The sequence below is a fragment of the Pempheris klunzingeri genome, chromosome 16, assembly GCF_042242105.1.
Source record: "Pempheris klunzingeri isolate RE-2024b chromosome 16, fPemKlu1.hap1, whole genome shotgun sequence".
Lineage (NCBI taxonomy): Eukaryota > Metazoa > Chordata > Actinopteri > Acropomatiformes > Pempheridae > Pempheris > Pempheris klunzingeri.
In genome coordinates, this window is record NC_092027.1 from 9699369 (window position 1) to 9843547 (window position 144179).

The 144179-nt window shown below is 40.7% G+C and overlaps 4 protein-coding genes and 4 non-coding genes across 11 annotated transcripts; 3 read left to right on the plus strand and 5 right to left on the minus strand.

Moving 5' to 3' along the window:
* Positions 1-7746: 7746 nt before the first annotated feature.
* Positions 7747-30766, minus strand: dennd3a (DENN/MADD domain containing 3a). Its single transcript, XM_070846430.1, has 30 exons — positions 30695-30766; positions 27356-27444; positions 26603-26758; positions 26243-26378; positions 25410-25525; positions 25147-25277; positions 24935-25046; positions 24704-24823; positions 24317-24415; positions 24090-24209; positions 23354-23469; positions 22848-23003; positions 22571-22667; positions 22368-22471; positions 21455-21660; positions 21196-21355; positions 20562-20718; positions 20060-20282; positions 18327-18406; positions 17401-17580; positions 17066-17236; positions 16181-16310; positions 15731-15838; positions 13431-13528; positions 11020-11174; positions 10673-10739; positions 10246-10318; positions 10034-10146; positions 9628-9765; positions 7747-9470 (listed from the first exon to the last, which is right to left on the minus strand). Exons 2-30 carry the CDS (start codon positions 27434-27436, stop codon positions 9276-9278), a joined length of 3798 nt encoding a protein of 1265 aa, XP_070702531.1. The 5' UTR covers positions 27437-27444; positions 30695-30766; the 3' UTR covers positions 7747-9275.
* Positions 30767-33349: 2583 nt separating this feature from the next.
* On the plus strand, positions 33350-33421 carry trnah-gug (transfer RNA histidin (anticodon GUG)). Its single transcript has one exon. It is a non-coding gene; the product is annotated as a tRNA-His (tRNA).
* A 411-nt stretch (positions 33422-33832) lies between these two features.
* trnah-gug (transfer RNA histidin (anticodon GUG)) lies at positions 33833-33904 on the plus strand. The gene has a single exon. It is a non-coding gene; the product is annotated as a tRNA-His (tRNA).
* A 2730-nt stretch (positions 33905-36634) lies between these two features.
* ptk2aa (protein tyrosine kinase 2aa) lies at positions 36635-95532 on the plus strand. 3 transcript variants are annotated; one of them, XM_070846692.1, is made up of 33 exons: positions 36635-36842; positions 52103-52129; positions 57682-57920; positions 59166-59335; positions 60537-60624; positions 60900-60979; positions 61489-61551; positions 63882-63936; positions 68302-68442; positions 68629-68706; positions 68921-69028; positions 69939-70056; positions 70426-70456; positions 72147-72211; positions 78836-78892; positions 81461-81558; positions 81817-81901; positions 82024-82124; positions 82445-82560; positions 82844-82944; positions 83427-83516; positions 83757-83961; positions 84602-84713; positions 84832-84906; positions 87197-87295; positions 87630-87734; positions 90844-90906; positions 91441-91480; positions 91751-91854; positions 93870-94025; positions 94197-94277; positions 94406-94491; positions 94585-95532. In XM_070846692.1, exons 3-33 carry the CDS (start codon positions 57720-57722, stop codon positions 94709-94711), a joined length of 3099 nt encoding a protein of 1032 aa, XP_070702793.1. In that variant the 5' UTR covers positions 36635-36842; positions 52103-52129; positions 57682-57719; the 3' UTR covers positions 94712-95532. The 3 variants fall into 3 exon arrangements, with proteins under 3 accessions (XP_070702793.1, XP_070702792.1, XP_070702791.1); XM_070846691.1 differs by lacking the exon at positions 36635-36842 and adding an exon at positions 46452-46494; XM_070846690.1 differs by lacking the exons at positions 36635-36842; positions 52103-52129 and adding an exon at positions 55950-56138.
* A 1986-nt stretch (positions 95533-97518) lies between these two features.
* On the minus strand, positions 97519-97591 carry trnav-cac (transfer RNA valine (anticodon CAC)). Its single transcript has one exon. It is a non-coding gene; the product is annotated as a tRNA-Val (tRNA).
* Positions 97592-98588: 997 nt separating this feature from the next.
* On the minus strand, positions 98589-101263 carry rplp1 (ribosomal protein lateral stalk subunit P1). The gene is made up of 4 exons (XM_070846406.1): positions 101056-101263; positions 100000-100074; positions 99185-99296; positions 98589-98709 (listed from the first exon to the last, which is right to left on the minus strand). The coding sequence occupies exons 1-4, from the start codon at positions 101125-101127 to the stop codon at positions 98627-98629; spliced, it is 342 nt and encodes a 113-aa protein (XP_070702507.1). The 5' UTR covers positions 101128-101263; the 3' UTR covers positions 98589-98626.
* Positions 101264-102092: 829 nt separating this feature from the next.
* clptm1l (CLPTM1 like) lies at positions 102093-111798 on the minus strand. 2 transcript variants are annotated; one of them, XM_070846642.1, is made up of 18 exons: positions 111571-111798; positions 110165-110390; positions 109973-110067; positions 109613-109802; positions 109022-109209; positions 108789-108867; positions 108215-108332; positions 107943-108037; positions 107575-107659; positions 106831-106934; positions 106506-106571; positions 105978-106028; positions 105774-105856; positions 105603-105637; positions 105372-105427; positions 104680-104724; positions 104330-104445; positions 102093-104222 (listed from the first exon to the last, which is right to left on the minus strand). In XM_070846642.1, the coding sequence occupies exons 2-18, from the start codon at positions 110327-110329 to the stop codon at positions 104138-104140; spliced, it is 1656 nt and encodes a 551-aa protein (XP_070702743.1). In that variant the 5' UTR covers positions 110330-110390; positions 111571-111798; the 3' UTR covers positions 102093-104137. The 2 variants fall into 2 exon arrangements, with proteins under 2 accessions (XP_070702743.1, XP_070702742.1); XM_070846641.1 differs by having other exon boundaries at positions 111559-111798.
* A 511-nt stretch (positions 111799-112309) lies between these two features.
* trnah-gug (transfer RNA histidin (anticodon GUG)) lies at positions 112310-112381 on the minus strand. The gene has a single exon. It is a non-coding gene; the product is annotated as a tRNA-His (tRNA).
* Between the last annotated feature and the right edge of the window lie 31798 nt (positions 112382-144179).

Genomic DNA, 144179 nt, shown 5'->3' on the forward strand with positions numbered 1-144179 from the left:
GCTTAAGTGTTAAGACGGAAAGTTCTCGCTAGGCCTTGAAAACAGTGATTGACAGAAAAACTGACAACTCCATCTGCTGAGGAAGACAGGATCAAAAGGTGCTGAAGAGCTACTAAATGGACTTTACAGGAGACTGTTTTGCCATCTGCTGTTATGAAAGTCAAGATAAACTCTAAAATCTCTTTAAAGATTAAAATTAAAGATGACAATCTTTGTGAACTGTTTATGAAACGCAGAGGTGGGAACATGAACATAAGCCTGTTAAAAATGTAACGCATCTTTGTACACACACACACACACACACAGCTTTTCTTGTGACAATAAGTAAGTTAAGTGAGTTCAAACCACCTGGAAAAAAACTACAGAATGGAGGAGACTTCTGGAGAAAAGAAAGAGCCAGAAAAAAGAGGAGTAGACTAGACAGAGAGGAGGAGAGCAAGTGAACAAAGTGGAAACTCTCTATTCTTAGGAGCAGTTTTGTATTATCGACATTCTCTCTGGCTGCAGAAAGCATCTGTGTGTGTGAGTGTGTGTGTGTGTGTCCTCCAACTCAAAGCCAGGGTTAAATACAGTACAGCCATCCGATATTGTCTCTGATAACAGTCCTGCAACCCTAGAAAACCAATGACCACTGCAACTTTGCAGTGTTGCAATACTCTCCACACACACCGCTATTAGGCTGCTGATTAATCAAACTGTTTTTCCTCAATATCAGTGTTTAGAGAAGATAACTTTGCAAAGCTAAGAGCCCTAATTAAGTAGTTTTTTACCCACCTAGAAAGTCAACAGCCCGGCAGACCTGTGAAAGACTGCGCCTGATATTTACACGACATCTCAAGTTGTCTGTTGGGTAGCTGCTGAATACTGTGGCTCCAACAACCCAATAGCATTTATACCTGAAACAAGTGTGTGCGTATGTGTGTGTGTGTGTGTGTGTGTAAGATCTGGTAGAGATAAAGGGGCCATTGATGCCATTGATGTAAGTGAGACGACAAACATACGCACATAAACACACAGTCTTGCTCTCTGATCAGAGGTGGAAAAACATGCTGGCTCGCTCTTTTCTTTCCCTTCTCGCTCTCAGTCTCAGGTTTGTGTACAAAAACTTCACACACCAGTAGGAAGTGGGTTATCTACATACAGGATCTGGGTCCAGAATACAAAGCCAGATCAGCTGTGTGTGTGTGTTTGTGTGTGTGTATAATATGGACAGAGGAAGGCAAACATGGTGAGAGCGAGACAGACTGTCAGAGTGAATTTAAACTAAACTTTTAACCAGGAGGAAGAGCTGCATTTCACTTTGATCGCTTCAACTTCTGGCAAAGTTATCTGAGCTTGGATCAGCTTTTGCCGCAGCACAATGTGTCATCTAGCAAGGAGCAACATCGGCCAATCAAATATCTGCAATGCCTGCAAAGAACTAACCCCCATAAAACCACAATGGGCCATTTTTACACTTCAATTTTTGTACAGATAGAACAAAGCAGATATACGGTGGTAATTATTTCTTTAGAGGTGCTAGTGGGGTGATTTTGCTACCTTTGGGCAGAGACAGGCTAGCCGTTTCCTCCAGGATCAAGCCTTTGTGCTAAGCTAAGCTAAGCTAAGCAGCTGCTGGCTCCAGTTTTGTATTTACACGTACAGATCTGCCAGTAGAGAGTGAGTGAGGAGTCAAGAGAGGGATGTAGAGGTTGTAAGATAAGCGTCTCAAATGTCTTTACAGCGGGATAGCTTCTTGTTTTGAGGAACCTGCAGGCTCCCACTGAGACTCTCAAGCTTCTTCATGTGGTGTGGAAACCATTAAACAAACAGATCTTGAATGGCAGCGAGTATACTGGTGTTGGCTAACAGCACAGTATTCAAGTCTTACGACATGCCAGTCATTTTGGGAAATGTAGTGTGACTAGTTTTGACAGGTGAGTGTCTGTATGTGTGTTTGTGCATCTGAGCCACAACTGAACCTCCAAAGAGACTGCATATACAAGCTGACTGCATATGATGAACCGTGGCGTACTGAGACATTATTTATATGTTGTTTATGAAAATATTATCCAGCTCTGCATTTAAATTATCAGAATATTTGTATATGTGAAAATGATCAACAGCCTGTCTGTGTTAATGTGTACATTTGCATGACATTTGTGCAGCTGTACGTTCATGTGACTGTCTGCGCGTGACCAGTTGTGTCTGGCTGCATTTCATGCAGCTGACTCTGTGTGTGTGTTTGTGTGGGTAATAACCATATGCTGACTCAGCCCCAAATGATAGTCAGCAAACATTTCATCAAGAGGAAGTCGATTGCTTTCACTTCAGCTGCAATCTGAAACCTAGGCACCGTCGCAACATGACGAAAAGGAAGAGGCTGACACAAAGAGATGCAGAATCTTAAGGAAGAAGTGTGCATGGCACAAATGTGTCTGTGTGTGCAAATGCTGTCAGGTCAATTCAAACCGAGATCACGATTAGATCACGCCAAAGCCGCACACTGCATGTCTATTCCTTATTGTTCTTCTCATGCTGGTAATGATTTTGAGCAGAGCAGAAACACATTAGACTTAAAAGACAATACGGGGGAGAACATCTGTTGGCTATTTACATCTCTCTTTGGGACCTTTGTTATGTTTTTGTGTGGATTTACTAGACCAAACAGCAAAATACCAGACACACGGAGGACTTTAAGATGCAGGGTTACAACTGAATAACATTAAAATGGGTGCTACCTCCTTAGTGTGTGTGCATGTGTGTGTGCACGTGTGTGTGTGTGTGTGTATGTGTATATGTGTGTTGTTGCGCATGTTAGACTCACCAAAAGGCCTTGAAAGCTTCATAAATGTCGTTTGAGACGCTGTCGTTTGGTTCACGCTTCAATCTTAAGCCCTGCAGTCGTACCTGGAAAACACAAAACAAATAGTTAAGACCAAGCAAATCAGGATAGTGCACACACACACACACACACACACACACTATAAGTCACACTATACTATACATAAAATCAATACCATGCTTACTCCCTCATGCACACGAAAACATAAAAATAAATTAGTAGCTGCCAGTAAACCAGAACACGCATAGACCTGCAGAACATTTAACACAAAGTCTCTCTCCTATCAGCAGTCCAAACGGTTCGCTGAATCACAGAGTTGTGTTCAGTATCCTTCAGAAACAGCAGATAGGTCGAGTCAAACGGTTGTACATTAAAGAGGATTAATGGACATCCACTCAGAGGTAAATAAAACAACATGTTCTCACAGCTAATAAAAGCATTCATGTCACTGCAACAAATATATACTTATATCATTAGTTTAATCTACAGATTCTTTTCAGGACAAATCAACTAATCGCTTGATGTTTGACATGTCCACGACTACTGAAACTAGACTTGTTTTGTCTGACCAACAGCCTAAAACCTAAAGATATTCAATATGCCGTCACTAAAACAAGCAAATACTCACATTTGAGATGCTAGGTGCTGAGAATGTTTAGTGCTTTTGTTTAAAAAACAACTTCACTTTTTTTTTTTTTAAATTGTTGCAGACTCATTTTCATTTGTGGTCAACTAATATCAGCCTTAAATACCCTTTTTTTTTTTCCTGATACCACACAAACAACTGCTGACATTTACACTCACCAGCAGCCACTGATAATGAAAACACAAATGAGAAGATTACAAAGCAGGTCTCATATTTTTCTCTTATTGTTAATTGGCGTGCAGAACCCAAACACAGCCAGGCTCTTTAGTTTTGACCTTCCCTCACTCACAGGGGTGTCATCTACCACAGCAAACAGCTCGTTCCTGATTGTTTACAAAGATGCAGTGATGAAGCAAATTAAGATACTAATGTCCTCAGTGTCCAAACTGTAACCCTGAGCGCCTTTAAACCTTCTTTACCTGCCTCACGTTTAAACACCCCTCAGGAATCCTATTTAGAAAACACTTTATAATTAGAGCAACCTAATTATGCAGCCTGACCTGTCCCAGGCTGTGTGCACCTCCAGCCTCTCTCCTCTTTTTGTTTTTGACACAGGCCTACAGAAACTACTGTAAATGCCTCCCCTCCTCCTCCCCCTCCTCCTCCTCCTCCTCTCTGCAGCAGCAACCTGAGATGCTGTATATTTCGCCTGCCGGAGCCGAACGACAGCGGCTACAAAATGTTTATTAACCGACCCCTGTCGTCGCCGGTGAGTTAGCCGGGCACCGAGCTCACCTCGCCGGGTTGTGTCAGCCGCCGGCTCCGTGTGTTTGTCCGCTGAGCGGTCGGACAGTCGCTCGGCTCTGCGGCGGCTTTTGTTGCATAGGTTGTCCGCTGCTCCTGCAACTGAAGCCTGGGCTTTAAATACGCCTTTAAAGGAATATGTGTCGGAAGAAGAGACGTAGCGCAGGCTTCCGCCGACGTCACGCACATTTGCATAAAGGGGCGGGGCCTGGCGGTGGTATACAAAAGAGCGAGAGGCTGAAAATTTAAAGGGGAAAACCGTAAAAATTCATTAAGCATGTTTATTCTACCACAATCCTGAAGTACTTCCACATTATGTGTTTACACTTTATGCTACGCTACCTTCCGCTATATTTGATTTAATATTATATCAGTTTGTTTTCCAATTAACATTCAGCTAAGATTATTTGAGGAAAACAACAAACAGTGCAAAAGTATTTACCGCACACAAGGATAAATTAATAAGAATATGCAAATGCAACAAAATGATTTAAAAAGTAGCACAATAAACATAAACATCACAGTGAATGTAGCTGTGTGTATTACCAGTTGATCAGCTGTCACTGTGTATGTGAAGGCTGCAGTTTATATATCTACTCATTCCTGCACACCAGCATCACATAATATTGTATACTATTTTATTCTATTCCTATATTTGAACTTCTTCACTACTTCATGTCTTAGACACACATCCGGTACCTGCAGTGCACACTGCAATGTTTTATTATGTTTGTGGAAATTGCTCATTAAAGTCTGGAAAGACTGTTAGAGCCAAATGCTGAGAGACTCAATTCAAAACATGAACAAAATGCTGTGGTGTAACTTTTTATGTTTTATGTCACTGTGAAAATCTCTTGTGGATTTTCAGTAATATGATGAAGCTTTCTATTAGCTTTTCTATTAGTTTCCGACAGATTAATTCTGCTGAAAGTTGAGTTCAGTGGTGTTCTGTGCAGTAAACCAGTTTCCCTGCCAAGATGTGCCCGCATCTAAAGCTCTGACTGACATTAGGCACCTCTACAGGGCACATACCTCATGTAATGAGGTATCATGTCCCCTGCCTTCAAGGGCAAAAACTCAGCTGATTAATATAACAGCTATAATACGCTCATGCAACATCATGTGAAATTTAAATTATCAGGAAAAAGAGCAACAAAGAGAACTCACACATGGGGAATAACTGGTTAAACTCATTATGAAGGTTAAAATCCTCCCTCTGGCTGTCGCAGTGTGTGACCGGCCGTAATGATTACATGCTTTGGCGTCTGAAGCCTCGTTTGAGGAGGAACTGATACCAAAACACAGAAAGAAACTCCAGAAGAAGTGGGTGAAATAAGGAGTCCTTTCATACAGCCACAACCTGAACACAGCTGGGTTTTTTTTTTAGACCTAAGGAGGAAGATTTCAAACATAAGATCTGCCCGATGTCAAGACACCATTAAGGGTGCAACCATACAAGTATCCCTGACATGTAGTAATTTGGATGCTATCTATCATCTTGCCCTGGAGGGTTCAGTGTTCTTCTGCAAACTGGTCTGGCGTAGTCTGCGCAAACATGAAACCATGAAAATATAATAAAATTATGCTATCGGTTGTTCCTCAGTGCCACATTGTTGCTCAGGACATCTGGATTTTTCTATTGATGCTTTTCTTTCATAGTATTGTTGAGTATTTTTGTGTTGTTTTTATTGGCTGATTGTATTTGTCTCATTATGATCCCAAAAGGTTTTAAGATTCAAGATTCAAAGCGTTTATTATCATGTGTACAGTGCAGAAACGGGTTTCCCTGTACAATTTAACCCTGTTTCCAAGATGTAAAGAATATAGTAACTTTGTTTTGTAAGATTGTTTAAAGTGATTACTGTTTAAAGTGATTACTATCATTATTATCATTATGAAATAATTAAAAGTGCCGGTTCGGTTTGATAAATACTGCGGTTAAAAGTTTAATTGCGCTTGAATGAAAATTTGATGACAGTTGTTATGCTTATGTTGCCAGCACTGTCAATCAAAAGTGAAGGTCAAACCACACTCACACAGTCCCGATGAAGCAGAATTATTTTAGAGTTCAACTCTAAACAAATAACTTCAGATGTTTCCAAACTCTAACTTTGACTGTTGCTTATTTTGTTATTAGTATATTAAAATGCATTTCACTTTAAACATTAACAAAAAAGTCTTGGCAGCTTGCTTTGTCGATTTTGGTGTTTTCCTGGCATTAATGAACAGTTAGAAAACACATAATAAAACCATCTTATCCTTTAATAACAGAACTAAAAGGCAGCACCTCCCCTTACAGGTACTTTACACCTCGACATTTTGTCTTTTGTTGTTTATTTTTACTTTTATTTGAAGAGCCAGAAATAGAATAGAAGAGTAACAGGCTGCACGAGCTGCTAATGAACTTGAGAGGAACGTTTTAACACTGCTGAGTGTTTTTTTTTCCAAGTTACTTTTAAGGTTGCGGAACAAACAACTCTTGAATCTGGCGCTTGCTGCCTCTGACTAAATGTTTATGGATTAAGGGAAACTGATTAAGAGCTGCAGAAGACGCAGAAAACAACTTATCATCCACTGCAGCCGAGGCATGAGTGGACCTGCACGGTGAGAGATTAACAGCTGCTTATGGCTTTATGTAACTAACCAATATCCAGCACGCACACACACACACACACACATACAGATTTACACAAATACAGCTACGCAAAACTACACATCCGCACACAAACGTAGTATTCAAAGGACTGGAAAGGAGTTTCAGTGGGACTTTGATGTAAAAACCACGTTGACCGGCACCACAGGGAGGTCAGAGGTCCTTCAGAGGAGCAGCCCTGCAGGGACTCGATGTTTTTTGTTCAGAAACACCTGAGCAGGGCAGATCCAAGCAAAGGAACCAGGAAACATGTAGCTTCTATGTTTGCTGTAGAGCTCAAAAGCCAAATATTTTCTTGTTCCACTTAAAATATACTTTTCTTTGTCATATTTGAATAAAAAAACGTATTTATTGATAGTCAGATAAAACTAAGCAATGGCAACTTGGCCTCTTGAGAATTAGAACAGACTTTTGTCACTATTTTCTAATATTTTACAGACAAAGTGTTCAAATTCAATCAACTAAAGGCAATAACTGTTAATCACAGCGATATTACGTCGATGTTGTGGGTTCTGATCTCTCAAACTCAAGTTCAACTTTCAAAGATTTTAACTTCTCTGGATATCAAACGGCTCCCTCTTGGAGTTGATCTTCCTGGTGAACAACTCCTTCTCCAACTAGAGAAAATCATTTGCACACAGCTTGTACTTCTGGGACAGGCACAGTAATAAACGCCTTAAAGTGAAACAATATTTCCTCATGACTCATCGGCATTGGTTGCATTGGGCTTGGACCAGTAGGCTTTTCCCAGTAAGTCACAATTAAAACAGCAAAAGTCAGAGGAACGTCTGAAAAGTTTCAACTCCGAGGTTGGGAACCACTGGCAGAGAGAGCAAACTCAAACTTACTCTGGTTGAAAATAAAGACAAACTCAAGACCTCCTTTATAAACTGTGTATTTGCTTTCTTCACTGTTGGTTAAATATTAGAAAATCTTGTTGGAGATATCAAACATTTTCATACAAGAAGTCAGTGAAGACAACATTCACTTAAAAAAATAAAGAGCTTTTGGTTGAGTTTTTGTTGAGTTGTCACCAGTTTAGTCTACAGGAGGAATCTATTTTATGTTCATGCTCTCAGTTATATACACTATAAATACATTAAAACACTATAAAGCTGTTGAACTTTTGAATGAACCTCAGGTCATATCAACCAAAATTATCTTACATGTATTTACAAAACTTTTTTTTAACGGGTATAAAAAAACAGATTTGTGTCTCTGATTGTTCAGGAGTTTCAGGAAGTTTTGAGAAGAAAGGCTGTGAAAGATTAAAAAAAAAAAAGAGAGAATAAGAGAATTTCAGTCCTGTTTCTATTAGTTAATACAAATAACACTACAGTAAAAATAACCGTTCAGAAATCCTTATAAAATAAACAGTGCGAGTGCGAGTGTCTATAGATTATAAATACATTTGAACATACAAGAGGAAATTTACAGTCTGGACCTTTCACTTAAAATTATAAATAACTAAATCTTTAACATGCATATGGCACTTTATAGCAGGGAACCTTGGCTAAGACCTTGACATCTGCCAGTCTGACTATAAAAACATTTTGTCTTTACTTGTTAGGAAAAATGAATAGAGAAAAATATAAAAACTTGACTATGAGGTAAATATTTGACAAAGAAAAACAAGAGCGAAACACTGTGGGGTTATTCCTTATTTTGTGTTTTTACCAGATCCCAGTTTCATGCGTCTGCTGTCTGCCACAAGTTTGTGTCATATTTTCTCATCAGTCTATACTGTACATTTTACATTAAAGCATAACTTCCAACAGAATAAACCTTCTTCTGGGTTTTTCTCCCCACAGAGACGGTGAAACCTCCAATCAGATGTGTTTTATTTTCAGGGGAATTTGACTCCTTTGAGTTCACCTGAATCTCACCTCAAAAACACAGCTGGAGTCGAGGTTCAGTCACACAATGTTCCCACATAATACTAGTGTGATCAACTCAACATGAAACAGGAAACTGTATTAAATAAGGCAAGGCATGACAATGTGCCTAAAAATGTATAAACCTTCATTAAAGCAAAGCACTCTGGATTAATAAAAGCATATCCAGCAGAACTTGCACCCACCGTTTTTCAGTCTTCACTTGTCGAAAAACAACATGTTAGTACGGTTAGTATTTCAAACTGAAAATCACCACGTCATAGCAGGCGAAGAAGCTGCTCAGTTGGTCACACTTTATGTAAACTTCACATGACTGCCATGTGAATCCTTCATATTTCTGAGACACAGAAGCAAGTCAAGGTAGTGATTTCGAAAGGCTGGGGCCTTTTCCCGCAGAATCCCAACCTGAAATCAGTTCACAGGAAGTCCTGGAGTAGTTTTAACAGAGCGGTGGCCGTCAGGTTCGTCGGGCTCCGGCTTCAAGATTTGTCCGTTTCCAGGGAGTCTAGTGCTCTACTCCACTTTCCAGATGGCAATCTTTCCGTCATGTTTGCCAGCTCCACTGAGAATGTACCGATCCTCGGCGGAGCAGAGTGCCGCCACTTTGTCGTTGTGGCCGAGAAGCTCCTTCAGTACCTGGTGGCGCTCTGTGTCCAGGATGTAAATCTTCCCTTTGGTAGAACTGCGGCCAACACCGCCCACCCACACCTAGAGAGAAAAAAAGGACAGATTATGCTTTTATTTAATGTCACTGCCAGGTTTATAACGCAGTTGCAGCTTATTTCAAAGATGTGTTTTACATGTATGTGTGTGTGTGTGTGTGTGTGTGTGTGTGTGTGTGTGTGTGTTAGCGCTGCGCACTAACCTGGTTTTTAACTTTGATCATGCAGTAACATCCCGTGCAGTCCTGTAGAGCCACGCGGTGAACCGGTTTGCTAGTGTCCTTAATGTGCCAAATGCACACTTCTCCTGAGTCCACACAAACACTCCACAGCTCCTCCTTCTGACACACACACACACATCGAGGAAGAATCCCACTCAGATGTGATACATATGAATACACCAAAATAGCAGAGATACACAGCAAAATTTTGGGACGTGAGGACATTTTGGCATGTTTGTTTGAGGCTTAAGACTTGTTCTAAGGTTAAAATTAGATGTATGTTTAGGGTAAGGGTTGGACATTTAGTTGTGACAGTTAACGTTAGGGTAAGGGGCTGGGGAAAGCGTTATGTCAATGTAAGTCCTCACAAATATAGAGTGTGTGGTACCTCAGGAAACAGCAGCACAGAGCTGAATGTGGATCCTCTTTGTTGCTCTGTCAGATTCAGACGACGTTTTACTGAACCGTTCCTCCACACCTCCATTACACTCTCCCTGGAGCCTGAGGAGAAAGACGCACGGAGAGGAAGAGAGAGAAATGATCACATTTCGATCATTAACTCTCCAGTTTCCTATTGTCATGCTCCAGTGTGAGACTTACAGCACCACAGTGTTCCGTTACAGCTGTAGACGGACTGCAGACGGTCGCAGGAGAGGCGAAAGTGCCTCTTTACCTGAGTGGTTTCACACAAAAATTACAATTATGAAAAAAAAAAAAAAAATCAACAACTTTTGGTTTGAAACAATAAAGCAATTGATGAAGAAGGGAGCTGCAGTCAGGAGAGCCAGTAAGTGTTGCTCTGGCCGACATGCTATTGAGCAAACTTTCATCCTTGAATTCACAAAATCAGCTTTAAACCTGTAAACCATCAATTCAACATTATTCTGTGGCATTACGATGGAATACAACATGCTGTTTTACTCAGTAATTGAGAAGAGTAGTCTATTGAACCATATAACCAATAATAACGTAACCTACACTAACCCACACTCTGACAAAGTGTTGGTTTGAGACCAGCAGAACTGACCTGTAGTGTGGAGACTTCCCACGCCATGACACTTCCCTCTGCGCTGCAAGAGTACGCCACCTTCTGGCTGAAGAACAAAGTACACAAATACGTTGTTTTTCTTCTACATACATCCGTGCAGGGACTGCATCGCACTCTCATTTCATCTAACTTAAATTCAGTTTCGCTTTAATAAGATCAAAATAAGAAAAAAAAAGCTGAGGCATTTCAGTTGAAAGCATTATTTCCTGTATTAGGATTATTGTTTGCATCAAGGATAATTAATAATTTCACAACATTTATGGATAAAATGTTATTGTAACTCATGAGTCATCCACAAACTCTGCGTGTGTGTGTGTGTGTGTTACCAGTATTTGTCCGTGTCCAGTGCCAGTCCGGTGACCTCCGCTCTGTGTTCAGTCAGCTGTCGGTTACACACCATGGCCACCATGCTGATGATGTAGATAACCGAGTCCTCAGAGCCCATCCAGACCTGGTCCTTATCAACTCCCAGCATGCAGTTCTGAAAACAGAGAGACAGAAATACGCCTTTCTGATCTGGAGTCACACAGCTGCAGAGAAAACAACAGATGAGCCTACAGAAAGTTACAGGTTTTAAATGACAGAAACACCAATTATTGGATGAGTAATAGGAAATCTGAAGTTATTTTAAAATGGCGGCCACAGTTGAGGGGAAGGCAACATAAGGGCTCACATGTCGCCTGCATACTTATCTAGTATTTTTGGGCTGCACAAATTTAATATCATCATTCATTTCACTTTTTTCTGATGTTTAATCTACCGAACAATTCACTGATTAATAGAGAAAATAATCAGGTTTGATTAATAGTGAAAATGATTGTTAGCGGCAGCTCTTCTATAAAGAAAGTTGGGCTTTTTCCACAGTTGGTACTTTCAAGTGTAGCAAGTATGCATAAAGTAAGTAGTTTGGTGTATGAGTCATGATAAATGTGAGTTTCATTGTGCAATACCTAACTGCTCCACTAGGTGGTAACATTGTCTAATAAAATACAGTATCACAGTCTGTTTTAACAGATTTAAACTTAACCAAGATAAAACTGCAGCTGTTGTCAATAAAGCTGCTCAGCAATAATCAACAACAGAAATCAATTGTCAATCAATCATGCAGATTTAAACATAGGCTTAATTAGCTAGTTAATATGTTTAATGTGTGATGCTGTTTTATAATTTTAAAGTCAATCTTCAAGGTTCAAGCTTCAACTACTACAGTGCAGAAATAAGGGAATGGTCCAGATGTTTCATGTCTATCTCTGACTAAAACATACACACACACACACACACACTGGTTAACATATTTCATGTGACTGTGACCTGCATGCGAGGAGTAAAGGGCGGTGATTAGCACACTCCCAAGAGGTGCCTGAAAACTTTGCACTCATCCTTAACCTCATTTGCCATGAACATTCTCCACAATGCTTCAAGACACTCCTGCCAACTTTCACTTGATTCGGTTTTGTTATGCAAGTTGGTGTTTGCACAGAAAATGTTTTGTTGTTAGGAGGAATGAAAACTATTCAAAATACACTGCATACTCCCCAAAACATGTGTGTGCAAGTCTGAGGATAATGTGGATACTGTTTGAAGTGGAGCAACAGGGGTGAAAAACAGAACCTGAGGAGAACAGTTTTATCTGTATCTAATGTCATTGGCATGCATGTGCTGTTTATCTGCGGCAGCAAAACATCTAGCCGAGTGTTTTCATTTAGGGATGGACGAACTACCAAAACACCAAGTTCACATAACATTATCACTTAGAACAACCTTTAGTTGTTTCATCTTGTCTTGCCTAAAGTGCTTTGTACAAAACCTGTCTAAATCAAATATAGTCTTTAAAAAAATCTGATATGGTTTGTTTGTGGAAATCAGAATTAACAAGGACCCAAGACTTTTGCTGGAGAGCTGTGGTGGACCATATTCATATATTTTGGTATTACCCATTTTTAAGTCTTTTTTAAAAGAAAATGAGACACTTTACGTCAAGAATAATGTGTTTTAGGGTTAGGGTTAGGGCAGACTTGTTGAGCCGTACATTATAGTGATGTCGCCGAACTAAGTCAGGCAGTTACAGTAGCCCAAATTGTAGCATTGCGTTGTCAGAAGAAAAGAGTTAAGTTGGCGATGCAGAAAATCTCCAATATTACATACGCTGACAAATGTTCCACAACAGATCATCCTCACACTAACAGAAGGATGAAGGCTCAGCAGCTGCAGACCCCTGCGAATCAGGCTTTTATGTTTGTTCCTAAATAGCTGCAAAGCCTGTTTTACACTGCTGGTACTGCAGCTCCGCCGACCAGAACATTTATTAGTCTATCGTGTTTATCACAGATAATATTTAATCAATACAGCGTTTGCCATGTCTCCTTTATTATGGGACAGTGTCAGACCTAAAGGCACTTGAGTATGTTTAAATATGCTGCATTAAATAAGAAATCGCCAATGTGCAGCTGCTACATTAGAAAAAAATAAAAGGGGTCACTGAGTGGTAAAATAAATGCATTCACTTATTCTGCTGCATTCTTCATATTTCTCTCTCTGGTCACTCCAAAGGGTCAAACGGCCCTTTTATGGGGACATTCACAGAGCCTGAAGCAGAAAGCCTGAGTTAACAGAGACAGTTGATAAGCACTTTCTATCTCTGGTTGAGGGTTTGAGGTTTGTCGAGACTGCTCACACAAAGAAAACCTGGCTCTGTTGAACCTGCTTTGCTCTGGTGTGTTAGTGTGTTTTTCTTTACCAGTCTTGCATTCCCCACATGGCAGGTGTGTGTGAGGGACCAGCTGGAGGCATCAAACACCATCACCTTCCCCCCGCTCACAGACACCCATAACTGACCTGAAACACACACACACACACACACAGTATTTATCAGTTGTTTCTCAATACCTAATCTCCACCTTGTGACCTACAGCTGCCAGTGTTTACTCTGTCAGGAGGCCAAGAAGAAATGTGAATATAGACCGACAGTTTGAATAAAAACACTTCATGTTCAAAACAATTCTTCTGCTGCCGGACTCCACCCAGGCTTCACCTAACGGTCACATTTCCTCTAACGAATTCATGGCTATTTAAAAGCACCGCTGGTGGAAAAAAAGAGAAAGTAACATCCTGTATTTCATGGGAGGAGAGACGGAGAGGGACAGTGGGACATGGAGCTGGCTGTAAAAAGTGAGAGAATTAGGGAGGGAGAAGGGAGTGGAGAGGAGAGAGAGCGAGGGGGGGGTAGAAAAGTAGGAGTGACCTGGCCATATGCCAGAAATTCAATTCAGTGACCTATATTCACGCCAGAGAGGGAGAAAGAGTCAGGGGAGAGGCAGGGAGGGAGGATCTGAATAGCCAGATCTGTTCTTCTCACCAGCAGCAATCCCAGAGAGCTGGCGAACAGTGTGTGAATACGTGGGCATCGCTGAGTATGAGTGTGCATGATTGTGTTAGCGCTGGGGGTCAGTCTGCCACCAGCCGAGCATCTAAGTGGCCCCAGATGGTCGCTCCACTGAAGGCCATGGCTTTGTAGTTCTTTTTGAGCCGTTCTGTCTCAGTCTTCCTGCCACGTAATGCGCCAGTCTGTCTGCCCCCCTATAATAAACTCAACTGACTGCATACAAAGGCTAAACAGCTGTAAACAACTTGTGTGTTTTAAGGTCAAATCTGATGACTGGGATTTCCTGATGGTTGTCAGACAAAAAGAAAAAAAAACACATAAAGTGACTTAGTAAAGTTTTGGGTGACCACAAGCTGCCAGAATAGCTTCTCTTCGCTTCCTCTATTTAGGTTTTTCCAGGCTCTACTGGACGGATAAATAATATGTTTTCAATGGATGCTCCCTCACTTGGTGTTTTTATGATGTAGAGGAGAACACTGTCAAACACATTATCACTCCAGAATCTCCAATAGGTGTTCAAATGTGTTGAAATCTTCTTGTGAAACGTCCGGGTAGGGACTGTTGTTGCACATCACTCCGATCCCTCTCACCTCTTTATCGGTCATCCATCAACACAAAAAATGGCCAAAAAAAAATCCAACACACAAATCATATCTTTAAAAAAAACTTTCAAAAACCCTTCATGTCTTAGGGGGGAGGTTCTGCATTTATTATGTTTCTTCACTGATTCATTCAGGTTTTCCTTGATCACTGGTGTTTATATTTTTATTATCTCAGTAACAAGTACAGCTGGAAGTCATTTAAATCTCTAAATTAACGAGCTTCCAAACTGTCAAACACTCAGGGCAGCAGGGATCAGTCATTTAACTGCTGAACGGATTCCAACAAAATTCATATTACTGAATGTTGCTCCACACTTTGCATTTCATAAAATTTAAAAAGTAAACTACATTTCCCCTATCCATATATCTAATCACATAGTTATATAGTAATAGTAAAAAAAAAAACTTATGTACATTTTGACAAACCGGCTTCATTTTTGATAAACTGGCTTCACATGCTTTGGGCATGTTTTTTTGTGTAAAGCTCCCCCCCCACACACACTAAATGAACGTACTTTGACCTCTGTGTTGCTGTACTGTTTTAGCCTGTTAGATCTCAAAATGCCAAGTCAGCTACTTTTACTATCTTGATGATCTCCTTCATGCTTTACTGTTTTGCCTTAAGAGGGACAGCATCACACATCATGTTGACAGTTTTACTATTGCCTTGATTGAAAAGATTCTCTGCTTTATTCTTTTTTTTTTCATGATTTTACAGTTAATTTTAGCCTTGGTGAGATGCTTCCCTCGCTTTCCTGAATGACTGACTTCCTTCTGTAGTTTTCCTCTGAAGTTCCTCAAAGTTGAGAAACTATATTTATGTGCAGCTTTACGACTTGTATGACTTTATGACCCGTATTTTATGCTTGAATGAAACAGAGTGACTGAGCGAGAGAGAGGTGATGACAAAGCAAAGGTCAGCGACCACGTGTTGGATTGTGAAACTCCAGAGATAGAGATAGAGAGACATTTGTCATCATAGTAATAATAAGAACACTGAGGGACTGGCTTGGCTATGGGACCCACTCAGGAGCAGTGCGTGTGTGTTTGTACCTGGTGTGTATAGAAGTACATCTACAGCCTGAGGTGCAGCGAGTTCCAGCGAAGGGTTTATTTTGTGTTTCAGCGTCTCCGCGGTGGTCTTTGGAACCATCATGGGCACTAGAGGCACACAAACCAATGTTAATGAGCGGCAACTAACCTTTCACAGGTGAACGCACAAACACACACAGAAAGAAAACCCAAACCACAATGAAAATCTTCGCAGAACATCTGATGAAAGAAGGAAGTCAACGTTTGAGTCTATGAAACTTACAATGAAACCAAGTCATTAAGCTCCACACTCTACATTAACTGTGGTTTTTGTGTATCAGAGAAGCAATCAAACTGATTTAAAGCAAAGTGAATTCATAATGCCATCGATGTTGACAAAATGAGTGCTCTAGATGGTAAAAGTAAAGCAAATAGGACAAGATCTACAACAACAATCATTGTCATCACCACCTTCCATCTTGATGCGGTCAAAGTGAGCCAGCTTCGAAGCAGCGTAGATGGCCTTACTGCTCTGAAGGCTGCCCACTACTGCGTCCATCAACAAGGCATTGGTCAGAGCCTGCTGCATGTACTGCGGGTCCTGGAGAGAAAAATCCATTTACAATCATGTAACTCCTTCCAAAAAGTAGACGGAGCAAGTGCTTCATAAAGACTGTAGAGAAAAAGAAGAATTTCTAGATGCATTTAAACTCAAAATGATGTGGTCTCTGCGATTGACAGTTTAAAAACATATTAAAGACCACAACAAAGATGGCCTCTTTCAGAAAACCTATCTTGAAGCAAGTCGAGGAAAAAATATTTTAGGGTGTGAGTAGTGGTACAGATTGCAGTACAGTTTTGGTTTAAAAGCGTGATTGCATTGATGAAACAACAAATTATGCAATTATGCATTAAGCATATTCCTAACCCTGTTATAATTAAGTTTTCAAGACTTTGTACGACCCCTGTAGTAAAGTGCAGGAAATGTGAAAGACAGAAATGAGAGAAAAAAGAGTGAAAAAAGAGTGAGAGACAGAGATGTTACAGTTACATCATCTGGTTTCACAAAGGAAACCCTCTTTCTTTGTTCAAGTGTTATGTTCACATGGAATTTCAACCACACCTACAAAGATCACTGAAGTTCACAATGACTAGCGTGGGCACACACACGCATGCACACACACACACACACACACACACACACACACACAGTAATTGATACCAAGATAAAGACAAGTTATGAGTAATTGGGTAATACAAGCACATGATAACTCACCAAATTATCTTTCTTATTTTTATTGTTATTCCTCTTTTCTCCCACTCTTGTGTACCCTCATACTTCAGTTATAGCTTTACCTTGTGCTGGTCAGCCATGTTGCGTCCGGCCCACATCTCTTTGACCATCAGGTTCCACAGCTCAGTCTCTGTTTTTAAATTGGCCTCGAAAGCCTCCTTCCTGCCGTGGACACGCAGCTTCAGGCTGGGGATTCGCAGGAGCAGGAAGGGAGCCGAAGACACCTTCACCTCCTGCAGGGAACGACAGGATCTAGGTAACTATGCAGGATCGACATGTTCAAATTGAACCTGGAGCTCGGATGGACTACCTCTGGATTTTCTGCGCTTCTAGTCCTGATTGAAATTCAACTCTTCTCATAACTTTTGTCCTGCTCACTTAAATCCCTTTGTCTCACCTCTATATCTCGGTACTGTGCCACCTCCACGTATCCGGGTCGTCCGTCGGTCAGCAGGAATAGCCGCCGCTGGGTCATGGCGATCTTCCCCACACCGCGGCTGGTCTTCACAGAGGAGGACAGCTTGAAGACGCACTCGCTGGGCTCAATGTGCTCCAACACAGACGCTGGCAAGCACACCTGAAAATCACATAAAACCAGTCAGCTGACACTGACACTGACAATAAGCCGTTAAAAAAAACAGACATGTATAGAATATTACTAAATTGCTAGCATTGCAGAGAAAATATAATATAACTTCAATGAAATCATTATCAACTATTATTTTCAAAGACAAAACTACCTATGAGCTCTTTGATAGAAGAATAGAAAAGATAGAAGATAGAAGAGTTGGAAACATCATATTATACAATTTACAATGACATTTTCCAGACATTCAGCAGTCAGATCAAACAGGCCTGCTCTTCTGTGATTTGCATATTTTTTTCCCCCACTATAAAAATACACATATATACTTTATTTATTTACAACTACATATATCAGCAAGATTTGGCACCAATAACATTTAACAGACTCTGTATTTCATGCATATAACACCAGGCACGAAAATCACTTATATCTTCAATTCTTGTCAGTTCTCTATCAGACACAGGAGATATCAGCTGTAGAATATCATCATACTGCCACACAATCTTCCTCTCTCACAAACAACATCGTAGTTATTGATGTTTCCTGATAGTGTTTATATGCCTGTATGCAGAGGTGAAATAAGCTTCAAATTTCAATTATGATCAGCTGGCAAACACAAAATATTGATTTTCCATCTACATGTCACATTACCAGATTATACTGTGCAGGTGAAGATAACTGCAATCCATGTGCTAATACTGTTTACTCAAGACTTCAGGAAATATGGTCATACAGACCTCCTGTGCCTCGGCCTCCGTCTCCTTCCAGATGGTGTAAAACACTCTGAACAACTCTGGACCAACTTGTTTCTGATGACCTACAACAAATACACACACACACACGTTCAGAATTAGGATCATTTGCAAGTACCCTGATAACTTGTGCCAGAGACTGTATTTTAATCTTTGTTTACCCAGAAATGGTTGACCAGCTTCATATTCTCTCTTTCTCTTTCTTTCAGACACATACAAACATCTGGTAGCTGACCAGGCCAATTCTCTCTCTCATTCCATGCGGTCTAATCTGCCAGCATGCCTGAGGTTGGGGGATGTCGTGCTTACCATATAACAACAATGACTACACAGAGTCTGTGCACTCCCCCACACCCAAATAACATCCCATACTGTACACAGCTCTCTGTTAATGGCCACTCAGTAAAAGTAAAGCCACAAAGCCACTCTCTTTTCTGGATTTTATATTATAAAAATGCAGTATTAATGCTTTGTGGATTATAGTATACATTAAATATACTCAGTCTCATTGTGCAGTAGTATACATAGATAAAGCATCTGAGAAATAAAGATATTCTTTAACTATATGACAAATGTGACTTTGAACTGCCAGTTTCATTATGACTTCAAACAACCACAGGGGAGCAATGACTTAATATTGTCTGTAATCCCTGTTTGTCTCGGTCTTACTAAAAACAATTTCCACCTGAAAGAGTTAGTACAGTGAAACTGACATGACATTTGCAGTCTGGTTTTGATTCATTGCAACCAGGCGTGCAACACTCTGAACGGTCTGTTCTCCAGGGCAGGTAAGAAGAGGAAAGGGAAACTTTATGTCCAACGGGCTTAACTGCCCTTTTCCAATAACATAATGTGAAGGGCAAGATAAGCGCTCACTCCAACTTTCCTTTCCGAAGTTTTCAAATATGCAACTTTGGCTAAAACCTCAGCTTTTGAAAAGCTACCTTAGCTCCCAAACTCCCAGCTCCTTTCCTCCCTAAGCTCTTATCTATAATTAAAAACAAATATCCCTGATTATTCAATCCACAGCTTTGACGACTTCTTGTTCAAATGCTCAATCTGTGATCACAGGAATGTTGTCAGGTCACTGCAGCTCTCACACTGGTTGTGCTACTGGCTGCTCGTAATGTTTACTGCGGTGTTCACTTCTGCACAGCTGGAGAGCATCCTCTAAAATGTAAATGTATCTAATGCCAGTGGTGAAAGAATGGCTACCTGATTCTTTCAGGCATTGAATGGCCCAAAGGGACAAAAGGGATTAATAGCAAAGTATATAGTAAGTAGTAATTTTCAAAATGCAACCTGCCAATTAGCCATTAGACTCCAGCTAAAGGCCAGTAAATGACCACTGAATCCCTGGTTACACCTACAAGACCAAACAGCCCTGCATGATAAACTCTCTTTCTTCAAGACGGGGTGAGGTAATGATTAATCCAAGGAATGAATGTTTGCCTGGAAAAAGGAAGGAGGAGGGTTATAGTGGGATATTTGTGTGCATGAGTGTGTGTGTGTGTGTGTGTGTGTGTGTGTGTGTATGCCGAGGCAGTCCAACGTCTCGGAGTTTGTGAGAAAAGCTCTACAGACCATCCAGCTGGATCCAAAAACTGGAAAAAGCCCAAGCTGCTCTCACAAATGTGCATTTTCAATACATAATATGGATATGACTGTATAAACACACACATACATGTATGTATTATGCAGTATACTACAGTACTTACCTACAGTTAGAGCGTCAAAGAGTCTCAGTATGGTTCCTTGGTCTTTTACAATGCCAGACTCCTGGACACATTTCACAAACTCCTCCAGCTGCATGTACTTTTTCGGCAGCTGAAAGTGCTTCACAGCACCTTCCTCTTGCCCGTTGCTGTGGCGCGCACGTTCCCGCTCCTGGTCCCTCTTGACCCGACAGATGAGTCGTTTCAGCTCTGGCCGTCTGTCCGCCTATGGAAAGATTTTTGAATTATTGTCAGAGTGCTAATCAATATGGCTATGACCCTCATAGAAGTTCAGATGCAGCTCAGAGATTGTGAATTGAGCATTTCATAATCATTAGAGATATATTACTTAGGTAATGGTGTTTCAGCTGATATCTAATGTGTTGTACATCTCAACAACAAGTTTGCATAAACTGAAGTGAATTCTGATAGCAGCATTTGCAACTACATGGTAACAACAGTAGAGACACGCACAGTGTGCTTATTCATCGTGGCTTGTTCTGACCTGTAATCGTTCGGCTTCTGGCAGGGAGTCGACCAGTGACTTAACCATCTGAGAAGGGAAGATATCCGAGTCAGTCTTATAGAGACTCTGGAAGTCCTCCAGTGCATCGAGGCGCCTGTTGGATACAGTGTTTACCAAACCACGCAGGTAGTGATACCTAGAGAGACAGACACATGCATGGAGTTAGGTGTCTGACAGGAGTTGTTTAGTTGGAATAAAACCTGTTTTTGTAGTTTATTATTTCCCTTAAAAAACAACGTAAAGCCATCATCTCAAAAAGTCTATTTTCTACTATGTTGTTTAAAATTTGCAGTTTAAGCAGAAGCTAAAACAAACAGGAGCACACTGCAATTAAAAAAATCCTGCAAGATTTTTACAGCATCTCATTTACTTTGCTTTAAAATTTCAAATGAAGTTTCTAATTAGTGTTGGAGCTACAATCTATGGTTTATGTTTCAGGAAGTAAAACAACAAACAAATTAATCTGAGCAAGACCTCAATTAATCTTTTACTGTGCCAGAAATACTTGTACACCATATCAGCATTTCTTCAGCAAAATAATAAAGTTATAAACCAACTTCCTCGTACAAAAACAATTTAGCCACTCTCCATCTGTTTCCTCTCCTCACAGTACCTGGCCAGCAGAGCAGACTCGTCAGGTGGTGTAACATTAATAGCCTTCCCCAGGGAGGCAACCATGTCAGAATAATAGTTCTGGACATAATGATAAGCCAATGGAGGGGGGAACTCTGGGAGGCGGAAAACTTTCACCACTTTCTGAGCAAACTTCAACCCTGGAAGGTGACAAGAAAAATTAGAAATATTTTGACTCTTGATTGATTTCTTTAGGTCACACCACTCTCCATTAACCCCTTTCCTCCATCAGTACTGACCAATGTCGGGAGTCATCTTCCTGAGGGAGGCCGGTCTGTTGGGGCTGATGGCAGTCACAGTGTCATTGGCAGGTTGCTCCAGGTTAGGCAGGCTAGCTCCCAGCCTCTTGCTCAGTCTGTTATCAGGGCTGGTGTAGCTGCTGTACCCAGTCCTGGACAGCTCAGACATGGGAGGACGGCGGGGAGTCTCTGTCATTGGACGATTCCTGTTGAAACACGATGAGACATTGAAGTTATGGTCGTGCTGACATCAGTTACATTAGTTTTGAGCAGATTTAAGTATCACCTTTGACCATTATTTTTTCATTACATACAGGTAATCTAATTATCTTATTTATGGGGGCATGCTGTGCAATAAACCCAGATCATTAAATGTGCACAATATTTATGTGTTTATTGCTGCTCGACTATCTGACTAACACCAGTGTACTTTGTAATGCTATGAACTTTTGTTTGGTCTGGCTATGCTTGTTTTTCCTTCTCCGTGCTGTACTCAGGGTTCTCTTGCAAAAGACGAGCTCACCAGATTAAAAATTATGGTTATATATCCTGAGACAGTGGACACATGCATGTCCTAGAGGCTACTACAGCTCTGACACCTCTGCTGAAATGTTTACATGACTGTGTGTCTCATGTGAGGTGTAGATTCCTACTGTATGAACAGTGTGTGAATGGGGATGTAATGTGAAAGCGCTTTGAGTGGTCAAAATGACTAGAAAGACGCTATACAAATACAGACTATTTACCATTTACTTCATGTACAACCTGGGAATGTATTAACATAAACTTCAAAATATACCAGTTTTTAACTGTGCAACAGACTACTACTATTCTACGTAGGTTGCACTTTTATCCACTTAGTGTTGCCAGAATATCTCTGTCCCTCAATTATGACATCATGCCAGCATCATACCTGTGTGCATGGTGACGCGTGCTCTGCTCCATGCGGCTGAAGGTGTCCCGTTTCCTGTTCAGCCTGTCTCGCAGGAATGAGTGGAAGATATGAGTTTCTAAAACCTGCGGACAGCAACAAAGAGAGACGTGCAGCACAGACTGTCAGAGTGTTATGTGTGTGTTAGTGTGTACGTCTGTGCGTGCAAAAACGTGTGAGCGTACCTTCTTGTAAAAGGTCTGGTCTGCTGGCTCCCTGGTCCTCAGAAACTCCTCACTGTTAAAAACTCTGTGTTCGTAGTTTAAAAAGTCCTGGACGCCTCTGAAGAAGTGGCGAAGAGGACAGATGGACAGAGAAAAATGGTTTGATTCTGATTCAGATTAGTATAATATATTTGAATGAGTTATAAACCTACTGATCACTTCATTTCCTTGGATCACAACTACGTGTAAAAAAGCACAGCTGTGTGCAGGATACACACAAACACACATACAGCGTTACCTGAAGATGTTGACCACTAGTTCCAGGGTGATGTTTTGGATCTGAGTGTTGAGGCGTGTCTGCCAGTCTCTGCGTTGGCATCGCAGGGCATTGGCATCGGTGCCCGCTCCAAGGTGACACAGCTCCAAATCGTAGTGAAGCTGAAGGCATTCTGCCCTGAACACGCAGACACCAAGTGTGTAAGAATCGTGCGGTCCAGGATGGTTTTACAGGACTTATTTGACTTATTTACTCATTTGATTCAGTCTTTGTAATTTGATTTAGCAAGTATTTAGGGGGTAGATTCAATTTTAGTTCCAAAGCTCTTTTAGCTTTAGCTGGGGCTCTGCTGCTGATCCCAGCACCAAAATTTCTGATAAACATGAATTCTGCACTGTAGTGCAGTGGTACACACTGTGTAAATACACTGACACAAGTGTATTTAAATGTCTTATTTACAGTATTGCTCAACTAAAACAAACAAAAACACCCAGCAGTTCACTTGTGAGAGTGTGTGTGTGTGTTACCTTGACATAAAGCTCTCAGCTGCAGCCACAGGGATAGCTGGTAAGTCAATGGTTTCAGCCCATGACGAATGAATGATGCCATCATCAACATTCACCAGGATTAGCTCCTCTGTCTCCTACAGACAAACATAAACACACACACGTACACATATTGTAGGTACAATGGGGACAATTCATTACAACACTGTCTAACTGTATCCTGCTCTGTTAAGACTACAGACAGCTACTGTTAAGTATGTGAACTAGCTTCTGTAAGACACTGAACAAAGATGAATGCAGTGGAGAATAAACGGTTATTGTCACATACTGTATGTGAGTTATGCCCGTCAAAAACAGCTCAGTAAAAGGACTGGTCATTTGAATTACACACAAGCAATTTTTCACAAACACTTTCGATAAACCTGATGTTATCTATATGAGCAAGAGCCTTGTGCTTTCTGGAAAATGACATTATATGGCAGAGCTAAAGCCATATTTGGTTATCTAGTAATTCCATTGGGCTATTATGTATTAAACAATCACTTCCATCCGATAAATAACACAGACCAACCATAAATAAAATGTATCCTGCAAATATAGGGAGGAAATACAGTTTGGAAAGAAACGTCATATTAACTTAAACCAAAATTCCAAACATCCAACAATGACCCAAAGCAAAAAAGCCAAGACTGTAATCTCTGATACTGATAAGAAACAAAGTTTATAGCTTGAACAGACAGTGAATAGTTATACTCACTGCAGCAACCTCTTCAAAATGGCTGATGTGACAGCCCATCAGGAAGGCTGTCGGAGCCATGAGAAAGTCCAGCATTCCTCTGGCCAAGACAGGAACATAGGGCTGCTGCCAGGACATAGGCTGGAGGAGAGGTGACAACAGCAGAGGATGGTTGAAAAGATGGATAAGGGAAAGCTGCAGGAAGAATATTTCTTCAAATTAACTCACAACGTTCCTCTTCCACTGACCTGCAGGTACAGCATCAAACTCTCTGCGACCAGAGTGAGTCTGGCCCAGTCAGCAGAGAAGAATACCAGCCTTTGCTCTTGGAGGAGGCAGGACAGCACCTGGAGAGACGAGGGCCTCGTAAGGTTAACTGGACGAAGAATTTTAATATTTAAGATGCACTACATGATGTGCTTTAGAATAGTTACAACAAGAAGCAGTGCAACTGAATCAGTCGAATCTGTGAGTGTATTAAATTTACCTAATGAGGATGGAGCTTCCTGTACTTCCCTTCACTTTTTATTTCTCCAAATTAACCCATAAACACCGTAAAAATAGCTTTACATCACTTTATGACTTCTTCTTGTGTTTGTAAGCCATGCAGTACCAGCCTCTGTGTGCTGCTTTACCTGGAGCAGCGTCGTGTGAGAGAAACAGAGGAAAGGTAGGTGCAGATCGATGTCGATAACAGGGCTGTCCTGGTCCTCCCTTGATGGAAGAACCACCTGGAGGGGGCGGAGGCTGAAGCACTAACACACAGAAACACACACACAAATGTAACCATATAGATCTAGAGATGGAAATTGGTCACACAGAGAAACAATCTAAGATAGTGATGGAGATAGAGAGTGTCTCCTGACCACATGTAGCTGTCCAGGAGGTGGTAGAGGGACCAGCGACAGCTTGGCTGAAAATTCCTTTATTGTCTCCTCAAAGTCAGCTTGTCTCGCAGGCCGCAACTGGACCAGAAGACTGAGAAGGTGTTGAGACACAGAGAAATGGTTTAAACTAACCAAGGTTAGGTTATCCATGAGCTCTATGCACTTACATAAGTTACAATATAAGTTATTACCATGACAAGCAGTCTCTCAGAGCATTGTAGTATGGGAACTTGGAGATGACACACACAGCAAAGGGTGTATAGAGACGGGACTTTGATGAATTCCACCTGTGGCCATTTTGGAGAGCTCCTTCCTGACAGGACTGGGGGAGTGGACAGCCAATGAGAAACAACAGTCTGCAATCATTGGATTCAACATTCAACATATTTTGTCTGTTTGTGTGACTGTCTGTGTGTGTGTGTGTGTGTGTGTGTGTGTGTGTGTGTGTGTGTACCTGTACTGCTCTGTAGTACTGTACAACAACTCCATGGGTTCGGTTCCCAAAAAGGTCAGTAAAAACCAGGAAGTGATAACTGTCCTCTCTCTGCTCATTGGCTAACTGGAGACCACCTACCAGAACAGGCAAACATACATAAATCAGCCAAATTCCAACATTCAGAGTAATAAAACACAAGTTTAGCGATCATCTCTGAAATCAGAGTCTAGTGATGAGAGCGCTCAGAAATTGTTAACATGGGAATCTTCCCCATTTCTACCATCCATATGACATAAACACAGCATTGCACACTTCAACCCAACCATAAATGCTTCATAAAAATTCAGCAAAGAACAGACCCAACACAAAACTGTCAAAACACCAACAGACCAGACAAACAGAGGTATTGTTTACGTGGAAATGGAAAAGTTGTAACCATGTAGGCATCTAGAATGTCATAAGAAAAGACACTACGTCATCTACATTGTGGACGTCTAGTAAGATAGCGATCCTTGAGGCAGCATAGCGAGATAACAACCCCTGGATTATCATCTGGGACTTTAGCTGTTTTGCTGCCAACCCGGCAAGATGACGATCCATGATGGTAATCATACTGCAGCAACATACGTCACATCATGACATGGTCTAGTTCAATCAGTAGCAGTCAAGGTTTGGACATGTGATGCCATGTGCTAATGAAATATGCAAAACATACCAGGTACTGTAGTACTTTAGATACAGGCACTGGTCTTATCAAGGCAACAGACTGTTGTATTTACAGAACAAATAGATGTGTGTTCAAGTTCAAAACAGGCTAATGTTGGGTTTGTCACAGAGGAAACAAACTATACCAGGGAAACAGAGCTGTGGCAAGGCGATGAGGTCCAGATCCTTTGGAACACTGATGTCCTCTGTAGCTGAAGACGCTTCAGGACGACAGGATGTTTCTCCATTAGGCAACACCTCGGCAGCGCGATCTCGCCTCTTCTGCAAACAAACAGGAAAGACAAAAGACAAATATGGATTTCAATCCTGAATGTGATGAGCAATGATGCCAGCTAAATGTGATGTGAAATGTCAAATCCTTTATTCACATTTACAGAGTTCGAAACACCCAACACAAAACGGAAAGGAAATAATTCACTTAGAATTGAGTCAAGTTGAGCATTAATGAATTTGTATTTATTTGCAAATAAATATTGTTTCGCTACCTTCTTGATGAAGCTCCTCCTCCTCTGAACTCGACTGAAAGCCGGACCAATCGACTGGCTGGAGTTGGTCTCCTTGGAAACAAAGGGCGGGGCATGCACCTGCAGTACCTCAGCTTCCAGCAGGGGAAGTTCGCTCAACTTATTCTGCTGATGAAGCTGAGACACAGTTTGGACATATTTACGGTGAAAGCTTTATTAACCTTGACGTCACTGCAATCAACTGAGTCACTTTTAAAACTCAAAATGTTAAAGAGTTTTAAGCTGTGAGGAATTAATCCATGAGTGGAAAATACTGCACTTTTGTATATTTGAACCATGACTACATATTAAGACAACGTTACCACTAAATTATTTCATGGTTTTTGCGTTTTACAGTTAAAAAGGGCTGAAAATAATAAAGATGTCTAACCATCTGCCTTCAAGGGCATTGTTACAGCATTTTTAATGCATCTGACCAATCAGATCTAGGCTGGGACTACCTGTTGTACATCCCAAAAGTATGGTCTCTTTTATCTAAACAGTATACAGTATAATGTACTTAACAATATTATATATATATATATATATATATATATATATATATATATATATATATATATATATATATATATATATATATATTATATTATATTATATATAGAATATAATATAATTAAATACTCTATAACAAATCATATGTTTATTGCATATCATAAACCTTTGTGCACATGGTTTAGCTTCTGTCTTTGTGAGTGTGGAGGACGCAGAGTATACCTGGTGTATGTCTCGAAGTTTATCACTGGGAGCTCCAACCACTACACAGGCCTCCAGCAGTCCAGACGGGAGCTCTGCCATCACACACACTGCCAGAAACACACACACACACACACACACACACACACACACACACACACACACACACACACACACACACACACACACACACACACACACACACACACACACACACACACACACACACACACACACACACACACACACACACACACACACACACAAATTGCATCAAGATGACATGAGATCATTATTATATAATTCAGCTATTTTTCTATGCAGAATTGTATATTGGAGTGTTTAATTCACAGAATAAACGACTCAATAAATAATCTATGATGTATATTAACACACAGAATACTGTGACATTGGATACAATTTGCTCACCCTTACTATAATAAACAGAGAACTATTGCTCAAATCTGACATTACTGATGACGGCAATTGCAAAGGGAACTGTGGTGATAGTTCAAAGATTGTATATTTTGACGATGACTGACAGAATATTCCCAAACCAAATGCTGATCTCATCTGAGTTTGACAAATGACAAAACTAAAGCTTGAGCAATTTTGGGTCCCATTTAAAGCGTTACACGCAACACTCACACCGACAAATCTCTTTTTCCGCAACTTCCTCCAGATGTGTGCTGACACGCGCACATACTAACTTAAGTGGTCACACGCAGACACAAAGACATCTAGCTCACTCACACACACACACACACACACACAGAGAAGATGTTTGGTCACTGGTGCAGTAAACCAGTTTTTGCATTAGCATCACATAAGGGAAAACCAACTTACCATAACCGTATCTTTAGTTATGGTAACTTGGTCAAAGCACAGCTAGGGACACCAGCTGTTTCCAAATTATGCTGTTTAAAATAGATTTTAAACCACATTTTATTTAACAATACTGCGTTATATGAAAGTGAATATTGTTACTTTCTTCCTGCAAGACATAATGATATTGAAATCTTTCATGTTTACGCTATGTCTCCAGTGTTCCAGTGAGTGACATTTACTGGTTCAGTTAAAGGACATTTGTTGCAATATGTTTAATGTGTGTCCCGAATGATATAAATCACCACAGCTGTCTTTACGGCCAGAGCTGCAGACGATTGGAGTGGATTTGAGGCGAGGCTTACGGCATTCAATAAATACACATTTAAACATTTCATTTTCTCAAACTAAATTGAAGACTATTTAATAAGTTTCAAGGCCTTTTATCAGAAAATGTGAATAAGACATTTTAAGCCTTTTTAAAAAGGACCACCATGATACTACTTTAAGTGCTTGTACCAATCTATCTAGCTATCTATCTATCTAACTAACTATTTGGTTTGATTACATTATTATATAAATAGAAAATCTTAGACATGCGTACATTTAAAGCAGGTAAACAAGCACCGGAGTAACTGTGTATTATTGTTTTAAAATAGAAATTTTTGATTTGCTGCATGTTTTTTTAATGAAATTGTAGATAGATCCTACTAACACTACTTTAAGTCCTTGTTACCCTACCGATCTATCCATCTATCCATCTATCTATCTGAGGCTGACACATCCAAGAACAAACATCTGACTTGTATTAGTTGCAGCTACAGACCAAAACCCAAGAACTGAACACTCTTAAATCATCTTTTTCACAGCGTCTCTCTTTCCTGTCTTCTCAAACTCTCGACTCCTCTCTCATCTCACCTTCCTGCTTCTCTCCTTTTATCTACTCCTCGCCTCCTCTTTCATCCCATATCTGTTCTCTCCTTTTTCTCCCATTCTCTGTTCAGCCATGTTCTCTCGTTTCTTCACCTTCGACATGCATGATTTCTTTCTGTCTCTCGGTCTTCAGGCCATTCCGGCCTCTGACTAACTACCCTGCTGTGTCACGGAAACACTCACGCACACAAACTTCAGTCATTTGTTTCCTGAAAACTCCTAATTTTGGAAAGCTGTGTGTAGGAGTGTGTGATTACACTTCTCATAAACTCAACCAGCACCCATCATCATAGTAGTTTTATAGCCGTCTGACAAATGAACAGGCAGGACAGTCTCTTGTGCGCACGAACATGCACACACTCTTAATAAAATGCAGATGTCATGCACATGAGATTGAGACAGATGGAGGGAGAAGAGAATCCATTTTAAGCTTCATATTGTGTGAATAAATGTACTTCACTACACATCTTTCGCAAAGATTTCTCCAGAATAACAACAGTGAGCGGAACAGCTCTACAAGCAGTATACCTCACAATAATACAGCTGAGACTTGAGTGGGGAGTGTAGCTGTGAAAAGATAGCCTCTATGCAGACATCCAGAGGCAGATCTTTAACAGACAAGTTTTTCTTCATTTACTTCAGGGAGCGAACAGCTTTGATGCAGCCGACAACAATTTCACAAAGCAGCAGCGAAAAGGTATTTCAGAGAACTGACGAGGTGTATTGAAGAAGGCTGTTTCCAAATGGAAGTGGTTAAGAGAAGTTGCACACTTATAGAGTAATGAAAGCAATTTTAGGAATTCACTTTTGTGATTTCTGTAAAGGACAGTTCCGCCAGAGTTTGCAACACTCATTTCTACCAGATCTACATTCCTCGTCTCTATCCTGCACCTTAGTCACCTGTACAGTCATATCAAAGTCACAAACAGACCAGTGCATGGTCACAAGAGTTTACTGAGCCACTCTGGGGCACAGGAAGAGGGTGAACTCTTAAAGTGGGTGACATGCCCCTTTAATGGGCACCAGCCAACATTTACAAGGTTTAGGTTTGTGAGGAAAACTAGAGCTGATGATTCATGACCTGAACCAGGGGATAGAGTAAAGAAATACATGCAGGAAGAAATGATTATGTTCCATCTAGACAGGACAGTTTTAAAAAATGTTTTAATGTTATTCTTATTCCTCAGTTTGTAACACTGTGCAGTAAACACCGCCTTTTACATTAATGCTGACACAACCTGGTCAATTAATCCCATTTCGTTTGTTTTGGCGGGTGGAAAGTAGGAAGGAAAAAAAAAGAGCAACATGTGGTTGAATGAGCCAGGACACCTCCCTCAGAGTTATAAAAGCCCGAATAAACAGGAAAAGTGCAAACTGAGTCCGGTTTGCATGAGGGATCATTTTAACTGGAGTTTGGACTCAGTGATGGAAACTTTAGCAAGATGTAACGTTTTAAAACGGTCTGCAAAACAAGCTGGATGTGACCAACATTAACATTTACGACTCTGAAACTGACAGTAGCTGGTTAAAGACTTGAGACTAGCTGGTTAAGACCTGTCGAGCGAGATTCTCGTAACAGCTGCGTTAAAATCAAAGACTGACCTGAAATCACTCGATCATCTCCACCGGCAGCCCGTTCAGTTACTCTGGCCACAAGTTAGCTAGCTGCAGCCCGCTGTCACACTAGCCTGATATAAAACAGTCTGATAAAACTCCACAGCAGCCGCTTCGACGCTGTCTCTGACTTTTACCGTGAGCTGTGATTCAGTCACTGCCACACACACACACACACTCACACACACACTCACACACACTCACTCACACACACACACATTGAGGTTTACCGCTGGTCGGTCAAACTCGGCTCGGTTGGACTTCCTGTTTGATGATTTTCAAAATAAAGGCGTTTCCCCCCCACAGTACAGGAAGCTATGTGAAGAGGAGCATGGCGCCATCTGCTGGTGTATCTAAAGACGGTGAAAATACACTGATTTCTTTGAAAAAAAAGATAACCGATTGAAGCACCAAACAAATTATTTCAGCCCTTTTTTTTTATTAATAACTATTATCAATTTATCACTCATTCATACAGTCATATTGATATCATGATCATCACTTATATTATACTATTATATAGTGGTTATGTTGTTGAAACTATCATTGTTTCATCATTCATTTTAATTATATTTTATATATTTCTCTTGTATTCAATCTATATGTTAGTTTCAAACAAGGATCAGAGTAACTGTATATAATTGTTTTATATGTTGTTTCAAAAAAGAGCATTTTGATTTTCTTGATGAAACTGTAAGCAATGTGAGTGCATGTGAGACAGACATGCTCCAAAACAGACTACGACACATACTGTAGTGAGGATAAAGGTATTTATTTTGCAGTGATTGCACTCGTCATGTATAATTTTTCTTCTTTTCTTCCTCACAATACAGATCCTTAAAGAATAATTTCATTATTTTGTTTTTTTGCTCTGAAGCAGAAACATGCAATTCCACGGTGCAACTGATTTTGTGATAGATACACGTGAACATGTAACATGTAAATATAGCAATGACCCTCTGGTGCACCCACATAAATACAGCAACACAAACTCATGTGCAAACCCCCACACACACGGCTCTAGGAATTGTGAATCCAGCTGCAGATTAGGGATTATGAAGATGTGGCTGGATGCAGATTAAGGTAGACTGCAGAGACAGAATCAAAGAAGACTTGACGTCATGTCTCCATGCACATTACATACTGTGTTACACTGTTTATAGTAAATATAGTATGGTGACCTCTGTCTGTCAGCCCATGTGTATTACCTGATGTTACCCATTTAGACTCTCTTAGTGTGACTATGTGAAATTAAGTATTCACAAATGAAACACAGCTTTTTAAATTCTGTTTCAAGAGATGAAACGTATCTGTTCAAAATGAAACTGCTCTTTTCTATTAATCATCATCTAATCTCCCAGCAGAGGGAGGAGAATGAAGACAGACAGTCATGCAGAAACAGCTCATGCTTTAATGAAACCAGGATCATGTGTGATCTGTGTACTCACAGTGCCACAACAAACCTTCAGCTTTTCCCTCACTGCGGCTGAAAAGAGAAATAGGGAAATACTGAGCATTGATATATTCTAATGAACCGTGGATAGACAGTTTGCCTATTGGTTTGCCCAGCTGTGCTCCTATGGCGGTTAGTGCTCTGCGTTATGGCTGCAGCAACCCCGGTTCAAATCTGGGTCACTTACTTTTACAAAAGAGAGATTAAAGCGGGCATGTAGGGAATAAAATACAGTGTCTTGATCTGACAGTGGAGATGTTTGCTGACTAGTTACAAGTCAAGCAACACAGTCTATTAGAGAGGAGAAATAAAGTGAAGAATGCCTGTTTTGTGTTACAATTAAGAATAAGGCCTTGATAGTCAGAAACAGGTTCGTTTTTATTAACATACAAGGACTTTGCCTTGTTGTGGTGAATGACAGGTCAAAATAAACGCAGGGGGCAAAATACAAGCACCAAAAAAAAAAAGGAATCTGAAATATAAAAGAGAAATTTACAATTAAAACTTAGAATATTGTAGAAAGAGCCATACAGTGATTGAACACAAAGAAAATGAAATGTACATATATCATGTAGCAGAATATGTTATAATTATGGTCAATAATTCATTATTTTTATTTGTGATGCAGTCTTCATTAGATACACAAAGGGAAGTAATTTTGAGGCCTTTTGTGAAAGTTATATCACTGATCACTGCTCAGTCAGAATGACACTCTAAGTTGATGGCTGTCATATAATACACATATACAGAGACATACCCCGGTTCAAATCTGGGTCATGTCATACTTTTCTGGGGAGAGATAAAGAGAAGAAATACTCTGTATGTCTCATCATCATGGCTGTTTGGGTTTGTGATCAATTAACCAAGGATATTGGGACTTCTCCATATCCTCTCAATGACTTCTTGTTAAATGTCATTGTGTTTAATTGACAGGTCAAATTAACAGAGAGATTATTAAGTGTCTGTATTATAAGCTCAACAAAATCCTCAAAAATTAAAATAAATAATGATCTTGAATGAACACCTTTCTAACACATTGTAACCTTTACAAAGGTTAGGATCAAATGCAGGACTGTTGCATTAGACTGCATTAGGCTACTAAAGGCAGGTGTAGGTCCAGCCAACAAACTGGCAACCCAGCGCCTTTTCACCTCTGAAGCTCTCTGAGCATGAAGCTCATCTGACAGCCAGCCGTGATCGTATAGTGGTTAGTACTCTGCGTTGTGGCCGCAGCAACCCCGGTTCGAATCCGGGTCACGGCAGTTTTTCTGCGGAGGCAGAAGGTAAAAGAGTAGATCAAAACTATAAGTTTACTATCATTGTAGTTGTTTGGGGTTTGAGGTTAATAAACCAAGACTATCGTGCTTCTCTCACAATAGACCCCTCGCTGTTAAATTTCATTGTTTCATTTTGGGGGCACGCAAATTCACAGAGAGACCTGTGTGTATTAAGTGGAGCTCAACAGCACACACTGTTTTCTTCATGGAGGCTGGATTAAATGCAGGACTGGTGCATTAGGCTACTAAAGCCAGGCGTGGGTTCAGCCAATAATCTGGCAACCCAGCGCCTCATCACCTCTGAAGTGACTGAGGTGTCGCGACTCACTTTATTGATATTATTTTATCATCAAGATTCAGTTTCTGCCACCGTACGGGTGAAGTGTCTGCGGGCCAGCCGTGATCGTATAGTGGTTAGTACTCTGCGTTGTGGCCGCAGCAACCCCGGTTCGAATCCGGGTCACGGCAGCTCAGTGTAGCTTTTATAGGAAACTCAAACTACACTGTGATCCAGTGGGACAGCTGATGGACAACATCCATGCTACTGTCTCATTGGACACGAGAAATGACACTGAAGCTTATATAGCATATATGCTCCTGATGAATTATATAGTCACATGCATGTTTATTGATAGTGCACTCAGAATGTTACATAAGGGCAATCTGTTTTAAGAGGGAGAGAGTGAGACAAAACCATAGAAAGGGCTGCAGGTCATTGCATTCTTCATCATCATCACTGCTGACTAGTATCGCCACCTCAGTCACATAGCTCTTAATAAATCCAGTGCTGTAGCAAACATGCAGCTTTTATGTACAGTATGTATGCATGTTGTGTTAGATGTAGAATAACAGGTTGTAGGTGCCCTCTAAAGGTAGAAAAATGGGGGATGTATTAATTCTATAACACCTATACTGTTAGTATTGGTGAACATGTATTCTGTAATAAAGGTCAGCCGTGATCAGTGGTCAGTGCTCTGCGTTGTGGCTGCAGCAACCCCGCTTTGAATCACACGCCAACATAAAGGGCTCTCATCTTTATTATTCACCTACCATAGGGGCGTCTAAGAGGGCAAGTTTTGAGTCCACCAGTGCTCAACATAAAGCTCCATAAGAAAGGCTTAGTCAAAGCAATCAGTGCTTTACAGCAGTACCACATTGGAAAGTGTTCAATAATAACTGTTGTTGTTAAATATTTTAAAGAGGCCTAAGTTTACTCTCTGCAAGCCCATAGATAATGTGGTTGATATAATCTGACATTCCTCCCTACTGAGAGACCTCAGGACCAAAAACCAAAGTTAATGACCTTGTGGAAATGTTGGCCTGATGGAAAGACCACGAGATCTCTAAAAGCCGTGAGGGTTCACCATCCAGGGAACCTAAAAATGGCCATATTGCTAAATATGTGGAAATCTATAGCCTTGGGCCAATGTGTAAACCTAAATGTACGGCAGTAACAAAAAGCGACCAGCAGATGTCGTCTTTGAACCATCAGAGAGGACAAGCACATATTAGCCTTTGTAAACTGTACTGTCATGCAGAAGAGCACCTGGCATTGACATGAAGCACCGGGAGCATCAGACAAAGACATGCAGGTTGTCATTGGTCAAAGTGGAGCTAATTTTGGTGATTTCAAATAACAGTGGGTCATACTTAATAAACTGATCCAATGGTTTGAATGTGAAATCTTTATTTGAAAAGTATCTAACTAGTAATTATGGCTCTCAAATAAATGTAGGGTGGTGAAATTGAAGGATGAAGCTGGACTGTTGTACTTAAGCCTGGTACTGGAGTAAATGTTAACTTTCCATTGCTGCTTGAAGTATATTTAGATACTTCAAATAATTGACAAAACTTTTCTGTATTGGTACGTGTACTTAAGAAAAACTGTTTTGTTTAATTAAGAAAAAAAGAAGATTCAAGATGCATATCAAAATTCAGTTGCACTGCCTGTAACACTACTTTAAAAATGCTTAAAAGAGAACCAACATTCATGCACACACACATGTAACTCACACACATTTGTCATCATATGTATATATAAAAATAGACCGTTATAAACTGCGTACAAAGATAATGATAACAGTTATTGCATTGAGATCAAAACAAATAAAAGATATTGCACAGTTTAAAACGTGTACAGGTTAATATATGTACAGCAGGACGCTACAAGGTGTGAGATTTCAGTGCGTTGTCTAGTGTGGTGATGGATTTGGGGTAAAAACTATTGATCAGTCGCAGGTGGTAAGAATCCCTTATGACGCCGGATACTTTCTGCAGACAACGAGAGGTGGAGATGTCTTCCGAGAGTGGCAGATGTGTGTTTGTGATCTTTCCAGGAGTTTTTATGACTCTTTGGAGAGCCATTTTGTCAGCTGCTGCCCAACCAGATTAGGATCCCACAAGTCAGGACGCTCTCGATGCAGCTGTGCTAGAAAGGCACCGGGAGCCACTGTGACAGGTGGACCCTCCTGAGGGATCTCAGGAAGCAAAGTCTCTGTTGGGCTTTTTTCACCAGAGAGTTTGCTTTTATCTGTGTTTCAACTGTGGAATATATTTATTCACAACAATGTCACTCTGCAATATATTTATTCATCTTTTTACCTCACTTCACAATATGTAATACTGTGTAATACCCACCCTTCTTAATTCACCCTTAATATTCCCCCTATATATACTATACTGTTTCTATTTTTATACTTCCTCTACTGTAGCTGTACATACATTTTTTATTTCTCCTCATGTCTGCTATGAAATTCCCCCGTCGTGGGACGAATAAAGGAATATCTTATCTTATCTTATTGCACGTTTGAGGACTTCAGAGATGTGGGTGCCTTAAAAACGTGAACCTGGAGACTCTCTTCACTCTGTCACTGTTTATGTGGAGCATCTTCCTGAGATCCACAATAAGTTCCCCAGTTTTCTCGGTGTAAAGTTGTTCTCTGTGCACCACACTGTCAGTCTCTGCACCTCATCTCTGTTGGCAGATTGTCCTCCAGAAACAATCAGCACTGATACTCACTACTAGTAGTACACTGCTTCTCTTACTTCTCTCTTGCTGTAGTATAATTGCACAACAATAACATGTGCACACTCACTCATTCATTCATTCATTCATAGGTTACTGTGTGCTCAGCCTGAGGCAATGCTTTCCTCTCCCTGCTCTCCCTCCCTCCCTCCCTGCAGCGGCCATATTGGAATGCTGGATGTGGAGAGGGGGAAGCAGGAACAGGCGACCAGAGAGGGAGAGGGGGGAGACAGACAGACAGGCAGGCAGGAGCGGAAAAAACTCTAACTACTCCTCTGCTCCACAAACTGCCAAATAACGGATTATTTACCGCCTGTTAACAGCCTCTCCCGCCGGTAAAGCCGACCCAAACCTCCCGGACGTCCCCCGGAGCGAGTCAACGTGAGTGCTGTTGTGTTTTGGGGTTTATTTCGAGAGCTTAAAACAAAAGTGTGGGATGTAACGTTGGGTTAGCTGTTTCCTCTCCCACTTTTCGAGCCACTCTCTTGTTTATTCACTCGGTTGTTGTAATAATTGGGAGCTACCTGGTAAGTTAGCTTAGCTTTCCAGCAGCGTAACCGGGACGTAGTTTTTCCTTTTTGGTGACATGGAGGAGTTGAGGGGGGAAAAAAAAAAAAACCAAGAGTGACCCACTGCCACCAAACTCGTCGCCACAGTCACATGGAGTGAATGTTAACTGTCTAACCTGCGGTAAATAAGTGCACAGGATTAACCTACATTTAGCCTCTAAATCTCTCTTTCAAGCACTTTTTTTCGTGTCATGGCTTCAACGCTGTGTGGTCACCCTGAACTAACTTAACTCCCTTCACTCCTGCTTTCTATCTGAACAGACCTGCTAGGTTTTATTTTGTCACACAGTCCTCTTCTAAAGACTTTAGTAAGTATAACCAGCAGGCCCTGTTATTCAGAGTTATTGGCTAAATAACTTAGTACTTAATAAGTTAGTTATGTAGGGGTGTGATATAATGTGCCCGCCTACTCTTATTTTGCTGCCATTAATAGGCTCATGTAGTAGATCAGGTGCATTTTAGTTACATAGAGATACATCATCCACTAATCTAACCCTGCACATTAGAGCCCAGACAAGAGTCAAACATTAATCAGCAACAATTTTGTCAATCAGTTAATCCTTTCAGTTCATTACATGAGTAAAATGCCAAATATTCATTGGTTCTTGCCTCTCAAATGTGACAAATTGGTGCTGTTCTCAGTTTTATTTTCTTATAAAGGGAATACTTTTGTGTTTTGGGGCTGATGGTGAGAGAAAATTCGATTTTAAGACATCACCCAGGTTTCCCATTGATTAAACGATCAATCGGCTAATTAAATCCATGGAGATCATCTCCTTGAACCCATGCTAGCATTCACAACCTGAGATTTTTGTATTTCCTTGCACGTTGGAGCACCTTGTAGTTCTCCTTTTTTTTTTTTTTTAAAAAAAGGGCTGGTTTAAAAATGTTTTCGCTAAATGTCTGCTATATCAAGATATGGGTATAAGTAGACACTTGTTTAGAAAGTTTAATGCCTCTTAATCCCAGTGAAACGTCTCACAAACATGCTGCTGCCGTTTGTGCTGCATTTTCTAAACTGTGAAAGGTTGCAGGAATCTGGTTTGACTCTACTTCATATTCCAGATGCAACAGAATACTAATGAATTGCCGTGTCCTGAGGCCAGTGAGGCTTGAGACCCACGGTACACTAATAAGAGTGCCGCTCTGCACACTTGTATTTGCAATTCAATGGACAAGCTGAACCTAAGGCATGTATCTACGCTGTAAGCAGAAGCTCGTATACTAATGTGATCCGTGGCTGTCAGGATAGGGGATGCAAAGTGTCTTTAGGTCATGGTTTGTTTAGTCCCACTTTGGAACATTATAGGTACAATATAAACGCTGTGGGGTCACTGTCATGTCACGCTGTCACTGTTTGATTTCTGAATTCACATTGGCTGTTATTTACTGAAACGAAACAAAATTAGGTGGTTGTGATGGTGTGACAGTAAACTCTTGGAAATTCCTGTCATCTGAATAATGGCAATTCTGGTGAGCAGAAAGTCTACCGTCCTGCAGACACTACCTCCTACACCACATCACTCCACTTTTAATGGTTTGTTTCATGTGTTGCTTGCTCTTAACACTTTGCACTGCACGCAGTCAGCAGTAATTAATCTAAATCTTCTCACCCAACTATTAATTTAAATGTAATTGATTGCAAATTGCATTCACGGAGCTGTTTATAGGTTTGAGATTGTACTTCTGTATTAGCGAACTAGGGTCACACTGCTAATTAGCTTATCCTCTTGATCAGCTTGTATTTGGCTCCTCTCTGGCTGCATTCATTCAGCTCAGTCCTCGTTACAAAGTGCTACACCACACGCACAACTTCTTCTTTCACTGGCCTTGCTGTGGCTTTATTCAAACGATAGCACACAGCCTTCAAGTGGGTTACATATGAAGCCGGTGCGATTTTATTACATCGAAATTTGTCCCATTCATGTGTGTTTGAGTCATGTGGTAAACTACAGCCTCAGTCTACTAATTTGGCATCATAGGACCAAAATGAAAGCAGAGGAATCCATTATCTCGAGCAGAAACATGTCATTTCCTTCAGTGTGTGACACAAGCAAAAAAACATTGTATGGCCTCAAATTGTCATCACATGTCTCTGGGAGATTCTTTCACTTTAGTTTGTAGTGTTTAAATATTTTTGCATTACCAAGAAGTGTTAAAATGTAGTTTTTTTTAATGATACAGTAGCTGTCAGTAAGTTGGTTAGACAAAATGAATACACCTCACAGAGAGAAGAGTAAATAGCTGCACCTCTCTGACACAACTCTTCCTGTGGCTGGGCTACAGCAGGCTAATACAGGCGTGGCAGTGGTGTGTGTGTGTGTGTGTGTGCGTGCTTGTGTTTTCTTGTGTGTGTGTGTAAATTGCAGAGCTGTGCAGGAGGCCTGTATTTATAGAAACACTTGACTACACTTGAGATCTTACAGGAGCAGGCCGCTACTTTGCAGAGATCGTCTGTTTCCTTTTTCTCTTTCCTGCAAGGTTGTGCTCTGTTTTGGTCCATTTATTACACTTTTCTATTCATTGCAGTCATCTACTATGTATTCTACTCAAGTTAGCTCTGTTCCAGACTGACGGGCAGACAGACAGACAGAAACTCTAGAGAAAGAGAAGAGGGTAACAAAGCCAGCAGTCTAGTGTCAGTAGATTGCAGTATGTCGTGTGAGTCATGACTCTAAGTAGTGATAGCAGACACAAACTGTGTGTGTGGAGGTACGTAGTGGTCCTGAATAAGAGCATGTGTGTCCTTTTTAATATGTGCGTCATGAGGAATTCATGATACCAAATGAAGTAATTCGTTTTTGGGAGAAAAGAACGCTGATGTTGCTGAAGTTTTTTTAATAAGCCGTTTGTTTGCTGTTTTCCAAGCAAACACATTGGTAGCTTTTTTCCTAGCGATTGGCTACTTCATACCTACTATGTAAATACTTGCAGCTGTGAGGAGGTCCGAGCTGTTTTCTCTCACCTTGCACAAATGAATGAATGCTATTTAGAAACTCACCTCAGGAAGGAAAAACGAACATGAACAAATAGTTGAACTGAGCAAATGGCGTTCTTTGTTTTGCACTAGTTACTTAATTTGGAAGTATGACAAACCTTGTGAGTGTGTGTGTTTATTTTGTGCAAGTACAGGGATGTATGTGATTGCATGTGTCCTGACTCTATAAAGTCAGTGTCTATCTGCTGGGCAACTTATTCCCCTGCATCCTCCTGCATGTGGTTTCAGCTGTGAAGGAAAAGGAGTGTGTGTTTGTGTGTGTTGTGTGTTTTTGGAGACAGGAGGCTGAATGAAGGTTCATTGCCTTTGCTTCTGGATTGGTTGCATTTAGGAAGCAGCCCCCACACCCCTCCACACACTCACACACACACACACACACACACACACACACACACACACAGAGCACTCACTGTACATCCTAAAACATGCTGAGTCCCTCAGGAGCTGAGAGGAAAACGCCTTCTTCCTCTCAGCAGCAGCTACAGTGCACAGACCTCTCTGACTGTTTATTGGTATGTTTGTGTGTCGCTGTACCATGATAATGCCTGTGTTTACCAAAGATAACATGAGTAAACATCGTTTTGGTTTTGTCAGTTGAAAATATCCTTATGCTCATTATAACCTGGTTTAGCTTCATGTGTGAGCGTTCTTGCTGCTGCATTTGTGTGTGCTCTATTTGAGGGGGAATTTTACAAAAAGACTATAATACCCGGATGGTGGACACCTGTGTGTCATTGTGTATGTGTATTTGCTGTTTCAGCAGGAGTCTGACTATGTGTTGGCCAATATTAGCTCATTGCAGATGTATCATGTTTGTATGTTGGCCGATAAGTATCAAGAAATGGCAGTGCAGAAATGCCAAATTTGGTTTTCAAGTGACTCCATTATATAGTGACAATCATAATCGTGTCTGTTTTAGCCGAAATCACTAACATGTAGCACTGGAGCTTAGAGCGTCAGAGCAGCCAATAGACATGAGAGCTGTTGCCTCGCACTGTGTACAATGACAGACTCGAGGTCTTCTCGACTGCCTAGTAGTGAAATTCTGTCAAACCAGTTTCCCCCTCAAGCTCCAACATTCAGTATATTCTTGACACGAAGGATGCTAAATCTAAGTAATGTTTATCAAACTGCCAGCAGCATTAATAATCAAGTAATCATTACAAGAGCGGCTAACCCGACCATTACCATTAGATCTGTATCAGTACTGATACTGATGATATCAGCAGATTGGCTAGTGGCCATGATGTGACAAATTCACATTAAACTCATTTTAGAGGGACTGATGGAGGCATTTTATTGATAAAAGAAGTGGCTATATAAGGCCTGATCCCTTTTCGATCCATTATTTGTTATGGGCCATTGATCAAAACTCCCCATTGTGTTCCCTTTAAAACTGACAACACTGGCTAAAGCCATGTAGGGGAATAGTAGTAGTTGAATAGTAATGAAACCTTTAACAGACTTTGTGTCAGCTATCTCCACTGTGGGATTTGAAAAGAAATTCATTGACTTGGTTGTATATACATGGATCAGCTGTTTCAGGGATTGTGTTTCTGCAGGATATTGCAAAAATAATGGCATTTATGTTGGTCCCAACAATCCAGATTGGTGCATCCTTAATTATTTTAATTATATTGAACCTCTGTAGTCTCTGAATCCCCCAAACAATGTGATTTAATGATAGTGTTTGACTGTATTAGATTTATTGCAATCTGTATTCCCGTGCTCAGGCTATGTACTATACAGTTTTGCATTTCTTCTGCAATCCTGGTTAGAGCAGCCATGAGTTTAATGGCAGAAATATATTTGCAGGTTTTCTGAGCACATCCTAATACAGTTGTTTTAGTGTCCGTGTGTGGGTAGATGGACCACTGTGTAGTGTAGCATTCCTACAGCGTGAGTACTGAAATTTGCTACAATGGCAGGAAATGACATTGTTGTTAATGACTTGTCCCTCCTTGGGGCAAGCACATACAAGGACGCACATGCACACACACACATACACACCCATGAACACACTTAGAGCGAGCTACCTTCGGTCATGAAGGTCACTGGTGCAGCATGTCAGTGTGTGATGAATGAAACTAGAACACAGCAAATCCCTTTAGTGCATATATATATATATACGTGTGTGTGTGTGTGTGCACATGCATAAGACTGACTTGACAGACTAATGACTGCTCTCTTGTTCCCCTAGTTTGCTTAATGTGAGGCATGGACTGAACTGCAGTCTAGAAAAGAACAATTGCAACCACAGATATTGTAAATAAGTTGCCCCCCCTCCCTCTGCGTGTGTGTGCGCCGCGTTTGAGCGGACAGTCAGTGTAATTACATCGCAGTGAGTCAGAGGGGGAGAGAGAAAGAAGTAATTGTTGGGCTTTGTCACATAGACAAAGCCCAACAGGAGGAGGAGAAAGTTGGGTGGAGAAAAGAGAGAAAAATAGAATGATTAGGGAAGAAGATGGAGGGAGAGAAGGAGGAAGGGTCCCAAGATGTCCTATATGTGTAGACTTTTAAACACATGGAAACATTGCCTGTGTAGAACATTTGCCATTACCTTCTGAACACGAGTCGTCTTTAAGTGTGCTACTACTGTCTACTGTGCTTTGTTCAGCTGTCCACCAGTTATATCTCAGGATATGTTTCAGACACCAGAAGCACTTGCAATCAATAAAAATACATGGATTGCAGTAACTTATGATACTGTGGTACTGGTGATGCTGGTTTGACATTTTGGAAAGTACATTTGTTTGCTTTCTTGCTAGTTAGATGTAGTATTATGTTAGTTTAAGTGAGACTGTGTGCAGTCACATAACTTGTACGGTAGCTGAAGATTTATTAAATTACTTTATCATTTTGTTCTCTATGAGTCATTAGGCCAGATACTCTATGCAGTGTTTACAGATAATAGTCATTGGTTGTGCATACTAGCATAGAAAGACTAATTTTGAGTAATTTTCCATATTAAACTAGACACAACCATTGACTGTATTAAAAAAGTGGTTGCAAAAGGAAGTCTGAATGTATTGAAGTCTATGAGAAAATAACATGTATAATTTGTTACCTCAGTAAACAATTTCCTAACAAGTTTATGGTCTCATTTGCTCGTTTCAAGTCTTCTTCAATACAGCATGATGTTCATTTTGTAAACTAGGGGCCCGTTTAGAAGAAAAATAACATTAAAGATGTTTTAGGCTGGGACTACCCTCTGATTAACCAATCAGAGGTGGGTCTGGTGAACGTCACTTCTGACTCCAAAACCCAGATGGCGACGTCGAAAATGCCAAGACTCGAGGCTTCAAAACGACAGCCCACAATCCAGAGAGTGATGTCACGGTGGCTACGTCACTTTTTATATACAGTCTATGGACAAAACACATTTAAGCTGGACAGTCCAGGTACTTTACTGAGAGAGAGAGACCAAGGCAGACATCAGTGTCTGCTTGGCCAATCATATGACCTCATCTCTTTTCTACATTCAAGCCACACTCCCACAAAAACATACAGTCATGATAGATCACAGGGAAACACACACACACACAGAGCAGTGAAACACCTGGATACGAGCCATAGGTATGACATCACACACACACTCACACACATATTCAGAGACTGCTGTGCTACCATAAACTACTGTTTCTGAGGTCAGACGTGGGTATAATGCCACAGTGTGTGTCTGCCTGTGTGTCAACCTATATCTGTCTGTCTGTGTGATTAGTCACCAGCAGGCACATTGCTGTAACAAAGGTTCATTGAAGAATAGTCTGGAGGTTGTCTGTCAGTCTGCCTGTCTTCCTCCCTCTCTCTCCCTCCTTCTGTTTTCATGCTATTTTTTTACATAAATAGTTCTAAACATGCCTTTGTGGAACGTGCAGACTACCTGGCCTCATCAGAACCGCTCATTCAAAGAAGCCATTTTATATCTAGCTTTTTTTTAGTACCTAGGAAACAGCATTTCTTGGAACAAAAGCATCAATTTCACCTATCATTATTCATCGCTGATGCTTGAGATGTTTAAGTTTACTACAATGGAACATTTCCGGTCTCTCATTCTTCAGTCCGAGCCCGAGCTGCACTCAGCGTGCTGTTTGGCGGTGTAACAGTTAAAAGGGGTCCCCACTCAATACACTACACAGTGTCTGTTGGTTGTAATGCACTACTACTAAATGTGCTCCATTGATCTAAAGAGCCCACACTCGACACTGCACCTCCTTTCTGAGCAACACACCAGGGAGTTGTGAAGTCAATCAGATGAACTGACAGACGTACACACAGACAGAGACTTCCATTTTAGTTAGATGTCAGCTGTAGCAATTGGAAACACTAGAAAACCAGGCTGATTTATGATATGATAAACACAGTTTCAGCTGCTTGACACTGATTAGTTCCTGCATCATGGAGACATTTATCAGGTACCAGACAATTCATACTGGGAAAAACTATGAATATGTTGGATTTTTACTTTCCTAAAGGGTAACCTATAGATGGAATTGGAGGTTTTGCTAAAAAGAGTAAAAAATATTTATGTTTTGAATGTTCAGGCAAAGTAGAGAATCACATTAACCCTGTCAGACCCAGTAAAGGGGAAACTTGCAAATACAAATCCACTAGGGGGCAATAATAACACAGCAACTCATCAAGCAGGGATTCACAGAGGCAGAGCTTAAATCCACTTTATAAATGAGAGTCAGGGAATACTAGTGTGTGTGTGTGTGTGTGTGTGTGACATCTTGGCCTACTAATCCAGTGGCCCATTAATCTGCTTTACTCCTGAGCAACTCTTATCTTGTCCGTCTGCCTGTTTGTGTGCTTGCTTGTGTGTGTGTGTGTGTGTGTGTGTGTGAGAGAGAAAGAAAGCGTTTGTCAATACATCGTCAATATAGTGCGACATACTGGATATAACATCAAGAATCAGTGATAGCCAAGTGATTCTATGGCACCTTGAGCACATTTTGTGGTCCATGTCCGCAGGCACAAACATTGGAAAACGGCGGCCATAGATGGGAAAGTTCCAGCGACAACAGATTTCTGCCTCTTGGGCTTTTCATGCTCTCAAAAGCTGACTTCTGTGAAAAGAGACACAATTTCTGGCAACTCAGCTGATTTCTCATATACACTTAAGATTGTTTTATTTTGTCAATTAACATTGTTTTCCATCCTAAAAAGCTATTGTATGAGCCTGCAAATAAGTTAAATGTTTGAAAATACAAAAGCATCAGAGATTGACCATAATTTTTCTGATTGTTTCACTGCATACTGTGATCACAATTTGAGGTGTGCAATAATTTTTCTCGATATGTGGCATAAAATAACACGAAATTGCATAAATGAACTCTCTGAATTCTGTGATTATTAATTATAGAAGCTAAAGCCCACGTTGTACTTCCTGCAAACACAAAAGAGGTGAGGTGAACATTTAAACATTGTATTCAGTTTTGAACATTCATTTAATGATTTCCAACTAAGCCCATAAGGTGAGTAAATATTTCTGTGTCAGACTTTTGGTAAAATGAGTTCAGAGTGGGTCTACTTCCCTCCCTGCCCCTGCATCTGATTTGATTACAGTAAAATTGGATTAAACGTGCACCCCGTTCAAAATAAAGTCAGTGGAACAACTGACTGTTGTCTCCCATTTTCTGTCATAGTTTTTTTTGTTCTGAAGATGGATGATTTCTGTAGGACCAGGGTGAGTCGAGAACATTGCATTATGACTAATTGAGCAGCTCCTGAGGGTGCATTGATGTCAGAGGGTCAGAATAGCCAAAGGCAACACAGCTCATGCACGCATTGTTTAAATAACCCGTACTCCGCTCCCTCCCTTGTCATGTCTCAGCAGTGTCTTTACCTCCACCATGTGATTTCTTCCTCACTTTCTCTTCTTTCTCCCCATATTGTTGCATTGCTGTTTCTGTCTTTTATGCCTCTTTTCCTCCCTGTTTCTCACTACTTTTCATGAAGTTCATCATCCATCTCTTCTCCTGACTTGCTGTCTGTACATCTGGCTCCCTCTCACCCCCCTCACCCAAAACCCCGTTCCTCTCCCGGGAGACAAAGACACCCATCCCCCTCCCCTCCTCCCCCCCTACTCCTTCCTCCTTTTCTCTCTTCCATCTCCCTCCCCCCCCAGTCACACTCATAGGCTGCCTACCGCTCCTCTCCCTCTTCCCTCCCCTACTCTACTCCCACTCCTGCTGCTGTCTATCTGTGTGTCAGTGTGGTGGCAGTGTTTGTAATAGTAGAACGAGGAGGATGAGGCTGGGTTGTAAGCTTAAGCCGACATTAGCCGTCATTACTGAGTTAGCTGGCTAGCACATCTCAACGTTAGCCCAAAGACCACAGAAGCCCGGGATTTTGGTTTTTCCCAATTAAACTGTCTGTCAGGGGGGGGGGATCACACTCTTCTCTTCTCTTTTTTCTTCTCTTCTCTTCTCTTCGGGACTTTAAATGGAAGGACTATACCATGGTAAGAATTTTAACATACAGTGGCGTGCATGTGTAAGTGTGTTGCATGTGTGTGAAGCTGTCATGTGTAGAATTATGTATGAAGGAGCATAAACCACATTTTTGTGTGTTTTATTCTGCAGCCTTAAACTCAAACTGATGGTTTGATAATGATTGTGCCTTAGAGAGGGGTGAGGTAGACATGTAAGATAAGTATTAACTGAAAAGGATTGTTGATTAAAGGCAGTTTTGCTAGTAGTGATGATGTCACTGAGTTTGATGAAGAGGAGGAGAAGGAGGAAGAGGGTGGCAAAACTTTAAAATCCACACAATCGCATTTACATACACACAGTTCTAGTTAATTGAATTTAGAGCCGTGAAGCTACAGTGGAAACAATCAGTCAGTTTTGACAACTGTGTAATTTCTTCAGCAAAAATACCGAACGTTACCTTATTTCATGCTTTCTATTCTGTTCTATTCCTTTTTTATCATCTACAGCCTTTATGATAAAGACTATGATGAGAAGTGTTTGGTTGCCTGCATGTAGGAGGCTTCAACTTGAAGTGTGTATGTGCAGAGAAGGAGGTTAGCGCTGTCTGTGTGTGTGTACATGTGTGCGTGCGTGTGTGTGTGGGTGTGTGTGTAGGAGGGAGGCAGTGTGTGTGAGATGATGTATGTGTCAAACAAATGGGTTGTGTTTGAATAGAAGTGTGCATCCTTACATAGACTGTTGCCCACGTGGCTCTGTGTGTAGGTGTACAGTGTGTGTTTTTGTGTGTTTTGGGTCCATCTGTGTGTTCACGTGTATGTTGCATGTAAATGTGGGCATGAAGGAAAAAGTCCCCCTGCAGCGTTTTGTTTCTAGGTTACAGCACATCATCTATATTTCAGTATGCTTTAATATTTCTTGGTTCATAATTGATGCAAATTTGCTAAGCAAGAACAAGCTAGCTAAACTCCCCTCCTTTATATACACACACACACACACACACTCAGCACACTGCACCACTACCTGCTATTACATTCAAGGATTTTAGCCAACTCTTCCTCAGATGTGGTGAATATATCCTTAAATTACAAATTTGGCTTAAATTGACAAAAAAATAAAAAGAAATGCACTTGACCATCTTACTTCTTTAGTCTAACAGCGCATAGAGCTGAGGGTTTGTGTGCATTGGCCAATCAGAGTTAAGTATTCATTTTTAGCCTTTCCTTAAAACGGCTCCCTTGTGTTTGCTCTCATAAAAAGTCAAAGAGGAATTTAATATTAATGTTATGTTTGATTTTCTTCTTGCTCAAAAACATGTGTCCAGTGGGTGTGCAAGTGTAAATACGTGCTCACACCCACTTAGCTGAACTGGTCATTAATGCATTCAGATTAATTTTAAAAACAGAGACTGGTATCGTTTAAAAAAACTTAATTTATGGCATGCGCTGTTTCGTCCTAAATCTGTTGTGATGAATTATACATAGTGTATCTGGTCTGAGTGTGATACATTAACATGTGTGCCGCTCCAGTGAGCCAGTTAGCTTTATCACTGCACCTGAACTGTACACACTTGAGTGGATGTGCGTGTCACAGTGTGTGCGCTTTTGCAGATAAATGTGTATGAGCAGTCATGCGTTTATGTGACCTTATTATGTTGCTGTTATCTGGAGTGTGCATCATCTGTGTGTGTGTGTGTGTGTGTGTGTGTGTGTGTGTGTGTGTGTGTGTGTGTGTGTGTGTGTGTGTGTGTGTGTGTGTGTGTGTGTGTGTGTGTGTGTGTGTGTGTGTGTGTGTGTGTGTGTGTGTGTGTGTGTGTGTGTGTGCGCGCGCAGTGGTTCTGATTAATTGCTGGTTTATCTGAATGCGAATAATGTGAAAATGCACACGCGTCTGTGTGAACATATAGCCCGTACAGCTCATCATGGCAGTATGTAATGTTTTTTTCACTCTAAACAGAGTCATGAGAAACACTGATTTATCTTCTGTCATATAAAATGTATCCTGCTGCGACATGAAAGCACGCTATGTGCCACTTTCAAATTCAAAACTGCGCTCAAAACTCTTCATTCAAAAATATACTTTCATGGACAAAAGCGTCCCGAGCGTGCGTGTGTGTGTGTGTGTGTGTGTGATTCTATGCATTTGCATGTTAGTGTGACTGGCAGGTGTGATTGGTGCCTCAGGGGTTATGTCGTTGCGTCGTAATACTGCACGCCCCAGTAACACCCCATTGTCCAGAGGGTCACACACACACATTGAAGCGTGTGCCAGCTCAGCTTGAGAGTTAACCATTAGACACAGAGCAACGAGGCAGAACAGCTGACTGCTCTCATCAGGTTACTTCAGTTGATTCTTGGTGTAAAAGTGTTTTTATTTTCTTGTGGAGGAAAAAGAACATCTGCCTCTTTTCCCTCCTCAGCCAGTTTGATCTGTCACTGCTGTGTTGAGCTGTGCACGGCTTTTGCGAAATTCGTCCAACTTTTCCTTTCATCTACCTGACAAGACAGCTGCTGTTGGTCGTCATCAGATGCTTCAGCCATGCCATTTTACATATACATGTGGATCTGGAGCAAGGCAAACTGCATCTGAGCCTGGTGTAATGTCTGCACAGGCAAAAACAAAAAAAGACATGGAAGAAAAACATCTGGTCGTAATGCTGAAACACAATATTTTGCTCTAATAGGAATCATTTCATTTTGATGATGTGAATTTACTCTTCAACTGAGCACATCTTGTTCTTAATATTGTGTCTATTGCATCATAGAAAATAACTTTGCCTTTAAATCTGTTTAAGAGGGTTTAGTCTTTAATTTTTGTGTCTCCATCATTAACCGTAGCAAAGAAAGTCTTAATCTCTGACCTCCCTCTAACCATGAATTTTATTTAACTACTGATCTGAGACCAGTAGTTTAGTTCATTATATAGCAGACTCTCTTTTGATTGAATTGTCTAATTACCCTAATTACCTTACCAAAAAAAAAGTTTTTAATGTGCAATTATACACTGTGTGTGTGTGTAGCTGTCTGTAAAGTTGTGTATGATGACTGCTAGCAGTTTGTATTCTATCTGTGTTGATGACTTTTAGAGTGTACAGTATTAACAGCTGAGTAAGAGTACACATATACTTCCCTTTACAAGTATTAAAAAAATGAAAAACACAAATATGAGTCTTAAAAATTCAGATTTCAGACTGCTGTAATGCTGAGGGCAGCTGTTTGTGTTTTGGCATAACACTGTTTTTGTGCTGCCTGAACTCTTCTCTTTATTTTACATTTACTCCTCCACAATACCTTGTGTATGGTACCAACTCTCAGTAAGAAAAGCACCACAGATACACCTTCAGCATCACCAAATGTGGACTTGAGAGCAGTTGTGACTCTGACAACATATGCTAAACAGTTTGTGGGATAGACGGCAGTGAATCTGCATGCACCAGAGAAACAGATCCTTGCTCCTCTCCTCTCCCGTGCGTCTTGAGGACAGCTTGAGGAGCAGGTGGTTTGGGCCGCCTGCCAGTCTACAGGCAAATGTGTGTGAGAGACAGACCCCTGGCCCTCTTTGATATATGTGCAGTGGAGGCTGTTAAACAGGTTGGTGTGTAATTAGCACCATGCTTGCACTCCTGCAGGATATCCTATGGAGACAAAAATAATCACAGCGAGCGAAAGACTTTGCGTCCCAGTGTTACAACTTACTGATCAAAATCAGTAAGTTGTATGACATGAATTACAAAATAAAGTCACATGTATTGGCCTAAAAGCTCAAATGTATGTCTATAAAAAGCATTTTATCTAATATATCAGTTGAAACTCCTCAGGTGTTGTCTAATCTTGTTTCTCAGGCCACAGTCTCCTACGGTTTTTAGTCTAGACTGCAACAACGCCAGTTTGGCCACAGATGTCAGGCTACATAGCACTTAACTTACACTGAACTCTTTCAAGAGAGACGGAGGAAGACAAATAGTCAGAGTGAGCATCCATGTAAATGCACCCCGACTTTACTGCAGACCAAGTCAAAGAGTTTTCCAATTGGAGATAAAGTTAGAATTGCACCATTGATTATATTTTATGTTAAGGATGTATTTAGGAGAAGCAATGTGTCAGAAATATACATTTAAAAGTGTAAAATGTATCAACTGAATATTAGCATAGTGTGCACAGAGAGGGAAGTTAACAACTGTACCAAGCATATTATGGTATGGTTGTGATTAAGATGTTATTGGGGATCGTCATTAGCTGTCTTATTGTTATGACCACCACCACTACCAAGATCACACACACCAACTATATGGTCTGGTTTTGAATTACAAAGTGCTTGTCAATAATACACACACACCATGAGTCACCTTGCTGGTATTTCCTTTTGGTTTGTGGGTTTTCTTCTCACCATTACATCATTTTTGTTGACAACCTCTACTGTCATTTCACCCTCTGTGAGTGTGTGTGTGTGTGTGTGAGAGAGTGCACTCAGGCACTTATCCTCCTGACCTCTTCCTGCACACAAGCCCTATCACTGCTCTAACTGGGTGTCAAGTTTTCAAAAGGCTTCTCCTGAACTTCCTGTGGGAGTCTGGGAGCTGCAGTGTCGGTGTAGTTTAGTTTACTGGTCAATAATAAGAGCTGGACTGCTGCTTTTGCTTTCAGTTTACAATAATATGAGCATTTTGCTCAGTATTTAGCTTTTAAATATCCAACTATCCAAACATGTTTATTTTTCTCTTTACACTCCCTATGTTGTACACATAGTATCCATAGTAATTAACAAAAGTGAAATTAAGTGCATACTATGGCAGTGCTACATAATTATGTATAATTGAATGCAGAATGGAGTTGTTTTGCTCGCTTAGAGATTTGTAGTTGATGTAGAGCTCCTACTGACCACAGACTGAAGCCTGACAAAATAAGGATGAAAAATATTAAAGCGGCATGACTAGTGTTGAAGAGAAGGGTGTTATGTTAAATGTTTAACTGTATTTTGCAGAAGAGCTGATGTACGTACCCACCAAATGTAGCAAATGTTTTGTCTGGTTGTGAGTGTCAAGCAAGCTGAAGAGACACACAAAAAATTTTCAGCCATCCAACACCCATGTGAGCTTCCCTAAAAACCACCCACATACTTTTGCCTAGAAGCTAGAGAAGCCTGTTCCAGGTTTAAAACTGTGGATTTCAGCTTACATGTAAACTCTGCAACCTTTAAGACTACAACCACACGTCACATAGTGGTTTACCCAACAAACAAAGGCAAGAAGGTAGACCGATCTGAAGGTCCTGTAACGTCACTGTAACATCCTCATCTCACATCTGCCAAGCAAGAACCTGTGAATAATAAACCTGTTCCTCTGCATTTCCCAATTAGCTATTTTAACCATTTGAGCTGGGGTCAATCATATAAAAATGGGATATTGATTTAAACAATAATCAATCAATGTCCTGTTGAAAAGTTAACAGGATATTGATTGAAGCTGTTAAATTTGACGGATACGGTGCACCAGGCTCTGGTGTCCCCTCTGCAAGTCACATTCAACTGAACTCTGAACGCCTGCTGTGAGACTTGTTTGTTCTGATCTGATGATTTCTTTATTTGGTGGCTCTGAATTAAACAAACTGGCTAATTTTGTTATTTTTCACGCTTGTCTTTCAGATATTTCCAGGATTGCCTACTACACAGGTGAGTAGCTCACACCTACTGCAGCCCTAATTAGTAATTCACACATACAGTTTATAGCAGCTCAAATGTGGTCAGGTCACTATAAGAGGTCCCTAATAAGGAACGGATGAGGAGTTGTGATGGTTTGTATTGCTGTTGATATCTTAAAAAAAAGCCTGAACATGCTCGAGGCTAAAGGCCCTTTTCTACTCCTCTAAATAGAAGGTCACTTCGGTGTCACGTACTGTATTCAAAGTGAGACATGAGTCAAGACTGAGGGGAAGGAAAAAGTCCTATAAATTACATGCGTGTGATGAGAATATGTGTAAGTGTTGTTTTATTGTACCCTCAGGAGCTCAAACTGCTAATTATCTGTGTTGGTGCTAATGAGAAGATACACTAATTGCACATATTTATGTGAGTGTGTAAGACGGTTTAACAAGAGAGTAAACAGACTGAGTGGGACTGTCTGTTTCTATCTGTGTGTGAGTGTGTTGGTTTCATTGGTGCAGACGGGGGTGAGGAAGAGGAGTGAACATCACTCCAGTCGTAGTGTGTGACTAATTGTAATCTTCACACTGTAGATACCAGAAACACACACTGTTCCTTGAAGATGGTTCATGTTTGACTTTAAACACCCAGAGGGTGTGTTTGTTTCCTTTGAATCACTGAAGGAAAATAAGCAGGGAAGCATATTTATGAGTCATGGCCTGAAAGAAGACCTTGCTGGCCGATTATATCAAATAAATTAAGTTGGCAGTGCCCAGCGGTGCCCATTGATCTTTCGACCTGAAACATAAAGCTATACTTAGAGCACTATCTTAAATGTTGCCAGACAGGCTTATCTGCAGCTACATTTAAGCTGCTTTTTAAAGCTTTTTGCTCCCTCCGAACTGTAAATTCTTTATGCATTGCTCACCTTTTTATGGCTACCATGCATGTGTTTCACAATACTTATTGCCAATAGACTTGTCAATACAGAAGCAAAGTTTGACGGGATGTTTCACTACAGTTTTTGTGGTTTTCTTAGCTTATTTACAATACTTTTTAATGATAAACATATATGTTTTTCCCCATTGTTCCTTCCTTAGTTGACAAGTGTCAGGTATGGGGTATTCATCAGTATGATTACTTAGTCTTGCTATGCTTTGCTCAAATACTTACCTATTCATCTGTTTATGTATTTGATGAACAAGGCCATAGGGGTTGTATGTGACCACTGCATGTCATAATTAAAACTTGGGAATATGAGCTGATGTGAAACTGTCAACACCAACGATCATTTTACACAGGAAGGAGTGGAAATTATTCACCCAGAACATGTCACTCTGCAAACATTATTGACACATCCATGTGTGTGGATTTAGTCACTGTTGTGTGACATAGCGGTAAATTTCAAAGTGTGTTTAAAACGAAAGCATTTTTTAACAACCGTGGAGCTTAATTATGACCACATTTCAGTATTATAAAACAATAAGGGGAGCTGTAAAGTTAACATTGACAGTAGTAAATGGGCTGTGACTGTAAATGGTATTCTGCTTTACCTTTTGACACAGGTATGAAAAAACACATTGTTGACAGGGTTAGGAGTAATGCAGTAGAGTGGAAAGTAATGCAGATTACAAGCAGGGAAAACTGTTTGCATTTGTGAGATGAAATAATTCAAATAGCCTTTGAATTTTAACTTCAAGGCTTGATTTGTGAGCCCATTAATTGTTCACTGATAAAACATCAAAGTAGCAATTACAGTTCTGAGGTTTATGTGTATCTTTGATTTTTTTTTTTTTCATTTAGTAGATAGTGGGTGTATTGTTTCCCTCCCCTGCTGAAATAATTATGTGTTCATAAACACAGAGAGAGGGAGAGAGAGAGAGAGAGAGGCGGAGGCAAAGAGGCTTTGGCACAGTCCCAAAAGAGCGCTTCCCATTCATGGCAACATCCGGCCCTCCGACAAAAGGCTTTCAATAGTACACACACACACACAGGCACATACGCACCCCTTACTAAAACCCCCCGCTCCCACCAGATTTTCATAACAATGGCCAATGCCTGAGATGGAACACAAATGATAGGAAACCCACATGTGCACACACACACACACACACACACACACACACACACACACACCAATCAAGGTACTATTTTCTGAGACCATTTCTGTGACTTTTCTGTGTGCACTTGTGTGTCCACTCACTCGTTGAGGTCTGTGTTCAGCCATATAAACGTCCATTTGATTAATGGACGTGGGCATCTGGTGAGCGCTAACACTCACAGAGATCGGTGCCACTCGCTCACAGGATATTGTAGACACGTTACCTTGGAGATGAGCCTTCGGGGCAGCACCTTGAGCAGTCTGGCAGACAGAGGGAGTGTGACCCCTAAAGTGCAAGCTGAATGACTTTGAATGCGCTGTATGAAGTGCGTGAAGTGGTTTGGAAGTGGATTGGTTGGTATGTTGCTGCTGGTTTTTATGCAAAGATCTGGAGGGGCAACGTCTGTGCTGGCAAAAATGCTCTTGACTTTTCTCGTTAGGATTGTGGAGTGTGTTATTTATTTTTTGTCAATGATATTTTCTTAGATAGCCAGATTTGCATGTCTGGATTGGCCAAGTCGGTCATTTTTGGAGCTCAGGAGATGGTGGAAGCTCACCTTCGAGTTATTATGAAGTGTATACAGATGCAGACAGAGCAGTGGTTTTGTGTTTGTGTTAATCAGTGAGGGTGATGTTTCTGTCCTGGTTGTGTTTTTGCTTTCATCTGCTCACATCTTCAGTGAGTGAAGCACTGTACATGTGTCAGGTAGTATCTTTGAGTAGTTAAATAAAGGGATTTTTCCCTTCTTTTTTGTGTGGCATTTGCATTGGTAGTGATATTGGTACAACTTAAGGGCTGTTCTGAGGTCAGTTTCTTAAACAGATGTGGGAGGGGTTTCTTCATTGAACACTAGAGACTAGCGAGATTAGCATATTAATAGTTTCTAGCTCCTCCTGCTTCTCCAGCAGCCCTCTTTCTCTCTCTCTCTGTTGAACTCTCTCATTCCCCACTCAACTTTCCCTGTTGTGCTGCTCTGTCCTCCTTTCCTCTCATTCATCCTGAAACAATCCCTGGATTTCTCTCCCTCTCTCTGTCCCACTGTCTCTGTTAGTTTTGTTTCTCTGGCTCTCTCTTTTCTCTCACTTTCTTTTACCAAGAGAAGAAGATAACTTTGTTTGTTTATCACTGAGCACAGTAATTGTCTCTCCTCCTCTGTGGCCACTGAATCTCCACTGGATCAACACTGTACAATTTGGATTTCTCCATGAGCTTTTGCTGGAGGAGCCACTGAGGCTGCTTTGAGTGAAATAACCCGAATGCTGTCCTGACGGTCGCTTGACTCTTCCACGGCAACGGAGTTCAGGCATGGGGCAGAACTTGGGCAAAAAAACGAACAGTGTGTTGTCATCAGAGAGGAGCTGCTGAGGAGTTATTTAGCTTTCGAGAGAAAAAGAAGAGGAGGGAAGTTTGTGGATGAGACTAACTTCACGTCTGGGAATCATTCTAGACTTGTGCAACTGTGGATAACAGGAAAAGATTAAGACAAGACGTAACAAAGAAGAATGGATTTTTTAAAAACTTTTTCCCTGTTGATGCATTTTCTGTAGCACCGTCACTCTCAAAGTGTCAGCAGACCAGAAAATTGGCCTTTTTGAGGATTTGTGCTGTTACCACCCTGGAAGTAACTGTTGGCTAACGAAGCTGCTGACAAAAGTTGGACGCACTCTTCTGCCTTGGAGATGGAGTGTGTTTGTGTGTTTGTGTGTTTTTGTGTTTGTATAATGTGAGTGTGTTCTTGCAGTTGTGTCAGGACCTTGGTGTGCGTGTGTGTTTGTTTATGTAACTTCTGCACATGAGAAGTTCAGTGTGTGTGATGCGTGGCTGTGAGGCTGCTAGCTGTCTGTCTGTCCTTGGTGCAGGCAAACACAGGCAGGGACAGACATGTGTTTCCATGGCGATGAGCGGCTGTAGCCCCTTCCCCATGTGCTGGGACAGAGGTATGAATGAAATCTCCTTTATACACACACACACACACACACACAGTAGCATGGACCCCTCCACAGTGTGACATTTGACTCCATGGGAACTGACTTGGTGTACGGCCAAAGCTACCGTTGCTCTGCAAAAGTTGTGTGTGTGTGTGTGTGTGAGTGGGTCACTCTGAAGTGCTGAAAGCCATTGGAGTGATTTGGAGATATAAAAGCCATTTGAAATTGGCAGCCTAACAGAGGAGTACATTTTTATCTTACTGTGATATATCCCTCAACAACAGGTACAGTCTTTCCTCAGAGTTACGCGTGTGTGTGTGTGTCTGTGTTTGTATCTGCTCTCTCTGTCTCTTTCTCGCAGGTGTAATTACCTGCTAAAACATATCAATTTTCCTTTTTAATGGTGGAGAGACGAGAGGTACAGGACGAAAGGGAAGCAGAAAAAGAGAGTGAAAGAGATCTCAGTATCTTTTCCTAAAGTGTTGTGATTACAAGAGCACGCACACACACACACACATACAAAAGCACATGTTTTGCACACTCCTACCCACGGACATAGAGGAGGTAGTTCTTGCCAGGCATTCCCAGATAAAGTTACCATGAAATTCTAGGAAGTGCGTCAATGTCATGACTTCTTATTCAGGAAAAACGGCAGCCTGAGGTGCATTGTCTTCTTTGTTTTATAGACACAGGTGCTTACTTATTGAGCCTTGACCCTGACTGCACCTCCTCTCTCTTTGTGTCTCTCTGGTGTCTCATTGTTGACAGTTTTTACATCTTGTTTTCCATCTCGCCAAAGATCATCATGTCCACAACAGGCTTTTGCTGTACAAGGGTTATTCCAAGTAGGACGAGAGCAGGATTCAAGTCCACAACATCACATGTGCATTGGTCTGTAACAGACAGACAGAATAGGAAAGCATGTATCGTCACTCCATTACTATTTTATACAAGCTACAGCTGAAACAATTTGGCGGTTAACTGATTAGCATATCAACAGAAATATAATATAAACTATTACTTTAACTGATGACTTGTTTCAGTAATTTTTTAAGCAAAAATGCCAGAAATTTGCTGGTTCCAGCTTCCTAAATGTGAGAATTTGTTTGTTTTTTTTGTCTTTTATGATAGTGAATTCAGTATTATTGGGTCCTGGAGTGTTAGTCAGACAAAACTTTGAAGTAGAGCTGCAACGATCGATTGTGTGATGAGTCGATTTTTTTGTTTCATACAACAGTATCTGTGGGATTTGGGAGATTAATCTGAAATGAAAATAATGAACATCATCCCTAATTTCCTCCTGACTTCTGAGATTTTTTTTCTCCACCATTTTAATTGACTAAGTGGAAAAAATAATTACCAAATTAAATGAAAATAATTGTGAGTTTGTTGTTAGCCCTAATATAAACCTCTCCTATGTATGTGAGGCAGTAGTGAATGTTTGCTCACAGACTAAACTCAGGATTCAAGTAAAAAAAATGTCCCTTTCTCTCTTCTGATTTCCCTTTTTTATTCTTCCTCATTTCACTGACTTGCTCTCCTCTCCTCCCAGAATATGACAGACACCTAGCAGTGTCAGCAGGGAAAACCATGGCGACGGCCTACCTGGACCCCAACCTGAACCATGCCCTCCTGGGAGGCGCCAAGTCACGGCTGAGCGCGGGGGGGTCGGACCGAACCATGGCCGGCTCTGTGGACAGGGTTCTTAAAGTCTTCCATCACTTTGAGACTAACACGGAAAACATCTGCTGGTCCTCCAATATCAGATATGGAGATGCAACCGATGTCAGGGTAAGAAGAGAAGACACTTTTTTTGTCCCAGTCAGTACTTAGTGTATGTAAGGCAGCAAAACATAAGAGAAACCTTGGAAATGAATACAATCAAAAACAGCTCAAACTTTGCTCTCGAATATGCACACCAGTTTGACACAGTCCTGTATCATCAGATCCCATTTAATAAAATTAAAAAAAGACCAACAGCGGGTCAGTTTGCCACTCAGTGATTTCAGAGTTCCTCATCCTGTCTGTGACACCGCTTTTGAGGAGATTTGTTCTCAAACAAGAAAACATAGAATATCTTCAGCCTCTTCTCCTAAAACTGAACATTATAACTTTCACAGTGGTAATATTTGGTGTTCATGACACTGTCTACACCCCCTATATGTTGCAGTACACCCCCAGCAGTAGTTTCTAGCTGTTTATCCTCAGCTCAAGGTCCTGCTGTCTGCTCTGATCAAGGACACTCGGCACAATGAGAATATTCTGCTAGCAAAAGCATAAAACCTCAGGGCCCACTCTGTGTCTACATGTGTGTACTGGTTTAGGATTGCTTCTAGATCTATTCCCATGACACAGAAACTACTTAACACTGCTCAAACTTTAGTGGTCATACAGGATACGTCACTGCAAATCCTCTCCTCTCCCCTACTCTGCTCTGCCTCAGTATCTAGGTCAGACCCCCTAGCATTTTGCATGGCAACACACATGGTCCTGCAAGCAATATCGTGTGTGTGTATGATGTCTGTCAACTTGTTTGGGTGGGAATGTCGTGTTAAATTGCTTCATATCATACTTGCATACACATGCGTAGACTCATGCCCTCATTGACCCAATACAAAATGCCCAACATAAAAATTATCATAATTGGCACACTGAGGTATGGCAGACTGACTTCTTTATAGACTGGCTAACTGTTTTTGTCCACTGGGCATCTTTGGTTTATTTAGCACTTACCACACTGCTGCTACATGTGTTGGGCCACCACAACGAGGACAGTACCACTGTAGATAAAAAGGAGAAGGCTTTATAATTTCGTCCAGTTAAGCTAATATACCTGCTTTAAGAGTAGAATCTGCAGATTTCATAGTTTATCATGTTCTAAATGATGTATTTAATAATAATAATAATAATAATTATTATTATTATTACTATTCAATGACTTAATAAGTTATTGCCTTTTTATTCTTTAACCATAAAGTTAATGTAACTGTGCAGGAGAAGTATATCACAATACAATTGTTCCCTCCTTGCTTACAGGGAATCATCCAGAAGATTTTGGACAGCCACAAAGTACGTTGGACATCTTGTTTTGGCCTCCGTCTAACAAACAGCCAGTCCAGAGACCAGGTGCACTGGCTCCACCCAGACATGGGTGTTTCCCACGTCAGAGAGAAATATGAACAGGCACGACCAAATGAGGAGTGGAGGTGAGAAAAGAAGAGTGTGTGTGCTATCTACCGAATATAATACTCATGTATAGTATCAAACATTATATCAGTCATTCAGTGGCTGTGAATAAAGCACACGTCTGATGCAGAGCTATTGTTTTACAGTGATTTGATTGGCTAACAGACAGAGTGGCTGTAAAAGTGCTGTCAAACCAGGTTTTGCTCTGTGAAATTTACTTGCCAGCTGTGGCAAAAAGCAGGCAAACGTGACAGTGCGGAGAGGATTGAAATACGAAATTTAAAAAAAAGTTATCAGGCAGCGTAGTGAGTGAGCTTTATTTCTTGAGAAGATGTAGTCTGTAGATACTGTGGCAGGTACACACAGGTCCTTTAGGAAAGAACATTTGAGAAAAGCTGTGAGGTTACACTTTATAACCAGTTTCCTAGACATTAAACGTGACTCATTTGGTCTTGTAAATGTAGTCTGAATCAGTGTCTCCTCAAACAGCAGACTGCCCTATTGTATACCAAAGCAGCAGCAGCAGTGAATTATTGCAAATACCAGCATGAAAATAGTGCGACGCGTCTGCTATATGGCGATGGGAGGCCATGTGTGTGTGGTTGTGTTGGTTTGGCAGTTTGGATGTTAATGCACTGGTATATATTAGGTTTATTGTGGCGGTCTTGGTGCTGATTCTATTGTGTGGTGGAGACCTTTTGCACCGTGAACATAAAGAGAGAAAGAAACCAGATGCCTGCTTTGTCTGACTAAGTCAACAACTACTTCTGTCTCTGTCTGTCTCTCCTTCACTGATCTCGCAGTTACTCTTCTCATTTGCATTCTTGCATATCATGTTTTCTTACCTCCTTCTGTCTCTTTCTCTCCCCACTCCTCTAGCCCTTTCTTCTTCTTCTTTGTCTCATCATACTCTCCTTACCCATGTCTCTCTTCTTTCTTTGATTTAATCTTGTGTTCTTTACTCTCCTCTCGTCTGCTCTCCTCTCCTTTCCTGTCCAGTTGTAAATTCTTACACTCATGTAAAAACATGAATAAACTCATGTAAAAGTGTAAGACATAGAAGACAACTTGCACATATCACTTTTTTCCCCAATAGATAAAGAGGCTCCAAGTTGTTGTACAATATGAAGGCCAATACTTGTTTTTGCTATTTAACCACAAAATATTGGTTGGTATAGTTGCATATCACACTCACTCTCCCTTTCTTTTTGTCCTCTCTAGGTATGAGTTAAGGATCCGGTATCTTCCAAAGGGCTTTGTGCTGCAGTTTACGGAAGACAAACCAACACTCAACTATTTCTATCACCAGGTACACACACACACACACACACACACACACACACACACATTCAGATGTACAAACACACACGGGCACCCAGACGCAAAGACACATTTCATTTTCTGCCAGCAGCTAGACAGCACTGAGACATATGGCACTGCTTGAAGACTCTGTGTGTGTTCGCTATTCGTTAATCTAGGTCAGACAGACAATGTGTGTATTTGTGTGTGAGACTGCCATTTTTTTGTTTTTGAAATAAATGTTTTAATAAGCATTTTTATGTGGGGTGTATTTGTGTGTCCCAGGTGAAGAATGACTACATGACAGAGATCGGGGATCAGGTGGAACAGGATGTAGCTCTCAAACTGGGCTGTCTAGAAATCAGGTAGGAAGCTATTAAAGTACAGAACAGTGGCTCTCTAGCAGGACTTTTGTTCATGAATAACTTACAGCTTCAGTGTGCTTCAACGCTACAAACCACTAGAAGTCTTTGTCCTCAATGGCTTCTTTCTTTTTACATCAAAAGCAAAAGTTTGTTCCCATCAGAAGCACTTTTATATTTCATCTGTTTTTGCCTAAACTAGCAGGTACAGCGATAACCGTAACAGTTTTCTTCACCAGCTGTGATGTTTTTGCGTGAAACCCTTTATACGTTTGCCCCTCGGTTATACTGAGCGTTTGTGAACATTTGTAGTGTTATTATTTAAAGCAACACCCACGTCTCCTATAGAAATACCTCTAAATGTACAAATCTGAATTAAATTTAAAACCCCGGTCATCACCATCCTCATGAACTGTGCTTGGTATATATTTCTGAGCCGTCCCTTTTAATGTGGGCGCTGTCAATGGATCTGACGTTGTTCTCTCTCCGTGTCCTGCTGGTTTCAATTCCAGGAGGTTCTTCAAAGAGATGAGAGGAAACGCCCTGGACAAGAAATCCAACTATGAACTACTGGAGTAAGTATTCATGAGTTTTCCTCACTTTCAGTTCAGCTCACAGCCTTTCTTGCACATCATATCCCTCCTCTACCTGGAAATGTGTTCTGTAACCTAGCAGAAATAACAGAAAAACAACATGGGGTCCAGGTTTTTGGTACAGGGTTGCAGAAGCGGTTCCTAGAAATCTGGATAAGTGGAAAACAATCGAAAGGAATTGCACAAACTTTTGCACTGGAAACAAAGTCGAAAGTGTTGTTTGGTTTTTGTTGCAGTCCAACTGTGATTTGACATGATTTTGCATTTATTGGTGCGAGGAAAGTCTGCAGTCTTGCAGCAATTATTGTCATCACCCAATTACCTATGTTTAATACTACTATATTTTTGTAGATCTATCTGTCTGTGCTGGCTCTCTGGTTTGCTCCCTGGTAGTTGGATGTCGATGAAGAACATTAACAAACTCTGCCTCTAACGAGGCTTCGCTCAAACTTGGTCTGATTCTAATGAGCTGCCCTCTTCCAATGAAGTCCTTTTCTGTCTGTCAGCCTAACGAGCTCTCCAATTAACTGAGAAGAATGGCTACTGTATTTCCACCGATATCTCTTTGTCTCGCTTCTTTGCCCACACAGTCCTCCTGTATCTGTCTCTCTTCTCTATACTCTAGTCTTCTATTTTTCGCTGTTTTTCCCGTGTTCTTTGTTTTTTCTCTATTTCTTCCCAGCTGCCTCTCTGTTGATTGGAAAAAGATGTTGTGTTATGCATTTTTTTTTAAGCAAAGAGAGAGGGAGAGGAAAAGTGCCATTTGGGCCTTTATACACCAAGCTGACAGTTGGCCATCAGGGCTCTTGTTGAGTGTCTGCGGTGGATCACCGCCCACACATTTTGAGTTGTGTCTGGCTCTGTTGGCTCCATCAATGGCCATTGACCATTTTGAAATGTTGGCCCAGAAACAATTGAGAGACTTGTTTGTTCAGCTTAATGCACATTTAATTTCTCTACTTTTTCACCTATGCTTCTTATTTTTGTTCTGCTAATACCAAAAGATCAAAAGTAAACACTTTATTTCCCTCTTTGGCATGTTCACTCTGTAGGTTACGCTAGCAATTACTACACTGGAAGTGCACCAATTGAACACGGTCTCTTCCACAATTTCTACCTATCACATAGACCTTTTAATGGAAAGTTCTTAAACATTATGGGGAATCATTAGGAAACTACAGATCCATAGTTTGTTTGTTCCCTAACTATGTAATACAGATACTACATGTTTACATTAGTCTGAAAATGGTAGGCTAGTTGGTTTTCCTTCATTTCCATGCTGTTGTTTGGTTTAGGAGGACGAGCCACTCTGGTTAGTGCCTCCTATGCAGCCACTGATCATATGTGCATGTTGGAGATCAGCTGGCTGTACTTGGCTGTAATCCTTGTGTTTTTTGAGCTGATGCAAAGTGTGTAATCAGTGGGCCTTTGTCGGTGCTTGTTCTTTGAGCTTGGCCTGGTGTGTCATATTTATCTGTCTGTGCTTCATGTTCCCTCTGTGATTAATTTTGATTTTGAAAGAACAAGCAGTTTTAGGGTAGATGCACAACATGTTTTATATTTTACTTTCCTTTATATCTTTTCATACACCTGATGATGGACAGCCCCAAGTAGAATAATAGTATTTGCGTTTACCATAGACAAAAATATGTGAAACTGAGGCAAATCTGGTAGTTTGGAAAACCACAGGACGGCATCTAAAAGTTTATTTATTGCTGTGATTTACAGTTCACTCAACACACAAAGTGCTCTTAAAATGAAAGCCCAACCCTGTTGTCCAGACTATAATAATACCATGATAATAATTTGAGATGGATATTTGACCTCTGTTTGAGAAATAAGGGGCAGAAAGGATGATGTAAGCAGCCTTTCTCTCGCGCTGTCTCCACTTGCCCTCCTCCCCCTGTACTTTTCTCCAGAGGAGTTTGAGTCATTAGCTAGCTTCCTGTTTTAGCTCTGCACATCTTTCTTTGTCTCTGTGGTCTCCCTCTTTGTACTCCTCCCTGCCTCCGTCTATCTCTCCCTGTCTGCTCTCCCTGTTTCTCCTCAGCTCGGTCTCTCAGGAAAAGATGAGTAGTGCTCTGTTGTCAGCACTTAGTCATAGCTTTCTGTTTCTGTTTTCTGTTTCTTGTCTTCAGTTGCCCTTTTGCATAACTGGATTTGTCTGTATCTGTTGTTGGTAATTTCCCTGCACAGGAAAAAACAATCTGCTTTGATCAGATAAAGACAGAAGTGCTTTTCAATTAGCATTCCTGAGTTTAATTAGAGCATAATAAACATGCTTCTTTATCTCTTTCTGTCTCTCTTTCCAGGAAAGACGTTGGTTTGAGGCGTTTTTTCCCAAAAGACCTGTTGGATTCTGTCAAGGTGAGAATTACAAGTTTTGAACTCATATGTAAATCAAAAGAGAGGTTGAGTACACAAGTATACTGTGTCAGGTTTCTGAAACAAACACAGTTTTTCATTTTCTCCTCACCTCTTGTTCAATAAGAGAATTTCCGATCAAAATTTTGATTTCTACATCGGATGTCTATAGGTTGTGCTCTTCCACATTCAGCATCTGCTATCATAAAACCACAGCTGCTCAACTGGAGTTGCTCAGTTACCAAAAGTAACCAAACTTTGTGGTGTTTTGTTTGGCAGCTCCATAGACTAAGCAAGGCTCCTCTGAGGCAGTATTTTGAATCTGTTACTTGATGGGTTGTCAGGCCTCGTCTGGCTGACAGAGTGTGAAGCTCTCGACAGACTCAACAAGACTGAAATGAAATCTCGGCCAACTAACCAGAAAAGTTTAGATGAATTGAGATGACTAAGAGAGGGAATAGAAGGAAGAGTTACTTTTACCAAATAACCTATTTATATACTGTATATCCATGAGTGTGATTAACGTAGAAACCTTATGCCTGGTGGAGTCCTCTGATAGAAATCAGGATACTGTTGCATGTAAACTGAATCCAAGTTTCTGAACATTGTCTGCCATTTCAGCAGGCAGCCTGCAGGAATCTGAAAATCAGGATGATCTCATATACGACCAAAACCAAGATAGGCTCAAAACCAGGAATCTAATTCAAATGTAAATCTAGTCAGGAAATCTGAAGTTTGGCTACATTTAAACAGCATTGTTTTCCCAGCTTAAATGTAATATGAAGCAGATAGCGTTAGTCAACGCCTCATCCTAATTAAGGTCATACTGAAATGTACAAGGTTAGTAAATGTTCAGCACACTCCATTTGCAGTTTTGATAACATTATTTGGGGGGATTAAATAAAGATTTTGTGTTGTGTTAGAATTTACTTCATTTGCAGTTTGTCAGGTTTTGGTTGTGCTTGTGTGTGATGGCTGGGTGTGCCAGCATAATGAGCAGTGTCTGTGTCAGTGATAAATTTACGGCACGCGTTTATGGGGAGGGTCTTGGTGTGTGTGTGCGTGAAGGAAAGGCCCGGTGACCCGAAAGGGTCTTGTTGTCAGCAGGCGGGCAGACAGATGCTCTGCAGAGGGAGAGAAACTGAGTGTGTGTGTGTGTGTGTATGTGTACGACCCTCAGGTCATGTTTAAACCCACTTTCTCTTTCCAACAATGAGGAGGGAGGAGGAGGCGGCATTGTGCGCCTCCTTCTGGGGGCCCCCCCACCCCCGTCTGTCAAGCCCTGCTGACTCCCCTCTCATCAGCTGCCCACCTACCAACTTTCACTCCTGTCCTCTTTCTCCCATTTTCTGCTCCTTCAGCAGACATGATGACACACACTTCCTTGAGGCCTGTTTTATAAGCCATGAAGATGCACACACTGACACACACACACACACACACACACACACACACACACACACTGACACACATACGTGCAGTCAAACACCCAGAAGTCTGACTTGATTGTCTGGACTGTAACTTAAGAATGGCTCACATTGATTTGATTATATATAGATTGTTTCTGTATATGATGCATGACCATCACATCTAAATGAATGTAAGAACAAAGTGGGAGTGACTAGAGGTGTTTGTTACTTAATAATTGTGCCAAATAAGTCATTGTTTTGACAATTGATTGTCAGTTCAAGCATAAATGTCAAACATTTTCTGGTTCTAGCTTCTCAGTTGTAAGAATGTAATAAATGGAATATATTTGGGTTTTGGTTGGTAGGACAAAAAAAAAGAAATGTGAAGACATCATATCGTAGGAAACTGTGATGGCCTTTTCTTTTAGTTTTCTAGCATTTAAAAGACCAAATGATCAGTCAATTACTTGAGAAATAATTGCATATGAAAAGAAAATCACACACAGCCCTAGTGGGTTGGTTGTGTCTGTCTTTGGATATTTTTGTTTGCATATCATAATTTAGCAGTAAAAAACTGTTGTGTTATAGTTAAGCAAGTGATATGTGTCTGACACATCTGCTCTTACACACATGCATAAATACACAGATGCAGGTTAGAGAGGGAGAGAGCGCAGCTGTCATTTACGTTTGTGTCTTTCGCTCTGGTGAAAGAGAATGGTAGTCATTTAATGGGATTATTCATCCTCAATGGACTCTACTTCCACACACACACACACACACACACACTCCAGAGCAGATGGCTGTGGTAATAAACAGTGACTGATGTTAGCTGTGGTGAAAGCGTTGTAAAGAGCAGAGTCTGTTCATTCATATTGACAGGCTGGGCAGCAGGTTTACTAACACTGACCTTTAGAGGCTTTGGAGATCAAAGTTTGAACAAACGGCCCGGATTGAGCCGAGTCGAGGAGTCTGGTTCCCCTCATCAGATACTTACTGCGTTACTCTCAACTTTATGAAAACAAGCATTTGCACAAAACTGCAGTGAGATTTATCAGTATCAGTATATTTTACAAGAAACTGGAGGAACATTTGGAACAGTGCGCAATCATCAGTGAAATGTCAAAACAAAACCCTGATAAATCATGTGGATGTGGAGGTGATTGTGTTTTTGAGCCAATGTTAAACTAGGTCATAAAAAGCCAAAAAAGGATAGCTAGTACAGTCTCTTCTGATTTTGTAGCATTTACATAAAGGACACAGAACACAACACAGATTGAAATCAGTGCTACTTTTAAAGTGGAAAAGCACATTTCTTACTTTTTTTTGATTATTTCTTTCCTTTAAATACTCTGATAAAATGTATTTGAGTGTATTTTATTATTAGAAATGTAGAAATGTACCATCTGTGAAGCGACGTCAGCATGGTGATGGGAAAGGCAATAGACACTCACTGCATTTCCTCTCAGGAAGGGTGGACACTTTAGACTGACAGTATCCCTGTGTGTGTGTGTGTGTGTGTGTGTGTGTGTGTGCGCGCGCCTGTGTGTGGTGGAATTACACAGGAATTCTAGGAATTATCACACTGATCCTATCAAGAGCACGAAGAACACACATCATAAGCACATGCACATCAATCCTGTAATCACGTGTGTCCTATGGCATCTGTGGAAATGACACACATTGGAACGTTAAGTGTGTGTGTGAGCGTTTGTAGGTTTCTTGATTCCCTCAGGCTTGATGGGTGCACAGCTGGCCACAAAGGCTCTGAGATGAAGTATTGATATTAATGCTTTTATTTGCAAATTGATAATAAAATGGACAGTGGCTCGACAAAATGGATAAAAGAACATAAGTTAAGACTCAATAACCATTTTATAAATAGTTTTTTTCCCCTGCACAAATGTTTTTTGTGCTTCATTAGACCCTCCTGACATCAGTCAATTGTTTTGTGTCCAATCTGCATTAATAGTCAATAAATCAATGCAATTGATTGCTTTTTGGTTGTAATTTGAATTGTTAAACTGTTCACTTATTTTGCGTAGAATGACTTTAATGTGATGAGCCAGTCTACTGTGAACCCACACATGCTTTTTTTTAAGGCCGTTCTGCAGTGAACTAAATCTCTTCTAATCTTTATCTTAATCTATATACGGAGAGCTATTTATAGTTTGGGATTGTCCGCACTCTGTGCTTGTGTGGATGTGTATTTTCACTAAATGTGTGTTTATGTGTATTTGGATAATACTGCCATCTATATACATTTAAATGTCCTTAATACTGCATATTTGTGTAGGTATGTTATAGCTCAAGAGCACAAGGGGGGGGAAATGGGTTAAAAAGGTTGTTTTGTCAGGGGTGAATTCCTCTTCATGTAAGTCACTATTTATTTTTAAGATATACATGAGATATAAGGAGGATTATATGCGACTTAGTATGTATATATGTATAGTTCTATGTCTATAGTGATGAAGTATAGAGAAGATTGTAAACAGCAAAAAGGAAATCAATCTAGTAACATGATTCTGCCACCTCCCCAATGTGTCTACTCTGATACCAAAAAAAAAAAAATCTGGTCAGAAAGTGTGATTATGAAATGCATATAGTGAGATCTAAGCTACACTACAGATGAATGGGCTGACTTTGATGTTTAATTGAGTAGTAACTGACAACATCAATGGGTCTTTGTTAGGATATTGATCTGAACTTGAAGTGCCCCTGGAATGAAGTGTTGAGGTCAATTTTATTGGAGTGGACTATTAGTCAATCAGCGTGCTCCTCTCTCTTTGTGTGTCTGTCACTCAGCACACACACACGCTCACACATACTCACATACTCATCTCACAGTGCCTCCTCCACATCCCTCTCTCACTGCTACATCAACTATACAATATTATACATAAAATCTGTTTCTGTTGTAATTTTCTTCCTTTTTCCTTTCCAAATGTTCTCCTCTCCTCAGGCTAAAACTCTCCGTAAGCTGATTCAGCAGACGTTTAAGCAGGTAGCCAATCTCGACGATGAGCAGTGCATCGTCAAGTTTCTGGAGGTGCTTGCACCAATCTATCGCTACGACAAGGAGTGCTTCAAATGTGCCCTTGGGGTAGGTTTCCTCTAGTCTTGCCTCCACTGTGCCCCGATGTACTCTGAAAGCTCCTGTTAGCTTGTGTTAGGTTGACCCCTGTTGGTGGTATGAGGTCTTGCATGTATCCAGCCACATTGTGTTTTGCCTTTTTGCTCTGGCTCCCTACCTCCTTTAACTCGTATCCCTCCGCTTCTCTCTTAACAGTCCAGCTGGGTGATCCAGGTGGAGTTGGCTATCGGGCCAGAGGAAGGGATCAGCTACCTCACTGACAAGGGATCCACGGTGAGTTATGACGGAATAGGCAATGAGTGGCCTCTGCTTGTAATGTCCTGCATCTAAAAAATGTTAAAGCCAAATGTTTTCCAGAAAGGAAGTTACTTTATGTGAAAGTACAGGCTTGATTCCTGATGTAAAGATAGCTTAAGATATCACATGTTCATTTGATTATGGATGAATATGGATCGTGATTTAATTTCTGCTCTCTCTCTGTCCCCAGCCTACCCATCTAGCTACCTTTAACCAAGTTCAGTCTATCCAGTACTCAGCTATGGAGGAGAAAGACAGGAAAGGGATGCTACAGCTTAATGTAGCCGGAGCTCCTGAGGTACTACAGCCATGCCTGACTGCCTGTCTGTCTTTTGAAATTTGTCTGTCTAGATATAGGAGTTTGTTGTACTGGCACATTTTTTTTTAAAGCACATCATGAAATTCAAACAAGCCACCGCTGATATTGTAGCCACCTGCTTTCTATTTCTATGTATTTCCATTACTGTTTGATATTCTTCTCTGTCATTATGATAATAAGACAGTGCCCATTCCTCCCCTTTTATGAAATCTATGTTTGAGGTGCGCACACATTTCCTCAGCCTGCCTCTAGTTCAGGTGGTGAGTTTATACCTCTCCCAAGATTAATTCCCATAAAAAAGGTGATTATGTGTGAAGTTTACATACAGACCCTGAGGATGGACTCAGGTGTTTTTACACTAATATTGATAAGTGCCTGTGCATGTGATTGTTAAGGAAAATTTTTTGAGTTTAAAAACAGGCCATCAGTGTTATTCTGGCACATAAACTATTTACTGTTAAAGTTTGCCAAACTCTTAAGTACATCAGGTATTGTCACACACAAGTTTTATCGCTATTTATTTAGCTACCATAGTGGCTTTGGCATCTAATGGATACTATAGAGTTACCATAAGCTGTGCCCATCATGGTGCATAGCTTGGTTATTTTACCCTCTGTGTGTGTGTGTGTCTGTGTGTGTCTGTGTCTCACTGAGATGGATACAGAGATTCACTAATGGTTTTCTATGTATAGATTCCACATAATGGTTCAACTCACACCCACTCAAATACTGTCAGAGAGGAGTTTTCCCCTGACGTAAGGAGCAGCTGGAAACCCCCACTGCTCTGTTATGTGTTAGAGTATGTGTGTGTCTCTTTGGAGATAATGGCTCTTTGTAACTTGCCTGCCTCTGTGTGTGTGTGTGTGCGTGTGTGTGTGTGTGTCCGCAGCCTCTCACAGTTACAACAGCATCACTGACCATGGCGGAGAACTTGGCCGACTTGATTGATGGTTACTGTCGGCTCATCTCCATGGAAACTCATTCCTTCATCGTCAGAGTTCAGAAAGGTAAAAAAACCACAGATCCCTTCGGCCCAACCCTCTTCCGTAGTATTATGCAAACATATTAAAACAACATGTAGAGTGTTTGTGCTCAAAAATGTTCTTTCAAAATAGGTATTCAGCAAAATTGTGAGCTCTAAATTGAACTATTTGCATTTGAGAAAATCCATGAAATTGCAGTTCCCCACTGAACAGCTTCAGGACTTATATACTCCAGTATATCCAGAGTATCATATGAATATATGCAATCATACTAATGAATAATACAAATCCAAATGTTTTTTTAAAGCATAAAATGCTGCATGTAGTTTTATACATTTATTGTGTGTCACATTACTGATTCTCATCCTGATGATGTTTGTTTTTGTCCTCTAGAGGGAGAGAGAGCACTGCCTTCCATCCCAAAGTAAGTGTCTGCCTTATTCTTAGTATTTTTACAGTAAAAATTATCTTACAAACTGAAATTGATTAAAAACTGTTTTTTATCACCACTGTAAGTCTCCAGATGTGTAATTTCCCTATTTTCTTCACTCAGAGACAGTATGTTGGCTTTGAGGAGATTTAAAAGTCACACAATTCTGAAATTTCTGCGACAAAAAAGGGTTTTTAGAAGTTCAGATAAACACACTGTCACACTCAGTGTTTACCTATAACGGTAATGTTTTGGCTTGCTGCGAAGCTTGAATTCATTTCATAATGTGTGTCTCAGAGCTTCAGTGCAGCTCTGCTTCGTAATGGAAGGCCGTCAGCTTCCTCGTCATTACTGGGGAAATATTAGTTCCACTGAACGAAGTATTTTGACATGTCTATTAGGAAACTTCTTGTGTCATTACTGATTACGCTTGACTTGCTTGTAATACTACTACACGTAGGAACAAACTGCAGATGATGCAGCACTAATAAGTATTACGCGTGTCAAACTCATGAAAGTGGTGATGACGTGTGGGACAGCTGCCTGCACAGCTCAGTCCACAACTACAGAAGCTGAAAACACTGCTTTGAGTAGTCGCACTCAGCATAGTAGCACCAGTGTGTCTTCTAGTAAATAATGCAGCTGTTTTATACGGATGCTTTACTGTTGAACAGCTTTCCATAAAATATGAAGTTATAGGATAAGAGAGACATAGAGGTCAATTTAGGGCTCAATCATGGAATATGGTGACAGATTTATTTTGTGGTTCAGTTTATACTGATGTAATTGTTTTTAAGAGTTTTGTAGTGGTGTAACTCTGAAACAAGTAGCTGAAAAAAAAAAATCAGTTGACTCTAAATTTTGTTATTTCTCAATGAAAATGCCAAACACTATATCATCTTAAATTTAATATGTTTTTTCTGATATTTATATACTAAATGATTAATTGGCTCACTCTAAAGATAATCAACAGATTAACATATAATGAAATAATTGTCAGTCTCAGCCCAGTTATCTTACATTAACATGGTAGTTTAATACATCTATTCATTAATTACATCAAAACTCTTTTTATTTGGTTTGGTTTTTTCACTTCTGCAGAGCCTTAAAGATTTTTAGTAGAGCCTTTCTTTGCAACCTGGAGTTCATTGTGTTTGTTTATCTGTGACTGAAGAAGTCTGGACGTTGTGTGTTCACATTTCACTGTCAGCTGATCAAACTCAAACATAAACTTTTTGCTTACTTTTGGTCATTTCAGCTCAAATTTCTCTTTTTTCTCCTCTCTCCCTCTCCCTCTGGTCAAATAAGGAGATACGTTTAGGAGCCAAATATTTTCCGCTTAGGGTTTTTAAACAGTCGGGTAGTCTCCTCCTCTTTCTCTCTGTCTCTCACTCTAAGTTTCTCTCTCCCTTTGCCTGTTGTGGTCTGTGATGTAAAGATCGTAGTAGAGCTCAGATGACACAGACAGAGAGACCGCAGCAAACACAGAGAGCTAATTGAAACTGTAAGGGTTAGTTTACAGAAGCAGCTTCAACAGCCTGACTTCAAATCACTGGTATGTATGTTGAAAGGGATTTGACGTTTAACTTACTGTAGGCTTGTTAAATCTGAGTGGTAATCGATTTGTTCAATTATTGTTGTGCAATTGTTGTCTAATTTGTTGTTTTTTCCTCCTCTTCACCAGAGTGTCCAATCATGAGAAAAAGTTAGAAGCAGTGAGGAGTGGAGTCAGGGCTATCTCCGTCTCAGGTGAGGCAGAATTCATGCACACACACATTCACCGATCCACTGCTGAAGGCACAAGATGAACACAGTCTGATAGCTTCATAGGCTCCAACTACTGTCTTTCTTTCTGTCTTTCCATTTCTTCCAACATCTGTTTTTTCTCTCACTCATTTTTTTCCTCCTCTTCTCTCATTGTTTTCCTCCCTGTTGGGACTGCCTCTCCCTGTCTCCCATCCCTTCCTCTCTGTTCTTGCTCTCTTTTGTTTACTTCCTCCTATCCTCCTCGGCCTTCCTCACATCTTCCCTCTGTACTCACATTCATTCACTCTGTGTTTCCCCCCCCTCCACCTCACACTCTGGTCTTCCTTCCCGTCTGATTGGCTGCAGACCTAGTGACATCAACACCTCCTAAGCCAACCAAGGCGCGGCGTTTCCTCCTCCCCTTTGTCTTCTGTTCAGAATCGCCACCCAATGGTATCCTCGGCTCTCATTGGACAGTTAGTGGAGGATCGTATCCACAAAATTGTGATGTGGTGGAATAAAATGCCTGATTTGATGGTCATGCTTATTGCTTAATGTTACTTTACACTAAAGTAAATATGGTTTGAAGAAAAACCTTAGAAACTATTGATTCAATCTGAAATAAAACCGCACAATGAATACATTTTAATATGTTAAGATGTTTAAATATTATTTGTTTTCTTTGATTGATTTTATAGCACAAATTTGGCCCAGAAAAGTTTTATAAAATTTACTCTATTCAAAACATTTCGACACAGTTCTGGCAGCAAGTTTGGGTTTGTCCATAAAATTAGAATTAAAATTGTAAAATTTAAATGTTTTTTTGGATGAATCAGTTTGTGCTGCATCACAATCAAATTTTTTACGGATACCTTCTTCTACTAAACTGTCGTTTAGTCCTCAGTGCCTGGTTGCATTGACTAATTCTGTCTTACACACACACAAACACACAAACACACATGCTTCAACCACAATAAGTGCTTGTGTGTTGCTGCCTATAACCGAGCCAATGCTCTTTAAATAAGATTGGGAAACAAAGGGAAAAGAATTGTACATGCAGTACTTTCTAAATGAAAGTCCATAAAACCTGAGGCTTATTTATGCTTTTCTTACTATCAGTAGCCAATTTCTAGATTTTACCTCTCACATTTGAGAACAATAATTCAGTTTTGAGCCTCCATGCTGACACAGGCTACTAAAGATGGATGTTTTCACTGTTGTCTTTGTAAAAAAAAGACTTTCATTCACTCAAGATATGAAACTGATGTGACTGGAAGTAGCCAGTACTCACTGTTTTGTTTTTTTTAAGATGAGTTTTTGGTCTTTTGGTCTGTATTTGATAGAGAGGCAGAGACAGACAGGAGACAGGGAAGAGAGAGTGGAACAACCTTCAATAAAGGTCACCGACTGGAATCACACCAGTGACCGTTGGGATTGATCATGCAGTCATGTGGCATGCACTCTAACCACTTGGCTACCAAGGCGCTCCTATTTCCAGTGTTTTATGTTGGTTAATTCAAAGAGGCAGAGCTTAATTCGTGGCAGTCTGGCCAAGTGGTTAGAAAGACCGTTCTTCCATTTAAAAGATCTGCGTTCAACCACCAAGTATCTGCCCAGTTAAAGTGTCCTCAAGCACACAATCAGTACCAGCTTAGGGATGAAAAACAGTTCCTTTTACTGAAATGACTTATTAAATGCTACTGAGGGTTGTGATTCTTCCAAAATTATCTCTTTCCACTGTATATATGTGTCCTGTAACAACGTTGTCATTCTAATGGGTGAGTACACGTCCTCATGCCTCCATCTCTGGCTTTGGCTGCTTCCCTCAGTAGCTCACAGGGCTGCTCAGAGAAAGTTGTGGATCTGGACAGCAGCTGGTTTGTTGTTGAAACTTTAACAAATGATCCAAAGTGTTTCTGCTGGAGGCTCCAAACGTGACACGCAGGCACAGTCAGCGTCGTGCTTATAGAGTTTCAGATTTCACTGTGAACTACTGTTAAGTCAATTGAGCAGGCAATAATAGTTAAACTGCTTCACATGATAAAAAAACTACAACAGTAAGGATGTAAAATCCATTCAGAGGGAAAGCACTGTTGCTAAGGAGAACTGAATAAAAATATAAAATACTTTAAAGGTACCACATTCTGCTCATTTTAAAGTTCCTACTTGTATATAGAGGTTCTACCAGAACAGTGTTACGCGGTTTAATATTAAAAAAACACATTGTTCTTCTCACACCAGCCTCTATCTGAACGCTCCATTTTAATAGAACAGCGACAATCTGCTGCTTTGCTTTTGCCTTTGACATCTTCGTGTTACAGGAATTTGGTATCAGTGAGGGGAAAAAATGGCAGACAGCAAGGTGGAATTGGGAGGTTTTCATTGGTGGCGACTGTCGGCCAGCTGAGGGGCTGAAGGAGGTCACATGATTAACAGATCCCCTTATGACATCATAAGGGGAGCCAAATCTAAACGGCGTGTTTTCACACACTGAAAGATGGAGCAGGAGGAAAAGAGAGAGGAAGTCTTTACTCAGAGTTTAGCAGTTAATGGGTACACCAGGGACACATTTATGTTGAAAATATATTATAAAGTACATTTTGCATGTGGGACCTTTAAAACAATGAATACCCACACAAATGTGTGTATGTTTTAAGATTTGTCATGAAGGCTCAACAGTGAGTGTATCCATGATTATGCAGAAGGGAATTCCACAGTTTTGGGCCATAGTAACTAAAAGCTGACCTGTTTTTGTGTGATTATAGGAATGGTTTATAAATTACCATGCAAAGCCTTGAGATGAAGAACTGCATTACAAAAACTACAAAAAAAAAGGAAAATACGTTATAGTTTGCAGGTCAGTGATTTATTATCTGGCTTTGCTCCAGGAGAGTTTCAGGTACGACTACTACCTGCAGGTTTATTGCCAGACAGACTGCTCTTCTGTTTCCTCATAATCTTCTTGTTTGAAGATAAAGCGGTATCATTTCAACACAGTCCCACTTCCACATTCACTTCAGACTTGTGGATATTTGTTTCAAGCGCTGAAAGTTTCTGTAGAAGTTTTTGGAGAAGGGGGGGTCACCTCTTCTCAACGATGAGTGACACAGCTAAAGGGTTGTCCATTAAACAACAGGGTAGCGACACAGGTAGCCAATGCAAGGATTGAAAGAAACAGTTTCTTGCTAAGAGGTAGATGTGAAGATTCTCGTGCATATCTTTTAAATATGAATCTACATGGTTATATCTGCTTAGCAGAGGTGCAGACTTTGTTACCTTCAGACAGAGGCAGCCTAGCTGTCTGCCCCCCATTGCCAGTCTTAATATCAAGCTAAGCTAACCAGCTGCCTGCTGTATATTTACCGCACAGACAGGAGAGTGTTATTGACCTCATCTTCCAACTCTTGGCAAGAAAGCAGATAAGAGGTCATTAATCAAGTATATGAAACCCTATAAATATACATAAAATTTGCCTTTTTAGAAATATGTGAGGTTGTAACTCAGCTCACAGTTTACATTACACTGGACCTCACATGTCAACCTCAGCTGCATCCTGTGTCCGCTAACCATATATGAACTCTACAACTTACAAATATTTACAGCTTGACACAGACGTCATAATTCATTGACTTCATAAATAGCAGCTACACTCCACCGTGTGTTGCTGCTATGTAATTTATTAGTGAATTTCACCTTCATGTGTCCGCACAGCATTAATGAACGTTGTTAACTCGGCTTTTGCCACGAGAGATATTTTGGCTCTTGACTAACTGCTCGCTGAGTGTTTGGCTTTGCAGATCTTGCAACATATCCCATGTTGATTCAAGGCCTTTCATGCTCTAACCACAGTCTTCTCTCTCCCTCTTTTCTCCGCTCTGCCTCCTGCTTCTCTCTCTCTCTCTCTCTCTCTCTCTCTGTTCTCCTCCTCCTCTGCTGTTCCGTTTCCTGCATGCTCTCCTGGACCCCGCAGAAGATCTTAGTGGGGATGGTAAAGTTATGCTGTTGTTTATCAATCTCTCTGTTGTTCGGTCTTTACATCCTCACTCCACCAACACACTGCATCCTCCTGAGGAAAGGGTAGTGTGTGTGTTGGTGTGTGGGTTGATGTCTATGCATGCATTCCTACATCTTAAACAACGGCGCTGTGTGTGTATGTGCTGTTATATGTGCACTCAGGGTGACTGAAATCATTTAAATGACTCTTGAATGTGCTGATTCTCATGTTTCAGTTATGAGAAACATGAATAGATCACCAGTAGCTTTAATGAGTTTGATCTGTTGGTAGCTGGAGGGGTTTACTATTTCAATCTTGTTTTTGATTTTAGGATGTTTGTGTGTTGCGTCTGCGTCTATTTGTTGATTTTTTTTTTCTTTTTAAGTTGATTACCACTAAATTGGAAATATGTCTGGTTTTAACCACAAAAAAGCGGAATTTGGAAATTAAGTGGTATTTCTCTTTAAGGGAACTTCTCCAAACCTTTCTCTCTCTTCACACACACACACACACACACACACAATCATGCACACGCGTACTCGCATACATTCATGCACACACAGTGGAGTTGGGAGAGGTTTGCTGGATTCAAAACCGGGTGCATTCCTGGCTATAATGGGCTAACTAGATCACACACACACACACACTGAAAGCAGAAAAAGACGGAGTCAGACCAGTCAAACTTAGAAACAGTTGATTCTTAAGAACAACTTCCAACAAACCACATGGGAGCGAATACCCAGCAGTTCAAACAATGGACTTCACAGTACAAACTATGAAATATATAATATATAGACCTGAAGCTGTTACAGTAAACTACAGTTTTAAAGGCAACAAACAAATTAGAAAAAGAAATCAGCTGGAAGCATTTTGTTTTTGCACATATGGAAACATCGATAAACCCGGCCGGATTAAAAAAAAAAAAGTCAAAGGTGTTTTATCGAATAAACCATGACTGATGAAAGCCACCTTTTCCTGAAATGCTATGTTGTTTATGATCAGTTTATCTATTAAAGCACATTTTAGTAGCAGCAAGAGCTGTTGCTTTTATTCCAGTTTATATGAAGACACTTTTGGACGCGCATTAAAGTCTTTCCTCTCATGCGAAACATAAATCATGCACAGCAATGGGTTAGTAAAAGCCACGCATGTTTGATTAAACATTTGATTAAATTGTTTTCCTCTTCTCCTATGGGCTGTAGTACTGGCTTGAAGCAAAAGCGTTAATAAGACTAGAATGTCTAAACCTTTAAGCCAACAGTGTTTCATTCATGTTACCCTCAAAGGAATAATTTGACACTTAAACAATTACTTATTTACTTTCTTGCTGAAAAGATTGATTTCAGTCATGTCTGTCTGTTTATTTAAAAAGCTGGAGCCAGCAGCTGGTTAGCCTAGCTTAGCATAAAGACTGAAAAAGGGGAAACAGCTGGCCAGGTTCTGTCTGAAGAATAAACAAACAAGATATAACATGTTAACTAGCGAACTTTAGAGGTGTTGTCTGGAGGAGACGGACTAGCCGTTTCCCCCAGCTTCCAGTTTTTATGCTAAGCTAAGGTAACATATTTACAATAAATACATGCCAATGGTATCAATCTTCTGCTGTAATTGTTGAATATATGTATTTCCTAAGATTGGCATTAAACACTTGTCACTCTCTTTTACTAGCATCCACTGTTTTAATTAACCTGCCTTACAACTGAACTGCTGGCCAAATGTGCTTCCTGCAGCTCATTGTACACGGCTGATTTTCTCAATGCCAGAACATTTCTTGAGAAAATCTGCCACAGGCTTTAGAGAAGGATTTCTGATAAATTTAGGGACACGTTCCCACAGAGCCTAATAAATCCTGAGCAGAGCTGTAATGGTAGCGTTCAGGACAGCAGATGTTTGACTCTTGTTTCCAACAGCTGAGTCTGCACACTGATTTTATTTTAAACACCACCATCTGGTTAGGATAGACTCGGTCCATCTTTCCCTTTCTTTTTCCTGCTGGCTCTCTCTGCTCTCCCTCTCTCTGCCTGTCTGTCTGATTCTACACAGATTTGATCCTAAACGCTACCATCTGCTCACTTGACAGCTAAACCCACCACTTCTTTCTCTTCCTCTCTATCCTTCTTGACTGGTTTTCTTTGTCTTCTAACTTCATTTTCTGATTTCTGATCTCTCTTGAACTCCCCTCGTTTTCTGTCTTTGTTTCTTCTTGTTTTCTTTCCCTCCTCTCCTCCACCATCACAGTTACTCCCTGCAGCCAGCTGCTCTCACACGGACAGATATGCACAACACATGCTCAGCTGACACTCTCCGCCAAGTGTGTGTGTGTGTGCAGAGAGAGAGGGAGAGGGAACGAGTGGAGCTACGCTGGTGTTGCTTTGTGCAGGAGTTGTTGAAACTGAGCTAGCTTCATGCTTTATTATTTTTTGGGCAATTTTGTTTTTTTACCGCACACGTGTTTTGTGTGTGAACCAGTGACCGTTCATACTGTAGAGGACATACGGTAAACTGAACATGTGCATGATGTTTTTAATGGTTTTTATGTGTTATTTTATATTTGTGTTCCTATATGTATTTTCTATGTTTTTCCCTTGTGTTTTTAGTATTTTTAAATTGTTTCTGTGTATCTAATGTTACAGAAACCGATGACTATGCCGAGATAGTTGATGAAGAGGACACATACACCATGCCCTCCAGTAAGTAACTTATTCAATCTTCTCTGTCGTCGTAACATCTCCCGACTAAAGTAATTTATACTCAGGAAATAAGCGTCTGTTGCACTGCAGTAAGAGAACTGTACAGTAACTGTTATTCTTCTGCCAAATGCTGTCGATCTCAAGCAAATTTTGTTCTGCTCTTCAATAGCTGACTGTGGTGTGAATCTTTTCCAAGATACACACTAGCACAGAAACCTGCATTTGGTTAGGTAGTGGCTAATCAAATTCAAGCCATTTTCACCAGCTTGTATAAACAGCTGGAGGTCAGAGAGGCTACAACTCGTGCTGTATAACTCCGGTTGGTTGGACTCGCATTACATCTGTCAAATTCATTCACGTGTTAGTAAAAACCCTGAATGTGCTGGCAGGTTTGGCTATTGCCCTGTAAGTAATGGCGGCTTTCGCCCTCTGCTCCAATACATTTAGGATGTTTCGGGCTGGTACTCAGCTCTCACGTATTTGACTGCATGGCCAACTTTGGAAATGGACTGTGTTCTCCTTTCCTCCTACAGTCTTTTTCTATTTTTCTCTGTCTGGCTTCATTTCTTTGTCTCTTTCACTTTGCTTTTTTTGGTCTCCTCTTTTCTGTGACTTCCCCTAAACAGACTCGCTGCAGACTTCTGACACATTTTCCTACTCTGTGCCTGATTTTCTATGTTTGTTCATGTCATAACTGTCTGCTGTATGTTTAAGATGAAGCTGTCTAACTGTACTGACGATATAGCAAACCTACTGTTGTACCCATTGCGTGGTTGTGTCAGCTCAGTTTTTCATTCATGAAATTATTTATTAACTGAACATTAGATACAGACTGAAATAGGTCTTTATATGAACGTGTGTGTGTGTGTGTGTTTTCTGAGCTATTTTCAAACCTAAAGCAGCTGTCTGGCTCTCTCCCTCTCTTCATCTCTCTTTCTTCCTCTTTCTCCCATCGCCAACACAGTCAGCTATGGAGTGGTTGAAGGTAAAACTCCCCGTGCCTCTCTTTCTCTCATTCTGTCCAACCAAAAAGCCTTGAGATTTTGCATTTTTGTTAGTATTTTTCTTTGCTGGGCACTTGATTAGGGTGTCAGGAAAGATTTCCCTCCTCAGGCTTCCCATTAATACCAATTAGTGGATCTTCCTCCAAGTTAGTTGTTAATTTGAACCTAACTATACCCATTGATTAACAGGACTAAGAGTATCAATAGTTTTCTTTCACTGAGTGTCTGGCAAAGAAAAATGCAAAAGACTTTAGGTGCCTAGTATCCAGATTGTTGTTGACTTGCGGTTGTTGCTGGTTTTCATTTCATTCGGGTTGTTGGAAATAAAAGGGAGGGCCAATTCATAAACAATGCAAGATGTTATTTCATTAATAGTTTAGTTTAATCAGAAGTTGGGAACATGAAGTCTCCGCAGACCTCTAGAGCTCACAGTATTTGTGTTGTTTTTAGGCTCGGTTCTCATTTCACCATCATGACATTTTTATTTCTTAATCATAATCTATTATCGGGATCGTATGGTGTGGTTGAAGCAGTTGTTAAGTTCCAGCATGCCGACTGCAGTATGGATTAGTTGAAGTAAATTTCCTTATTGTGGAATATGCTTGGACTATGTTGTTGCTATTTGTGATGTCACTGTTTATCTGCTGGGTAAGTTAAATAGCCGAACCCTGTTTAGCCCAACAGATAATTAAACTTTTACAGGATAAGTGCCCGATGATCAGTGTCCTGCATAAACTTCTTGAACTCAGCGTTTACCATTTTTTTTCTGCAGTTGGTCGGCAGCTGACATTAACACACCTCCTGCAGAAATGATTCATGACCTTTGCAACAAGAGGGAAATTTATAACACATAAATGTCAAAGTTACACTGTCAAAGCATGTGGATGTCAGTAGCAAAAACAACAGATTTCTTTCAAATGCTTTTGGACATACTGAATATACAGGCAGTATGGATTACACTTCAGATTAAGTGCATCAGTTTAGTATCAGTCTGTTGAACATTTCACTAAAAACATCTGCATCCAGTACCAGGCGCTCTTCTGTGCTTTGCAAAGTGTTTAAGAAATGGGCTCTTGATGTTTACACACACAGAGCACTCCATGTTTTTAATCTCAATTAATGATCTTATTTAGAGTAACTTGTCTCCCCGTAGCCCCATTTTCACTGTGTCAGTATACAGGAAATAGAGGAAAGGATAATGGGACTCCGTTGTGCATGCAAACACTGCTTTTGAGCCCTACATTTTGCCTGTTAAATGGGTTTGCTGTATGTTGTTATGTTGTTCTGTGTTTGTAATGTCGTGTGGCTGAGTGCATGTCAAGTGTGTCTAGTTAGAGGTTTTAGGGGAAAGGATTGTAATCTGAATGTACTGAACGTGGGTCAAAATGCATTTATGTACATTGTTAATGGTTTATGTTAGTCTGATTAGATTTCCAGTTGGTAGGGTTTAACAAAAGAGAGAGAGAAGCATATCAATGTGATTGGTGTTTCCAGTGTATGAAAAACAGCAGGTTAACGTATCTCACTCTTTCCACTTCTACTCTTTTCTCCTGCTCTCCCTCAGCGCGGGATTATGAGATCCAGAGGGACAGGATAGAGTTGGGCCGCTGCATAGGAGAGGGTCAATTTGGAGATGTACACCAAGGAGTCTATAACAGCCCGGTATGTGGAAACACACACAAGCACACATGCATCTGCACTCTCTTTGCGTACTACCAATAAATCACCAGACATGCATACAAAAGACAAGTAGAACATGCAAATAGAGCATTTCATACAGTTTGAGGTAATATGATATAAGATTTAAATGTTTTATGTGATTTTTTTCACATTTTCTGCATTGTGAAATGCAACTGATTTCAACCAGCATTATACTGCACGATCTATAATCCGGTAACTTGTGACTGTGTTGTTCTGCAGGACAAAACACCTCTACATGTCGCCATTAAGACCTGCAAGAACTGTACATCCGACAGCGTCAGAGAAAAGTTCCTGCAGGAAGCATGTAAGACCACACTGTTGTGTGTGAGTGAGAGAGAGGGTGGATTAGCTTGACTTATTAGTAAACTATGACTCATTTCAGATGTGCTGCAGGCATTAATGTGTGCGCATTTGTTTTCCCTGCAGTGACAATGCGTCAGTTCGACCACCCTCACATCGTTAAGCTGATCGGAGTGATCACAGAAAACCCCGTGTGGATCATCATGGAGCTCTGCACTCTTGGAGAGGTACGACTGAGGCCGTGTGATCTCATGCAGACTTAGTAGAGTGTGTGTCAGTATACAAAGGAAACTGTTGAGTGTAAGTCACGATGGTGGGCGCCGAGGAAAACCTGACCTGGAAAGCCCTTAAATTGAGAAAATACACAAATCCACTTGCATGTAAAATACTTCAAGGTGAGGTTTTGCTGATAAACTATTATCACTGTAAGATAGTTCAACGTTGCTGACATATTATAAGCCATGTTCTAAAATACACAATATAAAACTGTTTCTATAACATTACCTCTTGTCTGTTTCTCTGTCCATCGTTCTCTCTCTGTCTACAGTTGCGTTCTTTCCTCCAGGTGAGGAAGTACAATTTGGATTTGGCCACTCTCATTCTGTTTGCCTACCAGCTCAGCACAGCACTGGCATATCTGGAGAGTAAACGCTTTGTGCACAGGTACACACACACACACACACACACACACACACACACGAAAGATTAGATAGATTGAGGATTAACTGTGGGCACATGCATTTAATTTGGATAATTATACAACATCATCAATCATCATGTCAGATATACAGGAGTTGAAACTAATTAACCAGGACAGTCCCCAGAGTTTTGATTTCCAATGGTAATTAGTTCATTCATTGGTGTTCACAATACATAGCTCATGCTCTTTGGTAGACACAAATAAGATCATTGATTCAGGCCTAATGACGCCAGTATTGACTTACAGGGACATAGCAGCTCGCAATGTGTTGGTCTCTTCAGCCGACTGTGTGATGCTGGGAGACTTTGGTCTGTCACGGTACATGGAGGACAGCTCTTACTACAAAGGTAAAGCTACACACACACCTGCACGCTGACGCCAGCTACACACATACATAGCTTTGTATTATGCTATAACACAGAAGATGATTTTACTAATATTTTAAATGTATCTAAGATACTGTTAGATGTTTCCACCTAAACACTGTTGGTGCTTTGTTTCTCTGCAACCTTGTGCTGTTTGTTACTCTAATTTTCTGAGTAATGCTGACCTGACAGCAATAACTCTCCTAGTTTTAGTGTGTGTGTGTGTGTGTGTGTGTCTGGTTACCAGTCCTTTACCACCATCAAAAGGTCACATCAGGGTACTGCAGTTTTTTTGTTTTTTCAAATGTTGGCATGTTATGAAAACAGTGCCGTCTTCTAGTCTCTAACACCTCTGTGTGATTGCAAAATTCAAATGAGTTACACATTTAATATAGTTTTAGAAATCAATCAGTCTTAACCGTCCGCAGGTAAATTTAATGCATCTATGTTTCTCTTTGTCTCAGCTTCTAAAGGTAAACTTCCTATCAAGTGGATGGCTCCTGAATCTATCAACTTCAGAAGATTCACCTCAGCCAGTGATGTCTGGATGTTTGGTGAGCTGCGGCCATTTTTGTGTGTGTGTGTGTGTGTTTTGCTGGAGGAAAAACATAATTACAGTACATTCTCTGAGAAACAGTCCTTCACTGTTCTATTTCTTCCAGAGCTGCTAATGTATTTTGTCGGGTTTTACATCAGGCTGTGTCATCCATTACCCTCTCATTCAAGTGTCTGTGTCTGATGTCTGTGTGTGTGTCAACTTTCTGTCCTGAACAACCTCGTCTGTCTCTCTGTAGGTGTGTGTATGTGGGAGATCTTGATGTACGGCATCAAGCCTTTCCAGGGAGTGAAGAACAATGACGTGATTGGCCGGATAGAGAACGGCGAGCGATTGGCTATGCCTCCTCAGTGCCCGCCCACCCTCTACAGTTTGATGACCAAATGCTGGTCGTATGACCCCAGCAAGCGGCCGCGATTCACCGAACTCAAAACGCAACTCAGGTAATAAGTCTTGATGTCAGATTGTGTTTACAAGTGCTCGTGTTCTGTCATGTGTTGAATATTAACTATACTGAAGGGTATTACACATCAATATGTCAGTCTCAGAACTGGTAATTAGATAATATCCATATCCTGGATTAGTTTTAAAAATCAGAAGCAAATATTAAAATCAAAGTTGCTCAATGTACAACAAAGACAAGGAGCACTTTTTTTCTATATTTTGTCTCAGTTTGATGAATAAGAGATTCTTCTGATTACTGTTACATGAATCTTGTTCTTATTGTCCAGCTGGATTTCTGACACTATTTACTGTAAACAAATCACAGAATCCTCTGTCATGTTGGATCCTTGATGTTGTTTTCAATGGATTTAATTTTGTCCAATCATTAAGATGATGCCACAAAATGGCACACATTGCATTCTGTCAATTTCAACTCTGTAAATACAGTTTCCTGATTATACTTAATTTCATTTAAGTAACATGTTCAATGCAGGACTTTCACTTGTAATGGTATCAGTACTTTTGCTTGAGCAAAGAATCTGAGTCCTTCCTCCGGCACTGTCCACCAATTAAAGTAAAGTAAACCACTCATCAGTAAACCATGTATTAAGATGAGTCCTTATTGTTTATCTTTCGTAGCACCATACTGGACGAAGAGAAGCTCCAACAAGAGGAGAGACTTCGAATGGAGATGAGGAGACAGGTCACCGTCTCCTGGGACTCTGGAGGGTCTGATGAAGCGCCGCCTAAGGTAACGTTGTAATGATTGTTGTGTGGGCTCACTATCCCTCCCAGTATTATTTGTATTTCAGTAAATGTGTTTTTCATGGACTGTAAACAGAAACTAACTGTTAACTTTCTGTCTGTAGCCCAGTAGACCAGGTTACCCCAGTCCTCGTTCCAGTGAGGGCTTCTTCTCCAGCCCCCAACTCAACCACTTCTCGGTACAGCAAACGCACCACACACACACGCACACATGCACACAGCTCCTATAGTGAGAAAACTGTGCTCCTCTGTTCCGTCTCATCCACCGTGTCTGCAGCAGTGTTTTCCTCTGACTTAGAGAGGTTTTAGTCAACAGCAGGAGGAGCACAGAGAGGAAAATGGGGGAATTTATGGGTATATACAGAAATCTTAGAGAGCAAACATACTGTAAGACACAGCAATCCCAGGAATTGATGGCTAAATATTTTTTTTAGGAAAAGAGTTTGTATCTTGGTACTGTGGTTTGGTATTGACGTCACACTCACCTCATAAGAATAAATGATCAAAACAAAATGCTCTTATCAGTGTTCATTTCAGATCCATGGTCAAATCTTATCACAACGTGTGTGTTCACCACCACAAATGCTTTTTACTCATTTCAGTTTCATCCTGCAGTTGCAGTACAAGCTATGTGCAATGTGTTTTTTTTTTCTCTCTTTTTCAACAAAATACCTGTCTGATGTTAACTGACTGTTAAGAGAGCCATCTTAAGGAAAACTTAAAAACCTTAAGGAAAGTCTTTCTCATTATTTCTGGCTCTACTTACTTACCTGTTGCTGAGTTCCTATGGAGGCCTGGCAAATATAGAGATAATCTGACCATTTAAAGGTGCAGTGTGTAAGAGTTAGGAGGATCTATTGGGAGTATTTGAAAATAATATTCATAAGTATGGTTTTAGTAGGGTTAAGTAGTAAATATCCCCTTCGTTGGCTTAGAATGAGCTCTTCATAGCCTTGTTTCTACAGTAGCTCAAAATGGACAAATGGGCCCTTACAGGGAAGAGGAATATCATTTTGTGCTGAGACAATGGAGGGTCGTTCTTATTATTTAGCACAAGAAAAAGCAAGGGAGCATGAATCCTTGTCGGCTACTGTAGCTTCTCCTACACGCTTGGAAAGATGGAGGTGAGGCGAGGCGTATTCACTTGGTTGCAGTCTGCAATCTCACCGCTAGATGCCACTAAATCCTACACACTGCACCTTTAAAGGTTTTCAGAGAGCTTGTAGATTAAGTAAACAAGATTATTATAAAGTACAATATTCTCCTGTTTTCAGCCCCTGCCTTCTCCACTTTCAGATAATATTTGAGGCAAAGATCGTTATTACAGACTGAGCTATGTGGCATTCAGCACGGAACGAGACTAAACACTAACCAAGCTCCTTAAATCTTGTGAAGAAGTTGAAGCCTGGAAAAAGTGTGAGGGATATTAAATAAAAACTTTATTGGAATTCTCCTTTTAAGAAAGGTGCATTAATCACAAATCTTAAAAACATACCGATGCATTTTCATCCTACAATACTGGAAACCTCTCTCGTCAAAGTCTGTCAAAATAATCTCAGCCTCTGAAATGGCCAGCTTGGACACTGCCATCGCATTATTGAGTCTGAGTTAACTCAGAGGGCAGACTGTGTTGAAGACAGCAGATGTGCGCAGCATGTGTCAAAGTCGGGAGGAGAAATGTGAAGGCAGAGAAAATGAGAGAGACTTTCAGTGCAGTTATTCCTCTCCTCATAAACCGAGCAGACAGCAGGCATTTCCTGTCGTTTGAAAAGCCACTTACACACACACACACACACACACACACCCACACACACACACACACACACACACAAATCAAAGCCACTCTCCAGCTCTTATGGCAATAAGCTATTCTCTCCCTCTCTCGTCCTTATAAGGAGTATATAATTTTAACTGCTATTTAAGTCAAACTTCATCATATCACAAGTAAGAATAACATCTGTATATTTTACGTAGTGTGTATTACACAGCAGACTGAGAGCAGCTGAGGTGCTGCACAACAACTCCCATGATTCTTGAGCTTTTATGTCCAATCAGGGTTTTTTATGATTAACAGTGCTTACCTCAAGTGTTAATGGGATTATGATTGATATTATTTCATAATGATCCTTTGCATCTATTTGAAATTTGGGTTATGTAATTTTTTAAAAAATATAATTATTTTTTGTTGTAATCTAGATGGGGAAGCTTTTTTTTTTTTTTTTTTTTACTCATTTCAAAAATGTTCTCATTTCTTTTGTTGTTTGGTTTTCTCCAAAGCCACTCTTGGTTTTTTTATGTCCCAGCAACATTTTTGGAGCTGAAAAATGACTCTTAACGAACTAGAAACTAAGTTATAGTTAAATGTATATTTATATGTTAAATACTGTCTATTTTCATTCTACACATCATTAACCATTTTTTATATTCTGGCTGTCTTTCTCTTCCTCTCTCCTATCTGTCCGCCTCCAGCCATCAGCCCATGGTGGTGTAGGAGGCAGCTATCCTCCCACTGATTCCTGGAATCAACCCAGACCTGAACATACTGCACTGTGGAGCCCTAACATGGAGGTACTCACACACAGTATGCACTTTAAAGTATTCACAATATGCATTCACACTTTCATAAAGGACATTTGACAGGAAAAACCTACTGAAATTACATCTCTCACATTGCGATGTTTTTGTATTTTTGTGACCTCTCAGCCACTCAAGTCAAATACTGTCCATTAAGATAAACACACAGTTCTATCAATCATTTGTCCTCATATAAAGACGACTGGGAGTCGTGTTGCTTTCCTGTACCTGTTTATCCTGCTTTTTGACAAAGGTTTTGAATTTTATTATTTAGTAAGACTAAATTTGGAAAAGCAATGAGACACTCAAAGCTCCATGTTTTCCACAGGACGGTGGTTGTGTCGGCCAGGCTCTGATGGAGGAGAGGCTGATGATGCAGCAGCAGCAGATGGAGGACGACCAGCGGTGGCTGGAGCAGGAGGAGAGCTTCATGGTAAAACACATAATGAAATGAAATTAATACATAAAACTAAGGATATAGTGTTACTAAACTAACCTAAACACGCACACAAAAAAACACAATAGCAAAAATCATCTAGAAAAAGGTATCATCAAGACTTTGACATATAACTGACTGAAAAAATAAGGAATTCAGAAATACTAGTAATCCAAATCACTGTATGCTGAAAAAGTCTCATAAACAGCAGTTGTCATGGACAACAGGATGGATTAAACAACAACAAAACAAATATTTAGACATAAAAGTAAAATATTGCATTAGGGCTGCACTTTTTCCACTTAATAACTAATTCTTTATGTGTATAACTCTTTATTTGTATTGGCGTTGCCAGATGAGCTGCAGAATATCTTTTTCAGATCTTTGAACTGGCTCAGTTGTGTTTGATTTATCTTGTCACGACACGGAAACATCCTCTAAAAGGAGCCAAATGAGTACTTTTGCAAAACAAGTCTGTTTTTCTTCTCTTTTCTCGGGTCAGATTGTTTCTCCTCTTGCCTGTTTTCATGTTTGTAGCCAGGTGTGGGAGAGCTGAACGACCGAAAAACAGAGAAAAACAGACATGAGTGATGAAGGCCGGGGATGATGTCCCCTCATTTTATCAATCATTGTCCTTAGTGATAAATCTGAAATTTGAAAGGCACATTTACTGCTTCACAGAACAGGAAATATCTCAGGATAAACCTGGCAGGCGGAATTGCTGATATTTTATTTGTTATTTGGCAACTCCGGAGCCCGTTCCTCTCTGCAGCCACCTTCACAAACCTTCAGTGAGACTAATGTGCAGCCACTTCCCAGGGACATTTTTTCCATTTCTCTGATGCACCACCATTTAAAGACTGCTAGTAAGTTCATACAAGGAGGAAAGTCAGTGTGGTCAATTCAAAATCTGTTAAATATTCTGATAATGTTGCAGTTCTAGTAGTTGGAAATAGAGGAAACTATGCGCAGTATCGCTGGCATTCAGTTATGACACTCAGCTGATTTCACCACACAGACATATCTGGGAAAGGATTTTGGTTTAAGGCAGTGTGGTAAATCTGTTTAGCCGACAGCATCATCACTCGTTTGAAGGAATTTGTGTTGAATGAGCCCTCTATCGATGTGTTGTGCACTGACAGCACTATAAAGAGTTGACAGCTGTTTTACCACTGTACACTAGTGTAGAGTATCATAACATGGCAGCTATTGCCAAGAGTTTCTGAAACTGAGCTCCTTATCTGTGCACAAAACCCTTGACATTTAAATATCTGTATAATGTATCTGTAAAACTTTCAGAGGGGAAATGGCCTAGATGCTACTTTTTCAACTTTTAACTTTACATAAAAGAAACCCGAACAGCTGTTGAATTTAGCACGTTACTAGTATGAGCTTTAAGTTCAGGTCTAAAACGATATTGAATCTTGGTTGTTAATGCCCTGTACGTCTTAAAAGAGGCAAAGCAGAAGAATCCCAGTGAAAACATTTATTTCTCATTCATCCTCCCATTCAGTATGCCTTGAAAAATAGACGGAGGGAAAACAATTCTGGATTTTTAGCACTTAGACAAATCAAGATGGAAGAAACTGGAGCTTAACTAACATAGTGACAGAGTGTCATAGTGTCAGAATATGAGTGGTAGAAAATCCTAAGTGCACTTTTCTGTACTGAAGTACAATTTTTGAGTTATAACTCTTGAGAATCTTTTTGTGTGTCTTTTTTGTTGGGTATTGTAGTGCTGTTACCTTGAGGAATTAATACTTTATAGTACTGACATGTTCTACTTACTACCTGGCAGTCGTATGATCTATCTGTGAGATATGCCTGTAAACTTTGTGATGCACTAAGAGGAGGATCTCGACAAAGAGAATAAGAATGGAAGGCAGTTACAGAGAAGGAAAGTACGGCCTGAAAAGAAAGAGATGGAAGTTTGTGAGGAGCAACGAGAGTGGAGGACAGAAGGAGGGAGAAAGGAAGTGGGATTGGCAAGAAGCATGGAGAGGGTGGAACGAACCAGGAGTCACCCATCAGAGAGAGAAAGAGAGAGAAATGAAGGGAGATGCAGAGAGATGGAAAAAGTGGGAGGGAGGGACAGACTGAGGGAGAGAAACGGAGAGGAGCGTGAGGCGGTTGGATCTTTTCTCTCCAGGATTTTGTCTCTGTGGCTCAGTGGATCTTTTCCTCCTCTGGAAAAACTTTCTCCCTTTCTCTCGCTGTCTTTTCCTCCCCCTCCATTCTTCTCTGACTCACTTTTTCTGTCTCTCGTTTCTCTTCCACGTTCTTAGTTTCCCCTCTCTCTCCCAGTTTCTCCGCTCTCTCCGTCCTTCCCTTTCTCACCCTTTCTGTCTCTATGTCTTGAGTGTTTCCTTCGCATCCATCTCTCTGTCTCCCACACGTTCTGGCCCCATCTCCGCCCTTCTTTCGATGGCCTCCACTCTCTGCGTTCCTCCTCCCGTCTTCTTCAGCCTCTGCTCTCCCAGGATGCATCTCTTCAAGGCGTGCTTCACCAAAACGGTACCGACACAGAATGAGAAGAGGGAGTTGGGACTCATGCTTGGTTTTAGTGTCGTAAATGTAGAAAGACTTCTGTCTTCTACAGACTGGATAGCTGGGACTGACTCTGCTGTTATGGAGTCATCCCTGTGAACAGGCTTGTGTTAATTTGCTGCCCTTCTTCCCCTTCATGATGACGACGACGATGATGATGATGTTTACTTTTTGTGGTGGTGTAGATGGAAACGTGACAAAGTATTGAAGGTGGTATTGGCGGAATTTGAATGCTGTATTTTGCTGGTTAATAGTGCATTTTTCTGTTGAAATGTGGTGTTTTGGTCAGGAAAAGATAACAATATTAGCTGCTGTACATAGACTGTTTATTTCTGTGACCTGCAGGTGACTGTCAGACTGACTGATTGTGTTTGGCTTCGTTAAAATGGGGCATTCACAAGCAAATAGAAAACATTTTTAATGTAGAAAATTTAATGTTGTCGCAGAATGACCCGCGACAACTTTTATATAATTTTACAGTAGTAGAAATCGCTTGACATGATACTTTTTATGTTCAAAACATTTCCATTGAATGTGTCTTTCTGTCTCTTCCCTGCAGAAGACAGAGTCCAGAAACAGCAGAGGGAGCATCGACAGAGAGGATGGGACACTACAAGCACCGGTCAGTAACTGTGCCTATGTGTGTGTGCATGTGTTGATGCTTACCTAGAAAATGGGTTATTTATCAGTAAAACAGTCAAAGTGTAATCGAAGGAATGCTGGGAAAGGGAGGGAGCGAGGGATAAGGAGGAGAAAAGCAGCAGATTATAGCAAAGAGGGGAAAGATAAAGAATGAAAAAGGGGAAAGTATTCAGTCTGGCTGACAGACACAGAGAGGAAATACAGAGGCTGCGAGACGGAGAGAAAGTATTTCTGTCTGTGTGCCATGAAGGGTACTGCCTACACGCCAACCACATGACCACAGAGGGCTCATGGGAACTTTAAGCCCAGAAGCACAGCACAGTCCCTTTTCACTGTAAATGTGGGTTATGATATCCTCAAGCAAAGGCAGATTCTCAGTACTAACCTTATCTTCTCCACAATGAATCAGCTCTAACTGTAGCTGAGTGGTGACTTTGCTGGTGGGAACTCTCAGTATGCAACAGCAGTGATTCAAGACAACTAAATTTCTGTGTGTGCATTTGTCTCTGCACAGGGTGGAAGCCAGCATATCTACCAGCCTGTAGGGAAACCAGGTGAGAGAACTAGTCATCACACACTGTAAAAAGAAAAAGATCACATGTAACCAGTGGAATATAACAAGTACAAGTACCTTAAATTCATACTGAAGTATTGTACTTGAGTAAAAGTACACAGTCACATACTTTCCACCACAGTATAAAGTACCCATTAGCACCGTGCTTAGTCTATACTACATACTGGTGATACTAGCATTGCTTAGTATGCTATACTATATACATATGGTATATACAGTGTATGTATACACATATCTACTGTTTTTCCAGAACATGTGGCTCCTCCTAAGAAACCACCCCGCCCTGGGGCTCCTTGTCACCTAGGCAACCTGGCCAGTCTCTCCCCCGTGGACAGCTACAACGAGGGGGTCAAGGTATCTATGCACACCTACATCTGCATAAACTCAAATAAAGACAGAACCCCTGAGGGCTGTGAACTAATAATCTAAAAGTACAGGATTTATTCCCAAGTTTAAGAATAATCAGACTGAGTTCAGTTGGTGATTAAACTTCCCTCACTGTGCTCTTATTTAGCCTCTTTTTCTAATGGAAGTTCTGGTTTTATTGTGTTATTCTTGCACGCTCGGGTTGGATGTTCCTTCTCATTTTTGAGTTATTTGGCATTTGGCTGATGGGTTGCATGCGATGCTATGCCATGTCATGCTGTGTCGGTGTTTGGCTTTGGCCTAATGTGCTGTCCCTCTTCTCTCCCCCCTCACTCCTTCTCCCCCTCTGTCATTAACATCAATCCATCCACTCTGTTTGTTTCCCTGTCACCTTGTTACGACCTGTCCCGCTTTTCTGACCCGTTTCTGTGCATCCATCAATCAATCTGTCACTCCCTTTCCCCCTCTCTCCACCACCTGCGCATCCCAATCCCCTTTAACTTCTTCCCCGTCAAACCCCCATCCACCCGCCCTCACCTCCCTCCCCATCTCCTCTACCCCCCCCCCCCATCTCCTCTACCTCCCCATAGCCGTGGAGGGTAAGCTGATCTTATTTTGTGTGTCTGTCATCTGTGTAGAGTTAGCTGGCTCATAGTTACCATTATTATCACATGCAGAGAAGCTTTCTGAAGTTATTTTTCTTTACCAGAGAAACAAAACATCACTGAAACAAAAAACAACGAAGCAAAGAAGCTAATTCTTGACCTCAGAACAATATTTGTGACCAAATAATCTCAGCCAGGGCTTTCAAATGCATCTCATGGTCTTTTGCAAAAATGGTGAAGACTTGGAGATGTGGTTGAAAACTCCTTTTGAGTTGAGATTATTTTGTTGTGAATAAAATACAACTTATCAATGCTTATTACACTACTCCCTATTTAAATAATAGATGCTAATCTCGTTTTAACAAACTGGCTTTATGCTTGTCGTAGCCATAGCCTGAGTGAAAAATATCCCTGGTAAAGAAAAATAAGAATAAAATATAAAGGTCACTGTCGTGTTTTTTCTTAGATCAATAGAAACATTGTGAACTGATTTGTCTTCCATCGCATCTTTAGATGTTAAATATAGTAATAGTAAAGTAATTCATGTAGTTAATAGTTACATCTCCCTAAAATGTGTCGTAGTGTCGTGTCTGTCTTTAACTTTACACAGAAACTTGAGTGTGTTGTTTCTGGCTTTGTGAAGGACTTCTTTTTTCATTCACAAGCCAACATGTAATGCAGATAAACTTAATTGTGGCTTATTTAAATCAAGCCCTCTCTCTCATTAATGGGTTAGCCGACAAATCACTTGAGCCACGCTTTAATTATGTCCCGGCCATTTAAATAAAACGTTTGCAGCCTAAACAAAATCGAATCAGCTGGGTAGTTTTGTGAACAATAATTAAACCTGCATTAAGGGATGCTTTTTAACCACAAAGGGCCTGAAAGACAAAAACAAACTCTGGTATGTGTCAACAACCTCTGAAGTATTTAAAGATGCAAATTAATCTTTTTGCTGGCAAAATGGCCTCGAACATTCAGCAGGTAACCCTTTCACATCACACTTAACACTTTGATTCATTATTAGTGTGACTGTCACTTAATGCAGGTTGAACTCTGACTCTGTCCCTCCATAACTCTGTACTGTACTAACAACCATGTCTCTGTCATAGTGGAAAAGTCAAGGTGTCTAATATGTAGGCAGAAATACATGTAGACAGAAATAACAATCTGAAGGTAGGAAGTGTGTAGATGTAGTCTGACACTGCCTCCTAGTGTTGTGTCTGTCTAACTACAGTCACCTGTCTTCACCCTAGTAGCCGAAAGAGCTTTACTTTAAAAATTCAAATTTTACTTGGAACACTTAATTGAAAAGATTCGTTTTTCAATAAAACACAACATATCAAATTTCTGTTTTTAGTGGTACTGTAAGTCATTGTACTTTTCTTATCGGTGCAGTTGCAGCCACAGGAGATCAGCCCACCCCCCACCGCCAACCTGGATCGCTCTAACGACAAAGTGTATGAGAATGTGACCGGATTGGTTAAAGCTGTGATCGAGATGTCCAATAGGATTCAGCCTGCAGCCCCAGAGGAGTACGTCCCGATGGTCAAGGTGGGATCAGTGTTCAGTATCTGAAAGAGATCAGAACACTGTCTGTCATAGTGCTCAGCTTATTTCTTATCTAATTATTATTATCAGTGCTTAGTTTTCCATGATCATCAGATTTAAAAGTTCATATTAACTGAAGATGCAAAACTATGTGTTTGTGTGTGTGTGTTGTAGGAGGTGGGTCTGGCGCTGAGGACTCTGCTCGCGACAGTGGATGAAACACTTCCTGTGCTGCCAGCCAGCACACACAGAGAGGTAAACACACACACACACACACACATAGTTTAAACAAAATGAACAGAATAAACACTGTAGACGTTACCGCTAACTCTGGATAATCAGCCCTCTGCTCTGATGTGTCCTCCGTCTTTGTGTCATCACAGATCGAGATGGCCCAGAAGTTGTTGAATTCAGACCTGGCCGAGTTGATATCGAAGATGAAACTGGCCCAGCAGTACGTCATGACAAGGTAAGTTCAAATCTTCATCTACATCTTCAACTGATGATGATGATTTACGCCTTGGTGTGGAGACATAATGATGGTTTTCTGTGCTCTGGACAGTTTGCAGAAGGACTACAAGAAACAGATGCTGATGGCAGCTCACGCCCTCGCCGTCGACGCCAAGAACCTGCTGGATGTCATCGACCAATCGCGGCTCAAGATGATCACCCAGACCCGCCCACATTAGTGTCTGTTGCTGCGGAGACGGAGAGCGATGTAGCTCCAAGCCAATCACAAAGAGGGCAGAACATTTCGATGGACGGATGAAAAAAAATAAACTGATGGACAGACATGTCTGACCGAAAAACAATCAGCTCCCTCTTCTCCTCCCGCAAACTTTCATCGGTTCCTTTTCTCTCCGGGCGACGGCGAAGTTTTTGGTCAATAATGTGCTGTTTTGTACTTTTGTTGCATTATTTGCTTTTGTATCCAGAGAAGCGCTCCTCACCCCTACATCACGTATCCTCAAAGACGAGTTTTTATAAATCATCCATCACTGCTTTGTAATCAGACAGAGGTGTCAGCGGCGCCCTTGAAGAACCGCACAGATGTTTTGGTGAATGGACGCACCAAAGTTTGCCACACGAACACGACTAACACTCTCCGCATTTACAGGACACAACAACTGGAACTGAAGAGCCAGGACGAGGAGGAAAATGAAGATATGATAATGTTGTTTAAACGTGCTTTTATATCATTATTAATTATTATTATTATTGCTATGTTCAGCCTTGACTCTTACACGTCACTATGTCAGTTTTTCAGTCTTCCTGTTGAGCAAAAATAATGTCCTATTTTATCTTTTCCCCCCATCTTCTCTCTAGATCTCGTAATCTCAGGCATCAAGAGATGGCATGAAAAATGAAATATGAAAGCTGAAATTTTGAAGAACAAAGTAAATGTCACAGGCCACTTTTTAAGTTAACTTGCATAGTAAATATACAAAGAAGCTATATTTTTAACACGTTTCCGAGGCATGAATTGTTAGTGAATGAGGGGGAGGGATGAAGGGAGAGAAGGGTGGGGGGGTGAGTTACAATGGAGGTGCTAATTATACTGTACAAGTGAAGTGCAATTGACTGAAAAAGGAACATTTCACTCAAAAGGCTCCTATATTGGTTTACTCAGTCATTCAAGAACATTTTTAGCAGCAACTCGCCTGTGGTTTTTTTTTTTTTTTTCCAAAAAATGTAAAATTCACAGTGGTTACTTTAATCCTGCTTTGTATATTGAAGCCAAATAGTGTTGCATCAGTTATTTGTGGATTCCTTCTGTCCTGTTTGTCTTCAAATGTTCACTAAACAGTCTGCGAGTTACATCCTCTTTGTTAAATTTCCTTCAGTTTAGTCGATCCAACAATTGGATTTTCAGGGACATTTAACTAGTTAATGTTTTCATCTTTATTAGGGGATAGATCAACAGATCAACAGCCGTTCTTAAATAAACTACAGCATGAGTTGGTGACCAAAATGTTCAACATTTCAGTTGCTCGTGTCCAGCATGATTCGCTCTGCATCTCTCCCCCACCGGTCGGTCCTCCTGCTCTCCTTCCCCGTCTTTCTACCTCCCTCCACTGGAGTTATTTATGCCTTTATTCCCTCTCTTCTCCTGCTCCGTCACCCCCACATGTCTACTCCTCTCTCTTCCTCTGTTCCCATCCCTCCCTTCGCCCTCCTCTTCTCTCCCTCTCTGATTCTCTCTCCATTCCACTGCTCCCTCTCCCCTGAGGTGGGCAGTTTTCTCAGGAAGGAGTCACATGTACAGTTGCTAAACCAAGCAAATAAAACACTGTTATCATGAAGAAGAAATGTAAGTCTGCTTCTTTAAGTGTGTCTGTCCCTGATTTTAGTATCTCTTCTTATGATATTCATTCTCTGCATGTGTGTGCATGTTAGACGGCGTCATTGAATAACTCTCCAGCATCTTAATGTGTTGGAGAGGAGTCAAAGAATTTCTCTAAAACTGACCTATAACACTGTTTGTTAATGTTAAGCTTTGAATAACCAAATAGTTTAAATGAAGGACATATTTAGATTTACTCCTTTGAGATACCAAAAATGTATTCATTCATACAGGCTAAAATACTATTGAACATTTTATGGAGAGCCAACAACTTCACAGGATAGTTTAGCATGGAAGTGGGGGAGGGGGGGCTCTTAATAACTTCTACAACTGTGCAAACTTGCTTGTAGTTCCACCATTGCTTGTACATATGTTAACCACTGAATGTGTGAATCCACACAGTTGCGAATGGCGCTTAAAAATGTAAACAGGTTCATGTAGTGATGTTATTTAAAAAGTGTGAGGTGAAACTTGATTCATATTCTGTGTAGAGTTCACAGAGTGTCAACAGATGCAGAGTGGAGGAGACAGATAGTTACAGCGGTACAACCAGGAAGCTGACCAAGAAGGATGGAGCACATCAGTTCTTAAATCCCTCCACCGGCCTCCAGTGTGCCAAAGGAGAGATTTTATAATCCTGTTACTTGCTTACAAAGCAATAAATGGTCTTGGACCCAAATACATAACTGACTTACTTTCTAAGGTCCGAGGCGTCCAGACCCCTCAGGTCATCTGCTGCAGGTCTGCTCAGTGTTCCCAGAGTCAGAACCAAGCAAAGTGAAGCAGCTTTTAGTTTCCCACCTCTGGAACAAGCTTCCTGAACACATAAGCTCTGCTAAAACTGTCAGCGCAGTTAAATCAGGCCTCAAACATGACTGTGAGCTACATGACTGTCTTTTAATCTGCAGCTATTTATCCACATGCTTTTATTGTGTTTTAATGCATCTTCTCTTAAGCTTTAACTATTTATTTTCGTGTGCTTTTATTATCTTCTACATGCAATTTTAATGTTTTTCTTGCTTTTCTTGTCCCTGTAAAGCACTTTGAATTGTCTCGTGTCTGAATGGTGCTATATGAATAAATCCGACTTGCTTTGCCTTTTCTGCTCCCTCTTTAGAGTTTTACGGCCATTATTTTGAAAAAAGAAAAACGTGTTTCCGCCCGGTTTCGAACCGGGGACCTTTCGCGTGTGAGGCGAACGTGATAACCACTACACTACGGAAACCTGTACAGACTAGTGAAATAAGTAAGAATGAAAAAATACAGATATGTGCTGAGTATAATTACTGTAAACTACTTAGAGGTGTCTTTTATTAGTCGCCATTACTTGTGTTTCACAGTGGCTCAATCCAGGCAGGCTAGAGGGACAAACCAGGGAGTCAAACATTATCATCTCTCCCAAAGTCTCTTCATATCGTCTATATTCACTCAACAGCTTCAGTCACAACCAAAGAGCCATTAGTTTTCTTTACATATCAGCGAAACGTGAAATAGTGTTTAGACTCGCGGAAAACATTTCTACATCCGGATTTGATTTTCAGTCTCACTTAGATAGTTGTAGATGTTCCTGACCGTCGCAACGTCCGGTGAGTTTAACAAAGTCGTTTTAAATGGTAAACAAAACGATAGTTTGGGTGGCAGAAATGTGTTTTTTTAGCTTCACAAGACAGAATAATCAAGAACATGCCGTCATGTTTGTTCTTGTGCTGAAGCACAGTGGGCCATTTAGCATTTCATGGACTTGGTTGGAGGAGGGGATCGAACCGTCAACCCAGAGATCAGTGGCCCTCCTGAGCCACAGACAACCTGTTCAGCTGTTTGGACTGTGAGTAATAAATCACTAACCGGTACAACCACCAAGCACAAGGCTCAAAAAAGAAACCATAAGACACCACTGCTGATCTTATCTGTCCACTAAATACTAATGTCTGTGCTCCACCCTTCTTTTAACTGGACCTTCACTTGCACAGCGTTGGTAGTCTGCCATCTTTACATTGTTGGAGTAGTTTCTGTTTATCAATGCCAGTCCACACCAGTTTGCTGCTGCACAAAGTTACTGAGGTCCATTTAAGGTCAGAGGTAAAGTGCTGCAATGTGTATAAAAAGTGTTTTAAATGTGTTTTACTACTATTAAGAGCTCATTTAGTGGAGCCGTGTTAAACACGTCATCGTAGCTGAAGGTGATGTTTGTATCGGTGCAGGAGATCAAAACACACAAAGAGTCATTTTTGTAATTTTATTGTGTTTTTACAAAAACATCTTAATCAAAGAGACCGAAGCCCATGTCGTCATCAGACTCCTCAGACTCTTCCTTCTTCTCCTCTTTCTTCTCCTCCTCCTTGGCTGTAGGGGTAAACCAGACAGGGTATGTTAAAATCAAAACATGCAGGTTGCTCAGAAAAGCCTTTATAAACTGGGAGATTTCTAACAATTAAAACACATGGCAAAAAAAACAACATGGCTTTTCACAGTGACCCAAAGATTGTAGTTCAGTTGGATTCCTTTATGGAAAAAGGAAAATCAATCACGTTTTCCATCCGTTTTGAGAAGAGTTGGATGCTGGAATCACTGAGCAAGACCTTAACCAGACTGCTGCTAAATGTCTATCAAATTATTAACTCAGGTCAGCCACATCATCTCCTGTCATCTGTTTTCTGATTTAACTGAGAGTCAAGCTCAGATGAGTCCAATCTTTAGAGGCACAAGACTATAATCATATTCACGTCACTGATGTTGCTGTGACACGGACTAACTGAACTATCAGGAGCATTTAAATGTTGGGCCTAAATAAACAGCTTTCCACCGTTGGTCTTGTTACCTGGGGCGTCACCAGCAGCAGCGGCAGCTCCAGTAGCGGCGCCTCCAACTGGAGCTCCACCTCCGGCTCCGACGTTGCAGATCAGGCTGCCGATGTCAACGCTGGTGAGAGCCTATGAAGGGACAACAGGGACGGGTCAAGAGTCGCCTCATTCACACGTCCAGGGATTGTTCTGCTGAGTGATACACACTCCTAAAGGCACAGCACTACTGTACTTGTGTAGACAGAGGCCTTCTGTGATTAAAGTTTGTGCTCAATCAGCAAACCCTGGTTTTAAAATACTTCAGCCCAGCAAACTGTCAAATGATGGAGTCACTTTCGATGGAGACTCTGTCATTGTTATTCTTCTCAGAAGCGCATTAAAGCTTTAAATTGCCAACTTGACAATATGCCAACCAGGTGGAATCTAACTTTCAACTTAACAAATGCAGACTAAAAAAATAAATATGATAAACACTGTAAAATATATAGTTAGGAGTTCTTTGCAGACAAATATCACAACTGTTTCTGTATTTTCCAACTGAACCTAAAACTAATGAGTTTTCGCTGATTTGTCCACAAAAACAACCAACGGACCAGCTTCTCCCACTCAACAGGAATTTGTATGGGGCTGCAAAGTCACAGTTTGGGTTACTGCCGTTTCATAGTTGATAAATCCGTTCTGGACGTTTGAAAAATAAATTAAAAAATCCAGAGACTTTAGGAAATCTACCCCACCCTGCATCTACATCACCCTCATTAAATATCAGAGAGAATCTCAGCACATCATGAGACAACAGCAGTTTATATATGATGTGTTAAAGTGTGAGTCTCACCTTGGCAAACAGACTTGGCCAGAAGGGCTCCACGGTGACTCCAGCTGCTTTGATCAGAGCATTCAGCTTGTCCTCCTACAAACACAAACCACAGCAGCCATTACAAACTACTTCACCTGTATGAAGAATAAAACATACATTACATTCATAATGCAAACTTTTTAGTATACACGTAATATAATAGTTAGGAGTGAGCACAGTATTCATTACTGCCATTTTAAGATCCCATTTATGTCCTTTAATGTTTCACGAGATTATTTTGATAATCATGTTAAACAAACCTAAGAAAAATTAGCTTTCTGATACCAGCTGCTCAGATGTCAAAGTTGCTGACATCACCATAGACTCCTACTTTATAGGAGTGTAATTATTCTTATATTTATTAGAAGCTCATCAGTAATAATGTAGATATTGTTTACAGCTGCCACTCTAACATCCGGGTTCTTACAGCATCTCATGAACTTTGTCCTGATCATGCAGCTGTAGTTTGAGCATCATATGGACGATGTGCAGCATCCACGTGCACCAAACCCGCCAGGATGACGTTACGCCACCAATTTCACGTTATGATGAATTAAACAACACAGCCACGCGCAACAAAGTAGTAAATCTGGCGCTCACTTCACCTGAATATCCCCTCTGAGAATAAAAGCATGGCGGGTTGTTGGCTAGCTTAGCATTAGCTCATTAGCTGTCACTGAGTGGATGACTTGTTTAAACCTTCGGCTGTTAGTTTACATGTTTAAGACTCGTGGTGAGAGACAAGTAGAGCCACATGTAACTCACGAGCGTCACAACACAGACAGGCGCTGACCAGATAGAAACGTGGGTTTACATTAGCAGCCCGCATGCCGCCATTTTGCCCGGTAGAAGGATCGTTTAGATACCTCAACACCTAAACTTGTATTTTAACAGACTTATTACCATCACAGTCTGTCAGTAGAGTCCGTACATTATCAGCTCTATTATTCAGGGCTTCCACCACCGGTTCTCTACTCCGGGGGGTCCAGTAAAGAGGTGTCTGCGGAGCTATGGGGGGGAAGCCGGGGCACTTACGGTGACGGTGACTTCATCGTCGTGGAGGATCAGAGCGGAGTAAATGCAGGCGAGCTCGGACACGGAGGCCATTTTAGATGATAGATCTTTTATTTGCGGCGTTGGATGCCTAAATTTGACGGTGCTAGTCGCCGGATTGAGGGCCTTAGCTTCGGGTGAAGAACCGAGCACCTTAGGCACGCTAACTTCCTGCAATGGAAAAGGGACGGAAGAGGGCGGGAGCTTGGAATATATACTCTACGTAAGGCTGCGTGCTCTGACGTCACCACGCACACGAGGTGAAGAGAAACGTAGAGCATATTAAGTAGGGCCCTTTTCAACGTGGAAATTAACATGAATTGATACCAGTAACATGAAGTATATTTTTTTTTAAATAGGTGTTCTGTTCTGTTTTATCTCTAAATAAATACAATAACATATACAGATGAAATAATGTATCTTTTATCTATATGTTAGTTTAAATAAACTTGAACATATGAGTTTTAAATTAATGACTAGTTCAAACCAAAACTATCTAACAGAATTTGAATTCGTAGTAAATGGTTCACTTTATCAAATCAGCATGCTGTTCGTTTAGTAAATTTTGGTCTCATTTAGAGTAAAATAGACAACAGGGTATGCTTTAGGGCAGGACTAAATTGTGACTAACCAATCAGAGGCAGTCTTTGTTGAACATCCTCAGGCCCTTCAGCAGCCCAATGGACCCAATAAAAACCTCCTCAACCCACCTCACTGTTCTCTAAGGTTTTTTCCTCATTAATACCAGCTCCTGGTATCACGAAGATGTCGAAGGCAAGAGCAAAGCATGCAGACTGTTCTCTTCTTCTAAAATGGCGTGTGCCAAAAGAGGCTGCAGTTGCCATTTCTGATATGATTAAAATGTTGTTTTTTTTTTAACATTAAACTCTATAAATCTATTCTGGTAGGATCACCAAATACAAATATGAATTTAAAAATGAGCTGAATGTGAGGCCTTTCAAAACCAAATCTTTGAGTAATATGTAGAGAAGAAAAAAAAAAATCCACTGCAAATAATATATTAGTCAGTCAATTTTATTCCATCTCAATCAAAAACACAAACATTACAATAAGTAAAACCATTTCAAGGCAAATCTCTCCTCACTGCATTTACACAGGAACAGAAAACCTGCACTGGATGTTTGTACGCAGACCTAATATATCCTGATATCTGAACATGTAGTAGACTGAGTTTTCCTATTCAAAAAACAAACAACATAACATTAAAACTATGCCAAAAAAACAAAACAAATTGTGACTGAAAAATCCAGATTTTGTAATACTTTCTTTAAGTTTTAACGTGTTTTGTTTCCCCATAATGTCAGTGTCTGTTTAAAAAAAAACAACAACAGATGGACCATTTCTGGTGAACATACAAAGCTCACAAACGGTTTTAAAGAATCATTCTCACATTTGGCACTCAAATATTTTCTTGGCCCTGATATGTAAAAATACTTGAGTAGGTAAAACTACAAAACTAGAGTGTGTGGAAAGGACAGTATGTCTTTCAGTGGTATCCTCCTGTGTTAAAGTGTGATAAAAGTCAGTATCATGTGTGGACAGAGCAGGAGACGCAAGACAGTTCGACTCAACAGAAAGCTGGAACTTTCAAGCTCAAGATTCTAGAATGTTCAGGCAGTCAGTCCCCATCTCCGTGGCAACAAATCAGAATCTTCTATCTGCTTCTATTGCAGCTCAAGATTCTAGAACATTCACCAAAATTCCTCCCCTTCACCCTGGCAACAAATCAGAACCTTCTACATTCTATCACAGCCATCATATGTACAACGGTGGAAAATACATTAGTAAAAATCTTAAAAGTTACAGTGATGTGTTTGAAATTTCTGACTATGCATTTTTGTTACTTTTGTGCCCTCCAGTCTTTTATAGGTAGACATATTCTCATTTTAAAACGGAGCATCTCATTCTGGAATAGCTTTGTCTACATGATAATTGGAGATACGAATTTTCAAATGTCTACACGTTGATACTTTCTAAGAGGCAAACTGTTAAAAGCCTTTTTCAGTGAGCAATATTCAAACATCATTAGCAAAATTTGATAGAATTTCTAGAAAAGCACTCACATTCTGCAGCAAGAATATTCACCTGTGCTAACAATACAGCCACCTGTTGTCCACGTCTCTGTACTGCCAACTATTGCCTAATGCAGCTTTCAAATTTAAGCTGAGATCAATTTTCAACTCGTCAAGAGTGTCGAGTTCAACATCCAAGATATAGTTATGACTGGGAAATTATGCTTTTTCTGCTGTATTGGATCGGTGGTTATGGAATAATGCGGAATAATAAAATGGAAAATTGGTATATCTATATATCGGTTCCTCAAGCAGTCAGGCCAGTTCACTGGAACTTGTACACATAAAAATGTTACAATGAATCATAATAATCCCTTTTTGAAGATAAAATATTTACTGTGGTTCATCTTAAAATGGGAGTCCCACCCAGTGTAATAAATGTTTTTTTTTTTTTTTAAAGAGGACAGGATGGAGCTGTTCCAACTCACAAGGGATGTGACTAGTTTTGTGGATTGGCATCAAGTTTGAAAAAAAAAACAAACAAACAAAGAAGAGCAGAAATTATGGCTGAGAAGTTTCGAAGTTGCCACCAATATCTCCCAATGAAGAGCCACTCCAGTCACCGGTGACTCATTCAAAAGCTGAGCAGTGTCTGACCTGTGGTAGACCGACAGTTGTGAGCAGTGCACCGGCAATTCACACTAATCACACTTTTTTTTTTTCAGGTTGTTGTGTCAGTTTTAAAACTGTTACAGATTTATCTTTCTGATCCTCCGGTCAGGCCACACACTGCAAAACAAAACAAAAACCTCTCCAGGTCGTCGACCTTACAGCACTATAGGACGGGGTGAAAAAGTCAAAAAAACACAAGGAACTGATGCACCTGGCCCATGTATAACTAACTGACCAGAAAGAGAAAAATATTTTTCCAGGTGCCCCTGGACCGTTAAACCAGCTCAGTTGATACCAGCGAACCAGAGCCGAAACCCGTCGATACCAGTTCATGGAAGCCAACGTGCCATCTTTGCTCCCTAGTCCTTGTGAGTCTTTCCTTTGGGTTTCTCATCATAAGAGATTCCATATTCATTTACTCTTGTTTTGTCCACTGGGTAAAGCCTAAGGAGGAGAGAGGCAGTTTTAGGTTAGAAAACTGGTGGGTATACTTTCTTGGTGAATCTGTGGTGTGTGTGTGTGTGTGTGTGTGTGTGTGTGTGTGTGTGTACCATCTCTGGTAGAGGTAAATGAGAAACACCACATCGTCTCTGAAACAGGCCAGTCTATGGGACGTTGGCATGGTGATGATGAAGGCAAACACATCGTCGATGAAGGTGTTGAATGCCTGGCAACAATCGATCAATAGCAATCAATTAGTAATTCGTATTAATCACAAATAAGTATACTCCGTCACAGTGACTTCACTTCAATCATTTGACGTGAGAAAAACAACGTAAACGTTTTAAGATGAAAATCTGGGCGATTGATCATTAACAATAAGAAACCGTTTAATTCAATCACGTCCATCAGCACTCGGTGAACTAACTGAATAACTGACTACTTGGAGCCGTTTCCTCACCTTGTACATGAAGGCTTTCCAGGGCAGGTGGGCCACAGATTTCAGCTGTTGAATTAAGCATAACAAGACATGTTAGAAAGTCAAAACAGTAAATGAAAACAATTTCACGTTTTAGCGAGCACACTCCCCTACAAGATCTGGGTCTTCATTTTGTTTATTTAGTGCACGAGGACGCATGTGGGTGACGTGACACGCAGTCCTACCAGTGGTGTCACACTGTTCCACTGATCTACAGGTGGCGCTGACATGCACAGTGCGTTTTGGTGAGTAACACTGAATGCCTTTATCCTATCCAGTGCGTCCATGAGAGGTCAGATGTGGCACACACACACACTCTTCATTATAAAAGCAGTTTGTCCACCACCACTTTTTAACCCTTTAACGCCAAGTGTATCATATTTGATACATCATCAGTGTGATATTTTTTGTTTTTTTGTATCTTATCTGTGTTTTATATGTTTTTGTTTGTTTAAGATGAACAAACTGTGAGCAATAAATTGCACAAAAATGCCGGATGTAGCAAAAACGATACAAATTAAGACTTTTTAAACTTAATTTTTTTTTTTTGTAATTTGTCAGAAGGTTCAACAAACACTCCAGTTTCAAAGAAATTTGAATTTTCTGGCAATTTTTTCATGGTTCAGGCATTAAAGGGTTAAAAGTAAGACACACGGTGACCATGATGAACTGACCTTATAGTTGACAAACAGCTGCGGAAGCATGAAGAGGAAGCCAAAGGCATACACACCTGCAATGATCACAAAACCTTTTGAAAAGCCTTTTCTTTTCAATCAAATAATGGAAATCAATGGCACAAGGAGGTAATGAACTTGTGATTTTAGTACTGTTAATAATTAATGACATATTTTATTCACATGTTATTTTATCCAAAGTATCCAGAGTTTTAAAAAAAAAAAACATACCATTCACCAGACTGTTGATAAGCCACGAGTACCAACTAAAACAGGGGCAGAGAAACAAACAGATTTAATCATGTAATGACTGGTGAGACCGATTACATCAGTACTACATAAACAGTAGTCATGCATGTTATGCACACACACACACACACACACACACACACAGACTCCCACCTCTTATATCGTAGGAATATTAGAGCATACACAGCCCCTCCAATGCACAAGGGGTAAAGCAGGAATGACAGATACTTCATGGCCTACGGAGAAATACAAGGCAGATGATTACTGTTATATCCGGTTACAGCACAATCTATAGTGTCCAATGTTTTTATGTAGAAAGTACAGTGTTGTCTATGTATGTGTGAGTTTGTGTCTTACCAGAGTGTCGTACTCTTCTGTTCTCCTCTCTGATTCGTCTAATTTCCCAAACTGTTCAGCAGAAAAGAAAAACAAGAGACATCTGAGACAAGGCAAAACACTGGGGCTAAAAAGACAGTTACAAACTCTATGTTACGTTCTATCTTCTTACACTTCAATTCAAGGCCCATCACGTTATCTGTTTCAAGTGTATTATTCTACCTACTCTACTGTTTTGTACATGACTGCAAAATGTAGCTGTAGCTCCACTACGTGCTCTGTGTGTTCATTTAAACCCTCAGTACGTTAGTAGGGAGCTCTATTACAGCAGCAGACAGGGAGAGTGAATGAAATCTAATAAAAAGTAAATCTACTCAAAGAACGCTGTGCACAGGAGTCAAAGGAAATGGTTCTGATGGTTGACATATTGATTCATTTACCACTGAGAAACAGTGAAGAGCAACTTAGATGGACTAGATTTGATTTTGCTAATAAACAAAAGATCAATCAACCAATCATACACACACACACACACACACACACACACACCAGGAATGTTGGTTTGCCTCCTTTCCAGAAAACCTGAATCTTGAAGGCCTTCTTCACTTTCCATACCTGCAATGACAAAAAAAAACATCAAAAGAATAATGTTAGGAGGTGTAACGCATGGAGAGGGTGTCTCATTCACACTTTCAGCGAGCTCAACTTTGCCATGTACAAAAAATAATTTCAAGTGTCGTGCTGAAACCTCAGCCACAAAGACGACATTAGGTCCAAAACTACAAATGTAGCAACACACTCAACTCGACGCTCAACATGATGTCATAAACATAAACTCAAAGCACAAAAAATACTTTTATGTGCGTGTACTTACTTCAATGATAGAGCCGATACCAGCGGGGATGAGGACAAGCAGGCTGGTCTGCTCGTCAAACAAATAGAGGAAAATCACTATGGTGCTGAAACATCGCCAGAGCACTGAAAAAAAAAAAACACACAACATTAAACGTTACACTGTGACAGCGTCGCCCAGCTTTGCTTACTGCAAACGAATCATTTGGTCCAGAGGTAATCCTTTAATCCAGGAGATGATACATTTCCCACAATTTCCACGTATCTGCAGGGTTATACTCTCATATTCTGTCCACTTAGATGTTTTTGTATTTTCAAGTTGTCTCATAGTGCCAGACAGTGGGAGAAAGACCCGGCAGGACAATTAGAAAAATATTAACAAGTATAAGAATAAGCTTCTTGCTTAAGCTGCTGTGGCTAAATATTCAGATGGCTAATTCTTATCATTACCTCAAAGCAAGCACAGAGGAGAATCCCTTTTACTCTGTTGTAGTTTTTGTTGCCCAGCAGAAGGAAGCAGAACGCAACATCTGGCCACCCAGCAGTCCAGACTCACTGAGCCAGATTAGAGTACGACGCGTCGCTGCTGGCTGGTTTCTTGTACATTATTTGTTGTATATAGTTTCATACTGTGCTGTACACGCTCTATTTAATCAGTCACAACAAATCTACAGTGCACAGCTGAATCCCCGGACCTCTCCTACTTTGTCATCTGATTAGCATTTGTTTCCTGTTCAATGCTTTTCGGGAGAACAAATATACCTACCTGCTTTGCTGGACATTCCCACCATGCTTTTCTTCTGCTTCCAGAAGCTGATGTCGTTCTTGAACGCCAGGAAGTCAAAGAGGAGCTGAAAAAGCAACAGACAGCACATACATGTGGAAAGCTATGATTGATTGTAAAACGTTAACAATCAGTGCACCTCAGTGCTCCATTGTCTGTCTTTTACTATTGTGGTGTCGAGGTTTACAATTCATGTTTTTTTTATGATCATGTGATGTCACAGATGAGTGTTTGCTTTTCACAAACAAATGACCTAAAGGATTCAATACATAGATGGATTGTACTCAGTGTCTTTGAGCTGTATTCTGTTCTATTGTAATGTGATGTGATGCTCTGTAGTTCAGATTTACATGGAAGGCAGCTACAAAGAAGGTCAGAGCCAGGAAGTACAGGTTGGTGTCCACAAAGATTCCTTTAATCTCATCAGCATCCTTTTCTGTGAAACCTGCAACGCACACAGGAAGACAGACAGACATAGACATGTTATTAGTGTGCAAGGCTTGTAGGCAGTGTGTGTGTGTGTGTGTGTGTGTGTGTGTGTGTGTGTGTGTGTGTGTGTGTGTGTGTGTGTGTGTGTGTGTGTGTGTGTGTGTGTGTGTGTGTGTGTGTGTGTTTAACACACCAAACTGCTGAAGAGAGTAAACAGCGTCTTGCATGTGGATCCAGAATCGCAGCCGCCCCAGAGAGATAGAGTCGTAGGAGATGGTCAGAGGGAGCTCCATGGAGGTACTGTTGATCTCCTACAAGCAGACACACAGCCAAAAAGCGAAACATTATTTTACATAATCAGCTTTTAAAGTATTTATGTTCTGTTCTCATACTCTTTAAAGTTTATATGTGAAGAGACAGATCAACTTTATCTTACAGAGTCTGCATTTTTTAGATGTGCACTGGCCCTCAAGTCATCCAGACTTTACTTTTTGTTTTTGTTTGCATTCCACTGCATCTCTGTAATTTTCAGGTGAAACAAGCTCGGGCTTTATATTATTCCAAGGCAGGAAGCAATGCATGACTGGGGTCAATGAAAACAAATCATTCGGTTCATCATACCAACCTTGAATCATTGGTACAAGTGTTTTTCCTGTACACAGGTACAGTGAGAAAATAAACAACAGAAAAGTGCAGTGCATTTGAAAAGCTTGAAGGTCTTATGATAGAGTGTATTATATAATGTTTATTTAAGTATAAAAGCTTACTATAAGGTCCTTGACCCGGTTGCTGAGCTCATCAACAAACAGCAGAGGTAGATAAACCATCTTCTTACCATTTTGGAATCTGAAACACAGAAAAACCAAACATCCTCTGAAGCTTCTGGATCCTTACTGAAAAATAACAACTTTGTGGACATCCAGTCTGTGCAATCCATTACAAGTATCAAAGCTTCCAACCCACACACAGCCTGAGTGTGTTTCTGTATCCACTATCTTACACTCTGAGGTATCTGTGGACATCACTGGGCAGGTACTCTCTATCGAACAGGAAGTGGTCGGCGACGATGTTGAGGGTAAGGCGGGAACGCCAGTGGGAAGATGGGTGATCTGATGTGGAAGTGGGACCCCCCCCTGCTGCTGAGTTACCATCACGCCGGTCTTTCTGCTGGGCTTCTTCTTTCTGACCCTGTGTGATCACATACAGACAGGAATTTTACTCTCATATCAAACACCTGATTGGTAACTAAACTCTTCTGGATCTATACTGATATGATCAGAAAGCCATAGCACCAAACAAAGAAAGTTACACATTATTAGTTTCAGCTTCTTGATTAAATCTTATGTATATCTGCAACCATGATTTACTGTGTGGCTTCTTTCCAAAGAAAGCACAGGTGCTTCTTGGCTCCTGTACAAGCTACATCTGTACAGCGTTCACTTTGGGGATTGCACAAGCAATGAACGCATCACATTCTGCCTAATGGTGAACATATCTAAAGCTAATGACTCCTCCCTGTGCCCTTCAACAGCCACATCTTTACTCAGAAAAACATCATCATGTTTCACTTTCAGTTTGAACATCTCAGCACCTGTGTCTGATCCTCTCCGGATATCAAAGAGATTTCAGGCAGTTTAGGGACCATGTACGTGGTGAGCTGAGCCACCAAGTGGACCTGTCTTGGGTCCTGCCACGGAGTGACGCCAGCTTGATGGACAAATATTAGTGCATATAAAGTTCCATTGTTACGGGTCTTCTTAGGGAGGGAGACATTTACTATCCTGGAGGAGAAAGAGAGACAGAAGGAAGAGGATGAAATGAAGGAAGGGGTTTTTGGTTTGATATACTGTAGATGAGAATATGGCTTATCTATGCATAAGTAAATATATATATAAAAATATATAAATAAACAAATATATACATAAGTATGCGAACAAACAGTCCCACCAACCTCTCAAACTTGCTGTCGACATCAAATTGTTCCTCTTTGTGGATCAGAGTATGCCCTCCCTCTGCATTCGGCCGCAGTGCAGTGTAGATACTCAACTGGATGCACACAGAAAGATATTACAGTTGAACAGAAAACACACTGAAATCAAAAGTGAAAAGTGAGATCATCCATCCATCCTTCCACATTACTGACCTGTAATTTCGGGTTCCCTGCCAAGAAGGGTGTGATACAGTTGTCACCTTTGGGGCTGTCGCAGGGTTTGGTGTACACTATCCCGTACATCACCCAGCAGGTGTGGAGCACGTACACCACAAACACCCCCACGATCAGGGTGGTGAATGATGTTTTCAGGAACATGGTGCTTGTGTCGTCTTGTTACGTGATCTGCCTCGACTAGCTGAAGAGCAGGGCCATATGTCTGCAAATGAGGAGTCAACAGATGGATGGTGAGATTACAGTATGATGCTTGTCCTGCAGGGGGAATATTGAGGCCACGTTTACTGTGTGAAGAATGCTGCCTCTCCTCTTAACTCTGGCTAATTACCAGCTCGTCACCTGACAAATTAAATTGCACAACGTGGCCAAAAGTATGCAGACACCTAAACATTGCACCCCTATGTGACCTGTGATCCCAAAACCATGGATATATGCTACTATAATTACCCTCAAACTTCCATGAAGGCTTTCTACAAGCTTTTGAAGCCTGGATGCAGGAATCTGTTCCCACTCAGCCACAAAACCATCAGAGGTTGAGCACTGATGCTGGGCTATAAGGCCTGAATTGCAGTCAGTGCTATCAAAGTCAGTCAAAAGGCGACTGATGGGACTAATCCTCTTCCACTACAAATATTAGACCTCTTTATAGGCCTGGCTTAGTGCATTAGGAGCATTAACATTTCAAAACAGCACATGGCCTTCCTCAAACTGAAATTATGCAGACGGGGTGTCCACATACAGTACCTGTAGCCAGGCAGTGTCTCCTGTTTTCAAAATGTTTGACAACATGATTTCATGCATAACACAAGTCTTTGTCAGGCCTTTCTATCAGTATAGGAAACAAGGTGGTCAAAAATGTTTACCAGAGCTTGCTCGTCCACTTTTGTGATGGTTATACTACAGCTTAAACGAAAGATATGTAACTTTAGATGATGGGAAATAAGAGTAACAGGCCTGACACTGACATGACAACATTCACACTGATTCACACTGATTCACACTTCAGATTAACAGATATACTGTGAACACTGAGAGACTTGTCAGACAACAGATCTATTCATTTACCTGTGACTACAGCACATAAACACCACTCATGTGGTGGTGGTGATTTATCACCGTTTGTTTCATTATAAGTAGGCTACAGGCAACCTGGAGCCCTTTAACTTACTTAAACTCAGAAACACTTGCTGTCAAGTTATCCACATGTCTGCCTCTCCGTGGTTTTGTTAGTCACAATCTAAAGATCTGTTTTCTGATATTTCTTGTGATCCGCTACCTTCAACTCAGTGTGTTGCCAGATTTGATTGCTGTATACGTGTTTTTCTCTCACGCATTGTGGCACACAACAATAGTAGTAAATCAGACGTTACCATTAAGCGTACCGAGGTTGAATCTGGCAGGCTGTCAGTGACAGGACTGTCTCAGCTGGATCACTGCTATCCGTCCAGTCACTTCACCGACCCCGCCAGACGCGACGACATCGTCTCCTCAAACCCGTGCACCGTTTTCAGCTGGAGACATCTGGTCTTTACTCTGCTGGCCTCTCCATTCGGGGGGAAAAAAAACTGGTAGCAGAAAGCGTGAGGTGGATCTACATTTCCGCCATCCACTTCCTGGTTGATTTCTTGGACGAGATTTGGCGAGTGGTAACGCGAGACTTTACGCTATCGAGACGCGTCATGATTTAGATCATCGACTGTGAGCAGCACCGTTATTTATCGGCAACAGCTTTTATAATGTATGAACATTAGTATTAGTATTACATGGGGGTAATACGTCTTTTCAGCAAAGGTGTCTAACCTGTTTCCTGTTATATAATAAGCCTAATACGTGGAAATCATGACTATACACCTGCTTTACTAATGGACATGCACTGCCAGCTGATTCTAGTTATAGGCTTAGCTGGCATATTTAATTATTTTCAGTACGAACAAAGCACTCAGCCTTTTGAAAATGCTTCAAGCATCTTGCACAGTGTCCGTCCTATGGTGTGCAGTGCACTCTTTAACTGCTGCAATCAACTAATGCAACAAGTACAAGTGAGATTACATTTGGCAAAGTGTTTCTAGTGACACTGTATGAGTATCAGTGTCAAACAGGCTGCTTCTGTGTTTAAAAGGCTGCCGTGACCCGGATTCGAACCGGGGTTGCTGCGGCCACAACGCAGAGTACTAACCACTATACGATCACGGCTGGCCACCTTCACTGGCAGCGCAAAGCAGACAGCCAGTGGGCAACTCAGTTTGTCTGAGGGGCAGGGTTGATAAAACATAAAAAGAAATAATACCTGCATGCAGTATAGTAATAAAAGCACATTTGATTTTTTTAACCACTCATTTTCAAGGATGTAGGATACCCCAGAGGGCACTTTATCATATTTTATCGTCCATAGAGGCATGGAGTGCACTTTCGCAGTGTTATTTCTCTAACTTAGGGGCAGCTGGGAGGGATAACATATTCTTTCATCACAGTTTTCATCCCTGATGCTTGAATCTCGCAAAGCTGAAGCTTTTGTTACCTTCATGCAGTGAACCTCTAATAAGTATTTTACACTCCACCACTGCCTGTATGTGATTACATTTGCTCTGTTCCTGCACCACAACAATAGCAAATGAATCGATACAGACTTGAACCTTTACTATATGTGTTACTTCATCACAAAAGGCATCAGAACTGTCTGCATCATTTACTAAAGCATCTCTCTCCTCATCCTGTTTGATTGCATCACTTCTATTTTTCTCCTTAAAACCAGCTGCCGTGACCCAGATTCAAACCGGGGTTGTTGTACTAACCACTATACGATCACGGCTGGCCATGACAAGTGACCACTGACTTCAGCAATATAAACAAACTGTACAGAATTTAGCACAAAGACTAATAGAGACGTAGAATTAAATATAGAATTAATCATGTGATAATAACTGAACATCACATTGTTCTATATTAATATAACACTGTGAAAGGAGCCATAATGAGCACTTTCACTTTTGATGCTTTCACTACATTTTGCTGATAATAGTTGTCATCTTTTATTTAAGCAACATTTTCAATCGAGGACTTTTACTTGTAATGCAATATTTATAGACTTTAGTGTAAAATGACTCATTCACAGTATTTCAGAGATGATTTTACACTGTTAAACCAAGCACATCCAGCTTTGGCTGTAAGATTCTCCTATTATGACTCGTCCTCCCACACCAAGGCGAGGTAAAGAGATGTGCTGCACATTTTCCATCTTCCCATCTCTTGTAGTCCACCTGGGTATTTCCCAGCCAGCAGCAAACCTCCAACTGACCCACATCGACCCAATAAACCACATATACACAGAGCTATAGCCTGTTTATTTATTATGGGATTTGGGGACTTATTATCATGCAGAAATAAATAATTTCCCTTATTACAATTTGCAGAATCCCATCCTGCATTTATAATAATTAAAAAGACAGGTTAGAAAGGCACTATATGCACAGTAAAGAGTTTGTGTGTTAAGCAGAGAGAGTGAGAATAATAATCCTGTCAATACAGGCTCATGGAGGGTTGTAGTTGCCTGGAGGTAAAATGATTTAACAGCTAATACCAATTTCTCTCTTAGAACCTCAGGGCAGAAAAAATATTAAAGTGCATTAGTGATTTTTTAAGCTTTTGCTCTACTTGTGAAATATTCTTGGTATGATGAAAAAGCAATTTTTTTCCCCCAAATCTACAACAGTCGCAGTGACATTTAATCAGCGACATTTAACCAGACACTGTTTGTCCCTAAACGGTGTCCCCAACCTTACCTTCTTTAATAATTCCTGTGCTGAAGAGGGTCAACCTCGCCTGCCTCAGTGAGTTCAGGCCGGTGGCACTGACCTCAATCTTAATGAAGTCCTTGTATCTCCCAGAGTTTTCTTATCTCACATGTATTACACCTTCCCTCCTTGACCCACCGCAGTTGGCCTACAGGGTGAAGTGTCTGCTGTGTCAACACCGTCCTATAATTTGTCCAAGAACTCCGGTAACCCCGGCGTCTCTGCCATCAGGATATTGTATGTGGGCTATTCAGTAGCTGTGAATTCAGCACCATCATCCTGGAAGTGCTCTGTGGGCAAATTTCCCAGCTGAACATCACTTCATAAATCTGCCGGAGGATATTATTAGACTTCCTTTATCAGCCGTGACCCCACCTGTCTTTGCTGTATCACTGAGAGAGATGTGTTGCTCCGTCCCCTATACTCCATTCCCTGTGCACCAATGACTGCATCTCTTGCTTCCTGTCTGTCAGACGGCCTACGACCCTTTTGGGCCTCATCAGCACAGATGAAAAGTGCTGCCTAATGCCATCCGCCATCAGCAGCTGAATATGCTACAACAAGTAAAGGTGAGGATGCAGTTGCAAAGAAAAATGCTACAAATCATGCTCCGGACACTTATCTCTGTAAATGATATGACTAACCTTCAGTTGAACGACCCGTGGTGATTTATTTTTCTTGTTTGGTTTATTGTTCGCTTTACACACATTGCTTATATTTTGTATAAATTATGCTGACAGCTGAATTTGATGTAACATTTATCTGTACCTTTGTGCTGCTATTTGTGCCTTAAAAGCAACAAACAGATTGTGCTATGTTATAGTGGTGGAATATAATTAAGTACATTTACTCAAGTACTGCACTTCAGTTTTGAGGTGTTTGTATTTTTCACATTGTACTTTTTACTCCAATACATTTATTTGACAGATATAACTACCAGTTAATTTAAGATTTTACATTAAAATGCATACGATGAGTGTATATAATGTAATATATTACTTATTTTTGGCTTGTTTAGACCTGTGTCTACTTGAGGCCCCTTGGATGTCTTTGAGTTGTTAGCTGTTCCTAAAAGTAATTTCCTGTCCAAAAACTATAGCAGAACTGTGTTTTTTCTTTGTTCCTTCCTAATTAATCATCTCCCCACCCTTCAGATTTATCATGTGACTCCTTAACGGGACCAACCGCTTGGCTTTAGCCGATAATGCTCATGCACTTTCACTTGGGAAAAGGACCTGAATACGTCTTCTACCACTGTCCATATATCAGTGGGATTGGATGTCCTTGTTTAGTCTGTTGTTGACTTTTATTTTGAGGTGTTAATTGGTTATTGTAACGACTGAAGCTCAAACCAAAGCGGGTGCATGAAGAAAAGGGATCTGCATCACAATTAAGCTTCACAAAGTCATAAAATTCTCAGTCGGTGTGTCTGAGCCTTTGGGCGGAACAGTACGTCAAGAAGAGTACAGGAAAGAGAAATGCAAAGAAAAAATGGCACCATTTTAAAGATATGACCAAAAGAAGGGCAGAACTTTCCCCTGATGCATTCCACACCCATTTACTTGTCAGATGTGATTAAAAGGCTTCAGCCTATGCCACACCAGTGATGTACTTGTTCCCTTCCCTCAGGAAACATGAGTCACATGCATTAGCTAAATTGCTGAATTTTTGGTCCCCTGTGAGCCAGAGAGGAGGCAGAGATCCTCCGGCAGATTCTTCTAACAGCTCCTCAGTCCCAGTTTGAGAGTAGAGGTGACCAGACTTTTAGCTCTGAGGGCGTCCCAGCTCTGAAACAACCAGTTGGGTAATGTTACTCCAGGCGATTCAGTGTCCATTAAATCACTTCTCTTATTACTTTTATAATTTTATTCATTAAATATCACCTGTTAATGTCAATTTTTTTGCTTTAATGTGTGTATTTAATCTCTTCTTTCTTCAATACAGTGCTGGAATGTAACTCAGTACATTTACACATGAAAAGGTGTTTCCATTTTAGTCCATCTGTCCTTTATATTTCTCCTCCACTACATTTCAGGGGGGGACTTTATACTTTTTAACCTACTACATGTGTCTGACAGCTGTACTTTTATATATATATATATATATATATATATATGCATGCAGCTTCATCAAGACTGATCCATGCCATTAACCTGGTAATATTTTTATATACTATATTTAAATATTTATCCGTACTCTTTCCTACTTTGTACCAGAACTGCTGCACAACTATTTCCCTCAGGATAGATTAAGTTCTATCTTTTTTCCAAGATAAAGCTATAATTTTAGCAAGCATCTACTCTGCTGGTGTCCTTTAGCACGATAACACCATGGGCGTTGATCTCAAGCTGAAAAAAAAATGTAATGTGTAGCAGTGTTTTCATGGCAAAAATATCAGTTATGTTCATTAACATTTTTAGCTTGAGATTTAGTCTGAACCATTTCATATGTTTTAATAACAGCCTTGGTGGCAGTAGTTAAACACTTCACCACTCAGTGGCGCAACAGCTCCGTCTATATAAAAAAAAAGAAAGACAGATTCAACCCCTGTCATTAACCATTCTGAGCCTGCAATCGTCTCTCTCTTTCTCGGTTTCCGTCTGTCTTTCTCCGTCCTTCCTCAATGCTCCGAGATGATCCATAATCACCACTCCGTGTGTCTCCATCAACATCCATCACTCTTTATGGAGTTTCGCAGTCAGGGGCGCAGAGCACAGAAATCGAGAGAGAGAAAAAGACAGCCTTCCAGTCAGGGGCAGAGAGAAGGCTACTCAGCACTCTATTTCCAAATGACCTCCCAGATAGAAAGAATGTGTCCCTGTCCACACATTTCCAATTGCCAGTCTTGGGGAGTTAACCAGACACCTTTTGCTCTCTAGCAAGCATCCTGACCTGCTCCCTTTATTTGAATAAATTGCCTTTTCACATAAGTACAGTTCCAGAGACATATCACCATTCTCTGTAGTTTTTCCCGAACCAAGCCACTGCAGTCAGATACTGAATAATATTCAGTTATTTCATCCAGATACAAGAACTTCAACACAGCCACAAACACGTGCAGAGGCAGATTTTAATGTATGCAAAGAGGTGTCTATGATTAGAATTGAAGCTGTCAATATGTCATGGATATACACTATATTAGGCATTTTTAGTCTGTTTTTGAGAGGAATTGAAGTAATTTTATGTTGGTGGAGTGGCCGGCACTTAGCTCAGTGGTGACAGTGAAGAAGAAAACACCAGGAAATTAAATATCAGCAAAGTTAAAGCTACCACAGACATGATAAGAGAGAGTCAGCATTATAGTTTTATAGCCTCCACACAGCTGCTGTGAGGTTATAAGTTGGTACATGTATGTGGCACTCCACTACAAAGCCTCTGCATGTGGCTGATTCCTGCAGCACTTTGATTAAAGCTCAGGTGGTGGAGCAGAGGTTAGTCACACCAGTAGGGGATTACCGACCCTGTGGATGTGGAGTTTTCTCTAGTATGACGGCTGATAAGTCAAATTGTATCATAGGGGCAGTAACAAAAGCTCGCTGTTTGTTCTGTAATGCTTTAGACTGTCCACCAACATATTGTACTACGTGTGTGTAATGGTGTTAAAAATTCATCATCAATCTTGCGTGCATGTCAGAAATAATTAACCCTAAAGAAAAGCTGAACCTTTAAATGAAGTGTTCTCAAATATGGGCAACATTTTTAATATTTTGTTCCACATCATGAAAATTGAATCTTTTAGGAAAATTACGGTTTCTTTCTGCTTATTAGCCCGGGAACGCAATATCCTGTGCAGGATTTGGGGAGGTGACCACAGCCTTTCTACAAGATACAGAAAGTCCTGCCAAACGCACAGGTGCATTAAAGAATCTCTCTGTGATGTGCACACTGTAGAGATAAGACTGAAAATCATTGCAGTGGTCCTTTAGGCAAGACAGCTTGCATCAGTCAAGCTGTTCAGTGCCAAACTTAGGTTCTGGTTTTAGGCTACTGAGCAGCAGCTCTCAGCTGTGTAACTTTGTGAGTTTGATGCAGGAGTGTTGCTGAAAAAGAAGAGCGAGCGTGTTCACTCAACCTTTTCTGGGTCAATAACACTAAAAAAGCCACCAGTCTCCCTCCTCTCATCTCAATCAAAGCTATTGCATTAGTAATTTAGAGCGGGCGTAAAAGGAAAATAACTTGCCTCATTTAAATGCTAATTTGTCTTCAGCTGAAGATTCAGTACAATGGCAACAGGTTGGCAGAATATGGAATATATTGTGTGAGAGCTCATAGATCAGACACAGACATTTTCCCAACCTCGTTTTCCCATAAAAATCTTTTATTTCTTCATGCATCTTTTGTGGCCCAGCAGTGCTGCATAAATACACAGGAACCAGTGGTCCGCACTACTGCGGTGACTGAAAATCATTACTGATGCTTCTTTTTCAATCACACCTTCTCTGTCAGCGGGGACAGTAACCCACAGCTTCTGTAGGTAGTCTGCATTCTGCCGGTCCATACATGCTATTTTAACCATGATACTATAGGGGAAGGGTTTAATATATATAATATATAGCGGAACTAATATGAGGAGCATGATTATTTGCACATCACATGTAGGTACAGGACTATTGGAAAACAGCATTGATGAAAAGAGTAACGTCAGCATTGAAGATCCTCATCGGGTCGATATGCTTGGTCACCACATCCACATATACACCACACCTAACAGTATGTACGTGTGTATGTGTGCATATGTGTGGAGATTTTCAGGTAAAATTGTAGTGTTATTTTCTGTCTTGTTTAATATTTGAATCATTTGTTTCATTTAGCGTACAAGTGTGTTGCCTGTATGTTTTGTATATATTTGATGTATTATTATCTCTGCACCCCTACTATTTGGGGTTACCGTACGTTTGATTGAATTTTCAATGTGTTCTGATTGAATTGTTAATGGTTTTCAGTTGTATATCGCCCTAGGCCTGTTGGGTGGTTAACCATTTGTTTGAAAAGGAGTCCAATTGACTCCAAACTGATTGTCGACTTCAGGAGGTGTAAACTGGACATTCAGCCCATCACAATAAACGGGGACAGGGTGGAGATGGTGCCAGACTTCAGGTTCCTGGGCACCTACATCGGTGAAGACCTGACCTGGACTGCAAACTCCACAGCAATCCTGAAGAAGGCACAGCAGAGACTCTACTTCCTGAGGATTCTCAGGAAGAACAACTTAAGAACTGAGCTCTTGGTGTCCTTCTACCGCTGCTCGCCACGGCATCTCGCTGTGGTTCTCCAGCTGCACTGCGGCAGAGAGGAAGCAGCTCCAGAGGGTCATCAACACCGCCCAGAGACTGACTGGCTGCCCTCTTCCATCTCTGGAGGAGATCTACAGCACCCGCTGCCTCAGGAGAGCCCGCAGCATCATCAGGGACTCCTCACACCCCGGACACTACTTCTTCCAACTCCTTCCCTCAGGCAGACGTTTCAGGGCAATAAAGTCTAGCACCAACAGACTAAAGAACAGTTTCTACCCTAGAGCTGTCATTGCCCTGAACAAGAACAATAACAACATAGCCAAACCCTGAACAGTACAATCAACACTAAAAAAATACAACCAAACTGTGAAATAGGAATGCTTACTTTTTACTTTCACCTATATTTATATATATATATATATATATTTGTATATATTTCTTTATTCTGTACAGTCTATTTAATTTCTTTTGCACTATTTTCATCTTTGCACATTCTGTCTTTTTGCACCTTTCCGTTGTTTTTGCACTGTCCATGAGAGCTGCTGCTTCTATTTCAATTTCGTTGTGCTTCGTGCTCAATGACAAATAAAAGAATTCTGATTCTGATAACCAAACCAGCAGTCAGTGTAACTGTTGTGTAACTTCCATGTTTTTTTTCCCCCTCATCCCTTTCTTTGTTTGTTCTCTGCTTCCTCTCTTCTTTCCTTCTTTCCATCTTTCCTGCCATCCCCCTTCTGTTCTCCCTTCCTTTTTTGCACCTGCCAGCCATTCTTGTCATTATTCAAATTCTTCCCAATTTCCACAGTTGTGGCCTTCATTCCTGCCTTTCTTCCTTCTTCTTTTCTTCCATCATTTAGTCCTACTTTCCTGTGCTTTTCCCTTCATTCCTACCATTGTTTTCTGCTTACTCCCTGCTCTGCTTTCCTTTATTCTTTCCTTCCTCCTATCTGTTCTTCCTTTCTTTCATCCTCTCCTCTGTTCTGCCCTCTTTCCCTTCCCTTTGATATTTGTTCAAAATCCCTATACAAACTCTTCCTTCCTTCCAACCCTCCAGTTTTAGACTTCCTTCTTTCCTTCCTTCTCTCTTTCCTCCATGTGATTAAGCAAGCACATACACACACACACACACACAGAGGATTTCTTTCTAACGCTGCCACTCTCCCACACCCATCTTTTTAATTTCTCCCATCTCTCCCTCTTTGCCCCGCTCTCTCACCGTCTATCTGAATCTTTAACCTCTTTCAATCTGTCTCTCTGTGTCATCCTTCGTCTCTGTCACTATTTCTCTCTCTCTGTCACTCTCCGTCTGTCTCGCTCCATCTTTCTCATTCTCTCTGTCGGTCTGCAGTCACCCCCGCTCTGTCTCTTTGTGATTGAGTGAGTTGAGAAGTTAGTTGGATACCCTTCTACTGTCCTCCAAGGCTAGCCATGGACACACACACACACACACACACACACACACACTGACCTCTCTGTGTACATCATTTCACCGGCTCTTATAGGCCTTTCCACTCTTGCCGGTATTTGACATGCTTGGCTTAATGTATGGCGAACATCTTTTATCACACAATTACCTTTTGTGTTTGGAGGTGTGTGTTTGCATGTTTGCTTGCATATGTGTGTGTGGGTGCGTGCGTGCATGTGCGTATGAGTATGTGTGGATGGCTCATTTAAATTGTGGACCATATGAATTTCCATTACGCAGGGTTGACAAGGAAATGGCCCAATTTTTAATTGGTGGGGATTCGCCTGCGACAGAAGGTCATTGGCTGATAATATGTCAATTATCTGTCACACAGCTGAGAGAGCGAGCAAGAAAGAGAGAGAGAGAGAGAGAGAAGTAGAAGAGGAGAGGAGAGGTGAGCAGAGGATGGACATTTGCCTCATTTGACTTGTCAGCTATCTATCCCAGTCCTAGTGATCTGAGAGTCCAAACTCCACTCCACCACACACACACACAGACACACACACACACAGACACACACACACACACACACACACACACAGACACACACACACACGGGCAAAGTCACCTCCAGGCTCAACAGCAGGAACTCTTCAAAGCACCAGTCAGCTGTCTTTCTTTTGCTCTCCTTCTCCCTCTATTTTGTCCACATGCACTCCCAGGTTAAGACGCTTGTTTTAACTGCAGAGGAGATAAAACATGATGTGAGTTTTAATTTCATGGTTACGTGTCAGTGTACCTAAATCTATACTGGCAAAAACAATTTGATGTTCCCCCCCCCCCCCGCTGATTGGTATTTCTCTGTCCAAATATTTATTTTTACCCCCATTTTTGAACTGAATTTAGAATCTGAGCTTGTGCCGCTCTTCAAACTTGATCTTGGTCTCTCGCTTGGCTTTGTACTTGACAGCAGAATCCCGGAGGACATTCTTGTTGACACTAGTTTTGTCTGTCTGTTGGGCATGAGGTGATTGTAGTTGAACACCTTGACAAAAGCCTTGATCTGGGACTTTTTGTGTATCTTCTTACGCTTCAGGCTTATGGTCACCTCAAGGTTGATGCCTGCAATGAAATGCCTGCATGGCTGTGAGGACAGTAAATCATGCTAGATGATGCTTCTATTGAGGCAACATTGCCTCATCGCCTGGTTTCTCCTCCTTGTAAGAAAATGTCGACATATCAATATCATTAGGCCAATTGTTTTAATGCATAAGAACTTAAAGATGTCTTCGCTTTTATGTAGAGTAAAGGCTGGTACCACTAGGGAGCAGCAAAACATCAATGCTGCACAGTCACTGTCAGAAATAAAAGAGGAAGAAATAAAACCAGGTTACGCCAAAAAATCTCTCTTTTTTACACATAACGATAACTTTTCCATCAAAAAAGTGAACTTTTTTGCAAACTGTAGGTGTTTTTTCAAGTATGGGCATAAGTGCACATTTAAAATGTGCATTACTTACTTACATTTGCCTTCCTTACCCTCTTTCTATCTTTTTTCTCTTTGTTTTTTGATGCTGCTCTTTCACTCCGCTGAGGCTTCACTCAGATGTGACTTCAACACTTTCACAGACCGCTGGCCTCCATACTGTGTCTATATATTTGTGTAAAGCTTCGATTGTTCCTCCCCACTGCCTCCCCTTCACTTCCTCCTCCATCTCCCCCCTTCTCCTCTCTCACCCTCAGCCTGGCTTCTCCTCTGTGTCTTTTCATTCTTTTCATGCTCACCTTTTTTCTCCACACTTCACCCTTCTTTTTCCTCCTCCCTCTTCTTTTTCCCTTGCCTCTGTCACCCTCCTCTCCTCTCCCTCCCCTCCCAGTCTTTTCATCTCGACATGTGTGTTAATTTGGATGGAGAGGCTCTCGTCGCCGTGGCGATGCTTAGACGGGTGGATCGTGGTGGGAAGGCGCGATGCAGGGCCGAAGGGACAGATGCACGGAGCGAAAGATAGTGGAGGAGAGCTGGAGAGACATCTGATGTTCTCTCGCTGGGGCAGCCATGAGTGTAGTTACAATCTGTAAACACACACACACACACACACACACACACAGAGTGTTAGGGAAATGAACACAGGGGAAATCTGTGCCCTCTCAAACAGAGAAAATTAACACAACAGGAAATTGGTTTCTGCTTTCTGTGCAAATGTGACAGTATATCCCTTGATAAATGATATATAAATAATATGTGTAATTTATTTAGCTACAAAGGAAAATGGAGGGACGATGATTAGGATAGAAAATGAACGAGAGAGAAAGAAGTAAGTAAACTTTCATTCTTTAAATTAGAATAAATTACACTGTCAATAGATTGACAGGTATTTTTTGCTTTCTGGTGAAGAGTTACAAGAGAGGGTCGATACCGCTCTCATAACTTCAGCTAGCTATGGTTAGCTTAGCTGTGCACAAAGACTAGAAACAGGAGGACACGGACAGCCTGAGCGTAGCAGCACCTCTAATGCTTGCGAATTATCACGTTATATCTTCTTTGTTTACCTCACACAAAGTGTAAAAATGAGAGTTCACAGCTAGATGGTAGGTTATGTGCTTGTAGTATTTCTGAGCTGGAGGTAATAACTGTCTAAAGGCTCAGCTGGTTGCCTGGTAACAGTACGCATTCAACAAACAGACATATAACATATTATTAGTGAGCTTTAGAGGCGTTGGTGGATATTGTTACCGTAATACAGAGCCAGCTTTGCTCCTAGCTGTAACCTCATATGTAGCTTACAGACATATGCATCGAGAGAATAAGCATATTTCCAAAAACTACTGAACTACTCCTTTAAACTCTAAAAAAAATGAATTAGCTAACTCACAACACACACACACACACACACAAACACACTTTTCTTCTCTTTTTTCTCTTTCCACTCCTGTAAGACTCCTGACAGACTGTTCAGATGACCGTGCCAACCGAGAAATCAAACGCCATGGCAACGAGTGGCTTCTGTGATCACCGTGGATACGGTGAGACAGCTGACCACTTTGTAGAGCCCGCTTGTATGTACTTCTGTGTGTGTGTGTGTGGTTCGTTTAGTTGTACAGGAATCTGAGGACAACATAAATGTGTGTGGGTGTGCCAATGATTGTGTTTTCTTGCGTGTGTGCTTGTGTAGAAAACGGAGAAAGAAAACGGATTCAGGTTTGTGTGTGTCTACATTTGTGCACATGTGTGAGTGCGCTGGTGTTTTTCGTGTGTCCACATGTTAGACTGTCTGTGGCTGAAAGTCTCCCCAGGCCTTTTTCTGATCGACCACTACTGGGTGTTGTGGAGATGAAAGGGATTCTGGGAACTCATCTCACGCTATGAATCCTGGGTAAGTAGCGTGTGATGTGAGTACATCCTCATCACTCAGTGAAAGAAGGCTTTCATCCCTTATCTGTTCCCTCTATCAGTATCCCCTTTTTCTGTCTACTCTCCTCGTCCTCATTTCTTTCTTCCCTCCCTCGTCTTCAGTTTCTTCGCTTTTCTACAGTTGTATTTTTCCTTGTCTTTTCTTTTCCCTGCTCCCTGCTTTTCCCTCCTCGTTTCTTCTCCTCATTTTCATACCTATTTCCTCCTCTCCTCTTGAATCAGCTCTCCTCCCCTCTCACTCCCTTCCTTTGCTCACTTTCTTCTCAACTCCTCTAAACTCCTATCCATCCCTCCACTCTCACTGTTCCTCTTCCCTTCTCTCGTGTCCTTCTTTTTCCTCTTAGTTCCTTTCTTTTCATTTCCTTTTTCATCCCCTACTTCATCTTATCCCCATTTCCTTTCCTTTCCTCCCCTTAATGCTTCCTTCCTCACCCCTTTTCTTTCTTCTCTCTCCTCCTTCCCTTTTCCTTTCCTTTCCTTGCCTTTTCTTTCCTTTCCTTTCCACTCAACTCTTTTACATTCTTCTCCTCCCCTCTCCTGTGAACATAAAATGATCAAAGTGCCCATTCTGGCCATGACAGTTCAATTTTACCAGGGTGCGCACACACACACACACGCACGCACACACACACACACACACACATACACACACACACTCCTCCTTGTACATTTCAAAGGCTGTACATGCGTTAAGTGAGTTTATATGTGTTAAGAGACTTTGCATGCTTTTGCTTAAACAACTTGGATGGGTCAACTTTCAAATTGTTGTCTTATGATTATTCTTCTGAGGTAGATTTGACTTTTCAATTTTATGAACAAAACCTAGATGAAAACTTTATAAAACTGGCCACAAAGTTCTTATTTTAATTCCCCCTCTAAGCCCCTGTCGAAGTGCAGCTCTCAGATAACTGAAAAAACACAACATATGGGAAAGTTTTAGCGGCAGCAGTTAAGAAAGTAATAAGTATTTGGTGAAACACATTTTAACAGTTATAGTTTCCTTCCAACACTCATGATTAATGACTTTGACTTCACGGCCTAAAATGGCCATAAATCATGTGATCGATCACTTTATCCAGTCATTTTAAGGTGGATCATAGTGAAAGTGAAATCAAGATAATATAGCACGTGGCATTCGGTGCCCCTCCAGACTCCAGGCTGAATCAGACTAAATTAGGGGGATAACTAACAATTATTTTATTATTCTTCTCAAGAAGACCTCCTATTCTCAGGTTGTTTGTGTAATATCTGTGTGATTATATTTCATTATTCTATCTCAGTTAATCTTTTTGTCTGAAAAATGTCAGACAATTGTGAAAAATGGCCATCACTATTTCCCAGAACCCATTTGTCATAACATTAGTCAAAAGACTTTAAAGTTACATTGATATACAAAAAAAAGAAAAAAGAAAAGCAACAATCGTTAGGCTAAATCTGTGATGATGGAGCCAGCAAATGTACTCAACTAACTCAAATGAATAATTGCTTATCAAAATGGTTGCAGATTAATTTTCTGTTCATCGACTACTGGATTCGTGAGCAAATTGTTTCAGCTGTGATCTGAATCAAAACTAGATTTTGGAGCTAAAGCAGTATTAATGATGTGGTGATTATTCTGAGGGAGGCTCTTCTGACAGAGGCAGGAGGTCGGACAGATAATCTGCATATTTTGTCAAAGTTCATGATTCACCTCCAGCAATGACCCAAACTGAACCAGTCGTTTAATCACCAATGCCATGGGAAGCCTGATTTCTCCAATAAACATTAAACCAATTTCTTTGTCTTAAAACTTTTATTGCGTTTTAGTTAGTAGAAGATACTACCAACAAATTAATTATGATGTATTATCAGATCCTCAGCAATGCTCATCCAGAGTAGCTCTCATCACCACGCCCCATTTTGGGGGAAAGCAATGTCCCACAAAGACAGTAAACACACATAAACAAGCCAATTTAAATCAATAACTTTATGCCAAAGAGATGCTGTGGAGTTGGTTGCACCAGGATTTAATCTCACATCACTGATCTCCAATTTGTTCCCCTGACAAACAACTCCTGAAAAAGATCCTGATCCTGGTTTTTAATGGCTCCAAGCTACACGCTAATGCTTTATGCTCATCTACCAGTGTGTGAAATTAGTCACCTGCGTTTCCTGACCCTGTACCAGCTTAGCTTATTTAAGGGGCACAAAGCCAAACCAATTTTACTTGCATGAATTTAACATTAACAACTGTAGACTAATGTTACTAACACAGATGCTTTCAGTCACAGCACATGCAGGGCAGGACAGTAGCAGAGAGACTGTGAGCGCTTGTCCTCTGCTGAATCAAGGAAGCTCATAATTGCATAAAAATTCATATGTGAAAGATTAGCCTGTAGTTGGACCCATGTGCTTTATTGGCTGCTAACAGTTAACTCCTAACTGGAGCTCAGGCTACACTGACCGGGCTAATGTAAGCTAACCTTAACTTAAAGGCTATAAGGTAACGAGCACAGTGCTAATGCTAGTTAGCATACTGTTAGTAGAGCAGGACTGAAAAGTAAAATATATCAACGGTAATTTTCTAAACTGGAGACTCATTAAGGTAGAAACAGGTGTCGGTAGGACACCTCTGACCACTGAGTGGAGTGACTGACCTTAATACACCAGACTGATGCTGGAGAATGAAGGGACGTGACTGAAAGTGGATCAAATTAACCTTTTCTGTACATCTTCCACTTTCTAGGTCAAGCAGAGTGGGTGTATATTTGCCTTAATGTCATTCATAAAGTAATTTAATTCAGGTGGTTTTTCTATTGAAGTTGTTTTGTACCATTTAAGTCGTATTGCAAGCCGTGCTGATCTACTATAGGTTAAGCAAAGACAATATAGATAATTAGAATTAGCTCTACCTTTACCAGCTGCAGCATTAAACTGATGCTTAAATATTAGTGTATCAGTATATTTGCATTGGCCATTCTGCACGAGTTCTTTTACTTTTGATGCTAATTGTTTACTTATTTTTTTATTTATATTCATGGCCTACCCTGTAGTACTGCTACCTTTAGGTACCCCTCTGAATGTCAGACAGTGTCTATGGTAACCAGTGGCATTGTGTTGCTATAGAAACAACTGTACTCACGGTGAAGCCAGATGTAGTTAGCATCTCTTGATTAACTAGCAATTAGCTAGCTTGACTGTGAAACCGCGAACGGACAAGTGGGGAAAAAAACGGTGATCAGAAGCTAATGAAACTAAAGAAGTTAGCTTTCCTTACACACATAAGGAAATGCAGCTTCACCAGGTTGAAGTTAGCTACAGAAACAACACGAGAGTAGTCACGTTTTACTATTAATATTGTTTTAATATTAGCTAGCTAACATTGCTTCACTTTTTTAAGACTACTTCCGGGTACTCAGCAGCTACGGAAGGTGAATTTCTGGACGTTTGGTGACAAAAAGTGTCTGAAAATAGGAACTTTTGAGACAGAGCTGAGCTGAAAAGGGGAGACATGAATCCAAGTAGAAGCAGAGGACTGGAGTCAGACTATTTGTATATGAGACAATTGGACACTGGATAATAATAATATCAGTGGACTAACCTGTGGTGGAAACATGGCGTGCTTGTGACTGACGTAACTTCTGAGTCTGGTAAGAGGAGCAAACACAGATCTGTGGCTTTCCTGATTGCACAATGGCCTCTATGAACTAATACAAGGCCACTATGCAGTGTGGATGTGATTATGTTGTTCGTGATGAGGTCCACAAACAGATGCCCAGCACCATGGACAGGAGCAGCAGGCTGTGTAACCTGTGATATGTGTTTTTATGCAGCCTGTGCAGAGGTCTGATTGTTGCTTGTTGATGTGCACCTCGTAAAATTAGTCTGTTTTTGTGGTTGTTTTTCACACTGCTTCATACTTTTATCTGAGCTTTCTAATACAGTAGGAAGATGATTCGGAAATACAGCACCTGCAGTCATGTATCTGTATCAAGTTTTAGTGTTGTTTAATCTTGATCATTATGGATTAATTTAACTTAATTTTCCATTGATTTGACTAACTGACTAATGATTTTAGTTATAATTTTGATTGGATGATAAATCTGATATCTATGCGACATCCGTAGTTGCAATAATTGGCTGCTTCCAGTTTTATCATATTCAACATTTTTAAATTCTAGTACTCACAAACATAAATAAATGATTCAAGGTTTCTCCACTAGAGTTATATCCCTTTCAATGTGGAAAAGACATTTAGTCCTTAATGACAATATGACTGAACGGTTTAACATTTAATGAGATATTAAAAACCTAATTAACAGGAATTTTATACTTTATTTTCTATGTGAATCCTGGCGGGCCTACTAGGGACAAGGAATTATTTGCGTGCCAGTTAAGTTGGGCTGCTCTGGGTCAAACTCCAGGACTGTTTTTATCTTCCGGTTTGTCACTTATAAAGTTAGCATTGCAAGAAGATGATGCTTTCTTCTATTTTCCAGTCTCCAGTTCCTTTCCTGCCTTCTCATGGTTCCTTTCATCCTTCAACAAATGCCCATCAACATGTCTGCTCCTCACAGGTTGTTGTTATACCTTACGTGTCTTGCAGGCTTCGCACATTTATTCAATGTCCTTCCGACAGACATCTAACACATTCTGTTTGTATTAATATGCATGGACAGTTACACTCCAACACTTTAAACTCAGCAAGCGCACTCACACACATATTTTTGTAAGGAAATGCGGCTTCACCAGGTTGTGTTTTTCTTTCCTCATCCATCTCCTCCTCCTCCTCCTCTCTGTGTCTGCTCTCACTTGTCTCGCTTTCTCCATCTTTCTCCTACCCTGCCATCCTCATCTTCCTCCTCTGTTCCCCTGCGTCACTCTCTCAATACTGATGTATGATGCAATGAAACAAAACGTGACAGTCAACTTTTTTCCTCTTACTCTGTTCCCCTTAGACCTGTCTCTCCCTTTCTTCATTCCTCTCTCTCCTTCTTTATTACCTTTTTTCTTCATCTCCTTCTCTTTTTGCTCTCCGTTTTCTGTCTCCCCTTCCTCCCTCTTTCCCCTTTTCCCCTCATCTCTCTTCTTCTTGCTGCCTCTCATCTTGCTCCTCCTTTCCCTCTCCAGAGTCCTCTTCTTTCCGTCTGTTTCATTAACAAGATTTATCTTCTCTAGTAATTACAGTACACACACACACACACAGGCACGTGCATGCACACACACACACACACACACACACACACACACACACACACACACAGAAAGACACGCACACAGACAGACGCACACACACACACTGTATGTAGTTATACATCCCTGTGCTGCAGTACCACTTTTCTACCAGTCAGGGTCACTGTGACACTGTGACGAAAAGAGCAAGGGAGGGGGGAGGATGACTTAGACTGGATTGGAAGAGGTGTGTGTGAGTGTTTGTGTCAAGGAAGGCCATTAAATGCATGTATATGTATATTTGTGTGTATAAGTGTGTGTTTCCATGACACTGCTAGACTGCAAACTTGCATCAGGTTGGCACCGTGACGCGATCACACAAACACAATTTGAAATGAACACCATCCACACTGAATAAATTGCATTCTGCTGGTAACCTCTGCCTTTATTTTCCAGTTAATTTTAATTTGAATCCATAATACACACTCATAGTGCCTTAATGCCCTCCTGAAGGCCACACATCTGCCTGTGTATGTGTTTGTATGCGTGTCTAGATAAAAATCATCAAGGTTCCCAATATTCTTATTGCGTGCAAGTACTTTAGATTCAGAAACAAGAGGCTTTATGACTGCAAATATTTGCACAGCTAGATGAGCTGGATGAGGCGTTAATGGAGGCACTTTTCAAAAGTTCAACATTTATTTGTCTTTCGGTCTGTTAGCCCACAGGCCTTACGCTCCCTGATATCATAATCCCTCTAAAGTAATGGGCCCCGCTACTGACAGAGCCTGATTGATGCCAGTTTCCCCTTCATGCGGAGCTAGCTAGCTAGTTGACATTGACAGAGTGACTGACAGAGAGGTTGACAGAGTGACAAAAGCAGAGTGACTGGCGTGCATCATCGCAGCGTTTCTGACTGACACAAAGACTCAGTGGATGATGTTTTTTTTAATACAATTCTAGCCCCAAAATTATTACAAAAGAAGTGTATTATTTTATTATTTTACAAAGTTTAAATGTGAAAGCCTGCCCTTTAGATGGTTGAAATAAGCAGTGTATTTTTTCTTGCTGTGAACCTATAAGAGACTTTTAGAACATTAAACAACTTTAATACACTAGTCTGTGTATATGATGTTGTAGAAAAAATATATATTATCAGTTGAAAATGAGTAGTTTATGTGTTATTTTTTCAGTATCTGATTATGTACTGGTCTTCCTAACAATGAGCATAACTTCAATGTTGTACGGTTTTAGGCTTGTGGTCACATACATGCAGTTAGGGGTGATTTGTAATTAAATGATTCGCAATATGTGTTCAGTCTAATTTTAAAACGCATGTGTTTTCTCTTCTGCTTGACTCTGTCTCAGTCCTAGTATAAGGGAATATTTGAACTACAGTCAGGTTTCAGAAAATCCCATTTCACTGAAACCTGCTTTTTATATTTCAACAGCATCAGAAAAGAGGTTGATGCAGGAAATGTCTGTGCAATGATCATGTTAGACCCTCAAAAGGCCTTTGATACTGTAGATCATGGTATCCTGCTGTTAAAGCTAAAGGTCATGTGGTTTAGCAAGTTGGCTATTGAACTGGTCAGTTCTTACACAGATAGTGGAGGTCAGAGGGATGTTTTCCAAAGCTTTTACTATCAGATATAGGGGTCCCGCAAGGAAGTGTGCTAGGGTCACTGTTTTTTATGACTTGAAGGATATAACCTTTTTCTCTATGCAGATGTTTCGGCTGTTCTCATGTCTCATAAAGATTTAGCAGTTGTGAAAAAGTCTTTGAGTGACGTTGCTGTCTGTATCTCCTAAAGAATTTTTTTTTCTTCCTTTTTTTACCAATCTATGAGCGTTTTCCAAACCAGCATGTGCTTGCTTCCTCCTGCGTGCTTCAAACAGTGGCATAGACTAACAGATGGCTGGTCCACACACACACACACACACACTGATCACAGCAGAGTTGGGCTGTTTTGGGTATGCAAATATGGACGCGTCTTAAAAAAAAAAAACATGTTGCATTTCACTGTGTTTTTACAATGTAACTCAGTCTTTGTCAATGAGTTGTACTGTTTAGTTTTTGTCTGGAAGAGTTTCATTTGTAGTTACTTGTTTAAACAGTATTTGGTGTACACAGTTTCATCAATGCATTGACTAAGTATGTAAAATGTACAAGAACACATGTTTAAGAAATGTGTCATACTTTTCTATCTTGTGTTTTCTGGTTTGATTTTTGGTCCACAGTTCAGGGCAACTACAATACTATGTTAATAATTGATCCACTCAAGATGATTTAGTAAAAGTTATCTGTATGACTTTCCGAACAATGACACAGCATTGACATCTATATGCTATGTAAAGATATAGTGAGGTAATGGTGACCTGAGCAGAGAATGAAGTTGGACGTAATCAGACAGCCGCGAATGCATGTTGGTGCATGTGAATCCACGAATCGTTCAGTCAGTTCCCGTAATACTCAAAAACCTGACCAAAGCACGAGTCAGAGCTGGAAGGTGGAAGATGCACATTTTGTCTGAGATGCTGAGTTATTGTATAGAGAACCTTAGTGTCCTGATATTGTTTTAAGATTTTTCAATGTTGGTGCTGCTTTGATACCTGAGTTTGGTTGCAATTCCAAAACAATACTTTAATATGTCTTAACCCCTTTAACTTTTACAGATGAAGACGAGACAATCTGCTCAGTACATCAGTGGGTGGGCAGAATTTAGCCTGTATAAAATATAGTTGAAAGTTAGAGAAGTTTCTTGATTTAGATCAGGTTATGCATCAGAATGCCAGCAGTGCACACATGCATGCAGGAACGCACCCATACGCACATGCACACATGCAGCAGAGAGAGTAGGCAGAGACACACATTCATATATGCAACGTGGAAATGCAGTAATAATGACAAGCTCTATAGAGGCGTGTAAATGTTATTTGAGTTCACTTCGTATGCGTTCCTACTTTTATGTGTGTGTGTACATAGTTTTGTGTGTTGTGTCCGTTATTGTGTGTTTGTGAGTGTGCAATGATGTGTGTCGTGTACTCAAGCCAGGAGTGTATTGTTGTCACCCTAGGCCCTCTAACATTTACGCTTTCCACACTAACGCACACACACACATGCATATAAGCACACACAGTAGTAGCAGATGTCTACCTTGTCAAGAGAGCAAACCAAGAAGTGTGCCTATGTGGATCTGTGCGCATGTGTGTGCGTGAGTGGTCTGTGTGTGCGTGAGTGGTCTGTGTGTGTGTGTGTGTGTGTGTGGTTGAGCACAAGCACAGGTGTGTGTCGGTTGATAAAGTTTATCAGCTCAGGGCACGTTGCTGCCAGCAACCAGTGTTGTGAAGGGAAAAGGCCACGCAGACAAAATGTGTTTATGTGTGTGTGTGAGCCAGCACGTGTGTGTGTGTGTGTGTATGTGTGTGTGTGTGTGTGTGTGTGTGTGTGTCCGTCCTTGGGGAGGAAGATGGCAAACACAAGCACTGCTGATGACCCTCTCCTCATCTCAGAAAGACACGCATATACGCACGCACACATGCACACACAGCAAATGATTTAAATCCATTTTGAAGAGGAAAAGCTATCAGCATATTTATAAGTTGATATTTCAAACACACCAATGACTGCAGAGCCCAAAACATTACTTTTTTGTGAGTGAAGGCATTGAAATAGATCTCCATGAAGAGGCTGAGCTGAGCAATTTCCACACACAACAACAGGATACACACTAACATACACACTGCTCCGAGATTCTTGTCTAAGCCAAATTTTCAGAATGTCTGCAAACCAAATCCAAACATCTTGTTTTGTAACTCCGGGGCTAATATGCAATACAAACGGGCATTAAACTAACACAGATAGTCCAAATAAAGTATCACCCCAGCATTTGACTTGTTAGTTTAGCTTCAGTAGCCTGAACGGCAGAGAAATCCTCAGTGGCTAAAACCTTTGGACTTGCTTGTAAAATTTGTGGAGAATGCTAGTGAGTGACATCCTTTGCCCTTCCAGTTCCTTCTGAAGTGCCTCTGGGCCAGGCACTTGACCCCTCAGTGCTGCAATTGGTCAGAGGCTGAAAAAGCATGACTTAGCTCCCAGCTAAGGGTCACCGTAAACCTCTGAAACTGCTCATTCACTTAGAAAAAGAATGTTTTGGTCAACTAACCCAGTTTGTATTGATGCGATGCATGCTTTAACCGCTCTAGTTAAATATTCATACCCTTTCTCTGCACAATCGAATCAATACTGACTGTTTTGAAGGTGGGATTTCTATGCAGAGCTGTAACTCTATGCAGTCATCTCAGTGGTTTTAAACTAACTCTTACTTGATTTGTTGTGGTAGCTTTATTGTGCACGAGAGTGTTCAGGTAAGACTCAACGTGTTTTGGGGTATTTTGGGTTATATTGTAGCGCTTTAACAGAAGTCATGGTGACACCTCAACCACACATGTAACCATTAGTCAACCCTGTTGTGCCTGGTTAAACTTTTTCTCAGTTTTGTCAACCCACCCAGTCATTCATTCATACCTTTACCCAACCTTCTACATCTAGAGCTAAACAATTAGCTGGCTATTGATAATCTTACTAATGATAAATTATAAAATAATATGACAATGTATAATAATAATTTTGCTAGAGATGGCCCCATTAAGCAATTTGGTTATTGGCCATGGCGTGACTGTTCCACATTAAATTCAGTGTCTTAATCAACGTCATTATAAAATTCAACCAAAATCAGTGTTTCCTCTATCAGTTTAATACACTGAGTCACGGTGGGCTGCTGAATTTTAGTGCCACAGCAACCTCTGGACTCTTGTGACGTTACCCAAAGATGGCCCTAATGAGTTACAGATTACAGACGAGTTAGAGGGTGGATTTTAGGTCTGGATTTTAAAATTTTGGAAAAAGAGAACCCTGATATCACATCAGTATCTGGTATCAGCAGATTTGCTGAGTTGAAATATCAGAATTGGTATCAGGAGAGAAAAAATTGGATTGTTGCATCCCAGATAATAAACTGAGTATTTTGGGGTTTGGGATTGTTGGTTGGACAAAACAAACAGTATGAATAAATGTCCTATTGGGGATTATTTTCATTATTGTCTGCTCTATTGTCGATAGTCACAGCCCCACATTAATTGCCTCATCCTTCCTCTGATTTACTTCCTTTCTCCTTCCTTTCAGCTCTTTGCATACCTCTCCCATCTCACCTCCCTTCTTCAAGTAACATTAACACAGTAACGAGTCTCCTGATGAGTAATGGTACACAGGAGCACCATTAGTTTTGACCAAGCAATTGGTAGAAAACATGCCAAGTGGACAAGTCAAAGATTAATACTTGAAAGTATGTTAATACAGTGTTTACATAAACCTATATGCTCACTTGGACATTATGAAAGCATGTTATGGATGTTGAATGTCCAATAGAGAAGAGATTCATTGATCTGGTGCTAAAATTGCTTTTAAGAGCCAGTCTTTCAGGAGTAACACAAAATGTGAATGTTCCTGCATTAAAAGGGATGCTGTTAGTCAGTGTTAGGAGGTGTCACATGACTAAGCATCCTTGAATGCACCAAGAAGGACAGTTGATAAACAGTCTCTGCTCACAGCTGCAGTACCATGCAACGATAATGTAACTTTGATAAAAAAAAATAAGGCTGATTAAATGTCGCTGTGATGGATTACCCATCTTAAGCAAGTTTCAAGTATCTGCAGATTCATCTGCATAGCACACCGAAAATGAATGTTGAGATTGTTTTGTTGGTCAGAGAGAGAGGCAGAATCGGTAAAATGAAACAGACACACTGTCCTCAGAAAGTTGAAGGTTTGAATGTGACTCATGATGTTTATCACATGTGATTCAGTCTGTGTGTCGCCGCTGTCTAACGCAGTGGACTCAACTTGAATATAATCCTCAAAATTAGTACGTGCACTAGATGGCACTGTTGCCTTATTTCACTTCACACACGCACACACACACACACACAAAAACAAGCACAGTTTGGCAAACACAACGCTATCTAAGGCTCAAGAGATGGAGAGACGCTTTCTGTCTGTCTCTCTCTCTTCCTCACTCTCTGTCTTTCTCTTTCACACACATACATACACATGCTTTCTCCGCCGGCTGTTTTCTCTCTCCCTCTTTCACACACACTTACATTACCTCTGTCTGTTCATCCACTGTAATGCATAGCTATTAGAAAAACAGACAGCCCATAATGCTAAAAACCCATTGTTACAGCAGCCAAGTGATGGAAAATCAGAAAGATTTACAGTATGCACTACGTATGCAGTGTTGAAGAAGTGTATGAGTCATGAAGTTACAAAAAGGGTGTAGCATGTAATCATAAGCTGCTGCAGTAGAGACAGACAGGCTGCAAAGCCCTGCCAACATTCATACACTTACCATCAGTTACGTTCACTCGCACCTACAAGCTGCATGTTTCTGCAGTCATCTACTGTCAGCACCACTGGAAGAGTTTTGTGTGGTGAAGTGCTTTGCTGAAGAGCACTTCAGGAGAGTGGATTACCTCTCAGTTACTACTCCCACAGTTTATTGTACCTGTGGGGATTTAAAATGTCATCTGCCTAGTCACCAAATCGCTTCTCGTCTTTTGAGGAGGCCGCCACCCAAATGAGGCCAAACCAAATACAGACTGCTTGTGTGCATTTGCAGTCATCATTGCTGTGTTCTAAAAAGCACTTCATCCAATCTCAGTGAAGTGTGTTTCTGTCAGGAGAGGGAGATGAGAGGTTGAACCACGACCCAAATTCAGTTAATACCAAGAAAACACCATCACCTCCACTTGCTTATCAAAACAGGCACACACCAAGGGAACACATGGACGGGAACACACAGACTGTTTTCACCGAAAAAAACGGCATCATTAGCCGTTTGTTCAAATGCTTTAAATGACCAATGTTTATGCTTTAGTGTTAAGTGACCTCCTGTGGTCATGCCACGAATGACTGTCCCCTCTCAGAGGTAAAGGCATATATAGTGTGATGTTGGAGTTGTTAGGGGTGGGAGGTTGTGAGTACAGAGTGTCTGATTTCTACACTTACAGTGGACTGCCTCAAACCACCAATTCGAGGCGCCATCTTAAAAAGTGATCATATTGGTCTTTTTTTTAAGTCACTGACACCTTCGTGGTTTAGTTATGACCATTTGTTGGACTCAGAGTAAGACCTAATAGAACGAGTATCTCCTGAATATGTAGTACAGCATATGTTCTGGTTTTGGCTGTGAAAGAAATGGTTTAAAATTGATTAACAAATGTATGTATTTATTCATTGTTGGCGTCATTTATTAAGCAAAAATGCTAGTCATTTGCTGGTTTCAGCTTCTAAAATGTGTGGATTCATCTTTTCCTACCTATTTCCATTTCACCTTACCGCAAGATGTATGTTACAATGAAATCGCTTACATAAATCACTGAGTTGTCAGTTGATTTGGTATATCTAGCTAAAACACACGCCACCCTTGTATGTGCAATAAGGTTACAGTAAATATCTGAATCACCTTTCACTTTTATGGAATACAATTCAACAGCAGTCCAAACTACAGCCTCCAAAATGACCATAAAGTTGAATCATTGTCTCTCTAAAATAGTTTCAGCAGAAACCGACCATTATAACCTTGATAAATGAAGGCTGTTGCATTACACTGCATTAGTTTCATCCAGGTGTACCTATTAAACTGGCAACTGTATATAACCGGAGAGGACACCTCAATGACAGTCAATTTAAAGTTAGTAAAACATTTAATCAAGATTTGCAGACAGGTCACAATTCATCATCAATCATCGTTTCAAGTTTGACCTCTGTTCATCATCAGTGAGCCAGTAAGGAGTGCCAGGCACACACCTCTGAAACACAAGAGCAAAACAAATTTGCTCTTTTGTGGAGCTGACAGTTAAAATACTAAGATGCTTGCCAAGAAACTATTGCAGCGGGTCAATAAAAGCGAACAACTAAATCACAAACTCACAAACACACTCAACTAAACTTTTTTTGCTCTGCATGAGGGCGTTCAAGTGAAGTAGGAGGTGAGGACAGCCTGACTGACTGCTTGCTTAGCAGGACACAAAATGGCTGCAAAATTTGGCCACAGACACCGAGCTGTGACAGTTCAGCCATCACATCTGATTTAACAAAGTTGCTGTTTGAGTCCTCACACAGACAGTGGCCAATACTGTTGCTGCTGACGGTGCTCCCTCAGGAAGTGTTCCTAACTGCCATACATCCTGTACAACCACAATCCTGTAACCAGCTGGCTCCGAACAAAATGTTTTGACAGATTATCGGGTTAAAATTCCATCTGTTCAACACTAAGTTTCATAAAAGTATACTACAACAATGGCAGAAGTACATTAACGCAAGTACTGCACTTAAGTTAACTTTTTAGGTACTTTCATGCTTCTAAATACTACTCCAGTACATTTCAGAGAGAAATATAACAGTTTTTTAGTCTTATTCACCCTCTACATTTATTTGACAGCCTCATTTACTTTTTACATTAGCAGATTATGATTTTCAGTAATAAATATGATGCATTTTTGTATATTAAATGGTTCCATTTCGTTTTGTGAGCATATTAGTTCATAGATGGTAGCCTGACTCAACAATAGCTCATTAAATAACTGATTGAATATGTTGGAGGTGCTGTGTGAATATCAATTGTGTGATATTAGTGAACTTTATTTTGTGAGGCGCCCCCCCTTTGCCATAGAACTGTGTAGTAACAATCTGACAATATTAATTATGTAATAATAACAATCAATACTTTTATTTTTGATACTTTAAATTCTGCCAATTGTGCTGTACGTTACATTTTGTATTACTGTACTGTATTTACTAAAGTCAAAAGATCTGAAACCTCCTAACCCCCCTACCCCAAAAAAACTTTCTCCTTCAGTTTTCAGTATGTCAACAATAACAGTCACATAACCTGCTGTTTAGCCATCTGCAATACTGCAAGTCAGGGATTCTTCAGCTTTTCAAGCTGAGATCCAAATCAATAGTCTCTCCTCCTCCTACTCCTCCTCCTCTTCAGGAGCCAGACTACTTTCCTCCCAACACCTTGTACTGTAGCCCAGTGCAAAACCATACTAAGTATATAGCCAAGGCCTAAACGCAGAACATTTGTCATCCTCTCTGTAGGAAGTGTTTCAATGTCACCTCCTGCACAGAGATCAAACAGTTAACCCGGAGATTGAATGACCTTGAATCATCCAAAAAATATTTAATAAAAGAGGAGTCAAACTAGGATGGTTGCCAGTATTTTATATTTCATCGCCATGAGAAAACCTGAGTAAGCCTGTAGCCTGTGTGAACACTCAGCTACTGTATTTTAGATAATTCAAAATTGAACTCAGAGGATTCGGGAGGTTTCTGGGTTGCCAAATATTACTGAAATACTGCTTTGCAAAAGTATTTCAGCTCCCATAATGTACACTAAGCTGCTGCAGAGATATACCATGGGTCATTTGCACATACACATTGAGGTGAAGATGAAATACTATCATTTTCATGTGGTTAAAGGTCCCTCCCTCATAGAGGAGTGTTGCAAAGGTGGGGGGCAGATGGTGAAGAGACAGACAAGAGAAGTAGCTGAGGAAAGGAAAGGGAAAAGGGAGGAAGACGGTGTGTTTCAGCATGTCAACACTTAGATATTTCCTCCACAGCACTCTGTCTCTCTTCATATCTCACCCAAGTGTCAGGGGAGTGGGCGGCAGAGCCTGTCTGGAGAGACCACACACACGTTTAGGCCTCAGACAACTAGCCTTGGCAGCGCTGGTTGGTATCATGAACAGGGAAGTAACACATACTGCAGTTTTGTACAAAATGTGCTGTGTGAAGTCATTAACGACAGCAGGGATTGCGACGTTCTAGTTAAGTCAGCGGTATTGTGTAGTTTTATAGTTGCAGACAGAAGAGATGCAATGCATCTCAGCCATGCTGGTGGCATGGCTTTAGGGATGGCAATGTCAGTCTACCCATTAAATCAGCAAACGATAACATGCTAACACGTGAAACTAAGATGCTGATGTTACCATTTAGCTTGAAGCACTGCTGTGCCTCACAGAGACGCTAGCAGGGCTGCAGACGTTAAATCTTCCTGAAATACACGTTTCTGTGCTGCCAGTTAATTCACAAATCTCTCAAATATAGTGTCAATATGCTGAAATTACATCATCTCTCTATGGTAGAGCAATGCCTAATGATAATTTTATTAAACCCTGTAGTGGTCGTTTTTTCTGAAACAGAAATAGCACCTTACTGCAAAAGTATCACTGGTCAAAGTAATAAAAAGTTTCTGAGGGTGATCAAAATGTTGGGAAGCAAAAGGCTGCTAAGGCCACATAACTTATATGGCCGCTTAGACTAGAATGCAAACTGCAGTATTTTGGGGAAACCCATAAACTCCCTTCATTGGTAATTTGATTCGCTCTTTCTGATATCTCCCAAATGGAATGAGTTATAGAGTCAGTTACATCTTACATTTGCACCGTATCGTCCTGCCCTTCAGAGAGACAACCTATTTGTCACGCTTGGACAGACTTCAGCCATTGCGGCAAGATATAAATTGATCTTTCAGATGGAGAAACCACGATTGTTGACAGCCGTAACAAACATTTCAACGGTGACTTATTAATTGGCGTCATGTCGGAAGTGTAAACGATGTCTACATATAATTCAAGGTGAGCAAATGTTGACTTGTACTAATAAGTCTACATTTGGTTTCACAAACACATTGTTTTATTTTGTTGTTGCTGGTTTATTGGTGTTAATTGTGACAATGGATTCAGATGACACAAAGGAGACATTCAAACCTCAAATATCCTGCTCTCCTTCACCTACAGCAAAAAGGAAACAAACTAGCCAAATGAGGAAAGTATTCAACCACTTAACTCTTTGCCCAGTCTTGGTGAATTAGGAATAGAGAGCTGTTTCTAATCTGCCCATAATGTCAAAGTGAATTTGTAGTTGATCTGCAGTCAAGTTAGGTGTCAGAGTGCAGTCAGTTCGGCTTTTTACACATATGTCATGTATTGTATTGTAAGAGGAGCCTGTGAGTAAACACTCCTGGAAAAAGACACATAACAGTAAGTTTGGATTTGCCAAAAACAATGTAAGTGGGGAGTGCATGAGCCAAAAGAGTTATCTGGCAAAACTGAAACTGAAGTCTCACTGTTCTGTAAAGTGTTATATCTGTCTGATACCAGACTCAAGTTATCACCCGTATAACAACATCTCTATCTTGAAGCACAGCTGTGGTAGTATCATGCTTTGGGGGCTTTTTCAGAGTCACGAGATGAAAGAATTGCAAGGAAAGATGAAACGATGAATAGAGCCAGAATACTGGAAAATCCTTTAGCAGAACCTGTCTAAGACTGCCAAATATCTGGGATTCGGGTGAGGGTGTGTTTTCCAAGATGATAGTGATCCTAAGCATAGAAGCAGATTAAATCTGGAATGAGTTCAGAACAAAATTATGAAAGTCCTTGAGAGGCCTAGCCAAATAAACACTTGAAATTGATTGTACAATTTGTGGACTGACTTGAAGATAACTGTTCAGGTGCTCCTCATCAGATACAAAACCATTTAAGCAAATCTGCAAAGAAGAACAAAAAGAAACAGCCAAAATCCAGATGTGCCAAGCTGATATAGAGATATCTAAGAAAACCCCCCAAAAAGACAAAGCTTTAATTGCTGCTTGAGGCACCTGTACAAAGTAGTCCGTTTTGGAGGTTGAACACTAATTTTACTTTTGATCCCTGTATTTCATTTTGAAATACGCAGGCACAGCCCAGTTACAATCAGTGCAAAGAGAAACTGCAGAGTGAATGTGTCCTTCTTTCATGTGAGGGAAGACCTGTCTAACATGAAAACCTAAATACTGTTGGAGCTAAAAGCGTTCGAGGTAAACACAGAAAAAAGCAACATGGTGATTTTTAATATATTTATAGTAACATTTTACACATGAGTCAATGCATCACTGGATCACTTAAAGGCATTAAGCGTCAGGTTGAACATTTTAACGCAGCCATATGCAAATTCATCAGTGCTAATAGACTTTTAAGTAATTTATGCAAACACGACTGTAGTAATACTGAGACTAGGCCTCAGACAAAAAAGTGTAAAGGTTAAGAAACTTTGTAGAAAACATCTTTCATATATGGTAGCTTTGATAAGATACAATAAATAAACAAACAACCTGTGAGGCATCAAAGGCGACAGGCCGAGATCAGAGAGAGGGAGAAAGCAGCCAGGCTTATACCAACCCAGCACTTTGAACCAACTGCCTTTCGCCTGTTGGGTTGGGTTAGTGAGAGGAGTCTTCAGCCATGTCCTAATAGATTGTCTGGTGTCCTGTAGTGACATTTAAATGGATTTCCATAAACCTAGCACATCAAAATATGAGAAAGGCAACATTTATCAATAAGCTATCCATCTGCAACAGCTCATCCCTGGAGACGCGGCCTCACTGAGCTGCTGTGGGCGATGACTAAGCTGTGTGTGTGACTCCGTCATTTAGCAACAACACTCAGCAAAGCGAAGTGTGCATCACAGATGACACTCAGGTTCTTTGGTTCTCTGTACAGTTCAACTGTGTTGAATAATTCTGGTTAGTATGCCCCTGACAGCTGCTGTAGTACTGGGATATACAGTATTATTATGGAAATCCCTTTTTCACTTCAACACACTGTGCAGTAATGAAGCTAAAGTATATCTCCAATTATGGACTTATAGCTGTTTGATAGCGGGTTGGATTTAAGAGTAAACAAAGTGTGCCAATGGCCAAAAACCATGGGGGTTGAATATTTTGTTGTTTGAGTGTTCTGAATGTTTTAGAGTGGATGTAAAAATCGACTGCATATATATATATATAAAGCAACGGAGGCCGTTGGAGCAGATTTTGAAGCCTCAAGTTTGTTTTTGGATAAAGACGACTGTGATACAACAGCGTTTGTTGATAATGTGGCTGCGAATAACAGACTGACAGATAAATCGTATCCTGCTTGTCCTAATGGCAGTGAAATATATGTTCCAGATGAAATTTGTGCTGAGTTAGTTTTATACTCACCATTACAGTCTGTTTTTTTGTAGTGCATTACTACAATTTATTTTTACATTTATTACATTTATGATCAAGTCCTTTGGAATATTGTTATTAGACTTTTGGTATTGTTATTAGGCACACCAGCCATATGAGATTATCCACCACATGGACAAAATAAACTTCTCTATCACAGTATATGTCATTTTACGGTACAGAAAAGAAAATTGTTAATGGATAAAATAATGGGCCAGGGCCTTTTTTTCTGATTAATCCAGCAAATCAAATACCTGACAAATTAAAGTACTTTATCACATTAATGTAAAAATCATATGAAAATCCAATATTGCCATAAAACAGCCTTTCCCATAGATTTACAGCATTGACCACATTCGCTTTATACACCCAGATATATTGGAGGCATAACTACCACAGAATAAATTATATGAGAAAATCTCTGAATGTAGACAAATTTATTGTCTCAGCAGACTGTATATACTGTCATGTCGCCCACGCCTAATGTACACAAAGTGTTGTGCGGAGTACCATCAGCATCAGCTTGTTTGAAGGGAAACAAAACCATTTTACTATCCACAGCATGTATTTAAATCACCAGTATATTTTATATTTGCATACGCTGCCCCCACTGTGAATGCAGTTTCATGTTGAACTGCACTTTAACAATCTTTTATCATATTTGAAGACATACAGTTATTTTCATTCTTACAATTGTAATGGGTTTCCGAAATTGACTGGACTGAGTGGTAACACCTGCGGCACCCGGAGGAGTGCAACAAACACTAACCGCTAGCAGGAAGAAGGGGACGGAGAGTGCAGCAGGTCAGTTCCAAGGACACCACTGGGTGAAACTTGTTCATGTGTCACAGGAATCCTATTTTCCACTCCAGGTGCTGCAGCTGATTGGACTTTAGAGTCAGACTTACCTGTAGCCAATTAACAATCAGTGCACAGCCTGTTTGACCTGCCACTCTCCCAGGGGTCTGGTTAGCTCTGGAAAGATGGAGCAAGCACTACCTACACGTTTCTATCCTACATGGTTGGTTCGCACGTCTGTGAGAGTCGCTTTTAACGATGGTGTGCATGCAACTTTGATTTACTATCTCACCTCCAGAGAAAGCTCTTTCTGCCCTTCTCGCCAATACCTGACCTGATAAGCCTCTGACTCAGCCCTCTCTTTGCTTTGCCTATATTTTTGTAAAGGTCTTTTGAGTCTTCAGTTGACCGAGGAATACCCACGGCGATGAGAAATTTCATTTCTGTAATACTTTCTTCCTCCCGCTGCCCCAGAGAGTTATCAGCAAAGCCTACTCATTGTTCAAATGTCACAGTGCTTGTCTTTGCTTCGTATTACGCAGCTAAAACAGCCTCGCTCACTCATAGGTTGTCCCATTTTGTGGAGAATGTGGGCAAAGTGATGTCACAGCTAGATGAGGTTCAAAGTCCAACTCAGCGGCTCAACCATTCACTGCGACCCAATGGATTTATTTAAACCTATTTCCTTACAGATTATCACATTTGCTGACATCTGAAGTCCCACTTGATGACAAATGGTCAGGACGATGACAAATCGGTCAAACTGGTTAAATGAATGAATGTGTAAATGGCTCCTCAGCTTAATGTCAATAAAAAGTGTCATGGATTAACCAAATGAGTCAACTGACAGGGTTGTCACATGTTGTGTTTTTGTATTTCAAAGCTTTAAATTGACAAATGATTGACGGTTTATTATTGACGCTAGGATGAACATAAGGTCCACTTACTGGAATTATTTCAGAGCTTTCAGATGCATCACGTGGCCTTCATCACCAGCAGATGTGGTTGTGTTCTAACATATAAGATATACTACACAGTGTATGTTGCAAGTCAACTTAGAAGCCTGATAGATCCCCCTGCCTCAACATTTCTATCTACAC

Bases quoted from the DNA above. Each gene is read 5' to 3' on its own strand.
- dennd3a (XM_070846430.1), bottom strand. From the start codon at position 27,436: ATGGCAGAGCTCCCGTCTGGACTGCTGGAGGCCTGTGTAGTGGTTGGA. The intron at 15,839-16,180 runs GTGGTGATGACA...GTGTGCCTCTAG, and splicing joins TGACCGCATCAAGATGGAAG to TGCCCATGATGGTTCCAAAG. The intron at 9,471-9,627 runs GTTAGTGCGCAG...TTTTCTCTCTAG, and splicing joins TGATCAAAGTTAAAAACCAG to GTGTGGGTGGGCGGTGTTGG.
- ptk2aa (XM_070846690.1), top strand. From the start codon at position 55,994: ATGAGAAGTTCAGTGTGTGTGATGCGTGGCTGTGAGGCTGCTAGCTGT. The intron at 68,707-68,920 runs GTGAGTTATGAC...CTCTGTCCCCAG, and splicing joins TCACTGACAAGGGATCCACG to CCTACCCATCTAGCTACCTT. The intron at 91,481-91,750 runs GTGAGAGAACTA...CTGTTTTTCCAG, and splicing joins CCAGCCTGTAGGGAAACCAG to AACATGTGGCTCCTCCTAAG.
- rplp1 (XM_070846406.1), bottom strand. From the start codon at position 101,127: ATGGCCTCCGTGTCCGAGCTCGCCTGCATTTACTCCGCTCTGATCCTC. The intron at 99,297-99,999 runs GTGAGACTCACA...GTCCCTTCATAG, and splicing joins GGCCAAGTCTGTTTGCCAAG to GCTCTCACCAGCGTTGACAT. The intron at 98,710-99,184 runs GTAACAAGACCA...TTACCCCTACAG, and splicing joins TGCTGCTGGTGACGCCCCAG to CCAAGGAGGAGGAGAAGAAA.
- clptm1l (XM_070846642.1), bottom strand. From the start codon at position 110,329: ATGTTCCTGAAAACATCATTCACCACCCTGATCGTGGGGGTGTTTGTG. The intron at 109,210-109,612 runs GTGCTGAGATGT...GTGATCACACAG, and splicing joins CCGGAGAGGATCAGACACAG to GGTCAGAAAGAAGAAGCCCA. The intron at 105,428-105,602 runs GTATGTTTTTTT...TGATCATTGCAG, and splicing joins TATCAACAGTCTGGTGAATG to GTGTGTATGCCTTTGGCTTC.